Source organism: Delphinus delphis, chromosome 2 (genome assembly GCF_949987515.2).
Source record: "Delphinus delphis chromosome 2, mDelDel1.2, whole genome shotgun sequence".
NCBI classification, from domain to species: Eukaryota; Metazoa; Chordata; class Mammalia; order Artiodactyla; family Delphinidae; genus Delphinus; species Delphinus delphis.
Window position 1 is genome coordinate 82,340,442 of NC_082684.1, and position 144,179 is coordinate 82,484,620.

At 36.3% G+C, this 144,179-nt stretch overlaps 1 protein-coding gene and 1 non-coding gene across 2 annotated transcripts; one reads left to right on the forward strand and one right to left on the reverse strand.

The window, feature by feature from the left end:
- The first annotated feature begins 1,810 nt into the window (after window positions 1–1,810).
- On the forward strand, window positions 1,811–121,221 carry SPRED1 (sprouty related EVH1 domain containing 1). Its single transcript, XM_060004970.1, has 7 exons — window positions 1,811–1,927; window positions 49,853–50,027; window positions 72,170–72,338; window positions 74,703–74,752; window positions 90,128–90,280; window positions 113,147–113,248; window positions 115,379–121,221. Exons 1-7 carry the CDS (start codon window positions 1,896–1,898, stop codon window positions 116,027–116,029), a joined length of 1,332 nt encoding a protein of 443 aa, XP_059860953.1. The 5' UTR covers window positions 1,811–1,895; the 3' UTR covers window positions 116,030–121,221.
- LOC132421361 (small nucleolar RNA SNORA70) lies at window positions 20,790–20,924 on the reverse strand. Its single transcript, XR_009518624.1, has one exon. It is a non-coding gene; the product is annotated as a small nucleolar RNA SNORA70 (small nucleolar RNA).
- Window positions 121,222–144,179: the final 22,958 nt, after the last annotated feature.

Below are 144,179 nucleotides of genomic sequence, written 5' to 3' on the forward strand. Positions count from 1 at the left end.
TCCGTTTAGAGCAGTTCGTGCGTGCCACAGAGGCATCTTCTGCGCTATAGTTATGCAACCTCACTCGCAGCGGGAGTTATTTCCTGTGCTTCTGGCTGCGCCAGATTCATGTAACACGCCTACCCAGGGCTCAATGGAAGTCGTTCTCCATTAACAACCAGTCTAGCTTTCAGAGATGAATGCCCCGCACATCATACCCCTTGCGCGGTAAGAATCCAAGGTATTAAAACTCTTTCTCGCTGTCCAACACACACACACACACACACTCTCTCTCCCCCCCCCCCCGTGTGCACGCAGCTAGGAGACTGCAGCAGTGCAACCAGAGGGACAGCAGGCGGAGCTCTCTTTGTACAGTCCCTCTCTCCAACCCCCACCAACTAAAGATGAACTCATGCCAATTCCATTCTTTGCAAGGAAAACACACACACACACACACACACAGAACACAGCAGCCTCCAGTTTCCTCCTGGAGCACACTGTCATTCTAGCCTCTCCGTTCAAACAACCCGGATATTCCAAAGCGAGTAACGGGGAGCATCGCGCCGCAACAATGCAACCTTCCGAGCTGCTCCCCGTGCAGCTCCCACCCCCGCCCCCTTTCGCGGCGTGCCAAGAGTTTGGAGCGCGCGCACGCACATGAGCGCGGTGCCTGCGTATCCCTCCGCCTCCCTCCTCCTCTCCCCGCTCGGAGGCTCGACAACGATTTGGGAAATGAAGGGAGGAGGGAACTACTTTCCTGAAACTTGCTATGCTGCACACGACTTCGAGTTGCAGTGATTCGCCCGGAGGCCGAAGCTTTTAGTCCTCCTACCCACACGCCCTCTCAGTCCGGGCACCCCGCTCGGCAAGCCCAGTCCGTACCCGCTCTGGCCCTCCGGGAAGCCGGCGTCCCGGAGAAATCACCAGGGACTACTTCGCCTCCTTCTCCCGCGGGCGCCCCCCGGTTCGGGCAGCGGCGGCGGCGGCGGAAGGAGCGGGCGGCGTGAGCGCTTCCGCCGCCCCCCTAGCGGCTCCCCTCTGGCGAGCGTGAGGAGCTGGCCCGCCGAGCTGCTGGTGGGCACTGGCTGGTGGGGGGTTCGCGGTCGCTCTCCTCGCTCTCCCGCCTCTTCTCGGGACCCTGCCCCTCGGGCGCGCCGCTCTTCTCCGGCCCGGGTGCGGACGATTGGTTCGCTCGCCCCTGCCTCACACGCGCCCCGTCGCCCCCTCCTCCCCCCTCTGGAGTTGTTCGGGCCGGAGCGTGTCTGGAGGAATCCGCCGCCGTGAGGCCCCTCGCCTGCTTCTGCTAGTCCCGAAGGACCGGCCCGGTCGCCGCCGGGGGCTGAGCGGGCAGCCGGCGGCGAGGCGGGAGATGGTGGGGTGGGCTCCGGCAGGACCGCGCCGCCGCCGCCCGGAGCCTGGGCTCGGCACCCCCCCGCCGGCCCCCACCGAGCGGAGCCCTGCTTCCTCCTCGCCGCATCCCTGAGGGAAGCGCCGCCTCTGCTCCTGGGTTCTCCGCCCGCCCGCCCGCCTGCTCGCTCCTTCCTGGCCGGACCCCGCCGCGCTCCACCCCAGTGGCCGGAGGAGCCGCTCTCCAGTCTGCCTTCACAACCCCCTTCCTTTTTTCCTTCGCTCCCAGTCCTCCCCGGCCTCATCGGATCTCTTGGTTGGGCGCTGAGGCGGGGGAAGAGGCTGGGGTCGCCACGGCGGAGGTTGTCGCCGCCACCCCCCTGCGGGGGTGGCCGGGGTTCCCGGCTGGGGGGGCACCGTTCCGGGTGAGGCATCCACCATGGTGAGGCCCCTGAGCCGCTGCCCCCGCGCCCCCCCGGCCGCCGCTGCCTCCTGCCCCTCGGTGCTGCTGCTGCTCCTCCGCCTGCTGTTGCTCCTCCATCTCCAGATCGGATCACGGTGAGGGAAAGATGAGCGAGGAGACGGCGACTTCTGACAACGAGTAAGCACCTCACAGATCTAGATTACTTCCCCCCCACCCCCCATTCTTCCTCGGCACCTCCCCAGACCCCCTCGGAGACTTGGGTGTTTGCAATCCTGGAGAGTTGAGTGCATTCTGTTCTGGAGGACACATTTGATTTCCTTAGCCATTTTATTTAATGGCAGCAACCCCCGACCCCCACCCCCACCCCCAGTATTTAGTTGCTTTCTTCTGGGAGAAGGTATTGAATGTTGGGCTGGAGTTGGGCTGGAATGGCAATTGTATGTCCATGAGATGGAATAATGTAGATGGATGGAGTCGGGGTAGAAATAACCCCAGTGCCTGGAAGACCTCTGACCTGTCCTTTTTCACGTTAGCACACCAGTCAACATACCTTGAATATCCGTCCATACTCCTTTATAGCTATTTCACTTGGAAACTAATGTGTGGGAGCACCTCTTGCAGCAAACTGCTCTTGAATCTTAATTCGATGAGTCAGTGACTCTTAAATACCGATTAAGCCTTCCCCCCCCCCCCCGCCCTTTTTAAACTTATGACCTGTAAGATTCTTGTAAAAAATGGGGCCAGGGAAACATTTTTATAATTTAATAGCATTAAGGACACCTGGAGTGTGGGAGATGTTGAACTATTCTATTTTGCCTTTGCGAATACTGGATTTGTCTTTATTAGCATAAAAGAATTTTATAGGCTAATTTTTATCTTTCAGCTGTATTGAAACACACCGTTTACGTTGATTTAACACTGTTTACATTGCTGAACATGTTGATGACTTCATTCATTAACTTGTAGAGCGTCCCGGCTTAAGTTTTTGTTTATTTGGGCTGTCCTTATGTTTTCCAAACGAAATACTTTGCCTTTTAAATATTTTGCTTTAACATAACAGCTGACTGGAGGAATAATGGTGCGGCAACAGTTTCCTATCGAGACGGGGTTTAATTCCATGCGAATATTTGTGTCCGTTTTCTTGTAATTAAATTCAAGTTTTATCTTCGGAGGGTTGGAAATGGTTAAGTGAGTTAGGACTAGTCCTAGGACGCATTCCTTTAAGTAAAGTGCATTCCTCGGATCAGACCTTTCTGAGAAAACTTTAAAGTCCAAGGCCTAGGCTTGTTTAACATAAAATAGCTTGAGAAATGCCAAGCAGCGTCCCCCCACCCCTCAACACACTCTTCTGATGAGCGGGGGTGGGAGAAGGTGGATTGCTGCAGTGTCAGTGCAGTCTAGAAGCAGAAGTGGCCGCCATGTTCTCTCTCTTTTTGTGAATCGCCCTCATTTGCATAGCACACTCTTCATTCATAAAAAAATAATTAAACATCCATCACCTTGGACATCTTGAAAGGATTTCCCAAGAAAAAAATTCGAAGCTCAACTGTCTGTCTTCATGTAGATTTTTGAGTTCAGAAAGTAAGGAGAATTCGAAGTTATAGGTTAAATTCAAAAATAGACGCCCACACAAACAACTACCCCTGTTCTCAGAATGTTGACACAGTTATGTGGGAAATATCAGTTCGGGGAGGTGCTGGGATCACGTGATCGCCTCCATTCATAAAATACCTGGCTGTCCATTCACAGTGCAGTACACTGTCTCACTGCCTTCCGCAGATTAGACCTACTTTGAGAGAGATCAAGAAGTATCTCAGCGCTTAGTTAGGAGAAAAACTGCTAAAAATCCGAACAGAATGACGATAATTTTTGCTGCCGTCTTCTTTTAAGAAAGTAGCCTGGATTAAAATGTCAAGTTCTATTTTGGAGATGGGAGAGGACTAATTACTATATTTAAAATAAAATATTGAATACCTCCTTTTTGGGTGCAGCTAATTAGAAACGCTAATATGGGAATGTGAATTGACACACCTGTGAAATACAGTTTTTAAGTGAGCTCTTTTTCAAATACTTGTCATGGACAAATTGAGAGTACAGGTTTTTCGGTGTAGTGATTATCAGTGGATGATACCACTTTTACACTAAAAATGAATAAATATTCCCGGTGGTTTAAGTCCAAAGATTTTGATATTTGAAACACCTAAGGGCAATATTTACTGGTAGGATTGCCTTTAAAAAAAATTTTTTTTCTAATGTATTTAGTATGGGACAGTTTGGAAATTATCTCACTCACCCAGACTTTTAGAATTCTGTTTTCACAAATTTATCCTGGTTTATTAGTAAATTTTTCCCTACTAGGGGCTTTGTTATGTTAATTTTGGTAGGTCAAGAATAATATGTTTTAGCGTATAATTTTTTGCCATGAGATGTTAACTCTTCATGGGGACAAACTCTTGGAGGTGTTACTTTAAAATTTTTTTTTATTTTAGAAAGTGATGTGTTCATCTGATAATCAGTTTTATTACAGCCCGCATTGTTTGTGTAATAGCTAAATCACAAAGAGTGAACTTCTTCGGAATGTAGACTTTATCCCGATAACTTACATATTTCATCTTTCATATATATATAGTAATGTTTTGAAATGGCAATTTATTATATACAATCATACATATTATGAAGAAACAAGAGAGATATTATTGTAGATGCCCTTAAAGCCTTAGCATAGTTTAAAACTGCCCTGTAATATGGATTTTATTTGGGCCTTATGTTTATTTTTTCCTTTTGCTTTTCTCTCTTTTTTTAAATCCACAATCAAAAGGTATTTACTTAAAGTAGAGACTGTTCTTAACACTCGAATGTTTTTCCACCTGATTTCGACCTTTAAAAAGAGTGAAAATCACCAATATCTTGGCAAACTGTTAACCTTTTCTAGATAGCCATTGTGGTAAAATCCAGTAAGGCCTCTAGAGGCCTCATTGTGAAATCCTCTAGTACATGCTTATTTGAAATTAGAGTTCTGTGTAGAGAGAGAAATAGTTCTCAGAGGTTGACTGTGGGTATATAATTAATCAAGAATTACTGAAGGATCATATTATAAGTCTGTAACACTTTGTCTTATGCAGTGCCAAACTTGGGGAAGGGTTGGTGAAAGTCTGCTTTTCTTCTCTGACCTTCAGTAGGAACTGGAACTGCATTAAAAGTGCCATTAAAAAAAAAAAAAATTCCTCCATGCAAGAGTAATAGTTCATTTCAAATAATGTACAAAATGGTCTTTAAAGTAAGTAATTATTTATTAAACAAATATTTATTTGTTTAATAAGTCTTAACATTTGACATATAATCAAACTTTACCTTTTCTGTGATGTTGATGATGAATCATATTCATTTATTGGATTTTTACCATGTGCCAAGAATAAAAATATGTGATAAATGCTTTACACATGTATTATGTAATTTATGTATATACATGTAGCTTCAACAGAGTAGAATTGCATAGTAGGTACTATCATATCTTAATATATTGTGAACATTTTCCTGTGTCATTAAATATTTCCTAAAACATAATTTTTAATGCCTACATTATATTCACTGTATAACATATATTAGTTTTAATCAGTCTACTATGTCTCTTGTTTCTGAACAATGCTGCATTTGATCCTGAGTTCTGACTTCATCCAAATTTATTACTTTTTTCTTGAAATAGTCTAGGAGTGGAGTAAAAGATGCAAATTTTAAGTTGTTTTATTTTTTCTGCTAAATTGCCCTCTAGAAAAGAAACAGTGTGTGAGAGTGCTTATGCCTTGAAATGTCTGTCCAGTTCTCTTTGAAAAAAATTTTGCCAATTTTGAAGGTGGAAGTGAGATCATGTTCCTACTTTTAAGATGTGATGGATAATAAAATAAAATTGAGTTTTCAAAAAACTTGTTAGGTTGTTTTGGGGCAATTGGACTGTTTTTAAATATAAGCAGAATTAAAATGATCATACAAAAGGCATCTGCAGATAATTTAACTCTTACCAACTTTTATGCAGTATGGTATAATATAAAGAACATTGGGCTTGGAATTGGGAGATGCATTTCTGTCCTCACTGTCACTAATCTATTCTGTGATTCTGGGCAAGTGACAGCCTTTGTGGCCCTCAGTTTGCTCACTTGTAAATCAAGGAATTTGAACTAAGCATCATTATGGGCCCTTCTTGTGCTAAATTACCCTAAAGTAATACAGTGATAGACACATTGCAAGTCACTAGACTTGTAACATACATATTTGTTAATTGGTCAGTTTTATTAGGTTGTTGATTTTGACATATTTAAGCAAATAAAAGAGTTCCAGTAGAGATCTTGTAGTATTATGAAGTAGAAGCATGAATTTTGAAGAAACAAGATAAATTTGGAAACGGTGCATTCATAATCTTTTAAGACTTTCTCATTTTGAGCTTAATTTAATAGCCATGTGTCTTTGATAATATATATACATCACAGATGGAGAACTTTGTAGTGCTCTTTTTTTTTTCTTTTAAATAAATATGGTCTCTGGATGAATAAGTAAACAAAAGGCTATTGGGCTTAAACATCAATTTGAGTGGTTCTGAGAGGAATATATTAACAAGATACCAGCCCTCATGCTTTACTTACTGGTCTAGAAGTGTCAAAAGTAAATCTTCTCATTTGGTTATTCATACAAATTATGTTAATCTAATACTAAAGGATAATTTCACATTTATTCAGTGCAACAAATTAACTCAATGAATTTTTTCATTCTTTAACATTTAAGTTGAATTTACTGTTTATCTCAAGTTGTGTGTCATAGCTGCATCTGATTTTAGAGTCCAGTACCAAAGTTACTACAAATCCCCAAGATGTTGTTTTTGTGGCACTCAGAATGGTTTGAAATGGAAAACAGACAAACTTATTGGTGTATTTTTGTTTAAACATAGTTCATTATTTTTGCTAAAGCATAGTTTATTAGTAATGGATCTCAGACTGAGGTGTTAAATTGATTTAGACATAAGAGTCTTAGAATTCAGAGTGTTTTTACTAATCTCTAACTGAAACTTGTTTACTTTCATAATTGAAGAAAATACCAGCAAAGCATAGCAGCATCAGAGGTACTTGCGACAGCAACTGTATTAGTTTCCTAGGGCTGCTGTAACAAAGTACCACGTGTGTGTCATGCTCATCTTCTCATAAGGACACTACTGGATTAGGAGCACACTCAACTCCAGTATGACCTTCTCTTAACTAATTACATCTGCAGTGACCCTCTTTCCAAATAAGGTCACATTCTGGGGTACTGGGGATTAGGACCCAACATCTTTTTTGGAGAGATTCAATTCAACGCATAACACCAATAGAAATCAGATTTTTTTCTTTCTTACAGTACAATTGCTGTTCAGTTGTTACAGATATCTTGAAATAGCACTTACGGTCATCACTAGTTTGAAATTATTATAGTTATTAAGCCATTGCTAGAGCTTGTATTTTAATATGTTAGTACAAAAACATTACTATATCAAAAATAATATTTTACTATATGTGCTGCCAAAGCAAGCACCAAAATTAAAAATATTTTGATAATTATTTCAATATAATTGATTTCTTTTGTAATTTTATGTAGTTTGTTTTAATCCTTTAATATTCTGAGAAAGGGGGCCATTGGCTTCACCAGACTGCCGAAGAGGTCCATGGCACAAAAAGCTAAATTCTCCCGCTATGACTGAGGCCCTAAAGACTGAACCCAAAGATAGAGATTATAAAATAGGAAGATTAAGAAACACAGACGATAAGATGAACAAGTCCAAGTTACAGCTAAGGGTTGCAAAAGAAGAGGTAATGGAGAGGAAATATTGAGAGATACTGTCTGAGAATTTTCAAAAAGTAGCAAATTAAACCCAATTCAGTGAACTAAAAACAACAAAGCCTCACAGTAAAACCGAGTTTATCGTGAGATTGCAAAAATGTCAACATGAGAAAATCAATGTAGTTTGTCACATTTGAAGATTAAGGAAGAGAAATGATACAGTCTTAAATGCCAGATTGTCATTCAGTCTCTGCTTATAATATGGAAGTGAATGTCCATAATTTATAGATTTATAATTGTTCATAAATATGGATTTATATTATTTTTCTGCTTCCTAGAAGATTTAGACTTTTAATTTTTCTGATTTAAAATGAGAGTGTTGGATTTTATCAACTTTTAGTGTTGCTTTTAGTTCAAGAATCCTAAGTGATTTTCTTTGTATTTCTGAAATCCACATTTAATCATTCATGTAGCTCATAAATACAGGATTGACTACATAAATTACTTTGTATCTGAAATTTTAAAATTACCTTGGAAGGCATTTTCTATATTTAGAGTATGAAGAATAAGCTTTGGTAAATTTAAGAGTAATTGGAAATTAAATTTTAATCTAATATCAGTTTTATCATTTTATTTCTAAATGTTATCTGTAAAACAGGGAGTATAGTTTAGATAAAGGCCATTATGACTTGGAATGCAGAATGTAATTGGTCTCCTGGTAGTATATAATGGTACTGTTTCTTATGATTAGACACATTTTGTTTGTCTATTCCCTTGGTTAGAGATTACTTTCACAAATACACCGTATTTGTTAATGTGTTGGTATCCAGTAGTTGCATTACCGAAATTTAGATGGAATTTAGTGAAATGTGACTTTAATGCTGCTTTTTCAAAGTTATTGTAACGTTTACCACATCAGAATGTTAATGATTAACTTTGGCATAAAATCACCAAACATTTTTTACTGTTCTGTTGTGAATTACATTGATATTCTGAGATTGGGATTAGGGATCAGTTCTGGGTTTGCCCCCTTAGTAATATGTAAAAACATTTCAAAATTTTAGTTGCTGAATTATATATATGGATTTCTTAGTTTTTCTGGATTTTCTTCAAGAATTTCAGTTCAGTGACATTTGACTGCCTACTGGGCACTTGACTTTTCTTTACCCCCGGAGATACAAAGGTAAGTAAAACCAGATAACTGCTTTCACTATCCAGCAAGGGAACTAGATCCCTCTGAAATGTGGTGAGTGCTCTGCTTATGAAGTTCTTCAAGGCTTAAGAAGAAAGTAATTCTACCTTTGGTGGGTGGCATAGTGGGAGTTGTATGAAGGAAGCCTTCAGAAAAGAGATGGCATTTAGGAGTCAGCCAGAGAAGAGGGCAATGGAAAGAGGAAGGGCATTCCAAGAAGATGGGAAAAAACCCCAAACAAGCATAAGTTATTTCAGTGGTCTAAACCAAACCTGCAGTATCTCCCAAGTATGCCTGTAGTTGAAGTGGAAAATTGACCAAGGAGAGTATTAAATAGTAATAGAAAAATGAATAGGGAGAATCAGGAGTGTTTTCAAGGGAGAGTGAGAAGAGACAACAAAAGAAAAATCTTGAGAGGTAGGAGAGAAAGTATTGAAGACAAAATGGGAAGTGATGAAGTGGAGACAGCAAAAAGTAAGATTACATAAATTTAGGGGGAAGTGTTAATAGTTGAGATTATTTGTTGGATGAGATGATGTCAGTAGTGGAGAGGAAGAGAAAAAGAGATTTAAGGAAAGGTGGGTAATTGGGAGAGCAAGGCCCAGGAAAGCGGAGTCTTGAAACTGTTGTACTGCTTGTGTCAGATACTGTTGTAGATTTAATCCTTCTAATGACCATGTGAGCCAAGTGTTATCCATAGTTTACAGATGAGATAACTGAGACTTAAGAGAGGTTTAGTAACTTGCCCACAGCCACGCAAGGGAGTAAGTGTTAGAACTGAGATTCAAATTGCACTGTATTTATACTACACTATATCTCATATATTTAATGGCCAGACTGGATTTTGAAGAAAAAAACTAAGTTTGAAGTGATAGGTAGACAAGTAGAAGTGACAGCTGTTTTGAGGGACTGCAAGTTTTGGTAAAGTTAAAGAGCATGTAGAGTGGAAGTGGGGAAAATCGAAAGATAGATTTTGATCAAAGAACACAGGCTTCAGAGTGATAACATATGAGGGAAGATTAAAGTAGAAACAGGTTGTTAAAAGTAGAGGAACCAGGATCTGTTAGGATATTTTAAAAGGTCACCACTGTGGCTGTTCAAGTTGCTGGGTTGGTATCAGAAGTTGAGGTGGAGAGGAATCCTGAGCCAGCGCCAGTGTATTTTATAAGTGTGTAGGATGAGCTGCTTAGAGTGGGAGTATGAATACTGACATCTGCCCCTGCAATTTAAAGAGACAGGAGTAAGGGTTTTGGGATTGGAAATTGAAAAGGAGTATGTCAAGGGGAGGAGGATAAGAAAAGGGAAGGGCTTAGCCTGGAGGAGTTGAGAGTATTGGAAATGAATAGGATCTCATGTAATAATGGTCCTACCAAGAATGAGGGGTGTTGGGAATTAGGAAATAGAGAGGAAGACAGACATATGAATAAATTATCCAGATTTGGATTTTATTAAGAACTTTGTTTTCTGAGAGGCTGATCAAGATGTTGACTGATTTTGTAGGGCTTTATCCAAATAAATTATATGTGTTTGACAGAATGTTTTGTATTTTTTGTGTACTCCAATCCTAATGTGGTTAGAAAGGCCTTTTCAAAACAAAATTCACTAATTAAATTTCTACAATTAACATGGTGTTCATAATTAACATGATCCTGTGGTTACTACTGACTGTCCCATTAAGACTTTGGCAAATCATGTAACCTGTCTTTGTGCTTGATTCTCCATCTGTAAAACCAGGATAACATGGCCCTACTTCAGAGCCATGTTAAGATAACACGTAACCTCCCCTCCCAATAACATTTTTTGATTAGAGATAAGAGAATATTAAAAATAACTTTTAGTTCTTGAGAAGAAAGGTACTATGTTCATGAAATAATCAGTGCTCATTTTCATTTAGCCCGAAGGTAGGGTTACTTTTAAAAAAGGATTATTGATCTGCTGGAAGAATTGTATTTCAGTTTAAATGTTAAAAAGCTGCTTTTCAGAAAAACTTAAAATTTAAACATTCCAACAAGCAAAAAAATAATTTAAATCTGTATTGTGAACATTTTTAAAGCAATTTTAATACCTGAGCACATTTTGGAAGTACATATGAGTAGATTTGATGTCTCTCCATCAATTTCAGGGAAAAGCCATCTTTCTCAGAGTCGAATGAAGGAGGTTTCAAATTATATGGAGGGAAAAAAATCTACTTTCATGGAAGAAGGGGAGAGGAATTTTTTTTCAGGTTATTAAAGATTTAGACATTTAATTTTTCGCAGCTATAATCAACTAGGATCCCTGTTAATAGGTGAGAGAGGCTAGATCTGCTAGCTAGAAGTTCATTGCTTGTGGTTTAGTGCCGACTTTAATTTGGACAGCTAAAGATCTGTAAGCTTATGTTTAGTTCATTTTATAGTCATCAACAGCTAAAGGAAAAATTTGTTTATATTTTGATTTAGCCTGATGTTTAGAATTATTATTCTGAAACTGTATCACTTGTTAATTCAAAAATAACAGCCTTAGATGCGTAATTACTGAAACTTGGTTTACAAATCAAGATCTTGAATGAATGTAAATCAGGAACTTAAAAATACGATGATGAAAAATGTATATGCTTTTTCTCTTGAGAATTATTTGATCTAAAAATCCAAACTTAATTAACTTAGTAAAGGTTAAGAAAATATAGCAAATAACTTTAATAAGTAGCATATCAAATTAAGATATTCTTCAACTCTGCATTATGATTTTTTCAAAAAGGAAGGGGAGAGACAGGAGATGAATGAATAAGACAAGGTGACCTCTCTAATCATCTTAGTTTTCCTTAGCAGTTTTTTATCTTGATACTTCTGGAGAGAGCCAAACTTGGCTTCTAAGTCAGCCAAAAGAAAAAGAATGTATCTGATTTTATATAGACCCTATTATTGTTGAGTCTGAAACTGTGTAATGTGTACTAGGCCCCAGCATACATCAAATAAAAGTCGTTTGATTATGGCTAACTTCTAGTCCCATTTTTGCATTTACGCCGTTTCAGATAGATTTAGCTAGGTACTTAGGAGGAGGAAAACTGAGCTGAATCCTTTTAACTGACTCTTACTGTCTGAATGTTTGTTTCCCCACCAAACTCATGTTGAAATCCTAACCTCCAAAGACAATGGTATAATGAGGTGGGGCCTTTAGGAGGTGCTTAAATCATGAGGATGGAGGTTCCACAGAGATCCCTAGCCCCTTGCACCATGTGAAAAGTCCCTAGCTATGAACCAGGAAGAAGGCCTATACCCAGCCATGCTGGCACCTCGATCTTGAACTTGTCAGCCTCCAGAACTGTTAAAAATAAATTTCTGTTGTTTATTAGCTACCCAGTCTGTCGTATTTTGTTATTGCAACCTGAATGAACCAAGATGCTGACTTTTCTTTGTTTTGGGGAGGACAAGGAGCAATAATTACATCAAAGAAAGAACAAAATCAATTAAAAACCCAACATAGTTTTCAGTTGCTTCTAGTTCCATACAAATATATTTTACTTGTTTTAATAGTGTATGTATGAATATTTATTTTCACTGGATATACTTAAAGAATTTCTATGCTTATACATAGTTTTTTAGTAATCATTATTTTAATGCCTATAATAGTTCATCAGGTTGTACCATAAGTTTACATAGCTGTTTTCTTCTTAGTGAACACTTCAGGTGTCCAGCTCTTATAAGTAACATTGTAATGGGCATCCTTTCTGCATATAATTGTTTTATTTCTGTTCAATTAATTTCTTAGGATGAATTTACAGGAGTGAAATAATTATGTCAAAGAATATAAGTGGTTTTTTAAAAATTCTGGTTATGAAATGCTGCTTCCAAAAATTTGTATTTTCTCTGTTGTGGATTATTTATAAATGACATTCTCATATTTCTTAGATTCCATTTTTGTTCTTTAGTACCTTGCGGGTTTTTTTACATAGCTCCCAGTATGTAATTAAATGATAGATAATATTTGAGTTATTACCAGCATTGTCTTAAAATCATTTGATAGAATTAGTCTTCATAACAACTCTTTTAAGTGTTATTACTATTATTACCACCATTTACAAAGATGAGGAAGCTGGGGCTTAGGAAAGTTGAATAGCTTAGCAAAGATTACATAGCTGGTGAAGACTCCAAACCCTGTACCCTGAAACAGTAGCTTTTAAACTCTCGACTGTAACAGTAACAAATACTTTATACTGTTTGACAGTGTACATACATACATACATGCATTCATACACACACACACAAAACCTTTTGTAAAACAACTTAGACTTACTGTGATGACATAGGCTGACTTCTGTATTCTGTAGACTAGAATTATATATTACAGAATATTTTATTCTGTGTAAGAAGTTAATGCTGGTAAAAACCCTTGTAGTTAAAAGTACCCAGTTCTGAACTACAGTGCGTTATATGGGATATTGTCCTCTGAGGGTGTATCTCCTTATTGGTACCAAAGATTTACATTTATGTTCAGCTTATTATTTCATGAAGGAGATAATATGAAAAGGTATAGGATTCTCAGGGGGAGTGCATTTCAAGGTTGAGTTGTGAGGCATTGTAGGGGAATTCAGATTTGAATTGCTGTAACTAGATTATAGATAATAAGCCTTACGTCATTGCTTCTCAGATTTCTTTCAGGGCACCGAAGTGCCCCAAATGTTAAGGGAGTGTATCCCAAAGCAGCCTGTAAGATTGTGTAATTATTTTGAAATCTAGTAAACTATCACAAAGATATCATGTGAATATTGCATTTTAATCAATAATAGAGTTGTATTTTCAATATGAAATGTTTTTAGTCATTTATATTAGGAAAAAAAGAACTCTTAACCATGCAGTCTTTACGTATTTATATCCTATGGCATTATATGTCTCTAACTTGTATGACACATTCCTGGGAGAATGTGTACTCTGGTGAGAGGCAGCATTTTGGGTACATTATGGTGTTGCTCAAGGGTAAGTCATGACTGTGCACTGTAATTATAGCAGCTGCCATTTTCAAACAAAAAGTAGGAATGTATGAATCCAGCAAACATTAATAGAAACTTTTTGAAGTACAAAAACAATATAATCACATTGTAGAAAACTTGGAAGACAACTGGAAATTACTCATAGAAGAAATTTTCTTTTTTGCACTCTTATTAAAAGTTTTATAAAGGCAAGAAATATATAGGAAGGATTTGAAATTTAAAATTTGTTGTTTCTCTAAAAACTTCATGTAGATCATACGATTTATATAGATAGTGAATTACCTGGGTCAGAAAGAATAAAATTATGCTAATTGGCACACTAAGAAATCTGCAAAGCTGTGTAGAAAAGAAAGAAAAACTCAGGTTCTAGTCTCAGTTTTGCCATTTACTTATGTGACTTAGAGCAAATCTTCTAGTGTCTAAGCATCTGTGCTAATGAAGACAGTAATCTTTTCTCTTCCATACATTAGTTTTTGCCTGAAAATTGTATAAAAATGGATTTATGTATGTATGAATTTTGATTTACTCACAGGGAAAGGTAGTGTTTTCTAGAGGATTGGGGGGGGGAAAAAGAGAGGTAAGGCAGAAGGCAGAAAAAGAAAAGGTTCTAGCAAAACCTTAGGGAGAGGAGGAAAGCTGAGGAAAATGAACCTAAACCTTAGAACTGAAATGTCTGGGCCTGTTTGGGGAACTGAAGGGGATTGTACATCTAAGGAATATAGCTAAATTAAAGATTATATAACCTACATATTGAGAAGTAATGCAAAATATCTACATAGGTTATGTAACCTATATATCGAGAAGCTTTGCGAAATATCTACATAGTTAAAATCAAACTGTGTATTAAATGCACTGGAAAATGCCCTTTTAAAATATTGTTTTCAGTAAAACAAGTTCACAAGAATGTTGAGAACCTGAAGTGGGATGGGGGAGATCCTAAATGCTTTAAAGTGATCAGGGGATGGTAAATGAGAATTGGTTATACAAGACCCACTGTTTTTGAAAGATAGTTACTGTTGATATTCTGTCCATTATTTGAGCATGCTTTCCTTATTTCTTTATTAATGAAGGTAAGGTAATTATAAGAGTTTTCATAAGCTCATATATTAAAGCAGTGTTTGGTACACAATAAGCGCTATTTGCCAGTATGCCTTCAGATACGACTGCAGTCTCTTACCTTATTTTCTAAGTATTTAAGTCTTTTCCTCGGTTGAAGTAATAACCTTACTATCTTAGTTGGGGAGGGATTCCTGCCTGCTTTTGTACATCTCCAGCCTTTGAAATCATTATAAAGCAATTGTAGAAAATATATTTTTACCACTAGGTTTTAATTCACTGTCTCTCAGTTCTTTCCAAATGTTTCTATTACTTTATTGAAATACTTTTTTTTTTCCTCTGCTGAAATTTTCCTTATTTCCATTTGCTACCATTTGGGCCTTATCGGAGTTCTTTGAGAATCTAAAGCAGTGTTTCCAATAGAAGTTTCTGTGGTGAAGGAAATGTTCTGTTTGTGCTGTCCAGTATGATGCTCCTGTGTGGCTGTTTGGCTTATGAGTACTTGAAATGTGGCTTGAAGGACTGAGGAACTAAAATTTTAATTTAAATTGCCACATGCTAATGATTCCTTTATCAGATAGTGCATATCCTGAGTGTTTCTAACCCTTCAGTCCCAGCAAATTTTTGAAACCAATGACATGGTCTCTATTCAATCTTAGCCAGTTTGCTGAAAAAAATTCTAATCTTTTAAATAGGGGGACAGCTAGAGGAAGTGCAGCATTTTCCAAAGTATGGAACTTGCCCCTGGTATGTAAGGTAATTTCAGTTGTTTCACAGATGTGGCATTAAATTGACAAGTTACTCCTTTCTCAATACATTTTGCATCTTAATTAAATTAAACTTTATTTTTTGTATGTTTGTTGTTTTTTTGTTTGTTTGTTTTGGCGGTACGCGGGCCTCTTACTGTCGTGGTCTCTCCCGTTGCGGAGCACAGGCTCCGGACGCGTAAGCTCAGCGGCCATGGCTCACGGACCTAGCCGCTCAGCGGCATGTGGGATCTTCCCGGACCGGGGCACGAACCCGCGTCCCCTGCATCGGCAGGCGGACTCTCAACCACTGCGCCACCAGGGAAGCCCTGTTGTTGTTTTTTAATAAGGAAGGAGTGATGTCAACCTCAGTCTCTGGTAGATGAGCCAATACTGTTTGGCTTTTACTATATTAAATTTTATGGTTACCATCTATTTATGGCTTGTGATAGTTTTTTTTTTTAATTGGCTGTTGTGATTAAAACCTTTCCTTTTAGGAACAACATATTTTGGATATGGTACACATATAAAGCAAAAAAGTAATGAAGGTCATGACTATCAAAACAAAATTGAGTTTGTGACATACTGATCTAGTGGAAGGAGAATTGGATTGGTAGGGAATCAGGAGCCCTGCTGTGCCACTAGTTTGCTGAGCAGGTCTCTGTCTTTTTTAGGGATGGTTTCTGCTTTAGGAGGTGGGAAAGAGGTTGGTTTAGAGTGAGAAGAGATTTTAAATCTTAAAATGTGTTTTATTCTGTAATAAAATACCATTTTAGATAGTAGCTAATGTGTATTAAGCATTTTGCTGCGTGTCAAACATGAATTATGTCATTTGACCCTTCATTCCAAAGCAGGTTACAATTAACTCTCAATTCTTTTTTAAAAAACCTTTGGTGCACAGAATTAGACTAATCATTATCTTGGTTCATAGTGTCATCATTGGTCTATATATGGACCTCTGTAGTCTAGTAATTTTACTTTTTTATTTAATTGACAAATACCCACTCACAGTACAATCCAAGAATCAGGACAGTGATGATTACTAAAATGTACCTATTGTGCTCTGTTATATTCCTTTTATCTCTTCTTAGAGGTTACTCTATCCTGAGTTGTGTATTTACCATTTATTTCCTATTAAAAAAACTTTACCATATATATTTGAACACTCTAAAAGGAATATACTTATGTAAATATCAACTCCTGAACTTGATTTTTTTTTACACTCAGTAATAGTAAGATGTGTCCATTCTTTTTGCTATAGCTTTTTGTTCATTTGCCCTGACGTATAAGATTCCATTGTGTGACATTACCACAATATAGACAATCTGTTGTCTAAGGATATTTGAGTTATTTTCAGTTATTTCCTATCATGAACATTACCACTGTGAACATGTTTGTAATATGCTTCTTATGCATATATGCTAAAGGTTCTCTTTAATATATATTTAGGAGTAAAATAGTTGGATTTAAGTTATGTTGTAAATTTTCAAGTTTATAAGGTAATGCCAAACTGTGTCCCCGCATAGTTCCAATTTGTACTCCTACTGGCAATGTAAGAGAATGGGTATAAAAACTGTATTTTTATAGCAGATAATGACATTTGCTAAAATTTTTTGATTGCTTACTATGTGCCAGACACTGTTCTCAGTGCTTATATGAATTAATAAATTCTTAAAATCCCACAACCACTCTATTGGGTACTGTTACATCCATTTTATAGATGAGGAAATTGAGGCATGATGAGGTTAGTTAGTAAATGACTGTTAGGATTCAAGCTTGGTTAGGTCGGGATGCGGAGTCCAGCCTCTGAAATGTTGTGATATTTTACCTCTCCAAATGGATATCTGTGCATTCACCTCTTTCCTTTTTCCCCTATCCCCATCAATTTCTTGGCCTTTATGTGCTTGTGATAGTGAGTGTTGGTTATTCTTTCCTTATATTATTGTGTATTGTCCATTGTATAGTCTTCCTTTAAAAAGCAATTTCTTAGAAAACCTGAGTTTCCTAGAACAAGTAAGATGGCTCAGATGATAGCTAGCATTTTTGGCTCTAGTATTTTGTAATTTGACATAATCTCCTGTATATTTCATAATTTCAGGGTAATCTTATTCACATTTTCTCTTTTTAAATATTAAAATGTGAAACAGTTTAGTGTACTTTATTTCACTGTATAATTTTATTTAAAGTTAATTCTTTATTTTTTAATAGAATCTTTTTAATCTATTAAGTAGTTAAAAAGAATTCTGGTGTGGACATGAATGTATACTCATCTCCACATAGGCTTTTGTATGTACATCTCTTGTACTGAATGAAATTTTTTCCTTTAACATTTGTAGGTATTGTTCTTGAGGTAGTTTATTTATTAAGCCAATCATCTTCGTAATCTGCTAGATGCTTGGTAGATGTTATGTTTTTTGTTTTACCTTGTAGGTACTGAGTTAAGATGAAGTGTTATTTTAAAATTCTAATTGTAGTGATAGATGAGAAGTTATTTGCTTAATGTTGAATGACAAAATTCTAGACCCAACAATATACACCTAATTATCCATATATCTTGACAAAGTAGGGTATTATCTAAACCGCAGATGTTAAAGTGTTTAGGTTCTGTAAAAATAGTATTTAGAACTGTTTCAGTAAAGAAAAGCCTGTTAATCCAAATCTGTTATGTGTGTGCTGCACATTTAGTGGTAGTTAAATGTTTTCGGTGCAGTGGGCCCTAAAGGATCAATCACACGTGTGTTGGAGTGGTAGGCTGATAGAAGCAGCCAAACAGATGGAGATCAGAATGTTGCAGCATTTCTTATTAGTCAGATTTAGTCCTTCTTCTGGATTTTACATTGCTCTTAGGTTTGGCACAGTCATTAGTGTTGATACTGAATGAAACAGCTACAATAAACGTTTATTGAGCCTTTCTTATATGCCAGAGAAAGGATTGGAAACTAACCTTTTTGAGATCCCAGGTGTTAAGCCTATAGGCTTTGGGGATGTAGATGAGTAAAATCTGGGTCTTTGCCTTCACAGAGTTCTCAATCTGCTTTTAGAAATACATGATTGGTTCTTTGGTAATGAAGGACTTGATTCTCTGCTAGGGGAAAATACAGTTGTCCCAGAAGAGTGAGGAAAAACATTGAAAGTAAAAATTACTTCATTTTGAAGAGACATGTTTACATGTTATGTGTAACTTGGTGTATAGTTCAGTAGTCTTGTGATCTGACAAAGTAGCTATAGTCTTGTCTTTCAGTGCACTTTGAAGTAGGGTAGATTGTGTAAGAAAGGCAAAAGATTTAGTGTCTTAACAACTTAGAGCTAAGGGTAGATGATTACTGTGAACGCAGTCTTTTTATAACTTTAGACTTTATATATTATAAAGTTCTATATATTAACGTTTATTTATAGGATGTGAATGATTTTAGTCTTTTCTTTTTAAAAAATCATGTCTGACTAGCAAGAGCTTTGAAATGAGTAATTTGTAATTGTTTAGCCCAGTTGGGTCAGGCTTTAGTGTAAGAGCATGAGATATGTCGTTCAAAGATAGATAAATGGTTCAGACTGCCTAAATTTCTGATAGGAAGACTAAGGGGCATTTTAGGTGAAGTACACAGTTGTGGTTCCAAACTCCTCACATAACTTGTCGTGAACCTACTGTAATTTTTCTCTGTTTCCTCTTAATTATTTGTATTAAAAATTGGAGATTTTATGGGCAGAGATGTCAAGGTAGAAGCACTGAAGGGATTACATGAATATGTAGGTCTGTCATTGCCTCTTACCAGCCTACATAATCTTGAGAATTTTTTCACTATTATATACTAAAGAGCTGCTCAAAGATACGTGGCAGTTATTGGTAAAACAAGTATAAGCTAGTCTTCCTCACATTGCTGTGTTTCTTCAGAAATTCATGTGTGTTTATATAATCTCACTTTGAAATAATTTTAGACCTACAAAATAATTTTTTCCTATAAAAAGTAGGAAAAAATATCCAAAGAATATCCATATATTCTTCAACTGGCTTCCCAAAATTTTAGTATCTTACATAGTCGAATCAGGAAATTAACATCGAGGTAATATTATCTACTGACCTTACTTCAAGTTTCATCAGTTCCATAATGTCCTTTTTCTAGTTCAGGATACAATCCAACTTTGCATATTGTATTAAGTATTCATGTCTCCTTAGCCTCCTTTAATCTGGAATAGCTCTTCGGTGTTTCTTTCATAATTTTGAAACTTTTTTGAAGAGTACTGGCCAGGTATTTTATGGAATGTTCTTCAGTTTGCATTTGATGCTCAGTCTTGATTAAATTGAAGTTAAACATTTTGGGCAACAATACTATAGAGTGAAGGTGTCCTCATGCTTTAGGAGGTCTGTGATGGTGATATATCCCATACTGATTATATGAACTTTGATCATTTGGTTAAGATGATGCCTGCCAGTTTCTCAAATGGTAGATCCTTTGTGTAATAAGCATCTTCTGGGGAGTGATACTTTGAGATTATGTAAATATCCTGTTTCCTATTATACATTTGCTCACTATTTTTAATGTCTGTTTATGAGTCTTGTCTGTAACAAATATTGTGATGTATGCCAAATTGGTGATTTTGTTTCCATTATTCCTTTCACCTTTATTAATTGGAATTCTATAGATAAGCTTTCTCTTCTCCCCACCATTTATTTATTTATTATTTATTTCTATTAGTATGGACAATAGTCCATTGCTGTCATTATTTTGATGCTCTGTTGTCCCAGATTTGGCCATTGGGAGCCCCATCAAGTTGGCTTCTGTGCCTTTTGACGTGTTCCTTCATTTTTTGAGCACTTCCTTTTTGTTTTCCTTTTGTTTGTTTGTTTAAAAATTTTTTTTTGTTTTTTGACAGGGAAGTAGGATTTATTGGTGGGCATGAGCAAGGAGGGGACACTGTTAAGGCTGTCATGAATGCAGGGCCCACCATTTGTCCAGGGGCCACAATTAGGCATGTATTTGACCCCACACCCATCCGGGATGAGCCACTTTTCTGCTACCCTGTTTTCAAATTCATCTGCAGTCAGCTTAGTAAATCCCTACTTCTTGGAGATATGGATCTTCTGGCAGCCAGGGAACTTGAACTTGGCCCTGCAGAAGGCCTCAATCACATGCTCCTTGCTCTGCAGCTTGGTGCGGATGGACACGATGACTTGGCCAATGAGGACCCTGGCCACTGTGCCCTGGGGCTTTCCAAAGGCACCATGAACACCTGTCTGGAGCCTAGACTGGGACAGCATGCCAGTCATGAATGGCCACTGGAAAGGGCTGTCTCCAAGGTCCGTTTGGGCAACCCATAGAGGCAACAGGCTGCATACACTACCAAGGAGGCTGCTGTTTGCAGCCATTGCACACGGGGCCCCCATGGGGAAAAGGGCGCGGTCGGCTTAATTGACTGCAGATGAGCACTTCCTTTTTGGCTTCACAAGATGTTCTAGGCTCATTTCGTATTTTCCCTGCCACAGCTGTAGAGTCATCCTATTTATCCAAGGAACTCTGGTTTCTTTTATTGGAGAATTATATTTAGAAACTATTATGTGAGTGGTAGGTGTGCTTATTGGCATTAGGGTGATGCTGGTGGTACTAACCCCATTTTACAGATGAAGAAAACTAAGCTGAAAGTTAAAAGTCTTGTTCATAACAGCCAGGTAAAAGAGATATAGTTGGGACATAAACTCAGGCCTTCTCTGTCCAAAGTCCGGGTTCTTTCTACTTACTCTCCTATATCACTGTAATTCCTTCCTTACATTTGTCTTTTCCGTTAATTCTGTTATTTGTCTTTCCTGGCACGGACAGGGCACACTTTAGTTCGTAATATTCAAGAAAATTATTAAACATTATAATAGGTATAGCTGTTTCAAAACATAAAATAGTCATTACAGTCCCAAAAATATTATATTCTTGCTATGGTTAAGGCAATATGCTAGACATTGGTAGTATTTGAGTATATGTTTTGGGAGGACATTGTGCTGAGAATGTTTACTGTGTGGCATTTTTTTTTTCCCCTCAATAGTTAAGGGGTTGAGGTAGGTGGTATGGCTATTGTAAATTGATTAATTATCCATGGCTCTCGGCCTTAGCGCCATCTTCTGAGAAACCTCCGCCCCATGAGAGCAAAGTGGAGGAAGAAACGCATGTGCAGGCTGAAGCGCAAAAGGAGAAAGGTGAGGCAGAGGTCCAAGTAAACTCGTACCCGTGGAGGCCACGGGAACAGAAACAAAGGGCAGCCAGGGGCCAGGCAAGCTGGTACAAATTGTCAGACTGCCTGCCTCCTGTCTAGAAGATGTCTCGACGAATCTGGAACATCCATGGCCATTATGATCGCTTCACCCACCTTCGAGAGACCCAACCTGCTCGTATCAAAACGGTCCCCTTTTGGTCCTTTGCCCTGGACCTGTGATATTCTGGACTAGTTCTCTTCTCAGTTGTGGCTGAGAATGTAACATGTGTACAATAAATCATCTCTTTTGCTGTCTTAGCTGAAGAAAAATAAAATAAGTTGATTCATTATCCATGAATCCAAATGGCTGATTTATATATTATATATAAATTATGCTAAATGAATATATAGTATTTAGCTTAATATATAATATTTATGTGCCTCCTTTTAATACATTGCCACTTAATTTAGTAATATTATGCAACCATATATGATATGTTTGCTAAGCACACTTACGTAAGCATTTTATGTTGTTGCTTTTAATTCTTACAGTAGCTTCTTGAGTCGATACTATTTTTCCCATATTCCATGTAAGCAAAGAGACTTAAGTGATTTGCCTAAGATCATAAAGTTTAATAAATATTATAAAGTTGTTTTAAATCCAAGTTTTATACTGCCTACTGTGTGAAGTACTGTTTCTGTTATATATGTATTCACGCTTTCAGAGTGTCTGTTAGTTGTCATGTTGAGGGTTTGATGAACAAGTTTATTCTGTATACCTCCATGGGGGATTTTGAGTTCATTCTGCCAAGATTGGAAGCCTGGTTCTGTCACTTACCAGTTTTGTGATCTTGGACTTTTGTAAATCATGTCTGTAAAATGAGGATAATAATTATATGTTTTGGAAGACTATTGTGAGGATTAAATGTAATCCATGTAAAACATTGAACTGTGTAAATAGCAAGTACTGAAGTGTTAGCTATTAATAGTAGTAGTAGTAGTAGAAGTAAGTAATTCGTTGCAAAGAAACTTTAAAAGTTCATACTGTAAAATAAATACTAAGTATTAATTGACAAATATTTATGATGGACTACCTGGGATAGTTTTACATGTCTTGGATAGTTCATGGAATCAAAGAAATTTAGAATGAGAAAGGATTTCGATTAAATAGCATCTTGTCTCTTTAAGTTTTTTGGATGAGGGTATTAAGGCCTGGAATGATAAAATAGTTTGCCCAAAATGTTACAGTTGCATTTTATCAGTCTCAGTGGGAACTTTGATTTTTGACTGTTAATTCTGTGTGTTTTCCACCGTAGATTTTTTCCCCTGTATCTGTAAAGGGAAATAATTTATTTAGAGATGTCATCCTCTTCTTTAGTTTTAGGAATCATTGATACCAGTAATCAACAGTAATGCCTAAAATATAGCTAATGTAAGTTGGAAGAGAAATATCTGATTTGCCTTTTTAAAGGGATTTTAAAGGGATTTTAATCAGAATCCCTTCATTAATAGGAACAACAGGTAAATGAAAAAGCATCTCTGAAAGCACAGTTCAGATCCTCATGCTAGTCAGCAGGATCTTGGTAAGAAATAGTTTATTTAGCTTGTGGGTGAGTTGTTTATTTAATTTTTAGAAAAGTAAAAGATGCAAAGAAGGTAACGGTCATGTAGATTCTTATCATCCAAAGTTAATCACTGTTCATCGACTGTCTTTGTCCCAGGTTTTTAAAAAATCCATTATTGTTTTTGTGATGGTAATTATAATTGAGTTAGGCTACTAAATCTATTTTATCTAAAAATAGATGAGATGAAAAATGTGATATTTTAGCCTCAGTTATTTAGGACATTTGGTTGGGCACTGTATTCAGGAAGTTAATGAGCCTGTATGTGGACCAGCAAACTACATTTTGTTTTGTAAGCAAAACCAACTGTTTGCAAAACCAAACGAGAACGAGTAAGTGCAAATTATTTAGCATCTCTTACAACTAAAAGGACTACTTAGAACGTGAACTCTTGACCATCATTCAGGAATGTGGTTGTAAAATGGATGGCACATTGAAGGAGAAAGCAGTGAACTGCTTTGCCTAGTGAGTGAGCTTAGCCCATCACCTAACATCCATATCTAAAAAGTTGTTATTTATTCTTTTCCCACACACACATAGCCATTGTGACAAATTCATAATCTACCAGTATGATGAGATATTTCGAAACTAGGTTAGATGAGGAAGAGTCATAGGAACTTGTCATGTTGAGCTTGGGAAGAGTTGATCAGCAAAAAATGTTAGCTATCTCCAGATGATTAAAAACCTCAGAAAATATTTGGAGTAAACTTAGATTCTCTTATTCCTGAGAATAAAACCAGATGGAGGTTAAAGGGTGGGGATGTAAATTTTTGTTTTATGAAAAAGACAACTTCCTAATGATGTGAGTTGGCTAATAATGGAATGGACTGTCTCGTGAAGTTGGGAGTTTCTCAACTTGTTATTTTCAAACTGAGTTAAAAAGAATTATGATCATCAGTGTGGATCTTTTCAAAATGGATCTTTTCTTTAACCTGTGTTGTGTGTTGTATTAGTCTATGTCTTTCAGGTTCCTTATAACTGCTTAAAAGTTCTATGCTTTTTAATTTTTATACACTTAGTACACCACTCTGATTTGAAGTTTCCACCTTCTGAAAAATGCACATTTTTCTGTATAAAAATAAAATGCATACCTTTGGAGAAGTACCTCACAGTTTGAGATGTATGGATGATGAAAAAATCATCTGTTAATCTTTTGGTTTAAAGGAAAGCACACATACTCAATTCATGTTCACTTATAGGAAGTTCCTGAAAATTTTAAATGTAAAGTTCCTACCCATCTCAACATACCTTCCTCATTAGTAGATGCTATGGGCTCTTATAGGGCAAAGAAAGTATGTTTTTGTGGCTGTTTTAAACTTATCTGTGGAATATCTATATGAATTTTATCTGTGGAATGAAAAAGCTTTCACTCCTTGATGCTTTCGCCAGCATTACTGAGATCATACATGTTCCCATGTATACATCTTTTTGGAAATAGGTGTGATTTTACTATATGTTCATTAAGAATTCCTTATTCTGCTCAAGCTGTGTCTGATATAAAAGCTGCTGACCCAGATAGATAAGTGGTATTAGACTGGTTTGAGTTTTTGGATATTAGAAACACTTGAAAATTCTTATCTATGCCTATTTCCTAATACTAATGGGAAATATATTCTCTATATCTTAACTATAATCTTTTACTTATTACAGATTTTAAAATGAAAGTTTATAGATTATAATTTGATGATTAAAATTTGGCGATGGTTGTTTAACTTGATGATTAAAGTTTGGCGATGGTTGTTTTATTTCACCATTCCCTGTTTTTAATTTCACATGAGGACCGTGGCTTGTAGGTTAGTAGGAGCCTTACTGGCATGCTGTTTTTGTTTTGTTTTTTAAACTACTGTGTATGAGGACCACGATGCTGATTTAAATCCAATGTTGCTCATAATTGAAAAGCATCTCCTAAGTTTTAGTGGATTTCCATGAGGTATACTAGGTTGCTGAACATTTTTGGGGTCAGGGGATGGAGTGGTATTGGGCTTTATATAAAGGGTATGTTGTCAGGGTGGACATGTTTACTTTGTGAAATTAGGATTACAGATTTGAGACTTGTTTCTCTGCAGAAGGGGGAGTCATGATTGTGGAATCATTTTTTTAAGTAGATGCTCTGACCTTATATTTAGACTTATAAAATTGTAGAAAAATGGAAAATATAACTGATAAAGAATATTTATTCCAAATACTATTCTTACTTTTACATAAATGAAGCTGGAGGTAAAGAGCGACTTTTTTTTTTACTTTCTAGTCACAGCTATAAGTTGTTGAGCAGAACTAGAACAGCATGGGTTTTAAATCCTTGCTCAGTCACTTCCAAGTGACGTAAGTTACTTAACCTCTTGAAACTTTAGTTTCCTTATCTGTAATATAGAATAACACCATTTTGCAGGGTTATCATCAGAATTAAAGATAAGTCCCAAATAGATTAGGCATATGGTAAGAGCTACGTAAATGTTTGCTATTAAATGTTTATTATTAGACCTTGAATTGCTTTGTTTCATTTTGGTACTTTTATTGTTTTTGTGATTATAAAAGAAGAGAATAAAGGTAACCTCTAACTCTGCTACTAAGGGATAGCCGTGATGACATCATGTTGTGAAGTTTTCCAGGTTTTTTTTTTAAGGTGTATTATTCACATTTTATCTTTTTATTTCTCTAAAACTGAGTCTTAGGGCTTAGCCTCTTACCATGAATGAAATATGTAGCTCTTGCAGGGTTTTGAGCAAGAGTCATGTGACCTGACTTATGTTTTTAAAAGATCACTCAAATGTTCTTGGCTTCTAAATATACTTAGACACTTTTTTTTGTTACCTTCTTTTTCCCCAAAAAAGTCCACTGATATTTTAAACTGAATTTGCAACAAATAAACAGAATTTACATAGAATTATCATCTTTAGAAAACTTACAATAAAATGTCCTTTTATTCACTCAGGTCCTTTATCCTCTTCATTAAAGTTTTACAGATTTCTTTATATTGATCCTACACATTTTAGTTTAGTAATTTTATATTTTTTATTGTAGATTGGCTCTTTTTGTATTGTAATTTCTTAATTCACTGGTAAATAAGAAAGCCAGTTAATTTTTAAATTATTTCTTATATCCAACTGCTACACTGCACTTCTTTTTTTTTTTTTTAACAGACTTTATTTTTGTAGCGAAGTTTTAGGTTCACAGCAAAATTGAGTGGAAGGTACAGATTTCCCACATACTGCCTGTGCAAACACATGCCTATCTGCTACCATCATCAACATCCCCCACTAGAATGGTACATTTGTTACAGTTGATGAATCTGTGTTGATGATATATCATTATTACTCAGAGTCCATAGTTTACATTAGGAATTACTCTTGATGGTGTAGCGTATTAATCACAGTTGTTTTAAATTCTTGGTTTGATGATGCCAACATCTCTGTCATATCTGAGTCTGGTTCTGATGCTCTGTCTCTTTAAATTGTGTTTGTTACCTTTTAGTATGCCTTGTAATTTTTTCTTGATAGCCGGACATGATGTATTGGCTGAAAGGAACTGCTGTAAATAGGCCGTTAATAATGCAGTGGTAAAATGTGAGGGTGGTAGGGAAGTGTTTTATAGTTCTATTATTAGGTCTTCTTTTCCTCCAGCTTTAATGAGTTATAATTGACAAATAAAAATTGGTTATACTTAAGATGTACAGTTTGGTGTTGATATTCACATATATTATGAAATAATCACCACAGTCGGTGTAATTAACATATTTATCACAGCATATAGTTATCTTTTTTATTTTTTTTTCCTTTTTCTTTTTGGTGGTAAAAACAGTTAAAATGTACCCTGTTAGCAAACTTCAAGTATATAATACAGTATTGTTAATTACAATAACATTGCTGAACATTTGGTCTCCAGAACTTAGTCTTTTGTGATCCTATGTCTCTGGACTGTGAACTTCTCAAATGCTTCTTTGTTTCTCCCTCACCCCTCTTAGGTAGGACAAGATGGCTGGAGTGGGCTGTAGCTGGGTATTTATTTACCTTCCCTTAGGTCAGTTAGGTTCTGATACAACTTTAGGAGGTTAGACTCTGGTTAAATAATTTCTCCCAAGGGCAAACTTTGTTAAGAACAGTGTGCTCCATGTATTTCAGAATGCTTCCTTTCCCCCTTCTAGAAATATGACGGGATTTTTCTCTGATATTTACTGTGAGAACTTGGTAGAGTACCAAGAGGTAAAACTCACAAAAGTGGGGGGCATTTCGATGACTGGGTCTCCTTAGAGTTTTTAATCTCAGAATTGTCCACACTGAGCCTCCAGCAATTCATCAGTTATAGCTTAGGTTTCCCTACCCCAGCACTGTTTCCCAAAGAGCTCTCTGCTCTTGCGTTTCTGTTCCAATAAATTGTCATTCTCTGTATTCATCTGCCTGGCTTTCCAAGTTTGGGGGCAGTGGTTTGCCCTGTGACCTCACTTCTCTTATGGACCTAAGAAGTGTCGTTGATTTTTAAGTTTGTTCAACTTTTTACTTGTTGTTAGCATAGATTGGTGGCTTCCAAGCTTCGTATGGGCTGGTCTGGAAACAGAAAGTCTTCCTTATTTTTCTAACAAATTTGCTTGTTTTTTTGGAGGGGTGGGCTATGTCGGGTCTTACTTGCGACACGTGAGATCTTTATTGTGGCATGCGGGATCTTTCATTGTGGCATGCAAGCTCTTCGTTGTGGTGTGCTGGCTTCTCTGTAGTTGTGGCGCTCAGGCTTCTCTCTGGTTGTGGCATGTGGGCTCTGTAGTTTGTGGCACGCGGGCTCTCTAGTTGTGGTGCGTGGGCTTAGTTGCCCCGCAGCATGTGGGATCTTAGTTCCCCGACCAGGGATAGAACCCACGTCCCCTGCACTGGAAGGTGGATTCTTTACCCCTGGACTACCAGGGAAGTCTCTGCTTGTGTTTTTTTAGATAAGCAATCATATGATCTACAAATAAGGATAATTTTTAAATCAATATTTGTATTTCATTTCTCTTTTCCTTCCTCACTCCTCTTTAATCATATAACTGCAATATTAATTTTTTTAACTTCCTCAGTAATGTCCTATATAACTGGCTATAATAGAAGCATCTCAGGTGTTTCACTTAGAGGTATGTAATAATCATTGAGTTTTTAATAGCTTTTACCATGTTAGGGAAGTATTTTTCTAATATTTCTTTACCAAGAATATTTTCAAGAATTAATGTTGAATTAAAAAAAATTTTTTTAAAGCATCGTTCAAGGTAGTTAAGTTTTTCTGAAACAGTGTTTCTTCATTCCCAGATTAGTTCCCTTTTCAGCATTTGAATCTTGGGCTGCAAACTATGTAAAAATAGTATCATCCTACTTTATTAAATTTATCAAATTTATATTTAAAACTCTGCTCCTGCTCTGTTTCTATGTATTTTTATTTATAGTGCACATTATTATGTTGCTATGTTGTTTCTCATGCTATTTAATAATGCAATTTAGATGGTGAACTCCTTGAAGAAAAAAGTGCCCTTTGCATAAAGTAGTCTTCTATCAAGAAAACCACTCTATCCCTTCCTTCACTGTTCCCCTTCTTTCTAATTTACCTCTGTTCATCCTTCAGCTCTCATTGGATCCAGAGTGTACTTATTTCCTGGGTAGACAAATCACTCTGAGATCTGAGGTAGTCTTCCCTGAATGACACATAGTTGAGACAAATTTTATATCTTTTGGGTTTTGCTAGGATTGTAAGAATGTACTTGCTTGCAACTCTCAGTGTCATTAGAGTTGGTTTCGGAGGCTCTTAGGCTTACCTGCCTCAAGTCAAAATTACTTGACCACAAGGGTACAGGGGAATGACGTTTCTGGAGGAAGGGAGCTCAGAGGAGGAAGGTAGAGGAAGCTAAGGGAAATTTCCTATTTTAATCTTGCTTAGTACTAAAAATTGTATAAAACATTTTATTGTCTTCATAGAGGTTTATCAATGTGCACATTTAAGTTAGAAGTAAAATTGGGGGGGTTTGTATGTTTTTCTGTTCATTTATTCAACAATTACATACATATTGAGCACTTACTATATCTCAGATAACATTCTAGTGAGCAAAGAAAACAGTGTCCCTGCTCACATGGAACATAAGTCCTATTAATAGGAGACAGAAAATAAATACCTAAAGAAATAAGTAAATAAGGGACTTCCCTGGTAGGCTAGTGGTTAAGACTTTGCCTTCCAATGCAGGGGGTTCGGGTTCGATCCCTGGTCGGGGAGCTAAGATTCCACATCCCTCGGGGCCAAAAAACCAAAACGTAAAACAGAAGCAATATGTCACAAATTCAATAAAGACTTTAAAAATGGTCCATGTGAAAAAAAAATCTTTAAAAAAAAGAAAGAAAGAAGTAAATAAGATAATTTCAGATAGTCATAAGCATTATGAGGAAAAGAAAACCAGGAAAAGAAATAGAGTGTAATAGATATGGGTGGAGGGAAGCTGGATGTTGGGGCTAGTTTAGATTGGGTGAATCTAATTTGAGGAGGATTCATGTTATCTAATGCTTAAGGAGGAAGCCAATAGAATATCTCAGGGGAGTCTCCAAGTAAGTGCAGAGGACCTGGGGTAGAGGGAGACTGTTTAAAGCGTGGAAAGAATGCTGTTATGGTTGGAGAGAGGTAGTCAGAGAGGTGTTGTTTTGTAAGTCATGCTAAGGAGCTATTAAAGGACTTTAGATTGCCAAGATATTTTAACTCAGTATTTTAGTTCTGACTGTTGAATTCTTGAGTTAGTGCTTTCCTTTGGAACTTTAATTTTTAAGATTATCTAAGGCCTAATACTAGAGTAACCTGTCTGACTATATTGCCTGAAGTGATAGGAAATAAATTATTCTAAGTAGAATTTATAGTGACAGATTTTCAGTTCTAATGTATTCAAAATTAGATTAGTTTTATAGTTTATTAATATTCTGAATAAGTAGTTATTCCTAAATACAGCTACACGTCAGGACTCTAAGAAATTTAAAATACAGCTTTCCTAAGCCTCATCCTTTAGGAATCAAGGGAGTAGACCAGTAGACCTTGGCAGCCTGTGTTTTTTTAAAGTTCTCCAGATAATACTCACAGAATGAGCCAACCCTTGGACATGAGTTTAAGAACCTCTGAACCAGTGGAATTTTTATCTGGAGCAAGTTTGGCCATGATTCCTGGTCACTCATATGGTCATTATTAAATGAATTTGTTGGGATTTTACATGTTTTGTGTTTCGTGTTTAAGAGCAAAGTGTATTCAGCACTTTGAAATGAAAAAATGTATTAAAGTGACATTTAGTTTAGGGAATTAAGCATAAAGTACTAATTGGTTAATTGCTGTTTCGCATTTCTCGCATTGTGTAGGAGATGCCAAATGCTATGTTTATTGCATAGTGTTTTAGTTAAAAAGAGAGGAATGCAGTGGTTAAAGTGGATAAAAACAATTTTTATTTCGGTTGAACTAAAGATTCATTATTTATTTAAAACAAAAGATGAAAACTGCAGGTGAAGCCGGTCCACATATAAATGAGCCAGTATTTAAGAAGTCAGGGGACTTCATATAGGCAGGATTTCCAGGTTCTCTAAAAAGATCAAAACATTCTCGTAATACTGAGCTTGCATTCCTGCAAGGCAGCTGCTAGAATGGAGTGTTACATATTCGCTTTAGATGGCCACAGTCCCCACCACTACAAGTATTATAAGCACTTTACTATTTTTGTTCATTTATGTTTGTTTTTGACCTTTGCGTTAAGACCTAAGATACTATTAGAGGTATCTTTATAGGCTGAGTCTTCTGTGAAATGAGAAGAGATAGAAAATTCAAACATTGATATATAGCTATTAATTCCTTTCTAACAGACAGTCTTACTTAAAATGATTTGTTTAACAAAAAGATACTAGCAGAATCTGAATTATTACTTTATTCTCTATTGCTGGAGAAATGAGTGTTCTACATTTATTGTATCAATCCATTAGTACTTTTGCTTTCAAATCATGTTTCCAATAAACTAGGCTTCTCTTTTGCATTTTAAGACAAATCGTTGTCCTGGTTTTCATTACACTGTATTCCTCAAATTTTCCTACCGATCTTAAGTACTCTGACCCCTATCACTGACTCCTCTCTTCCTCCTTAAAAGGAGGAGTATTTCTTCCAAAGCTCAGTCTCAGTATATTCTACTTTTCTTTTTTTTTACAGGCTTCTGTTTCATTTTTGAATCTTCCATTACCAGAATTAATGGTAATTAAAAAAAATTATTGCCCTTATTACTTATTCAAGTTAGTGTATTGTGATTTCTTTGAGAACAGGGACTGTGTCTTATTCATCTTTGGATACTTTCTGTTTAATATGATATATGGCTTGTAAAAGACATCCAGTCCATTCATCCATATATCTTATTTTTTATCAAATATCTATTATGTGCTAGGGACTGTTGAATTACTTATGCTCCCCATGGCTTTTTAGTTAATTCCTTTGAGTGTTCTTACCACAATCGATGACGACTCTTATTCTAGATTACGGTAGATTCTTTTCTGCATCATTTACACTGTGTTCTACCACTGGACTGAATCTTTACAAGCTTACAGTATTGGAGGTTATCTTTGACTACTGTATTTTTTGTATCCTCTCCTTATTTTCATAATATTTGTTATGAGTTTTGTTTAAAAGGAGGATTGAGGATTCTACCTTGAACTTCTATCTGTAAAGATACTGCTGCTTTCCCAGGTTTCATTATTGAAATAGCATTTGGATTCAAATAACATCTTTCCTAGCTGCCTTTCTCGCTCTGCTTCCTGAATATTCCAAGGTTTCCTGATCGTATTTTTCAATATAATTACTCTTGGATATCAATTTAATTACATCCTCCCTACACAGAAGCTTAGAATAGTTCCCTTTTGAATACGCAAGGCCTTCACCAGTAGCATTCCTATTTAGTGTAATTCATTTTTGTTGTCTTCAGTAATCTTCCAGCTCAAGCAAGAATAACTTTTATTGCATACTTGTATGTCCACTTTCATGATGTGTAGCCCATTTTGATTAATTTTTTACCTTATCTTGAATTCAAGCCCATATTACCTTCTTCAATATTGTAATGGTCATCTATTGTTTTAGTATGCCAAGTATACCTTGATTATTCTTCTGTTAAAAGGTGCAATTAAAAAGTACCAAGGAAAAGTACTTTTCTTGGGGGAAGTCATTCCTTCACTTTTAGGCCTTTTGGCTTGAGTGGGTTGACCCTCCATGGGTGTGATTAGTTCAGGGCAGACAAATCAGAGACATGAGACTCAATTCCACGACTTTTGAGCTATAAGAAGAGGCATTCTCTGCTGCAACTATAAGGATTTTGCATACCTAGAGCTAATTGGGTTGGGGGGAGATAAATAAGGAAGCTTAACCAGAGTCGACTTTAAAATGAAGTCAGTTTTGTTTAAAATGAAAACCCTTTTGGTTTGAAGCCTTGTCAGTACACTTCAAGCAACTCAATAGCAGGGATCCTGCTAAATGTACCACATAGACATTTGTATGTCATGTCCACATGCGGGCAGGGGTGTGTGTGTCTGTGTGTGTGTGTGCGTGCATGTGCATGCGTGTGCATGTACACATGCAAGAGAGATTACTTTTTAACTTTATAAGAATCCAACAGCTTCTTGGAACTGTGGAGAAAGATTAAAATATTTTATTCTTGAGTAAGTGAATACATATAAACGTGAATACCAGAATATTAGTGAGTTATATCAACCATGCATTTGCTTGGTTGTAACAGTGATAAAAAGCATAGGCTTTCTATTCAGACCTTTGTTTGAATCTTTGCTCTATCACTTACCATCTATGTAATTGGGTATGGAAAAATTGAGGAGTTAAAGAAATCTCACTGTAAGAAAAAAAAACTAGTTCTGAAATTGAATCTTAGTTATTTTAGTCTAACTGGAGAAATGTTATCAAGAGAATGTCTTTGTTTTGATCCCCAAAGGGATCCCTTTTCCTGTGGTTAATTGGCAGCTGCCAGACTTTCTTCTCAGAAGGCTTGATTCGGAGGAGCATATGTCCTGTCTTCCCACTTTTAAAATCTACTCTGCCAGCACAAATTGGCTGGCAGTTCTCATAAACTTCCTCACCTGCTCTCTTGTCCCCACAACTCCGGATACATATCTGATGCTATTTCTAAATGTTCTGTCGCAGTCCACTTTTTAAATAAGGTGTGACTAGAATATCTTTCTGCCTCTGTCAGTGACATTTTAGTTGAGATGTTGTTGGAGGATATTTTACTTGTTGAAAGCAGCAATGTTTTCATATTTACAACTCATTATTACAAATACATACATAAGAAACTTTAGTCTTAAACAGAATATTATTACAATGAATAAGTTACATATAATTAGGTAATATCCGTATTCTGATTGTTGATATTAATAAACTGAATTACATTGAGCGAGCACCTCCTTATGTATGTATGTAAATGTGTCCCCATCTACTTAGCAGTTACTCTGTTTTACATAATAAAGACCTAACCAAATCTATTCTCCTTCATGGAAAATGACTTTGGGTTAAGCTCTGGTCGTCTGGAATCCTGATGAAGATAGAATGTCAGTTGTGTTAGTAGGCAACATTGCTGATTGGTAAACGGCATCTGCATGGAGAAGATTGTGAATGAACTAAATATATATACCTGGTGGAAAGCCAGAGCTTTGCTCTGCCCTGAACGTGGTGTATTTGTTTACTTGGGTATATCCCTTGCCAGGAGTTCAAGGAGCTATGTCCATGGACTGTTTGTTACGAGATAATTTTGACTCTTGTATGGAATGTGGGGCTTTTAAGCCAGGAGTGTTTCCATGCATTCATGATTTCATACGCATGGGGTTTCATCCCCTCATAACTGAACTATCAATTAAGGAGCTAAAGAATAGCCCCTGAATTGCTACGAGGATGTTGCAGGTGTCCTTTTGGTATCTTCATTACCTGCATATGAAATATTATTTATTAGTTGTAGTAGGGAGAGAGTTACGATGGAACAGGAAGATGTTGAATGTTAAGTTCTTGCTGTATACGAGGCACTACATACAGGTGGGCAGGGAAGTTTAAGATGTGATAAATTGGAGAATTGGAAGTTAAATAATAGAAGATAATGTTAGAGGAATCATAAGGGTAATAACTGCCTGAAAGATATGTGATGAATACATTGAATTCACCAGAAGGAGAAGCCTTTATAGTCTCTAAAGGACAAGATGAGAGTTAAGTGGTGGTCTTTTACCTAGCTGTAAAGACCATTCCAGGGGAGAAAATATGGTCGAAGGTAGGATTATGCATATATTTATTTCTTTGGTGGCTACTTCAATTTGTAAAAAAGAGAAAGCACTGGAGATTACCTACAGGTGTTGTAAGATAGAAAGTAAGTATTCCAGATTTTAAGAATGTCTTCTTTCAATATATGCTCACCTGACAACTTATTTTTGTAATCTTTTAATAAGATTCCCTGGCCAGTATGGTAGCTGTTAGCTACATATGACTGTTGAGCACTAATCAGAATTGACATACGCTGTATTTGTAAAATGTGCACCAAATTTCAAACACTTAGTATGAAAAAAATATAAAATACCTCATTGATTATTTTGTATTATCTATTTAAATATGTTGGATATAATGGATTAAAGTATACTATTAACATTAATTCCACCTGCGTTTACTTTTTAAAAATTGAGATGAAATTCACATATAACATAAATTTAACCATTTAAAGCGTACAGCTTAGTGGCATTTAGTACGTTCATATTGCTGTGCAACCCCCATCTCTGTGTAGTTCCAAAACTTTTCATCACCCTAAAAAAAACCACAGACCCATGGGAATTCCCTGGCTGTGCAGTGGTTAGGACTCTGTGCTTTCACTGCTGAGAGCCCTGGTTCAATCCCTGGTCAGGGAATTAAGATCCTGCAAGCTGTGTAGCCGCCCCCCCCCCCAAAAAAAACAAACCCATATCCATTAAGCAGTTTTTCAAAACTTTACCATACCCCTAATCCCCTGGCAACCACCAATCTATTTTCTGTCTATAGATTTGCCTATTTTAGGAATTTCATATAAATGAAATCATGCCAGTATGTGACCTTTTGTGTATGGCATTTTTTTTTCATTTAGCATATTTGTGAGGTACCATGTTGCAGCACATCAGTACTTTATTCTTTTTTTATTAGATGATGTTGTATTCATTATTAAAAGTATGATGGGTATTAAAGTCTCCAACTATTACTGTAGGTCTATTTCTCCCTTCAGTTTTGTCAGTGTTTACTTCATATAGTTTGGGACTCTTATATGTTTATAAGTGTTACATCTTCTTCATGAATTGACCCTTTTATCAATATATAATGACCTCTGTTTCTTATAATAATATTAATATATTCATCCCAGCTCTCTTGTTTTATGGAATACTGTTCTCATCTTTTCATTTTCAACCTGTTTGTAGTTTTGGATGTAAAGTCAGTGTCTTATAGACAGTATATAAGTTGATATAGTTTAAATTGATACTAGCTTAGCTTTAATAGCCTATAAAAGCTCTGCTTCTGTTCATCTCCACTCCCTATTATATTGTTATTGTCACAGTTTACATCTTTATACATTAATGGGCCCATTAATACAGATTTATTATTACTGTAGACAAAAAGAGAAGTTAAAAACCAAAAATACAATAATAATAGCTTTATATTTACCTATGTAATAACCCTTGCCAGAGTTCTTTATTTCTTCATATGGCTTTGAGTTACTATCTAGTGTCCTTTAATTTCATCCCAAAGGATAGAGGCAAACTCCCTCAGCCCTTTAGTTATCTGAGAATGTCTTAATTTCTTTTTCATTTTTGAAGGGTACTTCTGTTATGTATAGATTGGTTGACATTTTTTTTTCTTTCAGCACCTGAAATATGTCATCCCACTGCCTCTGGCCTCCATTGTTTGCTATAAGTCGGCTGTTAATCTTATTGAGATTCCCTTGTATATGACGAGTAGCTTTTCTTTCACTGCTTTCAAGATTCTTTGTCTTTCAACAACTCCAGTTTCTATCTCTTTGTTTATCCATTTTGGAGTTTGACTTCTTGGATGTGTAGATTTATTATATCTTTATCAAATTTGGAAAGTTTTCTGGCCACTTCAGATATTCTTTCTGCCCCTTTCTCTTCTCTGCTGAGCCCCCGCCATTACACATACATTGGTACATTTGATAGCATCCCACAGATTTCTTAGGCTCTGCTCATTTTTTCTCATTCATTTTTCTTTCTGCACCTCAGATTGGGTCATTTCAGTTGACATATCTTTAAGCTCACTGATTCTTCTGCTTGCTCAAATCTGCTATTGAAACTTTTTAATGAAGTTTTCATTTCAGGTACTGTACTTACCAGCTCCCAAATTTCTATTTGGCTACTATTTTTTTTTTGAATTTTGTTTTATTTTATTTTTTATATAGCAGGTTCTTATTAGTTATCCATTTTATACACTTCAGTGTATAGATGTCAATCCCAATCTCCCAATTCATCACACACCCCCCCCCCCCCCCGCTTTCCCCCTTTGGTGTCCATACGTTTGTTCTCTACATCTGTGTCTATTTCTGCCTTGCAGACTGGTTCATCTGTACCATCTTTCTAGATTCCACATATATGCATTAATATACAATATTTGTTTTTCTCTTTCTGACTTACTTCACTCTGTATGACAGTCTCTAGGTCCATCCACATCTCTACAAATGACCCAATTTCGTTCCTTTTTACGGCTGAGTAATATTGGTTCCTTTTTGTAATTTCTGTTTCTTTATTGATATTTTCTATTTGCTCATACATTGTTTTCCTGGTTTCCTTTACCTCTTTGAGTATATTTAAGACAGTTGACTTAAAGTGTTTGTGTAGTAAGTCCAGTATCTCTGCTTCATCAGGGACAGCTTCGATTAACTTCATCTGTGAATGGGCCATACTTTCATGTTTCTCTTTATAATTCATAAATTTTTGTTGAAAATTGAGAAGTTTGAATATTTTAATGTGATAACTCTGGAACTTGTATTCTTCCCATTCTTCAGGGTTTGTTTTGTTGCTGGCTGTGGGCTGTGGTTGTTAGGTTGTTTTTCTAAACTATTTTTGTAAAGTCTTTATTCTTTGCCATGTGTGGTCTCTGAAGTCTCTGTTCTTGTTGCCTGTGATCCTTTTGTGTTTTGACAAAGATTTTCTTAAACACCAGGAGTTTTAAAAAAGAGAGAGGGAGGGAGGGAGGAAGGAAGGAAAACTCTTCCGTTCTTTGCAGATTATCTCTGTATCATGGCACTCCTTTAATGCTTAGACAAGCCGTTTACAACTTTGCCTTACCCATTACTTCCTGCTTGTGCTGAGCCTAGATGAAAACTTTGGGTCTTCCCAGAACATTTATGAACATGTGTTCTGCCCTGGGTATGCATATGGCTTCTTAATTCCCTAGAAAAACTGTCTCCCCAGCTTTTCCTCCCAGGCTTTTGGTACATCTATTGTTGGCCTCATTGTGATATTTTGCCCCCAGCAGCAGCTGGTCGTTCATTTGTCTTCTGATGTGTTTGAGGAATGCAAACGCCTTGTGTCAGTCCTTCACATAGCTCCAGACAGGATTCTTTGAGACTAAGGTCTGCTGTGCTCTCTCTGGAACCAGGGACCAGGATCCCATACTCAGAATGCAGACTGTCATCTTTAAGACCATTGCTGATGGAACTTCCCTGGTGGTGCAGTGGTTAAGAATCTGCCTGCTAATGCAGGGGACATGGGTTTGAGCCCTGGTCTGGGAAGTTCCCACATGCTGCAGAGCAGCTAAGCCTGTGTGCCACAACTACTGAGCCTGTGTGCCCCAACTACTGAAGCCTGTGTGCCTGGACCCCGTGCTCCACAACAAGAGAAGCCACCGCAGTGAGAAGCCCACACACTGCAACGAAGAGTAGCCCCTGCTCACCGCAACTAGAGAAAGCCCACGTACAGCAATGAAGACCCAACACAGCCAAAAATAAATAAATAAATAAATTTATTTTAAAAAAACAAGACCACTGCTGAGGCAGGGGTGGGAAGTGAGGTTAGACCACTGGCAAGTAAAAGTGCCACAAAGCTTTCCTACCACTTTAAAGTTGCCTTTTGATTTAGGATTTGCTTCATCACTGTAAACCTTTGGCTGTTTTCTAGAGTTCTGACAAAGTTGCCTGGGAATTTTTGTTCTTTTCCTTTTTCAGTATTTGTGTTGTGGGATGGACTCTTAGAGCTCCTTTTTCTACCATTTTCACGGCCATCCTCCTCTTTACTTTTTTACTCTAACTACTGGAAAGTTGAAGATTATGTATTTGGCTTGCGTTGTATTTCGATTGGACAGCACTGCTGTAGGGTATTAAATTTGCAGTGAAAACTGAATCCATTTATGTTGAATTTGGAAGGAAAAAAATGTTCAAAGGTCTCACAATTGCACAGTTAGGATTAGCTATTTACCATTGTACTTTCTATTCCCAGACTAATGTGGCATTTTCAGAGGAACTCTATAAACGTCCTTCTGTAGGATAGTGTTATTAACATTGTGTATTTATGTACCTCCATCACTGAAGGCTCCTAAATTTTGACTCGATTATCATTTGATTAAGTGTTCAAGCCACCTCGTGCTGTCTACTTTTCTCTTGATAGGTATTGTAAGAACCACTGAACACTCTTGATAGGTATAAGAAGAGCTGAGAAGTCTTCATGCTGCTTCATTGGATTTTATTTTATATTTCTGGATTCAGTTGTACACATATTTATTAAATGCCTATTTTATGGAGGTACTCATAGGACTTACCTTCAAGTGTTAGCCATAACCCGTACTCTCAGATGTTGGTGATTTTTAATATTGAATGTGGAGATACTTTCTTTTTCTCAGGAGATTATTTTGCTGATTAATCTGGGTCCCTGCCACTGATTCCATATCTTTAGCATCCTCGGCTTGTGGCCTGACCCCTGAAGAATTGGCATCCTAGATTTTCAGGGTTGGCAGCTTACCCTTGTTATTCCTCTGTTCCTTGCCATTAAATGCCAAGATGTTATATGCATTCTTAGCATGGGCAAAGCTGCACTCTAAATACTTGCATGCAGGTGCATTTAAAAAAGTGAGTGCCCTTCACCTCTACTAAAAATAAGGTAACATGTACAGAACCATATAGAAGGGGTTAGCAACATATTCAGAAGTTGTAGATATTAAATGTAAGGGATTCTTTTGGCTTCATTAGCGAAAGCCATCTCATATTGACAGTGAAAGAATTCCCTCTTCAGTACTGTCAATTGAATTTCCCTGAGTCTGTTCCCTGACCAGAGAGAACAGTGATCTCTCACTGAATGTTCTTGCCATTGCCCTGATACAGTCAAAAGATTATTACTTCATCTCAGGCATAAACCTACAATTTTTTCATTAATATCCCTGGTGGCACAGATAAAATCAGGCAGAATAAATTTACTAAAGACCCTGAGAAACTAGAGTAATAAACTACTGTGCCTTCTTCCTACTTGGTAAAAAGGAACTTCTCATATAACTACATAGCAATGCTCATGAGGATATAACGTACCTAACCTAAATCAGAAAAAGAGAGCACTGTTTCCTTTTTGCTTTAAATAAGAATTATCAACCACAGCTAACCATCAAATATCAATTATTTGAGTCTCCTGCTCACACTTTACATGATGGAAGCATTTACAAAAGATATCTAGCCCAATGATAGGCATCAGGAAAGACTTTCTGGAGAGTAATAAATAAAACTAGATAATTGTTGTAATTTAGAGATTGTCCATGTTCACCTTGGCATCTGTAGGAATACCTCTCTGCTAAACATGTCTGCTTTCAAAGGGTAGAAGTCATTTTTCTCCTACCACCCAGGAACCCCTCAAGCATACCTTTCCTTCTTGAAACCTTGTTCTAAGGTGTGAGAGGACTCTGGAATCCTTTCTCCTGACTGTCCACCTTCTGAGTTTATATTTCCTCTCTTAGGACATGCCTATTTTTTGTATATCCAGTATGAGAATATCCAGCTTTCTTCAGGTAAGACCTTATTTGCTTTCTGCCCTTATACAGAGCAACTACTTTAAGTGTAGTAAAATGAGCCCAACATCTTTCAAAGGAGTACATGCATATGATATGATTTGTGGGATGTTCTTAGAAGTATGTGGAGAGAGCTGGGATGCCAGTCCTTATGTTTGAACAAGTGTGTGTGTATGACTGGAGAGAACTATAAATTGTAAACAGGTGGGAACAGAGCAGAGCTATTGCCTCTCTCAGGTTGATGGGAGGGGTGCAGGGTGTAGCAGCTTTTGACATCAGGGAGGGAACAAGGCTGTTCAGATCAATCTGCATTCTGCAAAATAGTCATCATTGTACTGTTAATGGCAAGTGCTAGCTCCTGTTAGACAAATACTGTTTTGAGATCATAGCCCTTCAGGGAGTGTGTGTGTATGTATAAGAGTTCGGTAAATGTATTTTTGAATGGGTAATACATACACATGGTACAAAATTCAAAAAATATAAAAGGTTATTTAATGAAAGGAAAATTACCCTTGTACCTCTGTCTCATTTCCCCTTGCTAGAGAAACAGTTACCAGTTTTATTATGTAAAGATTCTATTCATATACAAGCATATGTGTGAATGTGTTTTTTGCCACAAATGGTTGCATACTAAACATACATACGTACCTTTAAAAAAAAAACTTAATAGAACTTAGAGATCAGCTTACTTTGACAATGTAAAGAGCTTCCTCATTTTTATCATGGCTACATAATATTGCATTGAATAGGTGTTCCATAATTTTACTAGTTTCCTATTGAGTCTTCTTTAGGTTGCTTTCATCCTTTTTTTCTGTTAAAAACAACATTTTTCTTTAAACTTTGCTTATAAAGGTTTAATTTCATACATGTAAAAGAAAATGGGTAGAAGTAGCATTTGCTGAGTCACAAAATATGTACATCTTAAGTTTTGATAGATATTTCCAAATAACCTTCCAAACGTACTTCTGTACTCCTCACCAACTTCTGTGTTAACTAATTTCTTGGTATTTGCCAATCTGATAAATGAATAATGGTCTTTAATTTGCAGTCCTCTTATTTTGAATAAAGTTAGGGGTTTTTGATTTATGTATTTCATGGCACCTATATTTTTCTTCTGTGAATTTTGTTCGTGAACTTTGCCTATTTTATTCTGGTTTGTCGATTTTTTTTCTTATTATTTTTGAAGTTACTTTTAAGGAAATACTGTGCTTGTTTTCTGTTAGAACAGTGTGTTGATCCTCCTCCCCCAAACACCCATACCTCAAAGATGTCCTTGCCCTCATCCTCAGAACCTGTGAATATGTTAGGACTTTGCAGAGGTGATTAAGGTTATGAGCTTTGATATGGGGTGATTATCCTGGAGTATCTGGATGGGCCCAATTGAATCACACAAATCCTTAAAATTGGAGAACCTTTCCTGACTGTGGGACTGCAGTCAGAGAGAGATGTGACTATAGCAGAAGGGTCAGAGAGAAAAAAATATTCCTGGCTTTGAAGATGGAAGAAGGCCACAAACTAGGGAATGTGGATGACTTGTAGGATTTGGAAAAGACAAGGAAACCCATTCTCTTCTACGGCCTCCTAAAAGGAATGCAACAGTGCCAGCACCTTGATTTTAGCCTTGTGAAGCCCTTTGGACTTCCAACTCATAGAACTGTGTAAATTTGTGTTGTTTTATGCCACTAAGTTTTCAGTAATTTGTTATAGCAGCAATAGAAGGCTAATACATATTGCTGTACATTTTTTCTCAATTTGTTACTTTTTTTTTTAACTTTACGGGTTTTTTTTTTTTACTATGCAGGAATGTGTTTTGTATAGTTGAATTTATCTTTTTATTTTTTAATGGCCTCTGGATATTAAGCCTTTTCTACTACAAGATTATTCTAAAACTTACCATATTTTATTCTAACGTTTTTATCTCATTATGAACTCTAGTATTAATGTTGGTTCCCTGTCTTCTACATTCTGATCTCTTACTGACAGTGAATACTTTTATTTATATCAGCTCTTCTGACATAGACTAGAAAACTTCATAAGATCGGCGCTGGTAGTCAAGGAGTTGGGGGACATACTAAGACATGGACAGTAGTCATGTCAGAAGGCAGGGCCATACTAAGTGTTAAAATTTTAAACTACTTTGGCAGGTTGATGATACTGTTTAGCAGAAACTAGAATGGTTGATTTTAAAGGAATATTTTGTGAATACCTCTTTATTCTTCAGATTTTAGTTTTATGTTTTCATTATTGTGGGAGACTTCCCAGATGCCTATGACTTGGTTAGATGTAAAGGTTTCCATCATGTAAGCAGTTTGTGGAATATTTTGATAACAGATGCTGATACTTAGCTGTGGTTAAAAATTTTTACTAAAAGTAAAAAGGTTCTGATGGGGGGCTGTCTCCTCAGTTTGTTATATAAAACTATCATAAATACAGAATGAGGCAAATTTAGGCCATTTCAGAATGCAGATATTGTAACATCATAGAGTTAGTTTATTATATCAAGTCCATATAGTGGTAACATTTATTGAGTACCTAACTGTGAGCCAGGTACAATGCTAATAAGCACTTTGCATAATTTCCTCATTTAGTTCTCAAACCCTGCAGTAGATGCAGTTATTATCCCCATTTTACAAATCAGGAAAATGAGGGTACAGAGAGTTTAATTTGCTCAAGATTTTAACTTTTAAATGATTCAACTGCCTTTGGAATCTAGGAAATCTGACTTGCTATTAAACACAGTATTATTAACTGCCATGTGGTGCTTTAGACTGATGACTGCTGCATGGAAAATAATAAGTGTTATAGTTTTAAAAGTTGCCAGTACAGGGACTTCCCTGGTGGCACAGTGGTTAAGAATCTGCCTGCCAATGCAGGGGACATGGGTTCGAGCCCTGGTCTGGGAAGATCCCACGTGCCGCGGAGCAACTAAGCCTGTGCGCCACAACTACTGAACCTGCACTCTAGAGCCAGTGAGCCACAACTACTGAGCCTAGTGACACAACTGCTGAAGCCTGTGTGCTGCAACTACTGAGGCCGCGTGCTGCAACTACTGAAGCCTGCGTGCCTAGAGCCCGTGTTCCACAACAAGAGAATCCACTGCAATGAGAAGCCCATGCACCGCAACAAAGAGTAGCCCCCGCTCGCCACAACTAGAGAAAGCCCACGTGCAGCAATGAAGACCCAACTCAGCCAAAAAAAAAAAGTTGCCAATACAGAAGGAGTATTTCAAGACCTTTATCTTTCTAATTAAACTAATTCCTTACTTTCCATATCTGTAAAATGAAGAAATAACCCATCTCATTGGGGTTGATGCAGTAAAGTTCTGTTAAAACACAAGTCAGAGTATTCTACTCCCTTGCTTTTGTCACCCTGTGGTCTCTTTATTGTGATAAATTAGAGTACTAACTTTGTTCGTGGTGTGCAAGACTTGATACAGTAAGGTCCAGTAAGTTAAGTATTATTTCATTTCTTACCCTTCTCCTGCTTATGCCTGCCATCTTCTTTTGAACTTAATATTCGTCCTTAAACATGACATACTTGTGTCATGCTCCCTCCATGGAGCGTCCGTTGCCTTTTTCTACCTGATATACTGCTGTTCAAAATCCACATCAAATATGAATATTAGTCATTTCCTCTCCTGTACTCCCAATTTGTGTTAATATATCTTTGCCCACTAACTTGTGAGCTTCTATAGGGAAGAACCATAACTTTTAAATTTTGTTTATGTGTGAAGCATATAAATAAATGCTTACTGGATAAGTGAATAGTCCTAATGTGGCTATCTTCTAAATATCATCTGCTTCTTTATAGCTTAGAAAGCAAGTAAGTACTTACACTGTGACGTGCTATATCATAAATTACTTCTATTAAATGCTTCCTTTTTTTATACCCAGTCTCTGTAATAATGTTTAACATTTTGGATGGTAATGTTTACTTAAAATATACTGTAGAGAACATAGGATGTTTTGTCACTGTAAATATCCCTCTATGGGAAAATATCATAAATTCTCATTGTACTGAACAAATCTTAAGGAATTCTAAGTATCTTCTCTTTTTTGTTGTTGTTCTTTGAGGGTATTTTGGGCTATTTTGTTTTGGTACAGTTGTAGTTAGAAATGGAAAATAGTTATCTTTGCCTCCTGTATATGGATTGCTTTCATATCCTCAAGAAGGTTTTTCCCTCATCTTTTGTATTGTTTCCTGTTGCTACTGTAACAAATCACTACAAACTTAGTGGCTTAAAATAATACAAATATATTATATTGTAGTCTGAAGGTCAGAAGTCCAAATGGATCTCAGTGGGCTAAAATCAAGTTATTCGTAGAGCTGCATTCTTCCTGGAAAATCTAGGGAAGAATTCATTTCCCTGCCTTTTCCGGCTTCTAGAAGCCCGTATTCTTGTCTCACGACCCTTCTTCCATCTTCAAAGCCAAGTAGTGTAGCATTTTCAACTCTCTGATTCTGACCTCCTCTTCCGCCTCTCTTTTCTACTTTAATTGCTCTTATTTTGGTTTCATTTTCATTTTCTGAATATTACTTAACATATTTCATTCACTTGGAAGTATAATTTTGTGGTCTACTTAAGAGAATGTGATGTAACTCTTCTTAACCAGCATTCAGATAACACATTTGTAAGGAATTATCATCTTGATAAATCTGTAAATTATAGGACCTAAAAACCTATTGCAGAGCAACTTTGCCCTAGGGATTAAATGTTCTTAATCTCAGGTTTGTGAACCTCTTGGAGGGGAGTGTGAATCCCCAGAATTGTGTTCAAATATAAGTTTTTAGCCATATATGTATTTTCTTCATAGGAGGTAGGTAACTGTGCTTTAATCACAGTTTCAGTAGCATCTAAAATACCTTTCCTTTGTTTTTCTTCCCTTTTCTCTCTGTTCTTCTTTCTTCTCTCTCTATATATAGACACACACTGTATATATACTACATCTTCTTAATCCAGTCATATGTTGACAGGCACACTTGGGTTGCTTCTGTGTCTTGGCTATTGTAAACAGTGCTGCTATGAACATTGGGCTGCATGTATCTTTTCGAATAAGTGTTTTCATTTTTTCCAGGTATATACCCAGGAGTGGAATTGCTGGATTATATGGTAGTTCTATGTTTAGTTTTTTGAGGAACCTCCATACTGTTTTCCATCGTGGCTGCACCAGTTTACATCCCTACCAACAGTATACAAGGGTTCCCTTTTCTCCACATCCTCTTCGAGTTTTTAGATAAAATTACTGGGAACAAGTGCCTTTCAGCTATTTTAAAGAAGACCAAGAATGAAATGCTGAGTTTTTGACAATAAGAGTACATTGTCATTATATAAACATAGCTGTTGTCTCAGAGACTAATAGATTGCAAACATGATACCCAGAGAGAGTAAAAAATCCTACAAATTCTTAAATTTTAATTCCATGATGGCAAATACTATTTTTCTTTATTTTCCACATTTACTAGAATGGGCATCTATTGTCCACATGATCAGGAAAAAACATTTGTTGTTATTTTAAGTAGGAGACTGATTTCGTTCCTTGCTCATAAGTCATTTTTATCTAAGTAGGGGATTATAATTACAGATTTTAATAATACTACAAAGCAGAGTATAACAAAGTTTATAAGAGCTGCCACTAATGTCTTTGGGAGTGGTTGCATGTTTTTAGACAGGAGTTACTGTTTTTATTTGGGGAAAGAAGACATTTGAAGGCAAGGAAGTTATGAGATTAAAAGCACAGGTGAAAAGTTTAACCTTGGCAGGAAGGAAGGTCTTTCAAAAAAAACCCCACATTAAACAACTTGAAAATTTTTGTGTTAAGTATTCTAGTCTTAGAGCTTAAAGTTGAAAGCTGAGTTGTTAAATTCTAAACTAATGAAGGCTGTGGTATAGGGAGTACAAATTTATTTACAGAAGCTTCTAGAATACCTTAAAGTTTAAAGGATCAACTTGAATAGTTAAGGGAAGCAGTTATATATTTGGTATGGTTGAAAACACGAGATTCAAAAAACAGTTTATATAAATTATTGGCCAGCTTTAAAACCTCTTTTGTTGTATTAAGGTGAACAATGAATCAGGCAACCTTATTCTTCCAGTAAGGAAATCTTTATTTTATTCAATTTTCCTAAAAGGGCAACACATCTCTTCTAGGTGGTACTTTCATAAAACAGGAAAAAAGAAATTGGAGTGGTGAGGAGAATTACGTTAGGGATACTTTTGTTTAAAACATATTCCTACACTGTTAAAACTAACATTCTAAAGTTTCTGCAGTATTTTGAGGAAAGCCAAGATATAGTTAAAATGTGTTTTTAATTTATTTAAATTACTTTTAATTTATAAATATTAATTATAAAATAATTTTTGGAGAAACTGAAAAATGAAGGGAAAATATTCTGATATCACCATCATAAAATAACTTTTAAAATTACTAGGGTTTTCGTGTATTTTCTAATACTCTTGCTTAAGCAGTTTTATATTTTAAAAATACAAAATATGCCTAAGAAGCATTATATAAATTGTAAGTGAGAATTAGTAATATTCAGAGATGATAAAATAAGAGTCCATATGCTCTGAAGAGGATAACTGCTGCTGCACTCTGAAGTTAAAATATACACTGAGCTTCTAAATGGGGTTATTTTCCTCCTTGGGTCTCCCCAGTCTTGTAGAATCTAGTATAAAATTCTTAAATTTTCTAATTTACTACATAATTAAGTGAGAAGGAAGAGTCAGGATCCTAGAGTAAAATAAACACTTAAATAATTATGGGGAACTTGAATTTTGGTTTTGACCGAAGTTCTACCTTAATGACTTCGTAACTTCACTGAACTTCAAATGTGCTGAGCTTTACATGCATGAGTTCAATTCACACATATTTAATCTGAGCCTAATATGTCTAAGTTATGTGCCATGTTTCTGGTATATACTTAGACTTAAACTCTTAATAAACCAAATAACCTTCATTTACTATTACTTCTATCCCTCCAAGATGGTTTCCACTGTAATCTTCTCCAGCTTCTTGGGATGCATGTCATGTTTATTTATAGTAGAGGTAACTTGTTCCAGCTCCTCCCGGAAGGAGGATTCCAATTTGATATCGACCTCAGCCCAGTTTTTATGCACCCATAACTCCTCTGGTCAGTTCTCTGAACCGAAGATTGGTAAGAATTGGCCCCAGGCAAGAATCAGAGCCTCTAAACAACTGAATAATAAAAAGCTTAGACAGAATAGTCGTCTGTAAATCTAAAGACTTTCAGAACTTCTATACAAAGAATTATTTTGACCCTAGTAATAGAGGATTTTGTTTGACCTTGTAAATTTTATTTTTTCCCAGCTCCTTCCTGGCTTTGAATTACCAGTATGACAACTACTTCAATTTTAAATTCTTTGTTGTAGTAATAATTAACTTATAATAACACTTATATGGTGTTTATGTGTCAGGCATCGTTTACGTTTATTAAAGGTAGGTATTGTAACTTTCTCAAGGACATGTAGGTACATTGCTGAGCTAGGATCCAACTTAATAAAGTTTTGACTTCAGACTCCTTACCAACAACACAGTGCAGCTTTAAAAGTATACAACTCTCTGGCCGAAGACTTGTGTCGAGACTATATGAAGAACTTCTAAAAATCAATAATAAAAGACAGCACAATAAAAAATAAAAGACTGGGACTTCCCTGGCGGTACGGTGGTTAAGACTCTGCACTTCCACTGCAGGGAGCATGGGTTTGATCCCTGGTTGGGGAACTAAGATCCCGTGTGCCACACGGTATGGCAGAGAAAAAAAGAAAAAAAAGACTTAAAAAGAAGGCATATAAATGTGACCAATCAGCATATGAAAAAAATGCACCACATCATGCATCCATCATGGAAAATGGATATAAAAATCACAATGGGTTACCACTTATATACTTACTACAATGAGTAAAGTTTAAAAAACTGGGAACAACAAGTGTTGGCACAGATGAGGAGTAACTGAAACTATCATACATTGTTGATGGGAATGTATAATGGTCCAATCACTTTGGAAACCAGTTTGTTAGTTTCTTACATAGGTAAACCTACTACCCTATGACTCATCAATTCCATTCCTAGGTAATTATTAAAGAGAAATGAAAACATACGTCTACAAAAGACTTATACAAGAATGTTTATAACAGCTTTATTCATAATAGCCAACAGCTAGGAACATTTCAAATGCCCATCAACATAAGAAAGAATAAATGAATTGTGATATATTTATTCAGTGAGAGGACTCTGCTTAGTGGTAAAAAAAGAATGAAGTACTAATACAACAGCATAATGAGTGAAAGAAGTGAGACAAAAAGGGTACAAGTCCTGATTCTATTTGATTCCATTTATGTGAAGGCCCATAACAGGCAAAACTAATGTATATATTAGAAACCGGGGATAGCAGTGTTACCTAGGTTACCTATTTGATGGGAGGGAGGCTTCAGGGAATTTTCTGGAGTTCTGTATCTTGATTATCCTGTTGGTTGTACAGATGTGTAATTTGTCAGAATTTGTTGAACTTTATATTTAATATCAATATGCCTTATGTGTAGAGTAAAGTAGAAAAAAAGCAAGGGGTAGATCTCACACAAGCACTCTGACAACAGAAATGACAACTGGCAACTTAACACTTAGAATGTGCAGAGACAATAAGTAGCACATAATTGTTACATTGAATCTCAGTTGATAGTAGTAATAACCAAGACATGTTTAAGTTATATTCAGTGTAATTTTCTAAGAAGTCAGCAAGGTATACCACTTTTAGAAAGGATTTCATTAATAATTATTAAAAGTTTTACAACTAAAATGCTGAGATGTCAGTTATCTAGAACATTAGTATATGAAACATTACTTAGATTTTATGTAAAAAATAGTTGTGGCTAATACTGGGAAATGATTCTAAATGGAATTAGAATATGGTCTCTCTTAAGAATAGTCTGCCAAAAAGAGGGCATGAAAGACCAATTTATCTGATAACTTACTAAAATAAAACATGTTTATATATATTTGTGATTTAGATTCCGAGGTGTTAGAAATAATCAAAAATGTGTCTGAGCTAATAAGCATGTTTGTTTCAGCATTTTACTTATATTTCAAATGTTAGAAACATACAGATGTCACAAGTAAATGTGCTAAGATACAGCAGTAATTTGTCCTGATTATATTGTAGGAGGTGGACATATATTAGATAAATGTGATGGCAGACTGTAGTTTGACCGTGTTTGTCTCTGGGATCCTTTGTTACATGTTCCATGGCAATCAGATGTGCTTGAACTACTCAAATGATGAATTGAAATAATCGAGCTGTAGTCTTTTATTGTGAGATTGGTCTTCAAAATAAGTTAACCTTTAAGTCAGTTACTCTGTGGTTTTTGATCTTTTTCAATCAGGTTACTGTCTGTGGACTGTCATGGAAGTAGTAAACACTTTAGTTACTACACGTTAATTGATGTGGTCTTTGGTTTCTCAAGCAAGACTGACACCTTGGCTGTTTTTTGTTTATGGAAAAGCTAACTTCTAATCTTTGCATCTATTTTAGTAATAGTTATGCACGAGTGCGAGCTGTGGTGATGACCCGGGATGACTCAAGTGGTGGATGGTTACCACTTGGAGGGAGTGGACTAAGCTGCGTCACTGTCTTCAAAGTCCCTCACCAGGAAGAGAATGGCTGTGCTGACTTTTTTATCCGTGGAGAGCGACTCAGGGACAAAATGGTAATGAATAATGCATCTATTGCTATAATTTTAAAATTCTATAGAATGAATTTTCTGTTTAAAATTATGATTAGTATACTATTATTTATGAAAATTATTTTTGTCCAGGATCAATGATTGTTTCTGTAGCTCTTTTAAAGTTAAAGACAGCAAAATATGCCTGTTTCTTTGCAGCTGGGACTGACGTTAATGTGCATGTGTTAGAGGGGAGCTGCTTTTCTGTTAGGTTTAATGCAAGAACATTCATGAATAGTCGCCCTAGTTATTAACCCAGGTGCACCATCTTCCCCTTCTCCCCACTGTTGCCTAGACTGGAGGTTGGCACTATAGTCCACAGGCCACATCCAGGCCTGTCATGTGTTTTTGTACAGCCCATGAGTTAAGAATGGTTTTTACATTTTTAAATGACTGGAAAAAATCAAAGAGTAATAATTTTATGAACATGAAAATTATATGAAATTCAAATTTCTATGTCCATAAGTAAAGTTTTATTGGAACATAGCCAAGCTGATCTGTTTACATTTTGTCTCTGGCTGCAGTGACAGAGTTGAGTAGTTGCAACAGAGACTGTAAATATCTGGCCCCTTATAGAAACATTTTGCTGGCCCCTATCCTAGACTCTTGTGTTCTCAGATTGTTTCTCTTCATCCCCTATCAATCTAGGCTCATCATATGACTACCTGGTGGCCATCCTAGGTTTTAACTCTACTATCTTCCACCCAGACAAGTGTTTTCTTACATTCATATATTTAAAAATTTGAATCTAACCTTTGATAATGTTAGACGTCTACTCTCTCTTAATTAGTGTAGAAAGCTCTTTCTCTTTTATTTCATTTGTGAGCCAAAAACAAATCATATCTAAAAAGCTGAGTAATGTTAATGTCATTCCTGCATTAAGCAGAGAGCATACAACTTAGAAGCAAAAAGAGAATAAAAGTGCCCAAAATTTCCAAGACTCTTGAACATAACTGTTATTCCCTTTAACTATATATCTGTGGATTAGTTTGTGAGCTCATTCAGCATCTATAGTATTATTTCTATTGAAAATGTGTTTTAAGTGTTGAATAATTCTTTTATACATGAACATTTTATACTACTTTTAATTTTGGTTCTTGATTTCTGGATATTTTTTACTATTGAATTATTTCAGTAATTTTAAAAGTTGCCTAACTTGTCTGTGCTCCAGTTTCTGTCTCAGTTAACTGGAGAGTTTTCCTAAATCGTCTTGAAAGCCTTCTAACTCTAATTTTTTGTGAGTTTAGGATTTACTACTGTGTATCTCAATTAACCAGAATGTGGTTTTAGGACTAGGAAACCCCATTTGAAGTCAGAAGTATATATGATAAATTTAACATGTCATCTCTAAAAGTTTAAATATTTAAATGTGGTTCTGGCCTTGGATAACATGGTGGCTAACATATACTGATGCTTATTTAAAATATGGCTTGTAGACTTCTAAGAGAGAGCCTATGGTGACCCATCCTGGAGTGTAGTGCTTTTTGTCTGAGCTGTTGATAATTGGCGAGTGTTGGAGAAGTTGTTGTAGATTTTAGAAACTGAATAAAATAGTGACAATCTAAGGCATTTTTTAATAGTAAAGATGGAAAAAGAGAAGAAAGAAGTCAAAGGTGGAGAAAGGGGGGGGAAAAAAGCTTGCTAGAAAAAGCATCAGAACAAGGAAAAGATGACCTAGATGTGAAAAAGAGGGAAAAAAAATATCAGAGTGAAACAACACAGTCGACCCTACGTATCCATGGATTTCACATCTCTGGATTCAACCAACCACAGATGGAAAATATTTGGAAAAGAAATTACAGAAAGTTCTAAAAAGCAAAACCTGAATTCTCCTTGTGCTGCCAACTATTTACATAGCATTTACTTTGTATTAGGTATTATAAATAATTTAGAGATGACTTAAAGTATATGGGAGGGAGGATGTGTGGGTTATATGCAAATACTATGCCATTTTATATAAGGACTTGAGCATCTGCAGATTTTAGTATCAGTGGGGCCTGGGGGGCGGGTCCTGGAACCAATCCCCTGTGGATACCAAGGGACTACTCTATTGGCTATATTGATGAGCATGGACAGTTTACTTGAGGAAAATTAAATAAGGAACCAAATCTGCATCACTAGGAGTGAGGCTGGTCAGAGATAAGCTCACATTAATGTTTTAGGTGGTTGCTCAGAGTGTGGCTTTGACATAAGCTTAGAGAGAGTAAGCCTGGGATTTGGACATAATACAAACTTATTTCCTAATGTGGGACATAAAAAAGGGCCTTAACTTAATCCTAAGGTGTAGAATCATAATAGACTAACAAGAAAATAGGTTCTTTTGATAGAAGCACTGACCTAGGAATCAAAACGGTTGTTTCACTTAACCATTTCTCCTCAAGGAAGCTTGTTATTTGTGAAACAGGAATGATAAATATATCTCAGTGTAGACATAAAGGAAACATTACTTTCAATTGGAGGATTGTCTTAATTCTTGTAGGGAATAGTTATAATAAAGCATTTTAGGTTATGGGGAAATTGTATGACCAAAGGCAGAGGCAATAATGCATGGCCATAAATTGAAAGTAGCAGTCTTGTGAAGTGTCAAGACAAATGGGACAGTGACATTGAAATAAGCAGATTAATTGGCCCCTTCTGCTGCATAATACACTTCTAAGATACTTCTGAAGCAATTACAGAATTGAAGTATTATTCTTTTACATTATCACCGCATTTGGGGGTCATTAATGTCCATTTCTATAGATATTTTTATTGATTGGCTTTATTTTAATCCATTTTTCTGGGTTCTAGTAATATAAAACAGGTGTACACTGTGACTGTTGAATCTATAAGTTTACAAAGTTAATGATAGTTTTCTTTAATATCCTTCTTGATGAGTAAACTGAACTTTAATATTGTTCCTATGTAATAGTTAATCATGTAAAAGATAGTGCTACAAACTGTGTTCTCTACCCATTTTGTCTGTGGGTCACATCTTAGAGTCCTCTACCTTGGATGAATTCTAGAAATGAAGTGAGATACCTACCCCTCATACCTCAGGAAAAAACTTGTGTCCTTTAAGAAAGAATGGATAATTAGTAATGAGGTACCTATAGCCACTTGTGTAGCTAATAAAGAAATACTAGATAATATATATATATATTTTTTGCGGTACGCGGGCCTCTCACTGCTGTGGCCTCTCCCACTGCAGAGCACATGCTCCGGACGCGCAGGCCCAGCGGCCATGGCTCACGGGCCCAGCCACTCCACGGCACGTGGGATCCTCCCGGACTGGGCCACGAACCCATGTCCCCTACATCGGCAGGCGGACCCTCAACCACTGCGCCACCAGGGAAGCCCTAGATAATATTTTAAAGAGGGCTTATAATAGTCAAAATACTAGTTACAGTAGTGAAGATGAAAGATGGCTTTTCTGAAGAGTGAACGAAGCATTTAGTAGAAGATTTTTCCAGTCTTAGATTTACAAGTACTTGTACTAAAAATGTCTTGTTACACTTCCCAGAGGGTTATATTTCACTCTTTTTTTCTTTTTTTTTCTTTTTTTTTTTTTTGATAAGAAAGGGAGCACAAATCAAGAGCAGGCTGATGAGGATTTTTCAAGAAGGTGGTATTTTGTATAATTTGCTCAGTATTCATTCATTCAGAGTGACCTGAAATTATTTCCTCTGATGCTTACCTATAACTTGCTTGTTTTTGTGATACTTACAAAGGTAGAGTTTATTTCCCAAGTTGCTAATCTAAATTAGAGCTTCCCAAGCTATGTGCCATGAATAGGTAAAAGTGGCTGGAGCCTCCAAGTCTCTTTGCCTCTTAACCACTAGGCTCCTTCTCTTTTCTGGTTGCCTTATAATTGTTATTTTTCTGAGTATGCCTGAGAAATAAGTTGGAAAGCACTGCTTTATGTAATTGGCTTTCATACTTTATTGATAATTCAGGAGAAATTGAAAAAACACCAGGCTTTGGTGTTGTAGCCCAAGATAATGAAAGTACTTTCTCCCAGATACTTAGGGATGTATGGAATGGTCTTTGACAAGGATAGCTTCTCAGAACCCCTTTTCTTAATATGTATGAGTTGTATCATCCATTTCCTTCTAAATCTTTATAGCTTTGATTTCTCCCTTTAATTCTTTAATATAAATTAGTGTTATCTTGGATCACATTTTTTTAAATGCTAACTAAAACTTAACTGTTAATTTGTATAAATAATCTTTACTGTAGTGCTTCAGATCTCCATGATAGAAACTTTCTCTTTTGCATTCATTTTTCTGTAGTGGCTCTTCTCTATTGGTGTGACATTGCTATTTTATAGGCAAACATTTTGTCATCTTACCATATGTATATGTTAAATTATTTGATCATTTTTAGTTGAATTGTATGTGATAGGAAAATCTAAAATACTGAACTATAATACACTTTTAAAGTCTTTATAAGTACCTGAATAAACTTTCAATAATGATATTAAATTTTTGCTAAAATATTTACTACTAAACAAAGTTTTTAATAACTGTGGGGATCTAAATTAGCCATTCTTAAGCTTTTATTGTAGGACAATAAAATACTGTAAATTTACTAATCAATGTTATTGTGCTTTTTAAAGCATATTGTGTGCTAAGAGATGACAAAAATCGAGTGGGCTACATAGAAAGATACAGTAAGACTTACAACCACAACCTCTGTACTTAAGATGTTCTGTGGAAAATAGAAAAAGGCACTGTTCAATGTCAAAGCAAACTTATAGCTATCATTATAAACTTAGAGTTTATACTAAGTATAATAATTGAAACAAAGAAAGGAAAAAGCAGGAGATATCAAGTTTAGGAAGTTGCCAAAGAGATTAAGGAATTGTTGTTTTGGATTAATAAGTAATTAGGTTGTGGATAAAAGTGGTTTATAAAAATTAAAATGCCTATGAGATAATAGTTCTGTTGTTTAAAAAGATACATTTCTAAAATGGAGTTTCTTTACAGTTATTAGAGCCTAAAGCAAAACTCGAGTATTTTTAAAGAAGAAAATAAAATGATTATAGCATAGCAGTAGCTTTATTAAAAATGAGACTCATCCTCCTTTCCACCATGGGAAACCCCAAAAGACCAGGGAAATATCTTTCTGCCTTGGATTGAACTTTATAAAGTACAGAACAATTTTCTGCTTAGCCTTTCTCACTGTGCCTCTGTGAATTATTCTATTGTGAAACATCAGTCCTTCTACAGTACTCTTCCTCCACTAAAAAACCAATTCTGTTAACTGGCATTACCCTTAGGACTCAGCAGCTCTGTCTCTTGAAAGATACTGGTTTTCCTGTTCACCATAATATCACAGAGTTGGGAAATAAGTGGGAGTGGGAATAGAGGTAGTGTCAGCATTTTTGTTGTTCCTTGTTCCCCTTACAGAATGTTACTATATAACCCACATATAGACATTTTTTTACTGATACTCTGTACCATTCAGAACACCATCCTTTAGCTTTTATTTTCATCTACTGATCTTAGCAATTCCTTCTAAATGCCAACTTTTCCACATCTGAGCCTCATCATCATTCTTGGCTACTTTTCTTTGCATGGCCTGACCTTCTGGTCTTCATTTCAGCAGGCTACTTTCCTGGATCTGGTTGTTACCAGAACTTTTCCATTTGAGGAGTTTTACAATTTCCTGTCATTTCTATTTTATTTCCCATCCCTTGCTGTACAGTTTGATGCTTACTCTATTATCTGTGCCACTCATTTCGCTAGATTCCTTCTGGCTTCTTTTATTATTTTATTATCTTTATTATTATTTTATTATTATTCTTTAATTCTTTTATTATATTTAGTATCTTTTATTATTTTCTTTTTAAATCCAATCTGAATTTTCCTTATCAGTCATTTAAACCACTCTTTCATTGATATTTCAGTGGAAAATATGTTGCTGAGTTGTTTTTTTTAAAAAATTTATTTGTTTTATTTATTTATTTTTGGCTGCATTGGATCTTCGTTGCTGCGTGCGGGCTTTCTCTAGTTGTGGCGAGTGGGGGATACTCTTTGTTGCAGTGCACGGGCTTCTCATTGCGGTGGCTTCTCTTGCTGTGGAGCATGGGCTCTAGGAGCACGGGTTTCAGTAGTTGTGGCATGTGGGTCAGTAGTTGTGGCACATGGGCTTAGTTGCTCCATGGCATGTGGGATCTTCCCGGACCAGGGATTGAACCCGTGTCCCCTGCATTGGCAGGCGGATTCTTAACCACTTCACCACCAGGGACGCCCCTGTTGCTGAGTTTTAATCTTACCTTACACTAAAGGAACTTTGTTGAATACCCATTGTTAAAAGGGAAAATTCAGTATTTAAAGGTGAGTCTTTCATGCAACAAATATTTATTGAGCATCTACTATTTGCTAGATATTTGCTGTTCTAGGCATTGGGGATATGTAAATGGACAAAGACAGAAATCCCCGTTCCTAAGGGAACATACATTGTGGTGAGGGCCAGAGAAATACTACCGTAAATAAATAAGTAAATGAATATTATGCTATACATAATATTAGAAAGTATTAAGTGCTGGGGAAAAAGGAGTGTAGGGGATTTTTTGTGGGGAGGTTAGTTAAAGTTTTACTTAGAATAACCAAGGAAGGCCTTACTGAGAAGATCTAGGTAACATTTGAATAAAGATTTCTATAATGAACAAGGCCTTATATTTTAGTTTATATGTTCAGATTTTTAAATCTTCAGTATTCTTAAAGTAGGATAAATCTATATTCTTACTTAAATTCTTATGCTACACTGTATAAGATCTTGGACTTTTCATGGATTTGGTGAATGATATCAAAGTATGCATCAATAATAGTCAGAGAAAAAAAAAAAAAATAATAGTCAGAGGGCTTCCCTGGTAGCACAGTGGGTAAGAATCCGATTGCCTGCCACTGCAGCGGACATGGGCTTGAGCCCTGGTCTCGGAAGATCCCACATGCCATGGAGCAACTAAGCCCACATGCCACAACTACTGAACTTCCACTCTGGAGCCCGTGACCCACAACTACTGAAGCCCGTGTGCCGCAGCTACTGAAGCCTGCGCACTTAGAGCCCGTGCTCCACAACAAGAGAAGCCACTGCAATGAGAAGCCTGCGCACCGAAACAAAGACTAGCCCCCGCTCACCACAACTAGAGAAAGCCTGCGCACAGCAACGAAGACCCAACACAGTCATAACTACATAGATAGATAGAAAAAAATAGTCATAAACCTAGGTATGAGTGATTCCTCCATTTATTCAATCAGGTCTTCTTTATTCTTGATTCTGTTTCATCCTTTTTATCTCTACCCCTCTTCAGTCTTGTCTGTATTATTGCAGATAAGGTTTCTAATATTTGTTCAAGGCCCAGTTTTCACCTCTCTCTAACTTTTGTATTGCTTACAGTACTGAACTTTCTAAAGCTTGGGTCTCATATTCCTTTAGTAGTTTCCCCAAAATTCCTAGATACAATTTCATCTCCTTAATTTCACCACAATAAACTCGTATAATCTGACCCTTACTTCCTTGAATCTATCTACTTGTTTCCCAAAGACAACACTTCCACGATGTTGCCTTACTGAGTTACTCATCGTTCACTAAAAGCATGCATTGAACTTAGAGAAATGCTAGCCCCTCTTTTACATTAATTAAATACTATAAAGATAGTATACTACAAGTTGTATGTGGAATAGAGAATGTGTACATACAGCTTGCTAGTCCTGAGGAAATAATAATGGCAGAAACAATTTCCCTTTTATTGTCACAGGTAACTCACAGATGGACAAATAGGAAAATTGAGTTAGAGGAAGCACCTTGGGCAAACCAGTTTTGCGGTGAAGGACTGTAATTGAAAGAAATGCTAATAATAATAACATTCATCTAGTTTAGAATCACCTGTTCATTTTAGGGTCAATCCATTGAAAAGATAATAAATTATACTATTAATTACTTTTCTGTACAACCATGAGTTTTGTGACTTTCTCCCAGCAGTTTTAAAATAGTTCATTCTTTAATACTACTAATATTCCTTGAAGGGGAAAAAAACCTGCCTGCTGCATTTCTATTCTCTTTCTTTTGGAGCAAAAAATAGCTGTGTGTGTGGCGGGGGGGATGTTAGCGGTTTCCTGTGTTTGTGTGTGTGTGAGCGGTTTCCTGAAAATTAAGATTTAGAATGTAACCCATATTACCTTCCTGGTTGCTATTATTTCCTCTTTTTAGAAAATGTCAGCTTAATACTTATTATTCAGTTGTTTTGAACTAACATTTCATTCTTTAGTTATTGATTTATACTGGTTGATCTAGTCTGTCAGGTTCATCATGATTATCTTGGCTTCATCTTTCCCTTTTATACCTGATTGTGATATATTTCACAACCTTTCCATTACATTCCCATTGCCACTAAACTATTATAATGGATAATAGCCTCCCTAATAGCTAAAGCCCAAAATCTTTGATCTCAAATTATTGACCTTACTTAATAGTTTTCTAAATATTTCCTTACTAAATTATAATCTGAATGTAGCATGCTTTTAGTTGATTGGTTGATTGATATTATTCTTTTAATTAATCAACAGCTGTTTGAGAGCCTTCTGTGTACTAGGCTTCTTTGTTTTTAAGTTTAAGGTGTACACTGTGATGGTATGATTTAGACTTCTTGTATCAGTCTGCTCAGGCTGCCATAACAAAACACAACAGACTGGCTGATTTAAACAGCAGAAATTTATTTTCTCACAGTTCTGGAGACTTGGAAGTCCTAGATCTGGGTGCTGACTTTTCTCTGGGATAGATGACCAAGAGTACAGTTGCTGGGTTGTATGGTAGTTTTATGCTCAGTTTCATAAGAAACTGCTAGACTTTCTTCCTGGGTGGCTGTACCATGTTAAATTTCCACCAGCAGTGTATGAGCAATCCAGTTTCTAGGGATTCTTGCCTGCATTTGTGTAGTCAGTATTTTTTATTTTAGTCGTGTTGATACGTGTGTAGTGGTAGCTCGTTGTAGTTTTAATTTCCATTTCCCTAATGGCTAAGGTTGAATATCTTTTTATGTGCTTATTTGTATCTTCTTTAGTGAAATATCTGTTTGTGTCCTTTTCCTGTTTTCTCATTAGATTGTTAGTTTTTTTTGCTGTTGAGTTTTGAAGGTTTTTTTTAAATTTTAGATACTAGTCCTTTTCAGGATATATGGTTTCTAAATATTTTCTCCCAGTCTACAGATTGTCTTTTTAACCTTCACGGGATATTTTGCAGAGCAGAGTTTTAAATTGATGAAGTTCACTTTATCAGTTCTTCCTTTCATGGATCACATTTTAGGTGTCAAGTTCGTGAACACTTTCCCTAATCCTGCGTCCTGAAGATTTATCCTATTTTAAGTTTTATAGTTTTATATTTTATATTTAAGTCTGTGGTCCATTTTAAATAATTTTTATATAAGGTGTGATACTTAGGTCAAGGTTCAGTTCTTTTGCCTACAAATGTCCAATTTTTTCCAGAACCACTTGTTGAAAAAGTTGTCATTTCATTAAATTACTTTTGTACTCTTAAAAAATCAGTTAAGCATTTTTATGTAGGTTCTCCATTTTGTTCCATTGCTCTGTCTATCCCACAATAGGTATCACATACTGTTTTACTGTAGCTGTATTGTAAGTCCAAATAGTGGGTAAAGTGGTTTCTCCCATTTTATTCTTCTTTTTCAATATTATTTCAGCTATTCTAGGGTTTGTGCCTTTCCATATAAATTTTAGAATGATCTTGTCTATGTCAACAAAAATCTTTACTGGATTTTGACAAGAATTGTATTAAACCTGTTGGTCAATTGGGGAGAATTGACATATTTACTGCGTTGAATCTTCCAGTCCATGAATGGAATTCTTTCATTAGCATTTTATAATTTTCAATGTATAGATCCTAAAGATATGTTTTGTTAAGCGTATACCTAAGTGTTTAATTTTTCTTGGAGCAATTGTAGATAGTATTGTGTTTATAATTTTGGTTAGTGCATGCTCATTGTATGTGTATAGAAATTCAATTAATTTTCGTGTGTTGATCTTGCATCCTGTTACCTTGCTGAACTGTGAGGTTTTGTGGTAGATTCCCTGGGATTTTCTAATGTAGACAATCATGTCATCTACAAATATGAAAAGCTTTATTTCTTCCTTTTCAATCTGTATACCTTTTTTTTTTTTTTTTTTTTTTTTTGGAGGTACGTGGGCCTCTCACTGTTGTGGCCTCTCCCGTTGCGGAGCACAGGCTCCGGACGCGCAGGTTCAGCGGCCATGGCTCACGGGCCCAGCCGCTCCGCGGCATGTGGGATCCTGTATACCTTTTATTTCTTTTTTTTTTCCTTATTGCAATGGCTAGAACTTTAAGTTCTGTGTTGAATAAGAATGGTCATAGTGGACATCCTTGCCTCATTCAGATTTTAACGGAAACATATTCAGTCTTTCACCCTTGAGTATGATGTTAGCTATAGAGTTTTTTATAGATGATTTTTTTGTTTTGTTTTTTGGCTGTGTTGGGTCTTCATTGTTGTGCGCAGGCTTTCTCTAGTTGCGGCAAGCGGGGGCTACTCTTCATTGCAGTGTGTAGGCTTTTCATTGCGGTGGCTTCTCTTGTTGCAGACCATGGGCTCTAGGTGCGCGGGCTTCAGTAGGTGCACGGGCTTCAGTAGTTGTGGCTCGTGGGCTCTAGAGCGCAGGCTCAGTAGTTGTAGCACACAGGCTTAGTTGCTTCGCGGCATGTGGGATCTTTTCGTACCAGGGATTGAGCCCGTATCCCCTGCATTGGCAGGTGGATTCTTAACCACTGTGCCACCAGGGAAGTCCCTATAGATGATTTTTATTGAGTTGCTAATAATTTTTTATTATGAATGGGTGTTGGAATTTGTCAAAGGTTTTTTCTGTGTCAGTTGATATGATCACATCTTTAGCTTGTTGATATAGATTACACTGATTGATTTTTTTAATGTTGACCCAGCCTTGTATTCCTGGAATAAGTCCCACTTGGTCATGGTGTGTAATCTTTTTGTATATTGTTGGGTTTGATATGCTACTATTTTTGGAGAAGTTTTGTGTTTAAATTCATGAGAGATACTGGTCTGTAGTTTTCTCTTTTTTTGGTACTGTCTTTGTATAGTGTTGGTATCAAGATATTGGTGGCCTCATAAAATGAATTGGGTAGTATTTCCTCCTCTTCTGTTTTCTGAAAGAGTTTGTGAAAAATTGATGTTAGTTCCTCTGATAATATTTGGTAGAATTCTCCAGTGAAACCATCTCAGTATAGAGATCTCTCTCTCCCTCTTTTTTTTTTTTTCTTTTTCTTTTTTGGCCACGCCCTGCAGCTTGTGGGGTCTTAGTTCCCTGACCAGGGATCAAACCCTGGGCCCTTGGCAGTGAAAGTGTGGAGTCTTAACTGCTGGACTGCCAGGGAATTCCCAAGAGTGATCTCTTTTTGAGAGCTTTTAAATTACAAAATCAGCGTCTTTAATGGTTACAGAACTGTTTAGGTTTATCTATTTTATATTGGTTGAGTTTTGATAATAATGTGATTTTCAAAGAATTGGTCCATGTCTTCTAAGCTGTCTAATTTGAGTGTAAAGTTGTATTTAGTATCTCAAGTACTGTTTTAAAGCCTACAAGGATCTTTAGCAATATCCCGTCTCATTCCTAAAATTGGTGATTTGTGTATTCATTTTTAATTTGTCAGTCTTACTAGAGATTTATCAATTTTGTTGCTTTTTTTTTTAGACCAGCTTTTTGTTTCATTGAGTTTCCCCCCCATCTATTTTCAATTTCTATTTCTGTTCATTTCTATTATTTGATATTTTCTTCCTTCATCTTGCTGTGGGTTTATTTTGCTCTCCTTTTTCTAGTTTCTTGAGGTAGGAACTTCAATTATTGATTTGAGATCCTTCCTTGTTCCAACATCCATAACCTTTTGAAAGACTTCAATTCACTGTAATATAAAGGTTTGAATTTATAAAGTTTAACCTTATTTACTAAATTATTCAAATCTTATGTATCCTTTTTATGTGTGTGTTTGCTTCAATTTAAAGGCTGAAGATCTACAACTATCATTATGTTTTTGGATATTCTTGTGTTTCTAAATGGTTTTTTTGTTACATAGATATTGCTGTGTAAGTCAGTTAATAAAGGTTCATGGCTGTTAAATTCTTAGATCACTGAGATTGATTCCATCAGAATTGTACAGGCCCCTCTCCAAATTATGCAGACCCAGTTGAGGGTGAAGAGAATTGTTTAAGCTTATTTAGTTTTATTCTAGCAATTCAGAGTTCTGACAGCCTGTGGGGACTTGGGAAAGAGCCAAGTAAAGAAGCAGGGGCATATTGCCTGTGCCTAAGAATTTGCCACCAGGAGTTAGAGCAGTATCCTAATTGTGACAGTTCCCTCCTCTGTTTTGTATCTCATCTCCTGTTCCCTCATCTTGTTGCCTTTCACTATCATTTTCTACTGATCCAGTTTCTTTAATGGTTACAGGTTTCTAATGGTTTTCTATTTTCAATCAGTTTTGGTAAGTTATAATTTTTCTAGGAAATTGCTATTTCACTTAGATTTTCAAATTTGAGGTCATAAAACCTTACATTGTATTGTATTCTTCGTTTTTTAATATTTATTTTATTATTTATTTATTTTGTCTGCGCCGGGTCTTAGTTGCGGTATGTGGGACCTTCCTTGTGGCATGTGGACTCTTACTTGCAGCATGCAGTCTTCTTAGTTGCGGAATGTGAACTCTTAGTTGCAGCATGCATGTGGGATCTAGTTCCCCAACCAGGGATCGAACCCGGGCCCCCTGCATTGGGAGCACAGAGTCTTACCCACTGGACCACCAGGGAAGTCCCACACTGTACTCTTGATTACTTTCTAAATCTTCGCTCTGCCTTCAGTTTTGATTATGTAGTCACGGTATAATTATCCTATTTAGGAAATTTAACATAAATGTAGTACTTTAGTCCATATTCCAGTTTCACCAACTGTTCTAATAATGTTCTTACAACATTTTTGTTCTCTCAGTACAAGATCATGTAGCATTTAGGTGTCATGTGTCTTTATGCTCCTTTAATCTGGAGCAGTTCCTCAGTCTTTCACGACATAGACATATTTTTAAACTATTGGCTCCCTCCCTTCCTTTTGTGGTAGCTGAACTGTTATTATTTGAGAAGAAACACTACCACTGTTCCTTCTGTTACTTTTAAAATTTTTTCTAAAATCTTATTCATCTCAGAATCCAGCTTTGAACAAATTTTTATTACCAGATAATTAGTAAAAATGTGTTATTTGATAACAATATAGTTTCATATTTCATAGAATGCACTGGTGTCCTTTATAAAAGATACTAGTTTTTATGTCATCCAGAAAACTAAAGTTCATAATACAAGGCAACTATTTGAGATACCAATTATTGATTTTGGTTATCAAGTAATTTAACTTGAATATGGAGTTTTTATTTCAAAAATGAAATGTTTTTTCCTTGATTCAAAGGTATTTCAGAAAGTTACTAAAGTAATTTGTCTAGTTACCACCTATTACTACATCTTAGATAATACTTTTTGTAAACATGTAATTACCTACTTGTAAGGTAGCATCTATAATAAAGTTACATAGTAGTTTGAAAGTACATTTTTAACTTTGCTCTCCCAAATTATTAGTTGTTATTAGTGAAACAGAAATGTACTTATACCCATTTTTGGCTTGGTCTATTTTAAATTCTTCTGGCAAACAGTCCAGTAATTTGCTCTATATTTCCCAAAATAACTTGGAATATATCTTCAGAAGTTTTAGTTATTTAGTAACTGTGGTGTACCCTCCCCCACTTTTTTTCTCTGTAATTTTTTCTCTGTAATATATCCTAGAATTTCTTTCAGAAGAAGGAAAAGCATTGGAGATTATGTTTTCACTGTCTTTAGAATCAAATAACTTAAGCTTCACGGAATCTATTCATAAGCTCTTTGAGGTCCTGAGTACCTTTATTTATCATTCAAACTCCTCCCCCTCCCATACTCAAAAAAGTAAATACTGACCTCTCAGGCTTTCATAGCAACTGTACTATTATGGGCTAGTGGCATCACCTTGTGACCAAAATCACCACTGCTACTAGTATGTATTGAAGATCTACTCTGTTGTCAGACACTATTTGAGTTCTCTGTATGTATTGCCTTATTTAATTCTCAAGTCAGATGGGTAATGAGTGGTGGAGAGTAGATGGGACCCAGCTATTCTAAGCTGTAGAACCCACAAGCTTAATTAATTTCTATACCAAAATTCCTCTTACGCTTTAATAACATTTTTCTTCTTGGGAAGTGTATGTGTACTGTTCCTGTTCCTTCTGTTATTCATATCTTAATTATTTTATTTTGGAAATTTTTTACTCATGTGAAGAATATCCATTCTCATTAACCATCTTTCTTCTTTTCCTTTCTCTTTTAACTCTTAGCTTGGTACTGTAAGGAAACCACTTCTGTTCCCTGACTCCCTTGGTCTATATAGATTTTAATATATTTATGCTAATAGTAGTTTCGCTTTCCTTAAATTCAGAGTTCACCTGTGCATCTGTTTGTTCTTTCATAATATCTATTTAACCTTTTTAGAAGAAAGACAAAGAATATTCGTTCTTTTTGTTACCACTATCTCAAAAGACTTCAAGATCTTATTAATCATGGTTCCAAAAGTATTTATCTAGCTAGAAAAGACTTGTATGTCTTAAGCAACTTAGACCTATTTAGAGTCTATAATATTAAAATGTAAAGCTGTTCTGCCAAATACTCCTTAATATTCTCCCTTTGGTATAGTCCCCTTCCTAAAGGTGGTTCCAGTCAGTCTGTTTGCAGTGACTATATTCTACTCAAACCTAGTCAGGTATATTGGTATGTAAAAGTCTGAAATTTTTTCTTTTAGAGGTGTCAGTATAAAAACATTTAAGTGCTTTTGAATTTCTTGTTGCTTTTTCTAGTTAAATTTTTTTCCATTATTCTTTTTTATAGTTTATAATAAATAGTGATTCTTTTCTAATCCCAGTACACTTGTAGATGATCCAAAAGTTCAAAATATTCTAGTACTGATTATAAAACATGACTCTTTAATTTCTTCTTCGTTATCTAGCCACGTGCTTAGTGGATCCATTAGGGGTTATTGATGTCAAGTTATTTTGGCAGCATATTCTTTTGTAGTTATTCTTGTTGAGTCACTCTTACACTTAATATTCACTTTACAGTTGTTATTTACACTCAATATCTTTTCTGCTTATTAATTTAATATATAACCTGTCTTCTTTAGGGTAGAAATAAGGGCAGTGCCACTAGTCTACTTTCAAATTTATCTTTCTCTAATTTATACATGTCCTTCATGGTTACTATGGAGGTCTGATGAAATTCACATCACTCCTTAACCCCGGAAAGAAGTATAGTCAATTAATAATTAGATTTAGCTAGAGATGTGTTTCAAGTTTGACAGCTGTTTACAGACTATTTTTACGGTTATACTTTTAATGGCTTCTGGCAGTTGCTTTTAGGGTAGTCTTAACAGAAATTAAAATTATTCATTTCATTTTGTACTAGATCTTCTCTTGTAAAAAAGTTCTAAGAGTGAGTGCAGGTCTTGTATTCTGGGAGAGATGTAACCACTTCAGGCCTGTAGAACACCTGTTACTTTACTTTATTGGTAATTAATAGATATAACTCCCTACTGGCCAGAAGTAATTTATCAGGGTACCTTATTTTTCCAACAGCATAAATAATTCACCTGGCAGTGCTGGATTGGTTGATCGTAATCTCTTGGCAAAAATGTAATTGCCATTTTCTACAGTTTGTTTGCTAGTTATTCCAATCATAGATATGGTAAACTTTGAATCTGTTTCCTGTATGCCTGTTACTGTTAATATTACTGTGATCTTAAGATACAGAATTAATACAGTGAAAACTGCAGTGAACTAAAGTCAGAGCACATTGTTCTGATATAGTTGAGAAGAGGCAGTGGAAATGGGAGGCAGCATAATTCACTAACTTTTAAGAATCCTTCTAGCTCTTAAAATTATTTTTGTTTTTTCTGGAATGCAGATTTAGTATTGATCACATGGTAGGTAGAAGCCTTATGAGACATTCTTTTAACTACTTTTTTTTTAACACCTTTTTAATCTCATTGATCTTTTTAAAAAATTTGAGATGGACAGTTGTTATCCCTATTACTTAATAAAGGTGTGATTTATATTGTCTTTAGTGTGATGAGAATGCATTTATTTTTTAAATGCTACTTAAAGTCAGAAGCAGAACAACTTTTTAATATATTGTGTGACTTAGATGAGAAATTATTATGCCCTAGATATGGAGGCTTTGATAATTATGTAAATGCTGAGTGATGCAGAATGTTCTAGCAAGCATAGTTTTTAAATTATCTGCAAAGATGGTGAGTGGTTATGTCAGTAGATTACCTGCACTTTTCTTTCTCATTACCTATTCCTAAATTCAGAAGAGCTACTGCCATAGTAGCCTTTTCCTAAATGATAATTATTTTTAATGGTACGTTAAATACATACTATGAACAGTAAGATATATTTTATTTCCTAATGTTACTTTGTAGATAAAAGTAAATAACATAAATTGACATCTACTTCATAATTAGGTGACATTTTGTTTTTGTACCAACATGATGTGTATGATGTGCAACCTCAGTATTTGTATGACTTTTAGGTGGAACACATTCTTGCATAGGTACTTGTATGAGTCAAAGAACTAGTTCAGGGCTTCCCTGGTGGCGCAGTGGTTGAGAGTCCACCTGCTGTTGCAGGGGACACGGGTTCGTGCCCCAGTCCGGGAAGATCCCACATGCCACGGAGCGGCTGGGCCAGTGAGCCATGGCCGCTGAGCCTGCGCGTCCGGAGCCTGTGCTCCGCAACGGGAAAGGCCACAACAGTGAGAGTCCCGCGTACCGCAAAAAACAAAGAACTAGTTCATTATCCTTACCATTTCCTCAGTGTATTTTAAAGCTCATTTTAAAAATTTATTTTTCTATGTGTTTTTGGAACCTCTATAAAAAAATAGATGGCCATTTGTAAATAAGTGGTATAGATGAGTATAGATCACGTTGAAATTTTATTTATCTAACAGATAATAGTTGGAAAACAACTTTGGGAAGTTTCAGAGAGGAGCTAATTCAGCAATATTTTCATGTATTAAAGATTAATTTAGTGACATTTTCATGTAATAATGACTGTAGGACCAAACGCCATTTTTTTATGTCCTTCTCTTTTTTAACAATTGCAATTTAGCAGTCTTCTAAAATACATATCTCTTTCCCACTGTTTATGAATACAGTAAATATGTTGCAGTAATCCATAATGCCAATTTTAACTTCTTGAATTCCAAAACCTAATATAATTATGAATTTTATTAGTATTATTGCAAAATGGTTGTTGCAACAGATAGTTAAATCTTTGTTAAATGCCAGGTGCTAACACACTTTGCCTGTAAGCAAGCAGGACATTATTTTGTTACCTTCTTTGTTACTTATTTCAGAATAACAAGACTTAACTATCACAGATATTCAGTGACAGGCTGGTAAAATTTAACAATCAGCTTTTGGTGGGGGAGGGCAGGGGAATTGTAGAGAGGAAATGCTTTATAGCTTAACATACTCCCACCGTGGCAGTTTTCAGTCAATATAACGTCACTGCATGTGGAGTTGGGAAGAAGTGATTAGTAGTGCACCATTATTTTTTCTTTTGTTACCTGTGCCTTTGGTGTCATATCCAATAAAACATTGCTAAATCCAATGTCATGAAATGACATTGACATTGACATATGACATTTTTTGCCCTATGTTTTCTTCTAGGAGTTTTATCGTTTTAGGTCTTCTTAGGGTCCTTGATACATTTTGAGTTAATTATTGCCTGTGGTGTTAGATAAGGGTCCAACTTCATTCTTTTGCCTGTGCACATCCAGTTTCCCAGTACCATTTGTTGAAAAGACTTTCCTTTCTTCCACTGAATGGTCTTGGCACTGTTGTCAAATATGTTGAGGTAGTTTCCTTCTAGTTCTTGTTAGGTATTTTTATCATGAAAAGATGTTGAATTTTGTTAAATGCTTTTTCTGCATCAATTGCGATGATCATGTGGATTTTTTTCCCCTTTATTCTGTTCAAGTAGGATATTACATTGATCAGTTTTCATGTGTTTAACCATCCTTGCATTCATTTGTTGAGGATTTTTTGCATCAGTATTCATAAAGGATATTGATACATAGTTTTCTTGTAATGTCTTTGGCTTTGGTATCAGCACAATGCTGTCCTCATAGAATGAGTTAGGAAGTGTTTACTCCTTCAGTCTTTTGGGAAAGTTTGAAGTATTGGTATTAGTTCTTTAAATGTTTGATATAATTCACCAGTGAAGCCATCAGGTCCAGGGTTTTTCTTTATTGAGAGACATTTAATTACTGATCCTATCTACTTACTGGCTATATATCTATTCAAATTTTCTATTTATTTCTGATTTAGTCTTGGTCTGTTTTATGTTTCTAGTAATTTGTCTGTTAAATCTAGGTTATCTGACTTGTTGATGTACAATTGTTCATAGTACTCTCTTATAATGCTTTTTATTTCTGTAGAATTGATGGTAATGTCTCCACTTTCATTTCTGATTTTTATAATTTGTGTCAATTTGCATCTTCTCTCTTTTTCTTCTTAGTCCTTCTAGCTAAAGGACTTATTAAAATCTTTTTGAAGAACCAACTGTTGGATTCATTGATTTTCTCTATTATTTTTCTGTTCTCTAATTTGTTTCTGCCCTCATCATTATTATTTCCTTTCTTCTGCTAGGTTTGAGTTTAGTTTGTTCTTCTTTTCTAGTTCCTTAAATTGTAAAGTTATGTTGTTGATTTAAGATTTTTCTTTCTTTTTTTTTTAATGCAGGTGTTTCTAAATTTTCCCCTTAGTACTGCTTTCACTGTGTGCTATAAGTTTTGATATGTTGTGTTTTCGCTCTCTAAGTATTTTGTAATTTCCCTTGTGATTTCTTCTTTGATCAGTTGGTTAATTCCCAATTTTTTAAAAATGTTCCAGTTGTCCTTTTGTTATTGATTTTTAATTTCATCTTATTGTGGCCAAAGATACTTTGTATGATATCCATATTTTTTATTTTATTGAGATTAATTTGTGGCCTAACATATGGTCTGTCCTGAAAAATATCCCATGTGCACTTCAGAAAAATGTGTGTTCTGTTGCTGAGTAGACTGTTTTGTATATGTCTGTTTGGTCTAGTTGGTTTACTATGTTAAATTCTCTATATCTTTATATTCTGTCTGGTTCTTCTGTTGATTATGTGAGTGAGGTATTGACATCTCCAACTATTACTGTAGAACTGTGTTTCTCCCTTCAGTTGTGTCAATTTTTGCTTTATATATTTTGATGGTCTGTTACTAAGTACCTAAATGTTTATTGTTGTATCTTTTTGCCGTATTGAACCATTTATCAATATATAATATTTTTATTATAATGTCCTTTTTTATTTAAAGTCTATTTTGTCTGATATTAGTATAGCCACCCCTGATCCCTTTTGGTTGCTCTTTGCATGGAATGTTTTTTTCCATCCTTTCACTTTCAACCTGTTTGTGTCTTTGGTCGTGCTTTTATTTGCTCTGCCAATCTCTGTCATTTGGTTGGACAGTTAAATCCATTTACGTTTAAAGTAATTGCTGATAAGGAGGGACTTCTGTGATTTTGCTGTCTTTGTATGTCCCTAGTAGCCTTTTTCTCCCTCATTTCCTGCATTCGTATCTTCCTTTGTGTTTAGTTGATCATAACAAAATGTTTAAATTCCTTTCTCATTTCCTTTTATTTATATTCTATAGCTATTTTCTTTGTGGTTACCATGGAGGTTGCACTTAACATCCTAAAGTTATAACACTCTAATTGGGATTTAAACTAGCTTAACTTCAATAACATACAAAAACTGTTTCTTTACAGCTTTGACCTCACCCCTTTCATTTGTTGATAAATTACATCTTTATACACTGTTTCCCCAGAAACATAAATTAATACTTCTTTGAAATGTATTAGTCTCTCAAATTTTGTAGAAAACAACATTTGGAGTTATACACCACAGTTACAGCAATACTTAGCTTTTACACTAATAATTCATTGTTTTCTTTAAATGTAATAGTCTCTCTTAAATTTTATAGAAAACATAAAGTGGAGTTTCAAACCAATGTTAAAAATATTGCTTTTATAATTGCCCTTGTATTTACCTTTATTTCTTCATATGGCTTAAATTTACTTTCTTGTCATTTTATTTCACCGTGTAGGTCTCCCTTTTGCATTTTTTGCAGGGCAGATCTAGTGGAAACAAACTCCCTTAGCTTTTGTTTATCTGGAAATGGCTTAATTTCTTCGTTACTTTTGAAGGATTTTTTTGCCAAATATAGAATTCTTGGTTGACAGCTTTTTCTTTCAGCACTTTGAATATGTCCACCCACTATCTTCTAGCCTCCAAAGTTTCTGAAGAGAAATCTGCTGACGTTCTTATTGAGGATTCCTTATATGTGATAATTCACTTCTCTTGCTAATATGAAGAATCTCTGTGTCTCTGTGTGGCCTGTTGAGTTCATCTTATTCAAAGTTTGTTGAGCTTCTTGGATGTTTATGTTCATGACTTTCATAAAATTTGGGGAGTTTTCAACCATTCTTTCTTCACATATTCTCTCTGCCCCTTTCTTGTTCTTCTAGTTCCCACGATGTGTATGTTGGTCCTCTTGATGCTGCCCGCAGGTCTCTTAGACTCTGTTTGTGTTTCTTCAGTCTTTTTCCTTTCTGCTCCTCAGACTCTAATTTCTTTTGTCCTATCTTCCAGTTCACTGTTTATTTTTTGTGCCTACTCAAATCTGCTTTTGAATCCCTCTAATTGGAGTTTTCATTTTAGTTATTTACTTTTCAGCTTCAGAATTTTTTAGTTTCTTTTTAGATTTTCTACCTCTTTATTGTTATTTCCATTTTGTTCATACATTGTTTTATGTCATACTTTGCTATATGACCTACTGAGAGAAACAAAAAGAAATCAACAGAAAATGTCCCAGAAAAGACCCAACAGCAGATCATTAGACAAAGACTTATTAAAAAAAAACTGTTGTAAAGATGCTCAAAGAACTAAATAAGATATGGAGAATCTTTGAATGCTTTGGGATTTTTCTGTTGAACACTGGACATTTAAATCATAATATGGTAACTTGGAATATGGTAATATGGAAATCAGATTATTCCCTTCCTTGGAGTTTCCTAATTTTTGTTATTGTTTTTTGTTTTTGTTTTTTTGATTGTTGTAGGTTGTCTCTGTGCCAAGGATCAGCCTGAGGTGTAAATTTAAGGTTTTTTCATGTCTTTTCTGAGCCTTTCCCTGGATATGCATAGTCACTTTCTAATTCTTCCTGTATATGTAGTTATTTTTGAATGTCCTAGTCTTCAGTGTCTGGCTCCCATCATGGGAAAAAGTGGTAAATGACAGATAAAAAAGGGAGCTGGCTTTTTAAATACCTTGGAAGTCACTTCATTCTGATGCAGAGGAACTTGCAGCAATGAGGGAAGATACAACAGTGGCAAATGGCTACCCTCCTCCTTGTCTGCACCTCTGTGATCAGAAGCAGCAATTAGTGATGAGAGCACCGATCCCTGATACTTGGAGGATAAGGTCCTTTTTACCTACCATGGCTTCTGTAATTTGCATGTGCAGGGCTCTCTGCCCTATGGCTGGGAGTTGGGATGAAGGAGGTGCTGCTACTGTGCTACTACCTGAAATAGACAAAATTGACTGCAATTTACTGTCCATGTCTTCCCTGGAAGTTAAAAGCTTTCAACAGACTCTATAGAGTTCTAACATAGTCACAGCAGACAGATTCTGCCAGTCAGTTTTGTGTAGGTAGGGAGACAGATTCCTGGTGCTTCTTGCCTCCTGCCATCTTCCCAGAATCTTCTTTAATCCCATCTTAATTTCTGTATTGAGTGACTTTGTGAGTAGATTAAGTAGCAAGACCTCTATATTAATGGGTTGGGAGTGCTTTTATTAAAATATAACAGCTCTTTTCTCACCTACCTTTGTATTTAAGAGCTACATTAGATGCATTTGATATATGTATAGTAATTTTGGCATTTAACTTTTGGCAGGTGGTTTTGGAATGTATGCTTAAAAAAGACCTCATTTACAATAAGGTCACTCCAACATTTCACCACTGGAAGATTGATGACAAGAAATTTGGTCTTACCTTTCAAAGTCCTGCTGATGCTAGGGCTTTTGATAGAGGCATTCGAAGAGCTATAGAAGATATTTCTCAAGGTAGGTTATTTTGACTGTTTTCTTAATTTGTTTATCAGTTATATATAGTAGAAGTGACTTCAAGCAAGTCAGCTTTTGTGATATGAGATTAGGCTTTGAAAGCTGACTGTAGGTGAAGATAAAATAATGGGCTCCTTAATCTGTTTTATGTTTGTCACATCACAGTATATACCAGTTACATGTATTATCTTGAAGAGCCCATCAAGAGCACACTTCAGATAATTTAAAAGTTTTAAAAATAAGAGCTCAAAGAAGAGGGCAGCAGTCAGGTAGAACTTTGAAAATCCTTCGTGAGTATGTTACTCATATCCTTGTTTTGGTAATTATAAAGAGAAAATTTGTAATAATCAAATATATGTCAACTCCAGTTATTCTATGGCAAAACCTTCCTTACTGCTTTATCTGATTTCATTAATAAGGATTGGCAGAGACCTCAACCCAATCTATCCCTTTGTATATCTTACCAATCTGTTAAGATCATTAACTCTAAAGCTTGCAGGTTTTAAAGGGAGAAAGAATATTTACATGTAAGACTGACCTGTGCTTAATTAAACAAAAAGAAATCACATTAAAACCCATTTCTTTCCCCCAAAGAAGTCATAACTAAGATTTGATTTGCTTTTCTAATTAAGAAGAAACATTATCTCTATTAGTAGAAATAACCTTCTTATACAACATAACTGAATGAAAATGTGTTGACAACATTGTGACTCATATATTTTGAAGATGGCATTTTAGTAGGAAAATCAGAAGAAATAAACTAATTACGAGACAAACCATAGGCAAGAACGTGGAAATGCTTAGTACAAATATGTATTGCTAAGTGTGTGAAACTGAAGTTAAATAATGTATTTAGCCACTTTAAAAGACTAGAATTTGGTAAACAAACAGTCTTTGATTTCTGATTCAGAAAAAAATTCCATGAAATGATAGCACTCATTTTTAGTACAAGAACCCATAAATTCTTCCTATATCAGTGTTCTCATTGTTCCCTGCACATTTGAATCACCTGGGAGCCTTTTGAAAAATAGCATAATTGGTCCCCATTCCAGCTCACTTGAATCAAACTGCCTGGGGAGTGGTGCTGAGGCATTCCTTTTTTTTTTTTTAAGTTCCTGTTCATTTCACATGTGGTGAGGAATTGTCAGATGATTATATATCATGAATTTAGGGAGGAGCAAGATGAATATGGATCTTCAGATTCTCGAGTAGTAGTTGTCGTGCTCAAACCACTGCAAGAAACTTAAAAATAAAAAAATTTATGATGCCCAATGCCTCACCCCTCAGAGGTTCTGACATTATTGGTTTGAGACTGTGTTCTGGCATCAGTATAATTTTTTTAAAGTTTCCCAGTTAATTCTAATATTTTGTTAGTGTTGAAGAACCAGTGGTTTAAAAAGAAAATCATTATCCATGGTTGCTGGAATATTTAGTTTTGAATACTTTTATGCCCACATTCATACCCCCATAGGAACATACTTCTTTCACTAGGATCAGATAGATTGGGTTTAACCTTTTAAAAGAAAATTAATGAGAAGCTTACAAACACCTAGCCAGGTAGAATAGGCTACAGTACTCAGCCTGTCTCATTGTTTTTGAACATTTTTGAAAACATACTGGTTAGCATTATTATCAGCCACTGTATAGGTTTTCAGCAATCCCATTTTCTTACTTAGCCTCCCATGACAGTAAGAATAAACTATGCACCCTTTCCATAGGGCAGCTTTCTCTTCATCTCCATGATAGCTATGTCTCAAGGGTAGCATAAAGTCAGAATACTTTCCTATGGTAAATCCTTCCTTATTAATTTATTGGAACTAAAGGCACTCTTGAACGCCATGAAAACTTATATAGAGGCATTGGTACACAAAAGTCAATAGCAACAATTGGCTATTGACTATCAACAGTGGATTAAGGCTCATTTTTTTGCCTTACTAAAGCTACTAAAATCCTAGTTGGGGGTACTAAATACTGTTTCCTGGGTCAGAGTACTTAGAAAAATTGAATAAATCACGTGGGTATTACCTAAACACCAGAAGAGAGTGGTGCATATACTTTTCCTGACAGTTTCAGTATTTGAGAGAAATCAGAGGCAGGGCTTGCCAGAGATAGCATACTTTCACAGAAAACACCTCTTTAAGTAAGTAACTGGAAATTTACCTGTAGAAGAGGAAAACAATTGCTTTATTCTCTGTATAACAGAGGGGCAAGTATGAGTGACCAACATCTGACTGGTTGCCAGGCAGTCCAGAATGATCTCTGATTAGTCTTCTACAATATCATAGTGGTATTATCAGTGAGTCAGCAATACTAAAATCTAAAACAAAAATTCTATGCTTAATTAACTTTTACCCGTTTTCTTAGGATGCCCAGCATTTAAAAATGAAACTGAAGGAGCAGAAGACAACTTACAAGTAAGTAGTTTGGATTAAAAGGAATTTCTAGACATAAAGGTTGTGGAGGAAATCACTAGCCGTAATAAATAAACAATTCATATAAATTCTTAAGAAATTTCTGGTCACTGTATATGTCAGGAAATGCAGGGAAACAGAACCAATAGAATGTGTGTATGTATATATATATATATATATATATATATATACACACATATATATGTATGTATTTATTAATATGTGTAAAGAGGACTTGGTTTTGTTCGGTTTGTTTGTTTAAGGAATTGGCTCATGTGACTGTGGGAACTGGCCAGTCCAAAATTCACAGAGTAAGCAGGTAGGCAGGCATCCCAGAAGTTCTGGCAGGAGTTGATGTTTTGCTCTTGAGTCAGAAGGCAGTCTCAAGGCAGACTTCCTTCCTCCTTGGGGGACGTCAGTCTTTTCTTTAAGTCTTTCCAGAATGAGTCTACCCACTTTATGGAGGATAATCTCCTTTACTCTGAGTCTCTGATTTAGATGTTAGTCACATATGAAAATTACCTTCACAATAGTTAGACTGGTGTTTGACCAAACCACTTGCCACCATCGCCTAGCCAAGTTGACATAAAATTAACCATCACAGATACCCCACCGCATAGGCAAGGTACTTGTATTAAAAATTCATAGAAAAGTAATTTCAAATTATGAATAAGCATATGGACACCCTTCTGTTTTATATCACTAGTAATCAGCAGGTAGTATAAATTAACATTTATTAGTTATGAAATTATCAAAGATTTAAAAATTAATATTACCCCAGACTGTGTCTTTCCATGAGGTTGACAGATTGATGCTCTGCTAGAAAATATAGATTGGTAGATTCTTTTTAGAAAGAAGTTTGGTAATAATGTATTTAAAAGCCTTAAAAAGAGAAACAGGACTGCCCTGGTGGTCCAATGGTTAAGACTTCCCCTTCCAATGTTTCAGGTTCGATCCCTGGTCGGGGAGCTAAGATCCCACATACCTTGTGGCCAAAAAGCCAAAACATAAAGCAGAAGCAGTATGGTAACAAATTCAATAAAGGCTTTAAAATTGGTCCACATTAAAAAAAAAAAATCTTTAAAAACAAAAAAGAAATATTCATACCTGTTGATCCAGTGAATCAATTTAAGGAAATAGAGATACACAAAAAATTTGTATACACAGATTTTGGGGGGTGTGTGTATGAAATATTGATAATAAAAAATAAGCTATCTAAATGGAATGGAAATGGTTGAATTAATTAAGGTATCTTTGTCATGCGACCACTAAAAATTTTATTATTAATTTACTTGCAGTGTATTGAGTAGTAAAAACAGATAATTATATGGTGTTGTCACCCATTGTTACTCAGCTAAAATGTTAAATTTGTTACTTTTGGATTGTGGGATTCTGAGCTATATGGCTTTCTTTTTAGTACTTTTAATTTCCTAAAGTATTAATACTTTTAGGAGAATAGTGAAAGAACCCAAATTTATATGTATACCTTGTATTAATAATCAATTATTCATATTATTGTAAAAATAGTCATCACCTAAAGGACATGGCAAAATGTTTTATGTACATTTATAATCAGAAAATAAAAATGGTTTTTATTTCTGAAAATTTGAGAAATATAGTAAAGTTCAAAAAATAAAACATAGATATGCTACCATCCATGATAGCCATCGTACATATTTTTTTAAATATTTATTTATTTATTTGGTTGCTTCAGGTCTTAGCTGCAGCACGCAAGATCTTTGTTGCCACATGTAGGATCTTCGTTGCTGCATGCAGGATCTTTAGTTGCGGCACATGGGATCTTTAGTTGCGGCATGCAAAGTCTTAGTTGCAGCATGTGGGATCTAGTTCTCTGACCAGGGATCGAATCCAGGCCCCCTGCATTGGGAGCACAGAGTCTTAGCCACTGGACCACCAGGGAAGTCCCATACGTATTTTTAAATATAGCCTCTGAGTTTTTTTCTGGACAAATAAATGGGTACACATGTGTTACTATGATATCATTATTCTGTAGCTTTTTTTTTCACTTAAATGCATAATGATATTTTGTGACCTTAAATGTTTTTTCAAGTTTACAATTTTTAATCTTTTTTGTGTCTATCTAATTTGTTTTCAATAGATGTATCCTAACCCATTATCCTTATAGTACATTTAAGAGTTCTTATTTGTGTTTTAATATATGAATCTGTTTATTTTCTTGATGATTAATTATTATTTTAAAAACTCAGTTTCCGTTAATTAGGTATAAGAAATAAATAATAAAATGCAAAATAAGTATACTTTTTATAGTTAAGTGTTTCCTAAAGTTCTGTTCTGGTATCAATGAGAATATGGAGCTGGAAATGGGGAAACATTTTCTGAATTGCTCCCTGTGAAGAGAGTAAATTTGGTTAAAATTCAACTTTAAAAAGAATTTTTTAACATTCTACTTTGGTTTTACTTCATTTCTATATATAGCACTGTATAGAGGAAAAACTTTTACAGGACTTAATTGTTTGCAAGACTTTGTGCATATTGCCATCAATGGCTAGTAAAGAGAATTATTGTATAACCAAAGCAACAAGTAGTTAATCTGTTTTTAGCTCCTTGGGATCTCTGTTTCATAGTAAGGTCTCTCCACTGCCCCCAGTCCAACAGGTTACACACACACACACACACACTCTCTCTTTCTCTCTCTCTCTCTCTCTCTCTCTCTCTCTCTCTCTCTCTCTCTCTCCCCCCCCCCCCCGCCTCCCCCACACGTACACACACACACCTAAAAGAGTTATTTATATTTTAGCTTCATTATACACTGAAGCACTTGCTTGGTTTTTATTTTCATAATAAAATAGAAAATGTGCATTGTCACTAGAGACTCTAAAATAGGCTTCCATGTAAGTGTAATTTCACTAAGAGCAATTTTTATATCAAGTTTTAGTTCTTGGTTTTTACTTACTGTGGTGTTTTAAAAATAGATTCTTAAATTATATTCCTTTTGGTGGAATCTTATTCTCCTCCCCTTGAGTGGGCGCTATACTTACTGGGTTGTTTTTTAATAAGGAGTATATGGTAGAAATGACAAGAGTATGACTTCCAAAGGTAGGCCATAAAAGGTATTGCAGCTTCTTTTGGCTCTCTTAGATCCCCTGTACTGTAGGATGCCAACTGCCATGTCATGGGGACACTCAAGCAACTCTATGGAGATGTGCTTGTGGTGAGGAACTGAAGTTTTGTGACAATAAACATGTTAATGAGCCATCTTGGATGCAAGTCATTCACCCCCAAATGAGCCATCAGATGACTGCAGTCATGGTTGATGTTTTAACTGTAACTTCCCTAGGGACTGTGAGGTGGAACCACCTCATTAAGCTGTTCCTGAATTCATGACCTACAGAAACTGTAAAATAACAAATTTCATTTTAAGCCTCTAGGTTTGGGGTAATTGGTTACTAATAGAGACTTTGCTACCCATAATAATGTGGTGCTGCCATAACAAATACTTCAAAATGTGGCATATAATTTGAACTTGGGGACAGTAGATAGAAGCTTAAAGTTAAGCCTTTGAGGAGACTGCTGACGAGGTCTTAAATGAAAATGAAGAACACCATATTGGAAACTGAAAGAAAGGAAATCACTGTTATATAGTAGCAGAAAGTTTAGCAACACTGTCACCTGTAGTAATAAGTGAAGTAGAAAATGTACTACTTCTGGTTATGGTAAAGCAGTGGATGGGAGAAATAGGCTCAGGAAGGGCTCCTAAGCAAACAAAAAGAACCAGGACTTGGTGGTTTGGAAAATTCTCATCCTCTCAATATGTCAAACTATGCTAAAATTAGGAAATGGCTTCCAGGCAAAGATCATATCCTGGGCACTCTCAGACTAGGTTTGTCTAAAGATGAAGCCAGTGGTGTGACTATAAAAGGATGTAATGTGAGCCTCAGAGAACCTTTCAATCAAAGTAATAGGGCTTAAAGCAGATTAAGGGTGTCCTCAGCAGAAATTTAAAGTAGAGAAGAGTTTGTCTCAGAATTGTGACTGTGCTTTTTGTCTAACAGAGTGTGAATCCCAGTAAGATTCCCAAGAGACCCACAAAGTTTTCAAAAGAGTTAATTGGTAGAAATATTACCAGTCTGAGGAGCGGCCCCTTGGATCCCCAGAATTTTACCGGCAAGAAGCAGGTTGAAAAACATTTTACATGTAAACATGGACTTCCTTTCATAAAACGGAAAGATAACTCAGAAATAGAACCAAAATCTCAAAGGGCAGAGCCAAGAGCTATGGAGAATTATTCCCATATTCAAGGAACTTCTAACGTGTTCCCACCTTGATTACAGAATTACTTTGGATCAGTGACTCCATTTTCTCTTATTCTGAACCAGAAGTTTTATAACAGTTATCCTCTGCCTGTCCTACCATTGTATTTTGGTTGTGTATGGGGCAGATAATTTGTCTGTTCAGTTCATGGGTCCTCACAGCGAGAGGAACTGTACTTAAGGAACACCATTCAGCTAAGTTGCTCCCAAATTTCTTACTCAAAGAAACTATGAGATAGTAAATGTTCTTTGAAGCTGCAGTTTTGTGGTAATTGGTGGTTATGCACCAACAGCTAACCAATACATAAGCAGAAAAGGAAGATGAGTAGAATGAAAGCTAACATTTATAGTCATGTTCATTTTATCTTGCTCCCATTCTCAACTTTTTTAGATGATACCATCTAGCTTAGGTTAAATTCCATTTTTCAATAGAAGATTGTATTATATCTTGGTTTTATAGTCCCTTTACAACTAAAAGTATGTTCAGGTAGAAAAAAACACAGTTCTTATTAGTTTAAAAAATTCTGAGCCCGATTATGCATGTATAATATATTAACCTTAATTATACCAAAAGGGGCTGGGGGATACTGAGATGCTAGCAAAATGTGAAATTTTTAAAAAAAAGAATCAACTTACAGAATTAAACTGCCAAAGAAAACTCTTAAGTTTACTTTAGTACCATTTATTTCATGATATGCTAAAGTTTTCACATACATCATTCTTATTTTGGAATGTATTGGAGGTTATAAAGTATTCTAATTCAGTTAACCACTTTATTAGGAACAAAGTACATTATTTTGTAAACCACCTATGGGCTTGACATACATAAACATTTTGAAATTATCTTGAGTGCAAGTTGACTGTAGTTTATGATAGTGGTTATGTCAGGTTTACTTTATTAGTGATTATTTGCAAAGAAAACTAAAATGGCTTTAAAAGAATAACCCATTCTCTAATTATTTTAACCCCAAGGAAGTAATGACTGTTAGTTAGATCATAAATGTCTTTAAGACTTTAAATATCAGAGTGGAAATCCTCTCCATTTTGAATACTTATTAATTCATTCAGTAAATATTTGAGTACCTGTTCTGTTCCAATAACTATGCTAAACATTTGATTATTTGCTGGTAGATAACTTTCAGCTTTCAGCAATTCAGTATCTTTATCAGTATCATAAATCATCAGAAAGGTATTTACCTTTCTATTTCATACTTGTCTTTGAAAGGTTTCATAACATCATTATTTGGATTTAAAATCATATCTTGCTCATCTTTTATCCCTGATGTTTAGTACAATTTTGACTATATACATAGTTGGTAGGAAAGGTTTTTTGAAGAAAAATCTTCAAAATTAAGGAGTTAAAAGAAAAAAAAACCAAGCAGCAGTAAGGTATGAATGTTCTTTTCATTTGGTTTCTTTATTTAAGTATTTTAATGAGCCGGTTAGGTGGGGTGTTTTTTTTTAATGTTAGCTTACATTTGCTTTAAGATTATTTTTACAGTGTTTTTCCAACCAGAGTTGTTAGTCGTAACAGTTCTTATTGTTCAGATAGGCTAGATTGCTAACAAAACCCATAAAACTCACCTCACGATTGGTTTGTGATTATAAGAGGAAAAGATCTCAGATTCCATGCTTTGGGACAGAAGAAAGGTGACACCTAATTGATCTGAAGTGAAAAGGTATCATATTTTCTCTTCGCCACTGAGAAATACTTGACTAACTTACTCTTTTTTAGAATTAAGTAAGGTCATTTTTGAGCCAAATGATTAAAAGGATTGTGATTTACATTTATTGTTCAAAGTCATTTGCTTTAGTCAAGGGCGCTATGAATTGTTCATGTACTCATTTTCAGAGGTAGTAACATTTTAATAAGGCTCTATATCTGAAAACGAAGTTAATGGATAGAACTTTATTTAGCTAGCAAAATGGATTTTATATTACTGTGATCTCTCACCATCCTACCTTATAGTTAAGTTCCTGTAACCTTTATATATTTTAGATTGAGTTTAATTATCTAATAAGGGAGTAAAAAAACTCTATATAATCTTTTTGCATAATATTTTGTCACTATGTAATTTTTCCTTGACTCTTAAACTAATCTTCATGTAGGATATTTGATTAGTTAGAAAATTATAAAGAAGAAATCAGGAATCATTTATCCCTACCTAGTGGTAATTGCTATTAAGATTTTGGGGGCTTCCCTGGTGGCGCAGTGGTTGAGAGTCCGCCTGCCGATGCAGGGGACACGGGTTCGTGCCCCAGTCCGGGAAGATCCCACATGCCACGGAGCGGCTGGGCCCGTGAGCCATGGCCACTGAGCCTGCGCGTCCGGAGCCTGTGCTCCGCAACGGGAGAGGCCACAGCAGTGAGAGGCCCACGTACCACAAAAAAAAAAAAAAAAAAAAGATTTTGGGTTCTTCTGCTTAAGTTTTCCTTTGTTCTTGCATGTTATATTCAAATACATACTTCTTTTTAAAAGTACCATCAGAATCAGTCTCTTCTCCATTTGGATTGTGTTTTTGATAGGATTTTTGTTTGTATTGGTAATGGTAGTGATACTGGTGGTTGGAATTTAAGTAGTACAAATCATAAAATTTGAACCCACGCAGTCTGATTTCAGAGTCTTTGAATTTTGCCATTATATTGTGTAACTATACTACAGTTTATTTAACCATTCATGTTTCGTTGAACATTTACTTTATTTTCCACAGTCTTGTACATTAATTTTTGTTGGTACTTCTGAATGTGACCTTAGGATAAAATCCTAGAAATAGATTTACCAATTAAAGGATTGTCTAAAGATTTATATAGTTAGCAGAAACTATGCAACTATTGCCTGCCTATTAACTAACAAACAGATTTGCAGACAATAAACAATCCCTGAAAAACTAATACCACATTTAAGCCAAACTAACTTTTCATTTAAAGTGTAGTTTGTGTTGATTAATAAGGTGGAGGACTTGTTTTTCTTTTTTGTTTTTGCTGGACATTATATGTTAGTACTTTTCTCGTATGCCTTCCATATTATTTCATCACTGATTACTGTGTTCAGGTTGCCTAAACAAAATACTATATATGCTATTAGTATTTTTAGACAAAGCTCATAGACATGCAAAATTGAAAATTCAAGGTTTAGTTTATTCTTAAACTAATAAAAAGTAACTAAAGAAATCTAGCAAACAGAATAGGAGACATTGGTGGTCAAATATAAAATGCATTGCTGCTGGGTGCTACATCAAAGTGTAAATAGTGATTTTGTTGGGCTTGTAGAATTGTTAGTCATTTTTTTCCTTTTCTGTGCTTTCTAAGTTTGCATAATTTGTATAGTTTTAAATACCAAAAGAATAGCTTTGATAGCATTTTTAACATATGCAATGCTAGAATATAAGATTTCTTTATCAAAGAACATCTAAAATTTTTTCATCATGCTAAAGTAAACTAATAATATAATTATTTAAAACTTCTCTTGTTGAATACGACCCAGTCACACGTTCAAACCTGTGATTTGCGATAATACAACTACAAGAATGAAAGTTTGGAACAACTGATAGACTGTGATATCAGGTTTTTTCGCACTATATTGTTTATTGGGAATCATACATTTTAAAAAGTTTACAGAACAATGCTGTTTTCTCTGCCTCAGAATTAATATAGAGAGAAGGAACAAAGGAAGGAGAAAAGCAAAATCTGTATTTATTTTCTCTACAGCTGTCATCTAGACTTATGTTCTGAAAGAGAACTACAGCTAGAATTATTTTATTACTTTATACTGCATCCTTTTGCCTCTACACACAAAATTGCTGTAATAGTCTTGGAGAAATAAAAAGCTAAACAATCCCTGAGCAACCATAGAAGAATAATTATTATACCAGCCTCTGAGAGTGGAACAGATTTCCACTGTACATGAAATATTGGCATGGTTTACTTTTTAGGTAATACAGATGAGCCAATGCCAGCACAGTACTAAAAGCATTGAATGTGGATGTATATTACTGCTATAGACAACTTTTTAAAAGCTGGAGCTCATGCAAATGTATGTACATCCTTTGTGCGTATCATACATTAGATTTTCTGCTCTTGTGGAAGATTTTTTGGCATTTTCCACCACCTAACTTGAGATTACACCCCTTTTCCCATAGTAATTGTTACCTTTAAAGAGTTTTAATCCAGTAAAAAACATTCAAGTTTGACTAAGCCAGAATACTTTTTACTCAGTCTGATCCAAGTTTTAAAAAATGTTTTGGCTACTATTAATTTTAATAATGGAAATAGTACAAATAATCTTTTTTATAAAATAACAATTAAAAATGTTTTCTTATATGAGTTTGGCAGAGATAGTTAAATGATAAGGCCCAGTGTGGGTAAAGATGTGAGGAAATAGTCTTTCTTGAGAGGTTTTCAAAGGGCACATAAGTTTGCTAGAGGGTAGCTTATACTCTCTAGTATTAATGGGAATTAATCCTAAGGAAATAATACTACCAGTGCACCAAGATGTATTTATAAGGAGGTGTGTTGAAATGTATATGACCAAAAAATTGGAAGCTATTTAAATGCCCCTAATTCGAGTTTTGCCTACAGAATACATAACATATACAAATATTGAACTTCTTTGCAACCATTTTAAAGCACAGGGTACACCTTTATATATTGACACAGGGAGAGGTTCATGGTATGTTTTGTGGTAAAAGAAAGCACTACATGGATAGACCTAAATATATAAATGGAATCAAATTATACATAGACTATAAACATATATATATATATATATATATATATATATTAAGTCTAGAAAGATACATGTCAAATAATAATAGGTGCTATTCCATACGGGGGTGTGTGTGAAGAATTTTTTGTGTAATTTGAACTTTTAACAGTTATTAAAATTATTTCTTTTGCAGGTGAAGACTTTTCATTGTTGTTTAAGGAGTTCTTTTTCTACATTTTTTTCTATTGCCAAAGTTACTCCCAAGGATCTATATTAATATACTGTGATCTGACTTGTGGTTATTTGCATATCACTGATTATTTATAGGGTACTCACTGTGTGTCAGGTATAGTTCTAAGCTCTAGGAATAAAACAGAGGGAAAGTCATTACTGGCTCACGGGAAAAATACAAATAAAAGAACACTTAGAATATAGGGTGATAGATATAAGTATTTTTGAGGAAGTTCAGAGGAGGGAGTAACTTTGGAGTGGATTAACAGATTTTTCGAGGCGTTTATGGCTGATGTTAAGGAGTTCTTTTTTTTAATTTTTATTTTATATTGGAGTATGGTTGATTTACGTTGTGTTAGTTTCAGGTGTACAGCAAAGTGATTCAGTTATACGTATACATACATTCATTCTTTTTCAGATTCTTTTCCCATATAGGTTATTACAGAATATTGAGTAGAGTTCCCTGTGCTATATAGTAGGTCCTTGTTGATTATCTGTTTTATATATAGTAGTGTGTATATGTTAATCCCAAACTCTAAAAAGGAGTTTTTCTAGTGGAAAAATTGAAGATAGTCTTTGTGGGCAGAGGAAATGACATGTACAAAGAATCAGAAGTGTGAAATGTTAGACAGTACTGGAGAGAAACAGTACATCTGAAGCAAAAAGAGATGATGAAACAGTAGAGTAGGAGCCATGGTAAAGTAACAGACCTATGCATTCATATGTTAGTTCTTTTGTTCATTCTCAAAATTTCTTGTTCATGAAAAGAAAACACTATGTAATTTTTAGTAAGACTAGTCCATTATCATAGAAATTAAATAGCATATCCATAAATAAGAGTGAAAGTTGTGATAATGCCTAGTCTTAGTGAGAATATAGAACATTGCTTGTGGATATATGAATTGTTAAAACCACCTTGGAAAATAATTTTTATTTTATAAATCAGAGCATACGTGTATCTTATAATCTAGCATTTCCACCCCTGGATATGTACCAGAAAAATTCTTGTATATATGTATCATGAGGCCTATAGAAGAATGTTCTTAGCACCCTTGTTTGAAAGAGCAAAACATTAAGTGTTTTATCTTAGGCAAGTTACATAATGTCTTTGAGCTTTAGTTTCTTCCTGTGGAATAGAGAGATAATAATGCTAACTAGCTCAAAGGGTTGTTGTGAGGATGAAATGAGTTTACCCATGTAAAGTACTGGAGACAATGTCTGCTACATAGAAAATGCTTAATAGGTGTTAGCTATCATCACTACAAAGAAGTGAAAATGAGTGAGCTGTTGCTACATATATCAACATGAATAAGTTTCATGAAAAAAAATGAGCAAAAAAAGCAAGTTCCAAAATGTCCCAAATAGCATGATATTGGTCAAATAAAATTCAGAAGCATCTAGAACTAAATATTGTTTAGGAATAATACTTATGTGGTAAAGCTGTAAAGAACAGTAAGAAATTGTAAAATAAACAACTACTTCAAGATAATATTTACCTATCCAAGTGGTAGAGGTGGGGGATGCTATTATTTGTTGTCTTGATAATATAATATTTGTTGTCTTGGTTATTTCTCTTTCTTAAGTTGGGTGATAAGTATACACATATTCGCTTTATTACCTTTATATTATTATGTCTATAGTCCTTTATATAAAATATTTCCTAAGGGAAATATCAGTGGTTTGGTGTATATCCTTCCTTAAACTGATAAAATTTTAAAATACCTATTCATCCATCCTATCAATTTGACAGATAGGATCATGTCATACTAACAGTTCTGTCCCTAGCTTTTTTTCATTTAGCAATATCTTGTGAGTACTGCATACAGATCTTTTTAATGGCTTTTAGAATTCTATCATATATGTATACCATAATTTTTTAACCAGTCCTGTGCTGATGCAGCCATAGGATGTTTTCTCCTTTTCTTTTTTTGTTAAAAAGAGTGCTACAATGATTATTTGTGTGTGTATGTATCTGTATATACGATCACTTTCTCAAAGAAAAAATGCACTCCCACCAACAGTGCAAAATATCCTGTTTCTCCATACCCTTGCCAGTGTTGAGTATTATTATATTTTCCATCTTTTCTAGTCCGTATAAAAAATTGTCATCACATTTTTAAGTCTTTAATTGAAGTCCATCATCTTCTTTTCATGTATTTGTTGTCTGTTCCTTTTTCCTGTGAAATAAAATTGGACTTTATCTTGTACCTCAGTGCTTCTGGGGTGAGAGAGCCCGTTTCTATGGATTGTGTAAATTATGTATCTTGAAAGCGTTCCTCAGACAATAATGATTCTCGGCCCTCTATTCTCCAGTGTGTACAGGGTTCCCCAATAGAGCTTTGATAATTGGATACCTTAGAAGGGTTCTGAGTAGAAAAACCAACAGATTTGCACGCCTAGCCTTTTCACAAGACTGGAAACAAGGAGATCACTTAGAAACCTACTAAAATAAGAGAGGCAAAAAAGGATAATGAGAGCTTGCATTAAGAGAGTAGGTAAGTGGATATGGAGAAGAGAAAATGGATTTGAAAGACACTCAGAAGATTAGCTTGTTTAGAAAATTATTTTATTTTACTGACCAAAAGAGATATTCTGCATGAATCCAGAAGGGTTTAGGGCAAGGGTTGAACAATGTCTCAGTTTATTATCTCAAATACAGAGTGGCGGGGGGGTGGAGGGAGGAATCTACTTATGCCAAAAAGCAAGTGACTGGTTCATTAGTCAGTTGAATTACTTGACTATTTTGATAGAATATAATTGTATTGTATTTTTAAATATTATGACTCTATATCAAAAGAAGAGGGGAAAGTATATACCTAGATTTTAAAAGAAATCACCCTTATAAACGTAAATAACCTCTAGAAAAATTGGAAAATCATTCATAATCATACCATCAAGGAATAATATTAGCATTCATTTTATATCCTTTTAACCTTTCATCTTTTTATGGTTATAATACTATAAATAAAATTTTATATACTGATTTTTTAACATTAAACATTTCTCCACAAAGTAGGTATTATTCATAAACCTAATTTCAAATGACCACTCATTCCATTAAGTGGGCATACCATAATTTACATAACCATTCCCTTAATTTAGGACATTAAGGTTATTTCTTCATTTTTACTATTAAAAAATTCTGAGAAAAATATTTTGTGCCTAAAGCTCTTTCCATTTAGTACAATTTTTTTCTTTACTAGATTGAATAAGTGGTCAAAATGTGTGAATGTTTTAAAAGCTTTTGATACATTTTACTAAAATTGCTTTTCAGAAATGGTTGGTCTGGATTTTCCTCCTGTGTATAGAATAAGCAGTGAATGAGAATGACCATTTTCCTTATACACCTAAATTTAAACTTGCTGAAAGAGACATAGGTAGTAGGAAAATGGTCTTTTCCTGTTTAGGATTCTCTAAAAATGTTAGTTTCTCACAATTCATATATAATATGTCCCTTATTATAGATTGTAGACTCTACATTTTCAAACAGTGAGGGTTGGTTTGTTTATTTTTACCATATCAGACACCTGAAAGATGTTTTAGTTATTTTATTAGCTGAGGCACATTTAGGTGTATAGTTATAAATTCACTGTGTAGTATGAAATATTTCTTTTTTTAAAAAAATATTTATTTATTTATTTGATGGCACCATGTCTTAGTTGCAGCTCATGGGCTCCTTCTTTGTGGCATGGGAACTCTTAGTTGCAGCATGCATGTAGATCTAGATTGAACCTGGACCCTTTGCATTGGGAGCGCAGAGTTTCATCCACTGTGCCACCAGGGAAGTCCCAGTATTTCTAATTAATAGGTTAATTCCAGGTATTTTGGTAAGCATTTTTAAGTTGAACTAAATCATTTATTACCCAAATACTATACACATTTTATTTGTTTAATAATGAAACAATACTTTTGATATTTCCCTTTAAAAATTAATGTATTTATTTTTAATCAAAATGAAATTTATTACTGTTTAATGTAAGTAGAATTAACCTCAGTCAGTACAGTAAAACACTGGGTCATGTAAACATTTTGTATTTGTTAAGATACAGATTTTTAAGTAAGCTTTATTATATTTTACAATTCTTAAATGACTTCTCAGTTAGATTAGAATACAGTAAAGACAACCTGATCAAAATAGTTGTCACCATTAAAAGCATAATTACTTTATGATCACTACTAATACAGTTTATGCTTGTTTATAGTTTTTAATCTCTTGAGTATCTCAACTAACCCTGAGATTTTTTTTTTTTTTTTTTTTTTTTGCGTTACTTGGGCCTCTCACTGTTGTGGCCTCTCCCGTTGCGGAGCACAGGCTCCGGACGCGCAGGCTCAGCGGCCATGGCTCACGGGCCCAGCCGCTCCGCGGCATGTGGGATCTTCCCAGACCGGGGCACGAACCCGTGTCCCCTGCATCGGCAGGCGGACTCTTAACCACTGCGCCACCAGGGAAGCCCCCTGAGAGTTTTAATACAAATACTATACCCAGTTTATAATAAAAAGGAGCTGTGATTTAGAGAAGTTAATTGCTTAAATTTCATACCCAAGTTGGATAAGACAAGGTTCCAACCTAGGCCCTTTCTCTAAACCTTTTTGTTGTTATTGTTGTTTTCTTCTGTTCAGTTTGCTTATGATTTTTGACAATTACTTGGGTCATTTATTTTGAAAACTCCCTGGAACAAATAAATATGCTTCCTGAATTCTTTTTACTCTCTCCAATTTTGATCATTAATTTTGAAAGAATGTTTGCTGAATACCATTATTTAGCCACCTCCTTTCCAATAACTTAGCATTAACTGTCATAACACATTGATACAACTATTAGGAAAATTAGCTAAAAATAGAAATTAACTGGGTTTGACACATGTAGTTTTAAGTGACAATAGACTCTCAGATACATTTTTTAAAGTTTAATTGCTTCCTGATAAAATAACAGCTTTTAGTTTTCAGAGCATTTTCACATATATTACCATCTCACTAAATCCTTATGACAATCCATGTCATAAAACAGTATAGGTATTATAATTATTTAATTGAAAAAACTGAGTTCCAGAAAGATTAAATGTCACAAAGCTTCTTTGTTTCAGAGCAAGGACCAGAACATGCATTTATAAATTTATAATATCTTAGCTATAACTTTTATGAACTTTATTGCTTAATATTAGAAGTAATACCAAATTTTAATAACTTTTATGAACTTTATTGCTTAATATTAGAAGTAATACCAAATTTTAATGTTTTTTATTTTTATAAAAAAGCTTGTAAATGTTTCTACCTTTAAAATTATTAGCCCTATAATGATTACTCTAAATTACTTTAGAGTGAGCCAGTAAAGGTATTTCTGTAATTTTAGTTGGCTGTCACTTTTTCTTCCCAAATAATTATATACTAACGGGAAAAATAATAGCAAAGAGTTATCTCATTTCTTAAAAAAATAAAAAAAAGAAACAAAACCTTTTCAGGACTTTCTGTTTTGTAATGTGCTAAGTTTCACTTATTCAACATTTATTTCACAGAAATATTGTTTATGAAATTCCAAAAGCATTTTGTTAGTGACTGTCATTGATTGAGCATATCTCCTTCACTGAGTCTTGTATATGGTTAGAATCCTTCTAAATAATCAGCAAGTTCAGGCTAATTAATTCATTCAGTCATTCAGTTACTTTTAAAATTACGTGGACTACTGTCTTCCTTCTTCGATCCCTCGTATCACACAGCACAATCCTTGGTACTGTGTAAAAAGAAAAAAGTTCTTTAAAAAAAACTTGCAAAGTAACAATTTTATTGATTTGTATTTTTTCCTCATAATTTCTTCATTTTCTGTGTACATATATCACTTTTAGTTATAATTAACAGCTTTATTGTAATTAGATATCTTTCTCACTTGGCATGGATAGCCTTCTAATTCTTCCTATGTTATTTTTTTAAGAAAGTCCATTTTGCTTATAAAGTTGATTTTTTTTTTTAAATTCATATTATTTTATTTTGACATGGCTTCCTAACGCACATTTGAGTTTGGGGAATTGCCATACACATTGATGGTCGTGGTACATACTTACTGATTTGCTAAATTTTTGTTAGAGTAAAGGTATCTTATTTTGTTGTTGTTTTTTACATTCTGGTAACTAATGATTTGGGGATTGTTCCCATTAGGCAGCTGAAGAGGATACTTCCAGTTCTCTAGTGAAAGATCATCTCTTCCAGCAAGAGACAGTTATAACCAGTGAGCCTTACAGAAGCTCAAGACCTTCTCCCTTTGAAGATCTGAATGCCAGAAGAGTCTACCTGCAAAGCCAAGCCAATCAGGTGAGAAAATAAATATTTTTCAATATATTATTCATATTTATAGAAATCGGATGTGTTAGATGAGAACATTAGGACCATCTGCCCTTTACCAGTCAAAGAACAACAGAAACCCAGGAGAATAAGATTTATAATGAATCAAATCTGGAATGAGACAATACATATATGTCATAATGTCCTAAACAGGTTTAATAATTGAGTCATAAATTTGACTTTAAATTTTTTGATGATAAAGGGGAAAAGGTGTTAGTTACATTTTCATTATCCAGTAGAGGGATACAAAGGAACATAAACCATAGTTTCTGTTCTAAAAGAGTTTATGATGGCGTAATAGATACGTGCTCATAGTGATTGGGAGCACAGGATAGGGGTATTGAAGTCGTTGTGGAAGATGAGAGTTTGTGTTTTTTCTTAAGATACACCTGAACTTTTCAAGGATGAGAAAAATTGTTAACTAATTGAAGAGGGTGGGGCTGGTGATGAAAATTGGGGGGGAAAACACAGGAGGAGCGAGGGGATGAATGTTTTAAACAGAGGGAATTTTAGTCAGCATAGTCTGCCATAACAAAATACCATAAACTGGGTGGGTTAAATAACAGGTTTTTTTCCTCACAGTTCTGAAGGCTTGGAAGTCCCAAGGTTAGGGTGCCAGCATGGTTGATTCCTAGTGAGGGCTCTCTTCTTGGATTACAGACAGCTGCTTTGTCTCAGTGCCAGAGAACGCCCAAGTGAGCAAGCTCTCTGGTGTCTCTTATAAAGGGCACTAATCCTACCAGGTCCACACCCTTCATGACCTAATTACCTCCTGAAGACCCCATCTCCAAATAGCATCACATTGGGGGTTTGGGTTTCATATAATTTGGGGGGGGCAGGGGTGACACAAACATTTAGTCCATAGCAGGGAACAGTATGAGCAGAGGTATGCATGATCTAGGGGGAAAACAACATGGAGGGTGAAAAAGAGAGGCAAAGAGAACAAGAGCCAGACTGTCGGGGTTTTATGTCCTGCAAACCACCTTGGGCTTAAATCTTGTTTGTTGTTTCGCAAACCTGGGTACACATTCATGTGCCAGAAGACACAAGGAACCACAGATTAAACACAGTGCATTTTTATGGAGTGTCACTTTTACTTACAAACAAAAAAATCCAAAGCGGTGTACCAGGTTTACATTCCCACTAGTCGTGGGAATTTTCCTGAATACTTGTATTGCACCCCCCCCTTCCCCCCTCCCCCTTTTTTTCCCCAATTTAGTCACTTAGTGGAAGTAAAGTAGTATTTTATTGTGATTTTAGTTTATACTTTCCTGATTACTACTGCTGTTGAGCACCTTTTTTTTTTTTTTTTTTGGTACACGGCCCTCTCACTGTTGTGGCCTCTCCCATTGCGGAGCACAGGCTCCGGACACTCAGGCTCAGCGGCCATGGCTCACGGGCCCAGCTGCTCCGTGGCATGTGGGATCTTCCCGGGCCGGGGCACGAACCCGTGCCCCCTGCATCGTCAGGCGGACTCTCAACCACTGCGCCACCAGGGAAGCCCTGAGCACCTTTTTTTATATGCTTATTGACCATTTAGAAATTCTGTTTTGTAAAGCACCTATTCAAGTATTTTGCACATCTAATATTGAGTTGTCTTTTTCTTATTGATTTATAGCCATTTTCTTTTTGTTTATTTTGGAAATAAGTCCTTTGTTGGATATATATATTGCAGATATCTTCTCTCTGGTGGTCTTTTTACTCTCTTAATAATGTCTTTTGCTGAATAAGAGTTCTTAATTTTAATAGAAGAGTGATTTAGTGATCGTTTCCTCTGTGGTTAGTGCTTTTTGTGTCATGTATAAGAAATCTTTGAGTATCCTCACCAAGCCATGAAGATATTTTATGTTGTCTTTTAGAAACTTTATTATTTTTTCTTTCATGTTTGATTTTTGTAAGTGGTATAAGATTGAGGTCAAGGCTTCCCTGCCTGCACCACAACCACCAAATCTGGATAGCCAGTGATCCAGCACCGTATAGTAAAAAATCCTAGCTTTCTGAAACAAGTGCATTGCATTTTCAGCTTTGTCATGTGACTGTATGTGTGTGGATCTATTTCTATTCTCTGTTCTGTTCCCTTAGCCTATTTGTCTATTTTTATACTGGTACCACACTTTTAAAATAACAGTAGTTATATAATATTTCTGGGATCTGGGAGTTATGTCCCCCAGCTTTGTCCTTTAAGATCTTGTTGTTCTTGGACGTATGTAAATTTTAGAATCAGCTTATCAATTTCCACAAAACTCCTAGAATTTTGATTGACATTGTATTGCATTCATAAATTAATTTGGAGGAAGTTAACATCTTGACAATACTGAATCTTCTAATCCATGAAATGGTAAATTCATTCATCTTTTGTTAGATTTATTCTTAGGTATTTAATTTTTGTAAGTTTATTTAGTTATTAATTATTATAAGTATATTTTGTAAATTGACCTTATATCCAGAGACATTGTTAAACTAATTTATTAACTCTGTACTTAAAATCTGTAAATTTTTTAAATGTCTGTTTCTTGTCACACTGGCTAGGACTTCTAGTGCATGGGGGATTGACTTTCTTATTTTGTTCCTTATCTCAGGGGAAAGCTTTCTATATTCATTGCATTCATCATTAACTATGATATTTGCTGTATATTTTCATAGATCCTTTTAACAGATTAAGGTATCTATCTATTATTCCCACATCACTAAGTTTTTTATGACATGCTTCTGCAGTAACTGAGATGATTCTAATTTTTTTCCTTGTTGATTCTGTTGATTGGTAAATTGTAATAATTGGTTTGCAACCTTGCAGTCTTGGAATAAACCCATCTTGGTTGCCATATAATACTCATTATACATACACATATAAACATATGCACACATAAAATTGGGTTTAATAATATTTTATCTGGGATTCTTATGTCTGTGTTCATGGAAGAGATTGGCATATAATTTTCTTTTCCCATAAAATCCCAGGCAGGTGTTGTAATCAAGGTATGCTAACTCCATGAAACAAATTGGGCAGTGTTTCTTTCTTGCAGTTTGTGGAAAAGTTTAAATTTGTTGTTTTTCTTAAATGTTTGGTAGAATTTCCTGGTGAAGCCATCTGAGCCCAGAATTTTCTTTATCAGATGATTTTGAGCTACAGATCGATTTCTTTAACAGATACAGGACTATACTGATTTTCTAATTCTTTTTGGAAAGTCTTTTTACAGGATTTTGGTTTTTATTCCTTTTTTATGGAAAATTTCAAACATACTAGAAGTTGAATGAATAGTGCAGTCAATTGCTGTGTACTACCCTGCTTCTGACATTAGTCATTGGCAAAATGATGATATGCCATATTTTCATTATTATTCAGAAATGGATTGATTTTTAAACATTTGGGGTTTTCTACTTTTCTTTTTATTGCAGATATTCTAAGAATATACTCTGAATGATTTCATTCGTTAACATTTGTTGAGGCTTATTTAATGACTCAACATAAGGTCCGTGTGCCATGTGCACTTGAAAAGACTTCATATTCTTAGATGTTGTGTGTAGTGTTCTTTCTATATATTAGGTCAGGTTTGTTATCCTTATTAACTTTAAAAAAATCTGCTTGTCAGTAACTGAGCAAGGTACGTTTAAAAATCTCCAACTTTGATGGTAGAATCATCTTGTTTTAATTCCATCAGTTATTTACTTTATATATTTTGAGGCTATTGCTTGTAATTTTATAATTGTCATACCTTTATGTTGAATTGACTCTCTTGTCATTATGAAATATCCTTCCTTATCTCTGGTAATACTTTTTGCCTAAAAGTCTACTATGTCTGATATTTTCTTTTGGCTAACGTTTACACAGTGTGTGTTTTCCCATCCTTGTACTTTCAACATTTATATGTCATATATAAGATGTCTCTTTTAAACCATATGCAGTTGGGTTTCGTCTTTTTCTCAGGGTGTTTTTGTGTTTTAGAGTATTTTGTCTCCTTACTTTTACTGCAATTATTGATATAGTATAAATCTATCATCTTACTTGTTTTCTGTTTGCCCCATTTTTCTTTGTTCATTATTTCCTCCACTTGACTTATTCAGGTATATTTAACTACTTAATTTTTCTTTTTTATTAGATAATTAATAATACAGTTCAGTGCTTTTATTGTAATCCTAGAGGTCACAATACGCATTGTTAACTCCTTAGAATCTACCCTAAATTGATTGTTTTTTAAACCACTTCTGGAAAATGCATGGATCTTACAATACCTTAATGCCATTTATCTCTTCTTCATTTACCATTTGTGTTGTTGTTGTCATGAAATTCATTCTGTGTGTAGGTATTTATAACCTCCCAAAATAATATTTTAAACAGTCAACATTGATTTCAGTTTATCCGTCTACTTATGCTTTTGGCTGTTCTTTAATCCCTTGTTTATTACCGTACTACCATGTAGGATCATTGGCTGCTTATTGCTGTCGGTGAATCTTCGTTGTCGTTTTTCTGGAAACATCTTTTATTTCCTCCATATTTGAAGGATGTTTTGCTGACTGTCACATTCTAAGTTATCATTTATTTTCTTTCACCACTTTAAAAGATGTCACACCGTTGTCTACACTTTTCCATCATTGCTATTGAGAAATGCTGTCTATCTTTGGCTTTTTGCTGTTTTATTAGCTATGCCTAGGTACTAGGTTTTTTTATTGGGTTTATAGAGCTTTTTGAATCTGGCTGATATCTTTGAACAGATTTAGAAATTTCTCCACCATTGTCTCTTCAAATATTGTTTCTAAATCTGAGGCTCAGGGAGAGATATGGACTGAACTTAAAGTTGGGAGTCATTATCTAACGATGGAAATTAAAACTATGAGAGAAGTTTGAATTACTTTGTAAGAAGAATAGTATTCAAAGCTGGAACACTGAGGATCACTAAATGTTAAAAGACAGGGTGTTGAAGAAGAACAGTCACACAGATAGGAGAACTAGGAAAGGGCAATAATGTCTCAGAAGCCTGAGAAGGAGAGTTAAAAAGGTAAGTGAAGGAGTAGTTAATTAATATATTGCAATTACATGGTCCAATAAAGGACCTGGATGAATCCTGGATTCATCTCTGTAAAGGTAATTGTTACCCCTAGCATAGTTTCAGTGGGATTAGGAGGCATTCATGACAGTAGAAGAAACAACTTTTTTCTTTTTGTCTGAGCTCCTTTCAAAAGTTTGACTACAGAGGCCTTCCTTTAGAGAGCAGGTGGAGCTAGAAGGTGGAGGGCCAAGGAAATAAATATTTTTGAAATTTGAAGGGTTAAAGAAAGTGAGAAGTTAAAGATTTGGGACAGAGAGAATAATTGATAAAGACCCAAAGGAGACTATCAAGGACACAGGAATTACACTGAAAGAGGAATTACTTCATTTTTCTAGACTGAAGAGAAGTTTAGGTAGAACTACAGATTTATTAAAAAGGAGGTAGAAGGTTAATGAAATTCAGACTTGATCAATTCAGCAGTGTGTGCCCTCGCATTCTTGGATAAACCTAAAATTTAATTGTTTTTATCTTAAAAACTTGAATATGGGGGCAGGGGGTGAAGAGAAAATAAAAAGCCTGCTGGATCATCTGGGAATTTTTCTTCCAGCAAGTCCCAATACAGCCATACCACAGCAAATAAATAAATATAGTTTGAAATATTCAAGTTAGACACAGATTGTGAAAGGTTCCCTGCCAATAGATATGATTAATTAGGTTACTTAAGGTCGCAAGATACATATATTCTCAGGCTATGTACGTTGGTGGGGACTTATCGTAATGACCTGGGCAAGTACCAGGCTAATAGCATGTATTCATTCAGCCTCTCTGGTCCTCCCATGATTGGAACTTCAGTTAGGATTATCCCCCTTCCTCCACTCTAATTAAGTCTAATGCCAGTGTTTCCCATATAAGTAAATGGTATATCACTTATACATTTGCTCAGGGCAGAAACTTGAAGCTATCCTGACTCGTTCCTCTCTCAATCTCATACTGTAGATATCAGCAGTCAATCAGCAATCCTGTAAGCACTACATTCAAAATATATTTCTCAGACGTTCATCATTTCTTACTGCTATAGTCTTCTAATTTCCCTACTTCCACTCTTATCCTTCCCATCCACTCTAATAATCTGTTCACACAGTAACCAAAGTGATCCTTTAAAAAGATACAAATCAAATGTGTTCAAAACTTTATAAAAGTCTAACATTCTATTTAGAACAACATACAGAGGTTTTACAGAGCTGTGCATGATTTTGTTCGTGGCTTCTCCAGATTTATTTTCTATTCTTTCTCACTCACAAGCTCCTTAATACCGCGACCTCCTATGTTTTAAGTATATTAAGAATATCTATGCCTCAGGGGCTTTGCATCTGCTCTTCCTTTTATCTGGAACACTCTTCCTCCAGATGCTCCTGGAGCTTGCTCCTTACTTCAGGTCACCTCTTCTGTGAAGCCTTCCCTGAGCACTCTAAATGAAATACCAACCCTTCCATCACTGTATCCTTATGCTATTTTACTTTTCTTAATAACACTTATTTCCTGATTATAATTTGTCTCCTATTTGTACTTTTTTTGTTTGTTCACTGATACGTTCAGGAATCTAGAAGTTCCTAAGATAGAGTAAGCACCCAGTAAATATTTGTTGAATGAAAGAATAGATGAATAAATGCTAACAGCATCACCTTGGAAGCATCCTACATCAGAGGAATAGCCTTGCCAAAAGGACTAGACTACTTCGTTGCTGTCAAGAAATATGAAGAGTGTGAGATTTAACCCTAGCTAGCAAGTTATATGAATGCTGCCAGAAGACATAAGACTGCTAGGTCAGAGACAAAGGACTGTTACTCACAGCACAATAGAGTAGCATGAGCTTCATGTTTGTGTCAGTTCCCCTTGCTTCCCAAGTCCCATGGGGGTGGTGCTAAGCTGCTCAGGTGAATATTGCACACTCAGTGGGTTTGCATCCCAATATTGGAACCCTGAGTTTTGGGGAACCTCAGTCTTTTATAATGGGCGATAATCCTGCCTGACTTTTGCCAGGGAGGGACACAGTGTCTTTGTTATACTCGTTAACTAAACAAACCTAACTTCGAAGGAGAGATACTGTATCTTTTCAAGGGTTTCCCTATTCACACATCTTTGAAAAGACAGTCTGAAGCAAAGGCAGATAGTACCTCTACTCACTGTATCTGCAGAAGTGAGACCCATGGAGAATTGTCACCTAACACTAGTTTAGGTTTTTCCCTCTAGCAGTGCTTAAACAGGTATTGTCAGTGTTTGTCTTTGGCTCATTTTCTGTGCTTCCGTGGACTACTTAAATCCTTTTGATGGATTGGGTACATTCTTTCAAACTGCTAGTGCTCTCAGTCAGGTTTTAGTTAAATCTAATAGGCCTGGAGGCCATTATAGTTCTTTTACTCAATTTCACTTACTTTCAAGTTCCTGGAGGTCATTTCACTGCAGATGAATAAGACCACATGTATTATGGTCTTACAATCAAAGGTTTATGATGTATTTAATACATAGAAAATAATACATGTAATGAATACCTGAGAAAGCAAAAAACTTTTAAAAAAGAGCACCTCCAATCCTGTTCCCTTGCCTTCATCCTAGAGGTGACCTTTACCTTGGACTGTGTTTGCTTATTAGCATTCTTATGCTTTTCTTGGTAATTCTACCACTTCTTTTTCTTCTGCCAGTAGATATTTTAGTTGTTTCCATATTTTTGATATTAGGCATACTGCTAGTACAAACTTTCTTGCCCCTCAGCTATTCTTGTGCAAGAGTTTCTTTAGGGTGTACAGAAATGGGCCCTTGATATTGATGTGCTATAAAAAGGCTCTTGGGCAAATTAGTTTATAAGATTCGTGTGTTCTGTGACTATAAGAGAGATATTTTGAGCATTTGAGAGGTTAGAGAAATAACGCTGAATATTCCATTACAAACTAATTTTAACCATATACTCTTATATAACTTGTTATTGAGTAATAAAATTTTCAGTGACACTTCTTTTTGAATTTTATTTTTGGCCAGTATCTCCTAGTTTATGGTGGTTTTTCACTCTTTTTATGGTGTTTTGGTGAACAGATGTTCCAAAATTTAATACAATTGTATTTATCATTCTTTTCGTGGTGGTGTTTTTAAAAACTCCTCCCCACCCTTATCTGAAAGATTTTTCTCTTGATTTTATTCTAAAAGTTTTGCAGTTTTGTTCGTAAAACAAACTGATTTTTGTTCCACTTTTATTTTTTCCATATGGATTACTGATTGTTAACAGCACCGCTTATTGGATCCTTCCCCCTACTGATAGGCAGTGCCATATCTGTCATATATCAAGTTTCTATTTCTGGTCTCTCTTATCTGTTGGTCTGTTTGTCCTGGCACCAGTGCCACTTGTCTTCTTTACTATAGGATGTTTTAACTCTATAGCAAGTCTTAATATCTGCAGAGCAAGTGCATCTACCACTTTTTTCTTCTTCTCTTTTTTGTTGGTGGGTGGGGGAGCTGTTTACTCTTCCACAGAATTTAGAATTAGCTTGGGACTTCCCCAGTGATCCAGTGGTTAAGACTCCACCTTCCAGTGCAGGGGGTGTGGGTTCAATCCCTGGTTGGGGAACTAGGATCCCACATGCCATGGGGTGTGGCCAAAAAAAAAATTAGAATTAGCTTATCAAGTTTGTTGAAAAATCCATCTGCAGTCTGTATTTGAATTGCACTGAATCTGTATATTAGTTTGGGGAAGAATTTAGCCTTCTTTTCCATGAATATATAATATATCCTTCTATTTAGCTCATCAATAGTGCTCAATAAAGCTTTGTATTTTCTTCATGAAAAGATATCATATATCTTTTAAAAGAGTGGATATATGGGGCTTCCCTGGTGGCACAGTGGTTAAGAATCCGCCTGCCAATGCAGGGAACACAGGTTCGAGCCCTGGTCCAGGAAGATCCCACATGCCTCAGAGCAGCTAAGCCTGTGCGCCACAACCACTGAGCCTGCGCTCTAGAGCTTGCGAGCCACAACTACTGAGCCCACAGGCCACAACTACTGAAGCCTGTGCGCTCAGAACCCGTGCTCCGTAACAAGAGAGGCCACCGCAGTGAGAAGCCCACACACCACGATTAAGAGTGGCCCCTGCTCGCCGCAACTAGAGAGAGCCTGCGCACAGCAACAAAGACCCAAAATGAGTCAAAAATACACTTTAAAAAAAAGAGTGGATATATGTATATGTATAACTGATTCACTTTGCTGTACATGTGAAACTAACACACATTGTAAGTCAATTATACTCCAATAAAAATTAAAAAAAAAACATTGGAGAGGTTATAATCATGCAAAAGTAATCCAGCCTGTGCCCTAGAGCCCACGAGCCACAACTACTGAAGCCCAAGCACCTAGAGCCTATGCTCCACAACAGGAGAAGCCACCACAATGAGAAGCCTGCGCACCGCAAAGAAGAGTAGCACAAGCTCGCCGCCACTAGAAAAAGCCTGCATGCAGCAGTGAAGACCCAATGCAGCCAAAAATAAAGATCTTTTAAAAAAAAAAGTAATCCAGAAATCTTACTTCATCCCACATCAGTCCTTTAGTCCTACAACATAATTAAAATTGAAATACTTCTGTTTCTCTTTATGTTCCTACCATGTGATTAAAGTGCTAATGAAAGTAAAATTCAAAACTGCAGGAAACAAGGCCAGGAATGAGATAACCTCTTCAGTCATTAACTATTTTTATTAAACTTTCTTTCCTGTTTAAGACACTACTAATACTGAGTAGGTGGTTCGAGTTGGATATATCCATTTAAATTGCTTTTTGAATTGAAGCGTACAAACTTTTTAATCCAGCATTTTTACTTTTAGCAATTTCTGATACAGATACACTTGGACATGTGTATTAAAGATAAATATGTATAAGGATAATTTATGCAGTATTGTTTGTAACACAAAAGGTGGGGAAAAGCCTATATATATATAAATCAGACTAGTTAAATTAAGTCATCCATTCAATGGAATACTAAGCTGCTATTAAAAGAATTAGGTAAAGCTATATGTATAAACACATACGCACACTTGCATGTGTGTGTAAATTAAATATGTGGCCAAAAAGTGGTAAGTACCACCTGAGTGGTACATTTGTTACAGTTGGTGAACCTACATTGATACATCATATAATCACCCAAAGTGCATAGTTTACAGTAGGGTTCGTTCTTGGTGTTGTGCATTCTGTGGATTTGGACAAATATATAATGATATGTGTCCATCATTATAGTATCATATAGACTTTTTTCACTGACCTAAAAATCCTCTGTTCTCTGCCTGTTCTTCCCTCCTTACCTCTCCCTTCTCCCAAACACAGAACCTGGCAACCACTGATCTTTTTACTGTCTCCATAGTTTTACCTTTACCAGAATGTCATATAGTTGGAATCATACAGGATGTAACCTTTCACTTTGTAATATGCACGTAAGGTTTTTTCATGTCTTTTTTTTTCAATACTGAGTAATATTCCATTGTCTGGATATACCACTGTTTGTGTATCCATTGAGCCTACTGAATAGATAAACAAACTTAGTTTCTTCCAAGTTTTAGCAATTATAAATAAGGCTGCTGTAAACATCTGTGTGCAGGTTTTTGTGTGGACATGTTTTTGATTCCCTCGGGTAAATACCAAGGAGCACAATTGCTGGATCATATGGGAAGAGTATGCTTAGTTTTATAAGAAACTGCCAAATTGTTTTCCCAAGTGGCTGTACCATTTTGCATTCCCATCAGTAATGAATGAGGTTTCCTGTTGCTCCGTGTCCTCCCCAGCACTTGGTGTTGTCAGTGTTCTGGATATTGGCCATGCTACTGGGTGTGTAGTGGTATCTCGTATTTTTAACTTGCATTTCCCTGGTGACTTATGGCGTGGAGCATCTTTTAATATGCTGATTTGCCATCTGTATATCTTCCTTGGGGAAGTGTCTGTTGAGGTCCTTGGCACATTTTTAAATCAGGTTGTTTATTTTCTTATTGTTGATTTTTTAATAGTTCTTTGTATATTTTATCTAAAGAAGAAACCTATGAATGAAAAATATGACACATATAAAGAAAAAAAGAGGTTTTTGTACATTATAGGTATCAGTCCTTTATCAGGTATCTTTTACAATATTTTCTCTTACTCTGTGACTTGTCTTCTCATTCTCTTGACATTTTATTTTTCAGAGTAGATGTTTTTAATTTTAATGAGGCCCAGCTTATCAATGCTTTCTTTCATGAATCTTTGATATATCTTAAAAGTCACTGCCATAACCAAAGTCATCTATTCTGTTCCATTGACCTATTTTTTTTTTTTTGCTGGTACCACACCGTCTTTCTTAGTGTAACTTTATAGAAGATCTTGAAGTCAGATAATGTCAGTCCTCTAACTTTTATTCTCCCTCAGTACTGTGTTGGGTATTCTGGGTCTTTTGCCTGTCTATGTAAACTTCAGAACCATTTTGTTAATATCCACAAAATAACTTGCTGGGATATTAATTGGGATTGCATTGAATCTATAGGCCAGCTGGGGAAAAACTGACATGTGACAGCCTTGAATCTTCCAATTTACAAACATGGATTATCTGTATTTATTTCTTTGATTTCATTCATCAGAGTTTGATAGTTTTCCTCATACAGATCTTGTACGTATTTTGTTAGACTTATGCATTAAGTATTTCATTTTGGGGGATGCTAACGTAAATGGTTTTTAATTTCAAATTCCACTTCTGGTTTGTTTGTTTGTTTGTTTTTGCCGCACCGTATAGCATGTGGAATCTTAGTTCCCTGACCAGGAATCAAACCTTTGCCCCCTGCAGTGGAAGCACAGAGTCTTAACCCCTGGACCACCAGGGAAATCCCTTGTTCATTGTTGGTTTATAGAAAAGTGATTGTCTTTTGTGTATAAGCCTTGTATCCTGCAACTTTACTATAAATCATTTATTAGATGCAGGAGTTATTTTGTTGATTTTTTCAAATTTTCTATATAGATGATCATGTCATCTGTGAACATGGACAGCTTTATTTCTTCTCAATCTGTATACTGTTTATGTCTTTTTCTTGTCTTACTCCATTAGCTAGAAATTCCGGTATGATGTTGAAAAAGAATGGTGAGAGAAGGGACATCCTTGCCTCCTTGTACCTGATCTTAGTGGGAAAACTAAAAGTTTCTCACCATTAATTATATTAGTTTCAGGGTTTCTGTAGATATTCTTTATAAGTTGAAGAAGTTCTCCACTGTTCCCAGTTTACAGAGTTTTTATCATGAATGGGTGTTGGATTTTGTCAAATACTTTTTCACAATATATCGATAAGATCATGTGATTTGATGTGTTACATTAATAGATATTTTAATGTTAAACCAGCCTTGCATAGTGGGGTTGAATCCACTTGGTCATGATGTATAATTCTTTCTATACATTGTTGGATTCAATGAGCTAATATTTTGTTGAGGATTTTTGCATCAGTGTTTATTTGAGATGTCTGTATTTTTGTTTGTTTTCCTTTTTGGTAATGTTTTTGTCTGGTTTTAGGATTAAGATAATGCTGACCTCTTGGAATGAGTTAGGAAGTATTTTCTGTTTTCTATCTTCTGAAAGAGATTGGAGAGAATTGGTATAATTTCTTACTTAAAGTTTTGTGGTATTCACCAGTAAACCCCAGCTGGATCTGTGTGCTTTCTATTTTGGAAGGTTATTAATTATCCGTTCAACTTCTTTAATAGATATAGACCTATTCAGATCGTTTTCTTCTTCTTGTGTGAGTTTTGGCAGATTGTACCTTTCAAGGAATAGATACATTTCATCTAGGTTATCAGATTAGTGGGTGTAGAGTTGTTCATAGCATTCCTTTATTATCCTTGTAAATGTTCATGGAATCTGTAGTGATACCTCCTCTTTCCTTTCTGATAGTTAGTGATTTGTGTCCTCTTTTTTTTTCTCTTAGTTGTCCTGACTAGAGGCTTATCAGTTTTGCGGATCTTTTTAAAGAACCAGCTTTTGGTTTAATTAATATTCTCTGTTGATTTCCTGTTTTCAGTTTCATTGATTTCTACTCTAATTCTTATTATTTCTTTTCCTTGCTGTGGATTGAATCTTTTCCTAGTTTTCTAAGGTAGAAACTTATATTATTGATTTTAGATATTCTTTCCTAATATATTTAATGCTATAAATTTCCCTCTATGCACTACTATTGCTGTAGCCCACAACATTTGATAAGTTGTGTTTTCATTTCTATTTATTTCAAAATAATTTTTAATTTTTGTTGATATTTCTTCTTTGACCCATGCGTTATTTAGAAGTGTGTTGTTTAACTTCCACTTATTTGGTGATTTTCCAGATATCCTTCTGTTACTGACTTATACGTTAATTCCTTCGTAGTCTGAGAATGGACATTGTATGATTTCTACTCTTTTAAATTTGTTAAGGTTTGTTTTATGTTCAAGAATGTGGTCTATCTTGCTTAAGGTTCCAGGTAAGCTTGCAAAAATGTGTATTCTGCTGTTGTTGGATGAAGTAGTCTTCAGATGTCAATTATATCCACTTGATTGAAGGTGTTGTTTAGTTCACCTGTGTCCTTACTGATTCTCTGCTTGCTGAATCTGTTCATTTCTTTATTGTTTTTTAGCATCTTTATTGGAGTATAATTGCTTTACAATGTTGTGTTAGTTTCTGCTGTATAACAAAATGAATCAGTTATATGTATACATATATCCCCATATCCCCTCCCTCTTACACCTCCCTCCCACCCTCCCTATCCCACACCTCTAGGTGGTCAGAGCACCGAGCTGATCTCCCTGTACTATGCAGCTGCTTCCCACTAGCTACCTGTTTTACCTTTGGTAGTGTATATATGTCAGTGCTACTCTTTTACTTCATCCCAGCTTACCCTACCCACTCCCCAGGTCCTCAAGTCCATTCTCTACGTCTGTGTGTTTATTCCTGTCCTGCCCCTATGTTCATCAGAAGCACTTTTTTTTTTTAGGTTCCATATATATGTGTTAGCATACGGTATTTGTTTTTCTCTTTCTGAGTTATTTCACTCTGTATGACAGACTCTAGGTCCATCCACCTCACTGCAAATAACTCAATTTCATTTCTTTTTATAGCCAAGTAATACTCCATTATATATATGTGCCACATCTTCTTTATCCATTCATCTGTCGACGGACACTTAGGTTGCTTCCATTTCCTGGCTATTGTAAATAGAGCTGCAATGAACATTGTGGTACGTGTCTCCTTTTGAATTATGGTTTTCTCAGGGTATACGCCCAGTAGTGGGATTACTGGATCATATGGTAGTTCTATTTTTAGTTTTTTAAGGAACCTCCAAACTGTTCTTTAGTGGCTGTATCAATTTACATTCCCACCAACAGTGCAAGAGGGTTCCCATTTCTCCACACCCTCTCCAGCATTTATTGTTTGGAGATTTTTGGATGATGGCCATTCTCACCGGTGTGAGGTGATACCTCATTGTGGTTTTGATTTGCATTTCTCTAATGATTAGTGATGTTGAGCATCCTTTCATGTGTTTGTTGGCAATCTGTATATCTTCTTTGGAGAAATGTCTATTTAGGTCTGCCCATTTTTGGATTGGGTTGTTTGTTTTTTTGATATTGAGCTGCATGAGCTGCTTGTATATTTTGGAGATTAATCCTTTGTCAATTGCTTCATTTGCAAATATTTTCTCCCATTCTGAGGGTTGTCTTTTGGTCTTGTTTATGGTTTCCTTTGCTGTGCAAAAGATTTTAAGTTTCATTAGGTCCCATTTGATCATTTCTGTTTTTATTTCCATTTCTCTAGGAGGTGGGTCAAAAAGGATCTTGCTGTGATTTATGTCATAGAGTGTTCTGCCTATGTTTCCCTCTAAGAGTTTTATAGTGTCTGGCCTTACATTTAGGTCTTTAATCCATTTTGAGTTTATTTTTGTGTATGGTGTTAGGGAGTGTTCTGATTTCATTCTTTTACATGTAGCTGTCCTGTTTTCCCAGCACCACTTATTGAAGAGGCTGTCTTTTCTCTATTGTTTATCCTTGCCTCCTTTATCAAAGATAAGGTGACCATGTGTGCATGGATTTCTCTGGGCTTTCTATCCTGTTCCATTGATCTATATTTCTGTTTTTGAGCCAGTACCAACCATACTGTCTTGATTACTGTACCTTTGTAGTATAGTGTGAACTCAGGGAGCCTGATTCCTCCAGCTCCATTTTTCTTTCTCAGGATTGCTTTGGCTCTTTGGGGTCTTTTGTGTTTCCATACATATTGTAAAATTTTTTGTTCTAGTTCTGTGAAAAATGCCATTGGTAGCTTGCTAGGGATTACATTTAATCTGTAGATTGCTTTGGGTAGTAGTATAGTCATTTTCACAAGGTTGATTCTTCCAATCCAAGAACATGGTATATCTCTCCAGCTGTTTGTATCCTCTTTAATTTCTTTCATCAGTGTCTTACAGTTTTCTGCATACAGGTCTTTTGTCTCCTTAGGTAGGTTTATTCCTAGGTATTTTCCTCTCTTTGTTGCAGTGGTAAATGGGATTGTTTCCTTAATTTCTTTTTCAGATTTTTCATCATTAGTCTATAGGTATGCAAGAGATTTCTGTGCATTAATTTTGTATCCTGTTACTTTACCAAATCCATTGATTATCTCTGATAGTTTTCTGGTAACATCTTTAGGATTCTCTATGTATACTTTCATGTCATCTGCAAACAGTGACAGTTTTACTTCTTCTTTTCCAATTTTGATTCCTTTTATTTCTTTTTCTTCTCTGATTGCTGTGGCTAAAACTTCCGAAACCATGTTGAATAATAGTGGTGAGAGTAGGCAACCTTGTCTTGTTCCTGATCTTAGAGGAAATGGTTTCAGTTTTTCACCATTGAGAATGATGTTGGCTGTGGGTTTGTCATATATAGCCTTTATTATGTTGAGGTAGGTTCCCTCTATGCCCACTTTCTGGAGAGTTTTTATCATAAATGGGTTTTGAATTTTTGTCAAAAGCTTTTTCTGCATCTATTGAGATGATCATACTGTTTTTATCCTCAGTTTGTTAATATGGTGTATCACATTGATCGATTTGCGTATATTGAAGAATCCTTGCGTTCCTGTCATAAACCCCACTTGATCATGGTGTATGGTCCTTTTAACGTGCTGTTGGATTCTGTTTGCTAGTATTTTGTTGAGGATTTTTGCATCTATGTTCATCAGTGATACTGGCCTGCAGTTTTCTTTCTTTGTGACATCTTTGTCTGGTTTTGGTATCAGGGTGATGGTGGCCTTGTAGGATGAATTTGGGAGTGTTCCCCCCTCTGCTATGTCTTGGAAGAGTGTGAGAAGGGTGGGTGTTAGCTCTTCTCTAAATGTTTAATAGAATTCACCTGTGAAGCTGTCTGGTCCTGGGCTTTTGTTTGTTGGAAGATTCTTAATCAGTTTCAGTTTCAGTACTTGTGATTGGTCTCTTCATATTTTCTATTTCTTCCTGGCTCAGTTTCAGAAGGTTATGCTTTTCTAAGAATTTGTTCATTTCTTCCAGGTTGTCCATTTTATTGGCATATAGTTGCTTGTGGTAGTCTCTCATGATCCTTTGTATTTCTGCACTTTCAGTTGTTACTTCTCCTTTTGCATTTCTAATTCTGTTGATTTGATTTTTCTCCCTTTTTTTCTTGATGAGTCTGGCTAATGGTTTATCAGTTTTGTTTATCTTCTCAAAGAACCAGCTTTTTTAGTTTTATTGATCTTTGCTATTGTTTCCTTCTTTTCTTTTTCATTTATTTCTGATCTGATGTTTATGATTTCTTTCCTTCTGCTAACTTTCGGGGGGATTTTTGTTCTTCTTTCTCTAATTGCTTTAGGTGTAAATTTAGGTTGTTTATTTGAGATTTTTATTGTTTCTTGAGGTAGGATTGTATTGTTATAAACGTCTGTCTTAGAACTGCTTTTGCTGCATCCGATAGGTTTTGGGCCATCTGGTTTTCATTGTCATTTGTTTCTAGGTATTTTTTGGTTTCCTCTTTGATTTCTTCAGTGATCTCTTGGTTATTTAGTAGAGTATTGTTTAGCCTCCATGTGTTTATATTTTTTACAGTTTTTTCCCTGTAATTGATATCTCGTCTCATAGCATTGTGGTTGGAAAAGATACTTTTTACTATTTCAGTTTTCTTAAATTTACGGAGGCTTGATTTGTGGCCCAAGATATGATCTATCCTGGAGAATGTTCCATGAGCAGTTAAGTAGAAACTGTATTCTGTTGTTTTTGGATGGAATGTCCTATAAATATCAGTTAAGTCTATCTGGTCTAATGTGTCTTTTAAAGCTTGTGTCTCCTTTTTTATTTTCATTTTGGATGATCTGTCCTTTGGTGAAAGTGGGGTGGGTGTTAAAAGTCCCCTACTATTATTGTTACTGTTGATTCCCCCTTTTATGGCTGTTAGCGTTTGCCTTATGTATTGATGTGCTCCTATGTTGGGTACATAAATATTCACAATTGTTATATCTTCTTCTTGGATTGATCCCTTGATCATTATGTAGTGTCCTTCTTTGTCTCTTGTAATAGTCTTTATTTTAAAGTCTGTTTTGTCTGATTATGAGTATTGCTACTTCAGCTTTCTTTTGATTTCCATTTGCATGGAATACCTTTTTCCATCCCCTCACTTTCAGTCTGTATGTGTTCCTAGGTCTGAAGTGGTCTCTTGCAGACAGCATACATGTGGGTCTTGTTCTTGTATTCATTCAGCTAGTCTGTGTCTTTTGGTGGGAACATTTAATCCTTTACATTGAAGTTAATTATCAATATGTATGTTCCTGTTACCGTTTTCTTAATTGTTTTGGGTTTGTTTTTGTAGGTCTTTTTCTTCTTTCTCTTGTGTTTCCTGCCTAGAGAAGCTCCTTTAGCATTTTTTGTAAAGCTGGTTTTGTGGTGCTGAATTCTCCTAACTTTTGCTTGTCTGTAAAGGTTTTAATTTCTCTGTTGAACCTGAATGAGATCCTTGCTGTGTAGAGTAATCTTTGTTGTAGGTTTTTCCCTTTCATCACTTTAATATCCTACCACTCCCTTCTGGCTTGGAGAGTTTCTGCTGAAAGATCAGCTGTTAATCTTATGGAGATTCCCTTGTATGTTATTTGTTACTTTTCCCTTGCTGCTTTTAATATTTTTTCTTTGAATTTATTTTCTGATAGTTTGATTAATATGTGTCTTTTCATGTTTCTCCTTGGCTTTATCCTGTATGGGACTCTCTGCACTTCCTGTACTTGATTGACTCTTTCCTTTCCCATGTTGGGAAGTTTTCAACTATAATGTCTTCAAATATTTTCTCAGACCCTTTCTTTTTCTCTTCTTCTGAGACCCCTATAATCAAATATTGGTTCCTTTACTGTTGTCCCAGAGGTCTCTGAGACTGTCCTCAATTCTTTTCATTCTTTTTTCTTTATTCTGCTCTGCGGTAGTTATTTCCACTATTTTATCTTCCAGGTCACTTATCCGTTCTTCTGCCTCAGTTATTCTGGTATTGATTACTTCTAGAGTATTTTTAATTTTACTTATTGTGTTGTTCATCATTCTTTGTTTGCTTTTTAGTTCTTCTAGGTCCTTGTTAAACATTTCTTGTATTTTCTCTATTCTATTTCCAAGATTTTGAATCATCTTTACTATCATTATTCTGAATTCTTTTTCAGGTAGACTGCCTATTTCCTCTTCAGTTGTTTGGTCTTGTGGGTTTTTACCTTGCTCCTTCATCTGCTGCATATTTCTCTGTTTTCTCATTTTGTTTAATTTATTGTGTTTGGGGTCTCCTTTTCACAGGCTGCAGGTTCATATTGCCTGTTATTTTTTGCTGTATGCCCCAGTGGGTGAAGTTGGTTCAGTGGCTTGTGTAGGCTTCCTGGTGGAGGGGACTCGTGCCTGTGTTCTGGTGGGTGGAGCTGTTTCTTGTCCTTCTGGTGGGCAGGACTGCAGCTCGTTGTGTGTTTTGGAGTGTCCATGAACTTAGTATGACTTTAGGCAGCCTCTCTGCTCATGGGTGGTGTTGTGTTCCTGTCTTGCTAGTTGTTTGGCATGGGGCATCCAGCACTGGAGCTTGCTGGCCATTGGGTGGAGCTGGGTCTTAGTGTGGAGATGAAGATCTCTGAGAGAGCTCTTGCTGATTGATATTATGTGGGGCCGGGAGGTTTCTGGTTGTCCAGTGTCCTGGACTCAGTACTCCCACCATGGAGGCTCAGGCCCAACACCCAGCCAGAGTACCAAGACCCTCCCAGCCACATAACTCAGAAAAAAAAGGAAGAAAGAAAAACAACAACCACCAAAAAAATGAACAGACAGAACCCTAGGACACATGGTAAAAGCAAACCCCTGGTGAAATTTCAGACCCACAAAAAATTGGGTCTGCTTCATGCGGAAGATCCAGTAGTGAGCCAGAAGAAGCCAAGAAGGATGGATTCCAGGTATGATGCAGAGATTGTAAAGTTACTTTTGGTTCTCAAGACATCAGTCTGTTCATTTCTGATAGAGAGGGATGTTGAAGTCTCCAGCTATGATAATGGGTATATCCGTTTCCTTCAGGTTCTATCAGTTTTTGCCTCACATAATTTGATGCTGTGTTGTTAAACACATACACAATGAGGATTGTTATGTCTTCTTGGGGAATTAACCCCTTTATCATTATGTAATGCCTTCTTTATCACTGATAACTTTCCTTGTTTTGAAGTCTGCTCTGTCTGAAATTAATATAGGAACTCCTGCTTTCTTTTGGTTAGTATTAGTGTGTTGTATTTTTCTCCAGCCATTTACTTTTACTCTAAGAACACTAAACCACTTTACAGTGAGTGGGAGTACTTTATAATAACCATAATCCTAATTCCTCCTTCCACTTGCATCATTGCTGTCAGTCATCTTATTTTATATACTTATATATGCATATGTATGTAAATATGTGCATAATCATACATGATCAAGTACACTGTTGCTGTTTTTGTTTTTGGCCACGCTGCTTGGCATGCAGGACCTTAGTTCCCTGACCATGGCTCACGGGCCCAGCCGCTCCACGGCATGTGGGATCCTCCCGGACTGGGGCACCAACCCGTGTCCCCTGCATCAGCAGGCAGACTCTCAACCACTGCGCCACCAGGGAAGTCCGGAAGCATGGATTCTTAACCACTGGACCGCCGGGGAGGTCCCCCACTGTTGCTATTTTTTTGAACAAACTTCTGTTAGCTCAGTTAAGAATGAGAAAATTAAAAGTTTTATTTTATTTTCACTTATTTCTTCTTAACTGCTCTTGCATTCTCATGTAGATCCAAGTTTCTGACCTATATTATTTTCCTTCTCTCTAAAGAACCTCTGTTAACATTTCTTATAAGGCAGGTCTACCAGCAACAAATTGCCTCCATTTTTTTTTGCTTAAGAAAGTCTTTATGTTTCTTTCACATTTTTTAATGTTTATTTTTAGATTTAATTTTTCTTTTACATGATAGCTTGTCTCTCTTAATCCCCTACCCCCATGTTGCCCCCCCCTTCCCTCTACCCACTGATAACCACTAATTTGTTCTCTGTATCTGAGAGTCTGTTTCTTTTTTGTTATAATCAATAGTTTGTTGTATTTTTTAGATTTCACATGCAAGTGGTATCAGAGTATTTTTCTTTCTCTAACTTCACTTAGTGAAATACCCTCCAAGTCCATCTGTGTTGTTGGAAATGTGAAAATTTCTTTTTTATGGATGAGTGATATTCCATTGTGTATGTGTGTGTGCATGTGTGTGTGTGTGTGTGTGTTTATACACACCACGTCTTATCCATTCATCTGTTGATGGACACTTAGGTTGCTTCCATATCTTGGCAATTGTAAATAATGCTGCTATAAACATTGGGGTGCGTGTATCTTTTCAAATTAGTGTTCATGTTTCTTTCAGATATATACCCAGAAGTGGAATTGCTGGGTCATATGGTAGTTCTATTTTTAGTATTTTGAGAAACCTCCATACTCTTTTCCACAGTGGTTGCACCAATACATTCCCACCAGTCTCCTTCACTTCTGAAGGATAATTTTGCAGGGTACATAATTCTAGGTTGGCAGGCTTTTTCTCTTACCACTTTAACTATTTCACTTCACTCTTCTTGCTTGCATGGTTTCTGCAAAGAAGTCAGATGTAATTACTCTTTATAAGTAAAATAGTTTTTCCTCTGGCATCTTTCAGGATTTTTTTCTTTATCTTTGATTTTTTATAGTTTGAAAATGATATGCTTAGGTGCTTTTTTTTTTTTTCCTCCTTTTTCCTTCCCTCCATTTTCCTGCTTGCTGTTCTCTGAGCTTCTTGGATATGTGATTGGACATCTGACATTAATTTGGGTAAATTCTCAGTCATTATTATTTCATATATTTCTTTTGTTCCTTTCGCTCTTTCTTCATCTGTTCTTTCTGTCTTGTGTATGTTACACCTTTTGTAGTTGTCCCACAGTTCTTGAATAGTCTTTTTTTTTTTCAGTCTTTGTTATCTTTCCTTTCAATTTTGGAGATTTCTGTTGCTTAATCCTCAAGCTCAGAGGTTTTTTTCCTCAGCCATGTCCAGTCTACTAAGCTCATCACAGGTATTCTTAGTACTTTTGATCTCTAGATTTTTCTGCAGGGGGCGGTATTCTTTATTAGGATTTCTATTTCTCTGCTTGCATTGCTCTTTTGTTCTTGTATGCTATCTACTTTAAACATTGGAGTCTTAGCATATTAATCATAGTTGTTTTAAATTCCTAGTCTGCTGATTCCAATATCCCTGCCATATCTGGTTCTGATGCTTGTTCTGTCATTTCAAAATGTATTTTTGTCTTTTGGTATGTTTTTTTCTCGTTTTTCTTGATTGCTAGACATGATGTGCTGGGTAAAAGGAACTGCTGTAAATAAGCCTTTAGTGATGTAGTGGTAAAGTGTATAGGAAGAGGAAGTATTCTATGGTTGTGATTAGGTCTCAGTCTTTTAGTCTGAGCCTTTCCCTCAGGATTGTGAATATCACAATTATTTATCCATTTTTTCTCTCCCTTTAGGTGTGTCAGATGGTTAGAGTTGACTAGTGTTGGGTATATCCCCTCCTCCAGATCAAATAGACTCTGATAATACCACAGTAGGTCAGACCCTCCTTAACTAGTTTCTCCTGAGGACAGGCCTTGTTAAGAACAGTGTTCTGGCACATTTCGTAATGGTTCCTTCTCCACTCCCCTGCTGGAAGCATGTATGGCTTTTTCGGATACTTATTGTGGGAACCTGGTTGATCTCCTAGAGGTAAACTCACAAGAGTTTGGGGGCATCACAATGACTGTCCCTACCCCCAACCAGGAGTTTTGTTAACTGTCAGAGTTGTCCATCCTGAGCCTCCAGCAATTTGTCAATTACAGTTGAGTTTTTCCCCCCCCCAACCCTGGCACTGGTTTCCATGGTGATTTTCACTCATGAGTCTTTGCTCTGGTAAGCAGTGACTCCCTTTTTTTTGCTCTCTGCAGTCTTAGGGGTGGGGTTTGCCCTGTGTCCTCCTCTCTCATAGATCTAAGAGGAGTTGTGGATATTTTTTGTTGTTGTTCAGCTTTTTTTACTTGTTGTTACAACAGAATGGCAGCTTCCAAGCTCCTTATATGCCAAAACAGAAACCAGAAGTCTGTATTACTTTTTAAATTAAATTTTAAATGTATAAGGAAAGACCTAAGTTTAAATAATAAATAGGATGACTCAAGTAATGCTTTTTGTTAAAACCATTTTGAAAACCCTTACTGCTAATAGATTATGAAGTTTTGGAATACACATTATATATAGTTTTATTAAAAATAAGGAATGCATTCTTTTGTCACTTAAGTAGAAATTGTTTGTATTTTAGATAATGTTCAGTCATCCAGGCCTAGACATTCAGGGCAGAAGTATAGAATACGTACAGCGGCAAATACCCAAGGAATGTGGAAGCCTAAAGTCCCAAAATAAGGTAAGTAATCTTAGTTTTATCTTCTGATTTGGAATGTAACTAATTAACATGTAAGTGAAATTTTCCAGTCTTTCTAATTCTCCATATAGTTGAGTTGTACTAGAATTGTTTTTTAGTGTATAAATTTTCCATTTGTTTATATATACTTCTAAACCCCATTACTTAAATTCCCTCCAAATTTCTGGTTTGAGTCTGGGGGATTGTCAGTATACTTATCACCAGTAGGAATCGTATGTTGTAATATAATGGTCTGCATCCATCACTGCACCTTTAGTCCAGACGTGGAGTTTTTTTAGCCACAATTCCAAATATATGGGGAATAGAAGTCTGCCCCAACGTGGATTCATGTGCTTATTTATAAAGTAGTCACTGTGTCCAGGGACTGGCACTAGAAGATATAAATGTGACTACTAGAAGCCCACTTATATGGGTGAAGGGAAGCGTCATTTTGATTTATGCCTGAAAAATTTACTTTTCTCCCTGGCCTCAAGGAAACAGGCTACCCAGAAGGATGAGAGAGTGTGATGTGTTTTAAGTCATTTTCAGAGACTTGTATAGCCAACCTATGAACATGTATGTCTTTGTATTAGTTTGCCAGGGCTGTCATAACAAAATACCACAGACAGAGTGGCTTAAACAACAAACATTTATTTGCTCACAGTTCTGGAAACTGGAAGTCCCAGTTCAAGGTGTTGATGCATTTGGTTTCTTCTGTGGCCTTTCTCCTTGGCTTGCCAATGGTCACCTTCTGGCTGTGTTTTTTTTCCTCTGTGCACCCACATCTCTGGTCTCTCTCTCTCTCTTTCTGTCCAAATTTCTTCTTCTTATAAGGATACCAATCAAATTGGATTAAGGCCTACCCTAAGGGCCTTATATTTTAATCACCTTTTTAAAAGGCACTATTTCCAAATGCAGTCATATTCTGACATACTGGGATTGGGGCATCAACATATGGATTTGGGGGGACACAATTCAGCCTATAACGTTCCACCCTCTGGTCCCTCTTCTCACATGCAAAATACATTCACCCCATCACAACACCCCAAAAAACTTAACCCTTTCTAACATCACCTCTAGGTCCCAAATCTCATCTAAATACCATCTAATTCAAGTGTAAGTGAACTCAAAGTTTGATTCATCCTGAGGCAGAATTCCTCTGGGCTCATGAGGGAGGTGGCCCCATCCCCTTGGCCATCAGTGATAGCATCTTCCTGAGAATTTTCTTGCTCTTCAACTTCTGGTTCATTTTTGTTTTAAAAATTACTATTTCAATTAATCACTTCCTTCTCATATTGTAGTATAAGCAGCAAGGAGGAACTAGGCTGCACCCTCAGCACTTTGCTTGTAAATTTATGCTAAATATCCAAGTCCATCACTCACAAATTCTACCTTCCACAAGAGACTAGAATACAATTCACCCGCATTCTTTGCCACTTTATAACAAGGATCAACTTTCCTCTGGTGTCAACAGTATGTTCCTCATTTCCATCCAAGCCCTCACCAGAAGCACCTTTAATGTTCTTATTTCTACCAAGTCTCTTCAAAGCTACCTAGCCTGTTTATAACATGCACCTCAAAACTCTTTCAGCCCCTACCCATTACCCAGTTCCAAAGGCACTGCCACATTTTTAGATGTTTGTTAGCACAACATCCTACATATACCTTGGTACTAAAATCTGTATGAGTCAGGGTTCTCCAGAGAAACAGAACCAACAAGAGATATATATATATATAAAGAGAAAGAGACTTATTTTAAGGAATTGGCTCATGGGATGGTAGAGGTACATATTCAAAATCTGCAGGGTAGGCTGTCAGGCTTGAGACCTAGGGAAGAGCTGTAGTCTGTATCCAAAGGCAGACTGCTGGTAGAATTCTTTCTTGTTCCAGCAAGGTCAGTCTTTGTACTAATAAAGCCTTCAGCTGATTGGATGAAAGCCACCTACGTCATGGAGGATAATCTACTACACTTATGGTCTACCCGTTGAAATGTTTATCTCGTCCAAGAAACATCTTCACTTAAACATGTAAAATAATGTTAGCCAAATATCTGGGCACTGTGGCCCAGCCAAGTTGGCACATAAAATTAACCTTCACAGTCATTATTGCAATTTTCATCTCTTTCCTTTTTAGGTCCCTTTGAAATCAATCCGACATGTGAGCTTTCAAGATGAGGATGAGATTGTCAGAATAAACCCTCGCGATATCTTAATACGTCGCTATGCAGACTACAGACATCCTGACATGTGGAAAAGTGACTTGGAGAGAGATGATACTGACTCCAGTATTCAGTTTTCTAAACCAGACAGTAAAAAATCAGACTATCTGTACTCTTGTGGGGATGAGACTAAGTTAAGTTCACTCAAAGACTCTGTGGTATTTAAGACACAGCCTTCCTCATTAAAATTTAAGAAGTCAAAACGAAGAAAAGAAGATGGTGAACGTTCTCGCTGCGTATACTGCCAAGAAAGGTTTAATCATGAAGAAAATGGCAGGGGAAAGTGTCAGGATGCTCCAGACCCTATTAAAAGATGCATATATCAAGTTAGTTGCATGCTCTGTGCAGAGAGCATGTTGTATCATTGTATGTCAGACTCAGAGGGAGATTTTTCTGATCCCTGTTCATGTGACACTAGCGATGACAAGTTCTGCTTACGATGGTTAGCCCTAGTAGCTTTGTCTTTCATTGTACCATGTATGTGCTGCTACGTCCCTTTGAGAATGTGCCATCGTTGTGGTGAGGCGTGTGGGTGCTGTGGTGGGAAACATAAAGCTGCTGGATGAAAGCATCCAGTGCCAAAATGAGCTTAAAATCTTTGTGTCCAGGAGTTAGCTAACTTGGATTTGTGGAAGCTTTTGGCAAGCATTATGAAATCTTGCCTGGTATCATTGGGGCCACACGTGGAGGAAGCAGAACTCATCAGTTCTTGGCATTTCACAAATGCTAGCCATGCCTAACTTTTTCCCTGGAGTGCATGGCATGTTTTGTTGCAGGTTCTAAAGAATATTTGCAAAAGGAAACCATTTCTGGTTATTGGCTATATAAAGTGAGCATAAATATGATCCAACTAAAAGGGGTTAATTTTTTGGCATTTTTGTATATTTATGCATTAGGTGATGGGACTTTTAAAGGTTTGAATTCATTAAGATATAAACTTAAAGTGCACTAGGGGACAGTTGATTTCAATCTAAAAAAAGTTAACACTTGGGAACTGTAAGAAGTAAAACAAGTGCAACTAAATCATTTATTAGTTGTTTTTTGAAAGCAGTTTTATGTATAAATAACAAATGTTTATATTTAACTAAATATAAGGTACGAGTTATTACATATTAAACTTTTCCTCCCCTTCCTAGTTCTGAAGTAGATGTACATATATCTACTGTCACATTCCATTATATTTTGAATATTTTACTTATCTAGTTAATAACATTTTGGTTCCATGTGAATGATTTGATATTTTCATTGTCATTTCCCTCTGGCTACAGTTTATATTGAGTTATATCTGTACATTCTGGTAATCTAAAATCCTTAAAAAATATTCTAATAGCCTTGAGTGACCAACTTTTTTTTAAAGCACAGATGTAATTGTCTAATGTTATGATGGGAACATAACACTTATTTTTATATAAAAAGAGACTGAGTAAACATTATAGAAAAAAGTAAGGTTTTGGGTTGTTGTTTTGTTTTTTGTGGTATTCAACCAGCAAGTTGTTTTCTTTCAGAGTTTCCTCCTTCAAAAAATTATATTGCATTTACAAATGTTTTACAAGGTGAAAAGTGTAACTGGATAGTTAGAGTAAGTAAAACAGTTTCCTCCTGAGATTTCCACTTATCATTCTGCTAAACCAGAATATGTTCAGCTGTGTTACTAACTTTTTAGCTTAATTCTCAGTGCTTGTTATCACATAACAATGATACCTTTTCTCAGTTGCATTTTATTTTATTTAAACTGGCCAAAAGCAAAATTATTTTATGTAAAGGATGTGCTAAACTATCCCAAGAAAGTATTTAATCCAGTATTGTGAATGAAATATCTTGTACGTATAAATTTATTTCTTTTGCAGAGCATTGTCTTACTGGATGTTTTATTTACAAAGTAGTTGGATAAATGTTCTAGCAAATTGTTTGAAGTACTTTGGGGTCAAATTTGTCTTTTTTTTTTTTTTTTAAAGTGTTACATTAAAACTCTAACCAAGTAAGGGGTTCCTTAAGAACATTCCCTTAAAGGGAAAAGTTGAGAAGTGTGCCTTTTTTTAATGGCTTGAAGTTTCAGAAGTGATAAAAATTAAAATCACACTACTGTTAGAAGCTCATTTTCTATGCAGGTTTTTAAATGTCATTTATGTAATCATTCTTTTTACATATCACACTTAAGCTTGTGTTAGCTTTCTTCTTTTGCCCCAGATCAAACTGAACAATGTATATAACACTATCTGTCTGTAAAATACTTTTTTTAAGAAAGCATTTATATTTATATGACAGCTTGAACTGACAACATTGTGTATATAGATCATCTTAAAGTATTATTTCACATTGAAAAGAAGAAAAATATATTGATAACTATAGATGTTATGAAGAAGAGGTTATTTCTAGTTTTGTACTAAAAATTAATTGGATGAACTAAGTCCAAAACATGATACCGTAGCAGCAGTTTTAAGTCTTATTTTTACTGTTTATATATTTGGAAGCTGCTACACCAGATGATCTTCATCCCTGAAGTTTTCAGCTAAACTTGGTTTCCTAGAATAGACTGTTAACTTTCAAAATTACTTTTTATTGGTAAAATGGAAATACTGGTTTTCCTTGTGAATAATTTTCGTATTTGTAAGTGCTGAGTTTATAATTCAGGTTTGATCAGGTGTGAACAACTGAAGAAAATAACTTGCTGGCTATATAGGAAAATGCTGTGGAAATGAACTGTGTATATACTTCTGGGAAGAACAAATTTAATCATTTCTTCTGTTGAGCACTAATCAGTATAGTGCAACTCCTGGTCCTGTACTGTATTTTATATGCAACATATATGCTTTAATATTTTAATGTTTGTGCATTAATATTTTCAATTTGTTTAACCACTTTGCTGCTAAGATTTTTCCGTCCCATCCCCATTTTTCCTTTACAGTTTTAAACAAGTTTCTTCATTAAAAACTATGGTCATGAAATGGTTTTTATTTTACCTTGGATCTTTATAGTTTAACACACCCAGGTTCCAAATCAGTCTAGAAGACTAACTGATAATATAATGTTACCTGAATCCCTATGTGGAAATTTTCTCTTGAGTAAATTAGAATTCTTAGGTTAAATTTCTCGTTCTTAAACGTGTATAGGTATATTCAGGAACATTTTCTTGTTCTGCATTACAGATTTGGCACTGCCAATTGGCTTGTCCTCTAAAACCTTTCTCTTTGGTTTTAATCTGGTAGTAGAAGCAAATGGCTAAACAAAACTGCTTAAGTAATAGTAAATATTGAAAATGAAATCATCTAGATGGCATGACAAGAAAGACTTTTCGTCTGATGGCTTGTTCAGAATTGATAATCCTTAAATGATTTGTCTCCTGAGTTGACAGGGGAGTCATTTGATTTCGGAAGAAATATGAGGTATGTAACTTCAGCACCACCTACTGGATGATTTATAGACCATACGTGAGGTGGCAATTGGGATCTGACAGGGTTCATTCATCATTACTACCAGTAAAGGGCTATTTAAGTGGTGGCCACCTCCAAATGGAGAAAGCAGGAATAAGAAATATCTCAAAGGAACTGTAAAACCAATCTTTTCCCTAATGTGTCTTGTTGAAAGATTTTAAGCACTTTTTTCTTACATATCCTGTTTTAAAATATTTATCGATATTTGGAACTGGCAATCAAACTTAATGTGCCGAAGCATTTATAGAACCAATTCTTTCAACTTGCAAAAGCCATTACCAAAATGGTATTCTTACTTTTCCTCCCATTACCAGTCAGGGAGAATTTTTTAGAAAAAAATAAACATCACTGTATTTCATCATGACAACTTCAGAGAGTGTGTGTGTCTCTGGGATAATGTTGGGCAGGGGTTAAAATTTAAAGGGGGAAACTTAAAACTACCTATTTTCATTGGTTATTCAGCAGTGCCTAAAATGAACTTTTGAAGTAATACAAATGCACTTTCAATTCATGTGTATAGTGCCATCTGATATCTTGGGTAAGTCTTGTCTTTTCTTTTTCTCTCCCCAGCCCCCGCTTAAAGGAACACTACAGAGATGTTTCTTAATACCTATATGTCTCAGAAATACAGGAAATACGTACTTTCCTCCAGATTTAAAGAATCTTAAGGATGTTTATTTTGTTGAAATTTACTTTAGGTTTTGTGATACACTTTGGAATATATGTTTAAGATTGGGTTTTTTATTTTAGCCTAAAGATATATTAAACAAGTGTAACATTTTTCTACATGAAACTTTGAAAACTTTAGTTACCTGGAAAACATAGATTCTTAACTAAATACTTTTATTCTTAATTTGATTTCCAAGATCACATTTCTAAGTATAAGGGGAAGCACTAGAAACTTGCATCATTGTTACACTTAAAAAAAAAAAAATTGGTCTGTACTCCACAATAATAGCACCATAAGGTGTTTTGAAGTAAGTCAAAACAAAGAAATCACAACCTGAGATAATTTATATAAACCAAAAAATAAGGTGGGGGAGGCTTTAAGTTATTAAGGTACTGTTTGCCTAGCAGCCAGGTGGTTATAAAACTTTGATATGCTTTGAAACACTGATGTTAGCCATTGTTCCTGAAAGCTCCTTAAATTGCATAAGTTGCTAGTTTTGAAATTTTTCAAGAATAATCTAGTTGAAAAGCCTTTGTATTAAAGATACACATAGAGATTTTTTGTGAACATTGCCAGTATGTAGTATCATTTGCTTTCTATTTTTGACCTCAAAAGTGCCTCACTTGTATATTATTTCCATTAAAAGCTTGACTGCATTCTTTCCAATAAGCAATGAAAAATTGTTTAACTCATGTCATAATGTATCTCCTTAGATATAGTTGACTAGCTTGATAGTTTTGGATATATAATGTAAATACGCATATATAAGTTTGTAACTGTTTTTGTTACATCATACCCATGTAATTGGACATATCAGATGATATCATAAGAATTTGTTTTAATTACCTGATTAAACCTATCATGAAATATAAAAGGACTTTTTCTTACTCTTCTAGAGATAACAAACTATCACATAAGAGATAATAATTACTAAAGCAGAAAGCAGTAGTAGAAATGGAAGCTTTTGATCATAATTTTTTAAGGTGTATTTTTAACCAAAAGGTCATGTAGAGTTCATTTTAATGACTTATTTATTCACCCTTGATTGTATCCAGATTTTTTTTTTATAGTTTGTTACCTGATACATTATTTGCTTTGGGAACATGTTACAACGAAGTCTGGATTAACTGCCTTAAATGATGTGTGGGAAATTTTTAACCCACTACTCTTACTCTTTTTTTTTTTTTTTTTGGTATCAGAGTTTCACTTAACTTGTAATATAAGCAAAATTAATCTAAATGAAAAATTATTAGGACAGTACTCAAAAATCATAATGTATTTCAACACCAGAATAACTTTTGAATTACTTATATTACAGTTGTATTTATTTGAAAAATCAAGAATTAACTGTTTATACCTTTACCATGAATTATGAAATGTTAGTCTTATGTGTTTATTTACAGGTTTTCAGAAATTTACTTTATGTTCTTCACATCAAGTTAATACCCACAAGTAAGTAGAATAGTTTTTACACGAGAGAAATTGAAACTAGGGTTTCTGCTTGGCTGTCAATATAGTGTCATGCACACAGTAGTCCTTAAAAAACATCAGCATTAATAATATGGAAGTTGGAGTCAACTTTAAAACCAACTACTCTAAGATTTGCAGTTTTAGAGGTATCCTTAAAATAATGGCTAAAAAAATGTATAATAAAAGTCTAACAAAATCATAGTTGAAATGGTGTTTTCTTTTGTCTAGCAGTCTTTATTTTATGTTTTTAAATGATCACTTACAGTCCTCAAATAACCATATAATGTAAGTATTATCCTCATTTTACTTAAAGAAGAGGTTTAGGTTTCAAGAGGTTAAAAACTATCCCCAAGATCACATTAGAGGTATCGGGATTGAACCAAATTGTCTTACTCCAAAGCCCATGCTTTTAGTCACAATGCAGTTTTGTGTTTCGTTATAAGAGTCACAGATGTACTTCATAGAGTAATCATATTGTTCTGTTAAAATGAAATTTTATTTAAGTTGAACAGTATGATTATTCTGTGAAGTACAAAGCCTTTAAAAACAAAGCCTGTCTTTAAACCAGAGTTGCATTTAGTATCAGGGCTGCTACTTACACACGTGTCAGATTGATGAGTTTACTGTCCCCACTTCCCTCAAACTTAATTTTAACTTAGAAATAATACAATAACCAAGAGTCTGTGTACAGTTTGGAAAGAAGTAGGACAGGAAGAATTCCAGAATTTCTAATACTGAAGTAAGATTCTTTCTGGATGATAAAACTGAGACCTGTTGAGCTTTCATTTCCATTACTTACTAATTTTGCATTGTCAAATTGTAAGATACTTTCTTTTAAAAATGTGATACAGGAGATCTTATGGATATTACTTGTCAAACATAAACCCCTTTTGTGCTCTCAATTTTTTTTTCTCCCCTGTTATAGGAATAATGTCTCCAACTTCTCCAAATCTATGAAGAGAAGAATTCATGGAGAAGAAATTTCAATAGTGTATTATAATTCATTTTTATATTCTTACCAAGAATGACCAGCAAGCTTAAATGTGTGTCTTTCATCAGTAGAGGAATCCACAGTGTTTCACTCTTTCTTAAAATTTAAGAGAAAATAAGGTTGTATGAATGTATAAGCTCCCAGCTAGTTAATAGTTCTTGTTAAATTATCAAAGTAAAATATACGGATAGCATGAAACCCCAAAGTTCTAAGAAAGAAATAGGAATCCAAACCAAATTATTTAAGATTACTGAAAAAATTGAGTTCACTGACATTTTAGGACTGGAAGGCCCCTTAGAGATCAGTATAACACCCTTATTTTACAAATGTAGAAACAGGTCCAAAGAGGTTAAGATATTAGTGTTAAGGTCATTAACTTATATAGAAACACAGCCTGTACTTTAAACCCATACATCCAACTTCCTACAGTGCATCTCTTGCATGCATCTCAAATTCAGTAAGTCCAAAACTTATTTCCCCCATTCCTTAAACCTTTTTTCTCTTCTCTGCCTTGTTAGATGGTGATACCACTGTACATCCAGTAGTCTGAGCCAGCAACCTGGTTATTATCTTAGTTTCTCATTTTCCCTTAAGTCATCTCACACTACTGATGTTGAGGCTTAGGCATTGAATCACTTGAACATCTTTATTTTTAACAAAAGATGGTAAATATGACTGGAAGGTGAAAGTACTTTAGACTGCAACAAAATGGTGTTAAACTGAGATCTTCAGGTTGAGATATCCCCAGATTTAGACAAAAGAAGTGGTTTGTGTGGGATTGAGGAATCGAATGGTGGTGACTTGAAAGAATACTTCAGCACCTAGAACCAATGAGGGAGTTAAGAGCAACTTGAACTATCGAGTGCAAACATAGAGAAATGATAAATTTTAAACTATATTCCCCTTTCCTTACACCCATTCCCTTTTTTTCAGTAATATAAGCTTGTTGTCTATTGTTTCTTGTGATGGTGGTTTTCTGAGAGTTTGGGCGAAAGAGAAGTTTGTTAGTGGACACCTTTGGAATCCATAATCAGGTGAGCCCATAGTCAAAAGGTTTTCTTTTTACACCCCATTTTTCCCTAAAGCAATGTCAGAAATAGCCATCGTGGTACAGATTTCTTCCTCTTTTGAATGTTACATCTCCAGGCAATGCCAACTATTTAAAGGATGTTTGGGAGGTGCCATTTCACGTAGAGTAGTAAGGGAAGGCCATGTAAATTTTAAGTAGGAAAAGAACTATCCAGGTTGAAGGAAGAGCAAATGCAAAGGGTCTGAAGAGGAAGGAGTTTGGCTTGTTGAACAGCAAAGAGGCTAGTGTGACTAGAGGTGGCAGAGTGAGGAAGCTCATGAAAGGAGGGAAAGTCACAGAGTACCAGGCACCAGATCTCAGGGCCTTGTAAGGCAGGGGGAGGAGTTCAGATTTTATTCTGAGGGTGATAAAAATCCACTGGAAGGTTTTGAACAGAGACATTTCATGATCTGGCTGCTCTGTGGCCTTTTTTTTTTAATGATTAATAGATTTATTTATTGCTTTATGTCTACTATTCCTTTCTCTTGTCAAATGAGAGTTTTTATTTTAATTAGCCCATTCTTGCTTCAGCATTGTATATTGGATGTGTTGGAGGGAGGAGCAGATCAATTGACTACTAGATATATGGAGAAGAAACATGTCTCAAAGAAGAGAAATACATAGGTCATTTGGAGATCCAGGACATTAAGCTGGATACAACACTAAGAAGGTACTTTATGTTGTCTCACTTGGGAATGGATTGATTGTGTTCTTAGTGTGGATAGAAAGGATCAAAGGAATAACTGATGAACTGATGAAAGCAGAGATTGTTAGTGCTGATCCAGTATCCATTTGCTTCTCTACATCTCCAAGCTTCCCCTGGGGATGGGTTGAGGCCATAAGACTAATTCTAGCCAGATGATTTGAGGGGTAGTGAAGTGTTGGGGCAAGGCAATTAAGACCAGTGGGCTTTTTCGTTGGTCTCTTGCCCTGCTAAGGATTTCTTGGAAGTCATGTATACCTGGTGTAACATGATGGAGGAGGACCACCTGAACTTCTCTGGACTTTACCCAAGTAAGGAATAAACCTTTAAGTCCATGGTGCTTTGGGGTTGTTTGTTTTGTTTTATTTTGTTTCAGTGACATAATTTAGTATTTAACTAAATGATAAGCATAATTTAGCTAAGTGATAAGCATTTTCCTGAATCATTTTAGAGTGTTGATTCAACTTTAGCCAGTGAAAGCAATTACAAAGTGAATCACTTTCTGTGTACAGTTTGTATTAGTAGACCATTAATCTGTCCCCATCCTCACTAAATAAATCCTAAACTTTAAAAGAATATCTATCTGAAGAAGCAGAACTTTGTTAGCTGTCTTAGGTTGTTTATGTGACTTTGTCTAACACTGAGTACAGGAAAGAGTCACACCAAGATATGAAGCTAAAGATTCTAAGTTTACTGCCGTATCCCCAGTGGCAGTCCCTGGGGATGAATGAAAGGTAATCAGACATTATATTATGAAGACTCATATGTCTTACCAGAAAGTTTAAACTTTATCCTGATGATTATAAAAATCCGTTAACGGGAGGAGGATGCCATGATCAGATTTACTTTTTTGAGTAATTATTAAATTATTCAACAAATATTTATTAAGGCAATTCCAGGATGAGCAAGACAGACAAGTTACCAGCTTTCATGGAGCCTATATTCTAGGTCGGAGAGAGTGTATTCAATGAACAAACAACTAAATCAGAGAGTTGAAAGTTATATACCTGGGTGGCCAATGACAGCCTAAGAAAGTGGCTTTTGAGATGAAATCCAAGTGTCAATAGGGAGCCAGCCATGTGAAAATTAGAGGAAAGCGCATCCCAGGAAGAGGGAACAGTCCTGTGGTAGACTTTGGTATTCATGTCTGACTTGTTTCTTCTTGGCACACAGGAGTACACACTTCCCCACTATCTTGCAGGTGGGTGGGCTTATGGACAAGTTCTGGAAAACAGACTGTGAGACGAAGTAATATAAATAATTTCCAGGCTGATAGAAGACCCTCTAGTACCCTCTTCCTCTACCGTAACAATCATGGGTAAGGCCACATATTGAGATGGTAGAACCTCAAGACTGAGGCAGCCTGAATTATTGAGTCTTCTCATGGACAACAGTTGTCTTAGAGAATGACCTAGCCCCTCGGGTTACTTTGTGTGATTTGGGGATTGTGTCTTACAGTTGCATAACCTATCCCCATCCTGTCTAATGCAGGCCCTGAGCTGGGAACAAGCTTTATGGGTTACAGGATGAGCTAGAAGAGCAGAACAGGAACAGAGTGAGCATGGGGAGAATGTCAGAAGCCAGATCACATAGGCTTTTTAAACCAAGGTAAGGAGTTTTTATTTTATTTTAAGTATGAGAGGAAATAATTGAAGGGTTTTAAGTGGGGGATGACATTTTATAATTTACAATTCTAAAAGATTACTCTGAGAACTGTACAGAGAACTGATTGGGGAGGAGGGAGGCAAAACAGAAAGGAGGAAGGCCAACTGAGAGACTGTTAGTCTTTGTGAGTTACTCTTGTTTGGATCAGGGTGGAGATAGCAAGGATGAAAAGAAGTGGACAAAATTTACATATGTTTTGGAGGAGACATCAAAAGGATTTCCTAATAGATTAAATGGGGTGGGTGGGAGAAGGGAATCAGTAGAAGAGAATAATTTGGGGGCTTAAATCTGGAGAAATGTTGATATAGACAAGCCTGGGAAAGGAGCAAGTCTTGGGGGTGGGGGTGGGGAGGCTGTATCACATTTGCAGTGACTATTTGCAGTGGAGAAGTTGACTAGGGACTTAAATATATGAATATAGATTTGAGGAGCAATCAAATTTAGAGATATAAAATTAGTATATAAATTATTTTGCCCTGACCTTTTATGGGGCTCATAGGATTAATTACATAATAAATAAGCTTCATCTAATGAATACATATTGTACCCCCAAATTGCAGAACATACTTTGTTTTCAAACACATTTAGAAAATTTATAAAAATTGACTATATATTGGGCCAGAAAACAAATTCGGTCAAAAACAGATCTCTGATCTCAATGAAGTTAGGAAACAGAAAGATAAGTAGAAATATATATATATAAGGAACATTAAAATCACACTTCTAAATAGCTTGTGGTTACTTAAAATAAAAATTTAAGATTCTTTAGAGCAGAACAAAAATAAAAATAAATATCAAAGCATGAAAGATGCAGCTAAAGCAATACTTGGAGAGAAATTTATGGCTTTAAATTCTAATATTAGAAAAGAAAGTGTTAAAACTAATGAGCTACTAAAAAGCCAATATGAAAAGTTAGAAAAATAGTGTAATAAAGATGAAGAAAGTTTATAAAGGAAGAGAACAAGAAGAGTTGACCTGAGATAAATAGACTGCCAGATATTTCTCCAGCAAAAATGAGTTTATTTGGGATCGGCCGAGAATTGTAATTCAGGGTCTGGAACCATGGTTGGCCACGTGCATGTCCTGCATGGCAAGGGAAGGAGAACAATGTTACAGAGAGGAAAAGGAAGTTGAAAGAGGTAGAGTCCATGCCTTTTCATTGGCTGAGTCCTTGCCTGGAAAGAAGAGGGTTCATTCTTCTTGTTGGGCTCTGCTCTCACCACAGGACATGAGAGTGCCCCCTTCTGGTCTCCTGACTCTCTTTAACTGAGGTTTCTGTTTATTAAAATTTTTACAGAAGATAAGGTTGGAATTTAATAAACTAGAAAACATGCAATATAGAGGATCAATAGAGCCAAAAGTTGGTTTTGAAAAAGCTAATAAAGTCGATAAACTTTTGGCAAAATTGGATCAAATAAACAAGGACAAATAAACAAGATCAGCATTCTATATCCAACAAAAATATATTTCAAAAGCAAAGCTGAAATAAAGAGAGTTATATGAAAGCTGAAAGAATTCATTACTAGCAGACCTACACTGTAATAAATGCAAAAAGTCTTTCAGCCAGAATGAAAATGATACCAGATGGAAATCTGGGTATAAACAAAGGAATGAAAAGCACCAGAAGTAGTAACTACATGATCAAATAAATGCTTTACTCATATTTAATTCTTTTTACAAGAATATTGACGGTGTAACTAATAATAAAAACAATGTAGTGTGTGGTATATAACAGATGTAGAAATAAAATGTATGACAATAGCACAAAAGCTAGGAGGAGAGAAATGGAATTGCAAAGTCCTTAGATTATACGTGAAATGTTATCACATGAAGACAGACATAAATATTTATACTACAAATTCTAAGGTAACCTCTGAAATAGCAGAACAGAATTATGCAAAGATTTCCCCTATCCTTCAAGGAGATAGCCTTACATTATTAGACTGGAAGCTATAGTTCTCCACACTGGGCCCCAGGACCTAATTTACAAAACAGAAACACTCATTAAGTTGTTTTCTTTCTTTCTTTTTTTTTTTTTTTGTGGTACACGAGCCTCTCACTGTTGTGGCCTCTCCTGTTGCGGAGCACAGGCTCCAGACGTGCAGGCTCAGCGGCCATGGCTCACGGGCGCAGCCGCTCCGCGGCATGTGGGATCTTCCCGGACCGGGACATGAACCTGTGTCCCCTGCATCGGCAGGCGGACTCTCAACCACTGAGCCACCAGGGAAACCCCATTAAGTTGTTTTCTTAAATAAAGGTGCCAACCTCCTGATCATTGGCTGTCGGCATCACAAGCAAAGGGCTTTGAAATTACAGTTTCCTTAGGCTGGGTTTCTAGCTTCACTAATCTCAAAGGAAGGGGGGTCAATAGAAAATTTTATGTTTGCAATCCAGAGCCATCCTTTCAAGCACATGAGGAATCTTCACTAACAAAGTATAATTTCCACTGGGCAAAGACTGAATGCTATTTAAATGTTGTTTATACTTCAGCCCCACAGAGTACTCTTCATTTTGACTTGTATCTCTGCTTAGAAGTTCGCTCAGTATTTGCTAAATAAATGAATGATTGGCTATGTGGAAACTGTATAAATGAATCACAGAAAGGTCCCTGAGGGTCCCCCCACCAACCCACACGTTCCCACCTCACCACGGTTAGAAATCTGTCCTCTCAGAGCTTGTCATGTGATTGGGTTGCTTTTGCCTTGCTTCTTTTGAGCTGCATCATGACAATGCTACTTCTGCTTTTCTGTTACTTTTAACCTGGCCTCAATTCACAAAATTATCTGAACTCACTTCTAATACCTTGCTCATCGAATATTATTGTGCGTCCTGCACAGACCTTTCATGTGCCAAGAGATCTATCATTCCTGGCCCCCCAACATTGAATAAAAAATACATTCATTACTTCAATTATTTACCCAGGGTTAGGGTCTCTTCTCCGAAGAAATTCTAAACAGATTCTTAAAAGACTAAAGAAGTGGAGAAAATGTAGTTAAGCAACTTTCAGTCTCTTTACAAAAGGCTTCAATTTAGTGTCCCCTTTAGAGAAATTTATTTTCCTTGTCAGTCAGTAAGATGCAGATAATAATGTTTTCAAATACTAACCCATATGGTTAAATTTGTTAGTCTGTTTCTCTATTTGGTAAATTATTGTGGTTCATAAAAATCTATTATGCCAGCTTTCTTTAAGAAAATCTTTAAAATGCAGTAATGACACCTAGTATTTAAATGACATATGATTTCACAAATAAAGTTATTTTGTTTTGTGCATGAATGAATGGACAGAAAGGAGGGTGAAAAAATCTCCAATTTCAAGTGTTATATACCTTGTTCTCTACCTCTGACTTTGAGAGTAGTGCCTGGGGGTGGGGATTAGGGTTGGGAAAAGGGAAGGGAGGTGAGGACAAGAAGATTGAAATTTAGAGTCGAGGTAAAAGGTGAAATGGGGTCTGGGCTCTGGTCCTCCTCTGGCCTTTCTTCATTGTCTCCTCAAATCACCCCTTGATTGCTGTAGTCCCAAAGATTCCACCCTGAGATAACTTGACTTCCCACTCAGTGCCCATTTCTGGGGAAATCCCATTGGTTTGGGGGTCTTCAGCTGCCACCCTTGTGCAGGTGACACCCAACTCTGTAACTCTGGCTCAGACATTTTTCATGAGTATAAAACTTGTGTTTCCGACTGCCAGTGGACATACCCAACTAGATATCTCTCTGGTAGAGCAGGGGTTGGTAAATCATAGCCTGTGCAAGTCTGCCCTGATGCCTGTTCTCATACAGCCTGCAAGCTAAGAGTGTTCTTTACATTTTTAAATGGTTGAAAAAAAAATCAAGAGAACAATATTTCACAACACGTGAAAATTATGTGAAATTCAGATTTCATTGTCCATAAATTAAGTGTTCTTGGAACATAGCCATGCTCATTTAATTGACTGTAGCTGCTTTCATGCTACAATGGCCAAGTTGAGTGGTTATGAGTAGTTGTGGCAGAGACCATGTGGCTCACAAAGCCTAAAACATTTACTCTCTGGGCCTTTATAGAGAAGGTTTGTTGATCTGTACTCTGGTGTGATTCTCCAAGCTAAATCAAAAAAGATGATGCAGCTTTTGCACTGTTGACTGGAATACTCAACTTTGAAGCCTTCTGTTATCATATAAGCAGTCTGGGTGCCCTGGAGTCACCATGTTGTGAGAATGCACAAACCAACTGACATGGAGAGTCCATGGGAGAGCACAGATCCAGTCTCCCGTCCCAGCTATCCCTCCGTCCCCAAACTCCCATTGCAAGTGCACTATAAACTTCCAAACCAGAACCGTCCAGCTGAGCCCTTCTTGAATTCTAGACCCACAGAAACCATGAGCAATACTAAAATGACTGTTGTGCCTAAACCACTACATTTGGGGATGATTTGTTATGCAGCAGTACGTAACTGAACCACTGCCATTACTTTTTATTACTACAATAGCCTCTTCTTTGCTCCCTCTCAATCATTGCAGTATCATTTCCAATCATCTGTTCCCTCCCCTGGAAGAGAATTTTACATCATCATCCTTGTTATTGCCTTCCTATTATACTTCCCCATTCCTTTGGCTTGGCCACCTGGCTTGCTTGGGCCAGTGGAGATGTGAGTGTGGGTTCTAAACAGAAGCTTTTAGAGATATGCCCTCTGCCATGAGAATAGTGCACCTCCTAGAGGGGCTGCTGCTCTACGTGAGTCCTAGAATGGGGAGATGTGGAGTTTGCACACAGTCCACCTGCAACCTGGGGTAGAACCTCAGAGCCACAGAGCTGCTGAACCCCAGCTGGTTCATTGCTGATATGTAACATGAATGACAAATCACCTCCATTGTTGCAAACCACTGAGAATTTGAAGTTTCTTGTTCCTCAGTGTGACTGTAGCAAAATGAGCTTCTACTATGTGCCAAGACCCTGAGCATATATAGACTACATTGCAGTGGATTGCTTCTGGTCCCTTATCTCCTGCCATCACCTGACAATTTCTCCCTAGTGCTTCCATGTTTCTATGCCCTTTGCACACTCTATTTCCTCTTCTGGAATGCCCTTGGCTGCCTTTCACATTATATGTACTCCTCAAAACTTCATGTCATCTCCTTTGTGATGGTCCCCCCAACATTCCCCAACAATCTTTCCTGGTAACTTCTGCAGCACTTATCTTTGTACGGTGATATCTAGTTCTGAGTCTTTGCCCCCTGCTAGACTGTCATCCCCTTAAGCACAGGGAGAGTATCTTTTCCATGTTTGTATCAAGTCCCCAGACCCTCGCACAATGCCTAGCACTGAGAGTTCTTAAGGGACGTTTGTTGAAGAGTGACCCAAGACAGAGGCAGGCAGTCCTGAGGGTGAGGGACTGGATTTAAGTTTGGGGCAAACCCTCTGTTTGGACATCTCTCATTTCTTGCCTTCAGCATTTTCCTGCTGAACAAATCAGATTCAAATAAACATCAAGAGCAAGCTTGAAGGGTAAAAGACTCATAGAAAAGTTTGGGGGTTGATTTTATATATGTGAAGCTTGGTTTGTTTGCTGGTTTGTTTATTTTAGTACCACCACACCACTCATTATCTCCTCTCCCTTTAGCAGTCCTCTTGTCCTCAAATCCCCCAACCAGTGAGTTCCAGGCAACCACCCAACTGACAATACCCTAGTGCGTCTTCAAAGAACTACCCTGGGCCTCTGCTAGAGCAAGCATTTCTGATTCACCGTCTCCCGCTTTGGGGGCCTCTGTCAGAGCTGGGGCAGCTTTCTGAGAGAAGGCAATTGAGAAAGTGTATCACATAGTATGGAGCACGACACCTTTCGCTGATTGATGCGGACTGCTTGTCAGCAGAACTGGGTTGTCCCATGAGCGTGATGGGGACACTTTTAGGTGAGTCTTGAGTTTCCCGTGTATAAAAACCCTATAAGAAAGTAATAATGTAACTATCAGTGATTGGGAGTATTACTTGTTTTGTGTTTGTTTTGTTTGACTATAACCCTGACTCTGCCTCTAGCTAGCTCTTTGAGCCTCAGCAAAATGAGTGGTTTAGAAGTAACTGAGAGCTAATGTTCCCTTAAACCTCTGAGATTCTAAGATTTCATAATGGATTTAGCAGCTGCAGGTTTTTGATGATGTGCCCAGAAATACACACCACAATTGGATCAAGATTGTGAAAGCGCTGATCTTTAAATAAGGATGAGTAGGGGAACTGATGAGATTTTGGTGAGGATAAAATAAAATGCTGGATGTGAATGTGCTTTGGAAATGTCTATGCATTTTGTGAGAAGTGCGGCCCACATTGAAGAGTGAAACACTGCATTCAGTAGCTTGCTATCTCCTTAACAGAATTGGTGATTATTTCATACTCATGATAGTCCATAAAGGAGAGAAATGGCTGAAAGCAGGTTCTATTGAGAGATGGTATAAAGAACAGAATGATCCTCACATTGTTTATGGTCTTCTGCCCTTTCTTTGCTTCATGAATCAGTGATCATCGTCACCATCTGACCAGTCTGCAAGCTAGAAACTCAGCACTCTTCTGGACCCACCCTCTCCTGCATTCCCACTGCCAGGGCCACTGCTCAGCACCACCTCCTTGGTCCAAGCTGCCATTGCCTCTCGTCACCATTAGTCTGTTCCACCCATATCCATCTGTGCCCTGGCCCATCTCCCCCAGTCCCTTCCCTACTCTTCAAGTCAGAGGGAGGGCCTCCCCTGCTCAGATCCCTTCCATGGCTCCCCATTGGCCCTAGGACAAAAGCACAGCCCCTTAATACTGCCATGTGCACTCTACAGCCCCCTTGGCCTCTAGGGTTCCAGACATTCAGGCTTTCTTTCAGACCAAGCTCCCTCTTGCCACAAGACCTTTGCTCAGGCATTCCTAAACCTGACAGCTCCCACAAGTCTCCTCCCCTGATGAATTCCTATTCAACTTTCAAGAAGCCCTGGCATCATTTCCTCAGGAAAGCTTTCCCCGGACTCCCTGACTGGTTACACTCTCTCGTGGCTTCCTGCACGCACTTGACATTTATTTGTGCGATTGTTTGATAAATCATAAACTGTAATTCCCATGAGATCGGGAGCTGTGTTTATTTTTGTTCATCATTTGAATTTCTAGCACCTAGCAAAGTGAGAGCTCAATAAATATTTTTGAAATAAATGAATAGTATTAAGCATTGCCCTCTTCCCCTGGTCCTCCCCTGAGGCCCAAGTACCCCCGGACCAGAACACTCCAAGTTATTAGATCTGTTTTCCTTGTAGACAATAACCACCTAGAGGGGCACTGAGATCATTTCATACTTGGCATTGCAGGTAACTCGAGTGCAGAGTGAACACTGGGAGGGGAAATGAGAAGTGCTGTAGATGAGATAAGACACACCTGTGTCCCCTGGTGCCCAGGGGTGGTTCTGCATGTTTGTGTATGGAGGTCCTACATGGACAGAGGGCATCCACCCATTGGTCCCTGAGCTCTAAGGGCCCTTCCAGGTCTGAAAACCAACAGAAAGAAAATTCAGGAAGCCATGAATAAGTCATTAATCTGAGAGTGGCCAGAAAAATCATGGGCCTGGCTTAAATTGCATCTATGTTGGTGAAACAAAATCAGCCCACTCAAAAGAATTATCAAGGCAACTGTGAGAAAGAGATTAAAGTTTGTTTCTGCTGTACCTTTAAAGTCCTGCTTATTCAACAGAATGATTACACTTGTGCTTGTCCTTTTATCTCTATATGAAAGAGACTCCTTCTCAACCTCTCAGCTTCATTCAGGACACTAGACCGACCCTTCCTTCTTTCTTGAAACTTTTTTCCTTTAGCTCTAGGAATACTCCTTTCTGGTTATTGCAGAAAGGAGTAGACTCTTGGTTCTCCTTTTCAGGCTCCTTTGCTAGCTCCTCCTCCTCTGCTAAGCGACTAAATTGTGTCCCTAGGCTTGGACCTTGGCCCTTTTATCTTCTCTGAGTGATCTCAGCCAGAAACATGGCTCTAGTTACCATCTGTTAACTGAAAGGCTCCCAAATTTGTATCTCTGATTTCAACCTCTCCCCTAACTCCCAAACTTGCATAACCAAAAAAAAAAAAAATGTTCTTAACCTCTCCATTTGGATGTGGTGCTGGATATTTTCCATTTCCCCTTCCAGCTTCACTCTCCTCCCATCTGTACTGAGCCCTGCAAGGCTGACCATTATGTGCAGCATCACCAAGCTGTCTTTCCCAATGGGAGGCATCAGTGATAGATAGGAAGGAGAGGAGGTGGGGCAGGCATTGCCTTGTCTTCCTCTTTGCGGGCTCACCAGCTACTACTATCTTTTCTGGCTTCTGATAAGCCCGCCCTTCCTCCCCTTGTCCTGTTAGTCCTGGAGCTGGTCACAGTCACTGTTCTGTGCTGTGGCTTGTCCAGGGAGTTTCCCCACCACTTGTTGGTCTCCTTGCCCCTGCTCTTATAACAGTCCCTTTAGTCAACTCTCCTCAGTGCTCCAGTTTGAGTGTGTGTCTGCTTTTTGCCTGACTGATGGAAATGGACATCTACTAGACATCTCAAACTTAACATAGCCCAAATAAGACTCCTCTCCCTCCTAAACTTCACAGTTCTCCCATCACAGTACAGTGCATGGCACCAGCATGCATCCCCTTGCTCCAGCCATGACCCTGAGACTCCATTCTACTAAAAAATGCTGGAATTTTGCTCGGTCCTCATGATTTCTACATGAAGGTTGTTCATCTGTGACTCACCGTCTTTTTAACAACTACAATTGTAGTGGTAACACTTCAAAGTCTGGGGCTTGTCCTGAATGCTGTTTAGTCCATTTGCAATGAGAATTTCATACCATTTCCCACTACCTTGTGAACCCTTAAATGACATAACCTTATTCATCTTTGTGTCATCACCCGGAACAGTATTTGAACTATAGTAGATGACCGAAATATGTATGTTGGATTTTTGAGTTAATTAATGTTTGCTAGATGTTGGCCTAGTTAAAGGGACACTTTTTGTTCTTGTATATTTAAACTTTTAAATAAAAGTGTAAAACTCTTTTCTGATTAGTAAGATCTTAACTTACCTGAAGTAGTTCTTTCTCAGCCTTAGTATTCTACGACTTTTAGTTTGAATTATTCTAAAGTGCAAGGGATGCGGATTAAGCAGGAATGTTTTTGGCTTTTGGGTTGTTTTTGAGCCGAATAAAGTCCACAGAACTACTGGGAGGCTTTTACATGAACAGATGTTATGTGACCCTGTAGAAGGAAATGTGCATTTGAAAAAAAAGACAGTATAAACAGTAAACATGCTGGGAGGTCAAACTGAGAATGGGAAGAGGAAGACTGGGAATAGGAGGGCTGAGACAAGGGACTATTTCACACCAGCTCGGAAAGAGCTAAGCATTTTTCCTGATGTCTTTAAAAGAAGTTTTAGCCGTTTTTGGAGAAGAGCTGATTGTGGCTATTTATGAACATCACGTTGCTAGGTGACAACATGGGATGAGCACCATGCTAACCTATCACTGATTTCCAGAACTAGCAATGAAGGGATATACACGGGGGCGGGGAGGCAGAATCCAGGAAGGAATGCAGAGGCACGAGGACAAGAAGGGTCTGGAGTACATGAATCAGCTTTAGAAAAACCTTCATTTTTCTCTCTCCATTCCGGTAAAATGATCTGTGCAGGATCTTAGGTCCAACCTTTCCCCTGCTCTCTCATTCAGGGGCCTCTTTGTTGCCAGCAGCCTTTTCCTCTCTTATGACATTTGGCCTCCTCTGGGAGAAAAGCAGCTCTGCTTCCTGCAGAAGCCAAGTCGGGAAATCACCAGGGAGGAAACCCAGGAGTCAGGCTCCCCATGCGGCTCCTCTGAGAACCGGCATTTCTTCTCTCTGTGCACGCGCGGCTGTGGGAATGTGTGGGAGGCCGAGGGCTGTGCTTGAGTGGAAGCGGGGGTGGTGAGAAGGATGCTGCGTGTGCTGCAACGTGATGAGGCTGCCTTCCAAGCAGCTGATCACCTGCAATTTAAATACATTTTTTAGCCATTGAAATCATAGTGACTGAAGCAAAGCCAATCACCATTTTGAAAGGGACTCCTCATGTTTAGTTGCCTAATAACCTCGGGATATACAGGTTCACACAGCTGGCCAGAATCGATGAATAGTCACCCGTGGGATATTAGCCAGCATCCTGGGACTGTAAGAATTTATGAATGCTTTGGGGCAGGGTGGTGTGTGCGCTTGTGTTCTGTAGGCCTGTTTCCTGAGGCTACCCGCACCTTAGGGACACAGGCTTGAAGATAATTGCAAGGTGGATGCTTTGAGCCTCATCCAAAGCACTTACTGGAACTAAATGCCTTTTATCTCCTCCTGTCACTGAGGCTGCAGTGAGTCTTCTGCACCTCCTAGTGGCCGTGAGTTTGTGCAAACTAGGTCCCCTTTTCCTCCTGATGCAGCTGCTGCTCCTTGGAAAAATGGGGTTGGTGCTGTTCTCTCTCATCTGGTTTTCCCTGCTTCTGCTGGTGGTATCTGAGCTGCTCTTATAGCTCCATTGCATTTCTCCAAATTAGAGGTTATGCTCAGTGATCCTAGCTCTTGAATGCAACCCCCAACAAGAATCCTCTGATAGTCGCCTTTATGCAAATTTTTAAAAGGATGATTTCTCGGGACTTTCCTGGTGGTCCAGTGGTTAATAAGACTTTGCCCTTCCAATGCAGGGGGCGCCTGTTAGATCCCTGGTTGGGGAACTAAGATCCCACATGTGGTGCAGTGCGACCAAAAAAAAAAAAAAAGGATTTCTCATTATGAATACAAAATGGCTTCTAAGTGAAACATTAAAAAAATACACGTTCCTTCTTCCTGCTGATGCCCCTGCCCTCCAAGGCAAATGGCTTGGCAAGAAAGGCCAGGGTTGGACTTCTGTCCCCATTTGTCCTCTTAGCCTGGTCGATGCCCCATGAACAGCATATGTGGAGGCCTTGTATTTGAGACAGCACGCTAATTTTGAAAAAAAAGTTTTCTTATGAAAAATTTCAAACCTATACAAAGTAGATGGAATAAGAAGAATAAGATGAACATTCAATATACAAAATACCCATCTTCAACAATTTTCAGCTCAGAGCTAATCTTACCTATATATACCTTAACTTTCTCCCCCACATCAAGTATTCTAAAGGAAATTCTAAAAGGATTGGGTTGAATCTGTATCATTTCATCTGTAAACATTTCAGTATGTGTCTCTAAAAGATAAGGACTCCTATAAAAATATAAGTAATACTATTATCACAAACAGTTAAAAACAGTTAATAGTAATTCCTTAATACCAACAAATATCCAAGTTGATGTTCATATCTTCTTGTTTGTGTCATAATTTTAAGTTTGCTTGTTTGAATCAGGACCCAAATAAAGTCCATATGTTGTGATTAGTTGATATGTCTCTTAAGTCTCTTTTAATTTCTTTTCTTTTTTCTGCCTTGCAATTTTTTGTTGAAGAAATGTTGTTTTGTAGTTTTCCACAGTCTGGATTTTACTGATCACATCTTTGTGGTGATATAAGATATCCCAGTATATATTATTCTTGGTATTTTCTGTAAATTGGAAATTGAGTCAAGAGTCTTGGTCAGAGGCAGGGTTTTGTTTTGCTGTTTGTTTTTGGTGAGATGACTTCATGGGTGGTGGGTTATGCTTCTGCTAGGAGATGTGTAATGTGTGGTTGTTTTTCTTTCTTTTTGTGATATTATCAGCCAACAGTGTTCTATCTGGTACCATGAATTCATTAGGGGGGCGCAAAATGATGCTTTTCTAACTCCTTTGTTCCTTCTTTTGTGAAGTGAGATTCTCCATAAAAGGGAAGTTCTCTCAGCAACTATTTGGTAGCTAGGTCATACAGGACAGGCAAGATAAATGCTTGATTCTTTCATTTCACTTATCAGTTTTCAAAATAGTGAGGTGGTTTCTAGAATCCTTCAGAAGCAGTGAATGAGATTTTTTTGAGTATTTTTTAAATCCAGGGACTCCTGGATTTAACATATTTGACATGTTTTAATCCTTTACACATCATTATCTTTATTGATGTTCCCATTGTCCTGTTCTTGGGGCAGTAGGAACTCAAGTAGTTTGGCTTCCCCAATATTGTCCTTCTGTTGTTGTTGGTGTTGGTGGTGGTGGTGGTATACTACCATTTATTTATTCATTCATCAAAGTCATCGGACTTTCCCCCACTGGTTTTAATGTCCCTTTCTACATTGTTGACATTCCACCGTAAGGTGAAGCTTTCTCTTCCCCACATTTGTTTATTATTTATTTCATTATGTTAAGTGTGGACTCATGGTTTTTCAAAGAGTTATGACACCTTATCATCATTTATTTTGATACTCTATTGTCCCAGATTTGGCCAGTGTCAGCCCTTTCACACCACCTTCTGTGCCTTTGACATGTCCCCATCAATTTCTGAGCACTTTTTTACTTTCTGGCACAACAGATGTTCCAGGCTCATCTTGTACTTTCCCTGTAACCTGCCATTTCTCCACTAAGCTGTAGTACCTATTAGTGGAGGATGGTACTTAGAGATCAAGATCTGGGCAGTAAGTGCTTCACTGTTATTGAGGGGTTGCTCACAGACCTTCTCAGTGGACAGCCTCAGGAATATATGTAGCTATATGCATACGGAGATATACATTTACATCTATATTTCTGTATCTGGTTATCTATCTGCCTACCAGGGCTCCTTCTCTGATTTTTGTTTCCCTAGTCCTGTAAATCTGTTAAAAGCTTATTTAGGCTTTCAGCCATTATTTTTTAGACTGGCAATTGCCTAGAGGGGAAAGGCAGCGCTAAATGCTGGGCTTACCTGTCTGGGCTCACCTCTCTCTTGGATCTTGGTCCACAATTTCCCACCACCTTAGTAGCTCTCTAATACTTCCAAACACATTTTTTTTAATTGAAGTATAGTTGATTTACCATGTTGTGTTCATTTCTGCTGTACAACAAAGTGATTCAGTTATATATAATACATTCTTTTTTGTAATATTCTTTTCCATTATGGTTTATCATAGGATACTGAATATAGTTCTCCATGCTATATAGTAGGACCTTATTGTTGTTTAGCCCTTCTATATATAAGAGCTTACATCTGCTAACCCCAACCTCCCACTCCATCCCTCCACCAGCCTCTTTCCCCTTGGCAACCACAAGTCTGTTCTCTGTGACCGTAAGTCTGTTTCTGTTTTGTAGATAGGTTCCTTTGTGTCATATTTTAGATTCCACATATAAGTGATATCATATGGTATTTGTCTTTCTCTTTCTGACTTACTTCACTTAGTATGATAATCTCTAGTTGCCTCCATGTTGCTGCAAATGGCATTATTTTGTACTTTTTTGTGGCTGAGTAGTATTCCATTGTATATATGTACCACATCTTCTTTATCCATTCATCTGTCTATAGACGTTTAGGTTGTTTCCGTGTCTTGGCTATTGTGAATAGTGCTGCTATGAACATGGGGGTGCATTTATCTTTTTGGATTAGAGTTTTGTCTGGATATATGCCCAGAAGTGGGATTGCTGGGTCATATGGTAGTTTTATTTTTAGTTTTCTGAGGAACCTCCATACTGTTTTCCATAGTGGCTGCACCAACTTACATTCCCATCAACAGTGTAGCAAACACATTTAAAATTTTTTTTGTTTAATTTTTCTAGTTGTTATAAATGGGGAAGTAGTTCTGAAACAACCTAGTCCACCAAAACTGGAAGCAGAATTCCATTGAAAGGGAAATATGAAGTATGAGATTTGCTTTATGAAAGATGAAGTGTACAAAATTTGCTGATGTTTTTCTCTGATGCCATACAGATAGCATGCTCGCTAGCATATATTTTTTTTAATTAGCATTCTTGATCTATTCCTACAAGGTAAAGGGTGATATTTAACAGTAAGCAAAGAACCACCTTTCAAAAGAAATTTGTGCTATGGAGAATTTTGAAAAGGAATGTTTGAAAAACATTTCCATCATCTCAAGATTTTGTTGTTGCAAATGATATCAGGTCAACACTTCTAAAATCTCGCAGTTGCACAGCCATTAAAAACTAGAATTCTTATGGTTTTCTAACCTATTAAAATTTTTCTCGCTAAAACAAAATTTTCAGTGAGTCTTGAAGTCATTTGTTAAAAATACAAAAATGCAACATTTTCCAATTGTTTGCCCAACAGCAGGAGAAATGGAAATTTACTAACCAGATTTCCCTCCTCTCCCCCCCAAAAAACCCTTTTGTAAACTGGTAGATGAAGTTTAAATAATACGAACCATAGTTTAATAAACATAGCCAATAATGTACTTCTTTCATTTGGATTTACATATCTTTGTAAATATAGCTTCCGTTAAATCAAGTATAAAAGCTGACTTTAGGATCAGATATTCGAAGCATATTCAGTACCATTGCTCACATTAATAATGTATTAATGAAATACAAAATGATTTTGTATTGTTTTAATAAATGTTATTTTAAAATATTTCATGTTTTTTAAGATGTTAGAATGCACACAATATATAAATATCGTAGTATATATAACTTATAAATAAACTTACATATATTATTAGGGGCAATGCTCAAAAATATTTGCTGATGGGTATGTGAACAAAAAAGCTCGAATGCTACTGCTCTAGGGAATATATCAGAGGCAGTGCACATACTAAAAAATTCAGTGTTTATATTTCAAAGACAAAACAAACTGTTAAAAAGAAAAACAAACAGCTGGGTTAGCATTCCCTTGAATTGCAGAGCCAGGAGGAAGTTGGAATTTCTGCTTCAAATTACTTCTCCTCTTTGCTTTTAGACAGGCAACATTGTTTCCACAAAGCTCTCCTGCAGTTGGAGAGATTCTCAGCCATTGTTGTGTGGTTTTTAGCAGCACAAGTTTTGAGTCCTGGTAAAATTGCATGAACTCAAGGAAGTTGTAGAAACTGTGCTCAACTAGTTATCTGCAGGAGGGGCTAACAATGGTATTTTATTTAATTATTTTTGCCACCTGACATCTGACCACCTCTCCTGTTTACAGTTGCCCCCCTGCCCATCCTGGGAATCTCTATGACAGCCAAAGGAGCAGGTAGACATGAGTGTCTGTGGCAGAACTGAACACCCAGTGCTACCAGAGACTTCTGTAGTATCACTTTTCCAGTCCTTGTTCTTTGCCCTTCCTGTCAATCCTGTGAGCCAATCAATAGTCTTCAGATTTAACCCTTTTCTGCCTAAGTTAGCGTGAGTCAATTCTGACACATCTAAGAAATGTGAGAGGTACACTGTCTCACTGTGACTTACTTTGTTGTTGTTGATTCTATTTTTTAAATTATCATGCAAAATTGCTTTTTGTTGTTGTTGGCTTTCTTTTTGGTGTACAGTGTTATGAATGTTAATACCGCCACAGATTTGTGCTACCACCACAATCAGGATACAGAACAGTTCCATAATGGGAAAAACTCCCTCCTGCTATTTCTTTATGGGCAGGCCTGCCCACTTGCCGGCATATGCACCACCTAGTAGTCAGTCTGCAACCTGGGCAGTAGTCTATTGTTAGTTTAGTTTTCCAAGCTTTTGGTATGCCCATTAGGATCAGACCCACGTAAGAACAAGAAGGTGAGCCCGGTAGTTCACAAAAAACCTTTATGGGTTCACTTTCCTGAGCTTATTCCTCTCTGCAATTTTCCTGTAGTTTTTGGTTCCCTGGGCTCCCCTCTTTGGTCCTCTGGCCAGAATGCTGTGGCTTTAGTTGCACCACTGTGTTGTCCACAGGGCCAAGGGGTGGAAGATTGGAGAGAGAGATAAAAACACAGGCAGCCAGGTTCGCCCCACTATCTTGGGATCACAGCTCCACCCACTGGACAGGAAGGCTCCCATCTCTCAAAGTCTGGCTCCAGTTGAATTGCAGCCTCTGCGGTGCTGCCGTGGGATTGCAGACATAGGAAAATAGAAGGGAAATAGAGGGAGGGGGACCTCTGCATCCTCTCTGAGCTTTAGGAGTTACTTTCTGCTCCAAATCCAGATCTAGAGGTCTTTTCCTGGAACTCTGTTCACACCAATGTCCACTTCTGAGTTCCAGGCTGCCTTGAGTTCAGGCCCTGGGGATACCAGAGAGGGAAAAAAGTGGTAAACATCGCCAGTATGGTGGTCATTTTAATCTGGTTTTCTTCCTCATCCCACCTGCTACCATTTACCTTCCAGAGTCCTCAAATAGCTGCTCCATACATTCTGGGAGACTGAGATTTTGCCAAGATTCAATATGATACTACATGTTGTATCAGGATGCCTGTCTGGAACTTAAGGCTCATGAAATGTTAGATATTATTATCTTTACTAACTTTTATTTATATTGGTCGATTAATGTACTAACCAAGATTAATTGGAGCATCAAATTCCTTCTGAAGTATGTAAAACCAAAAGACTGACTTAAAAACAATTCTGTCCAGACAATGTGTGATAATGTCTTCTTTTGAAAAGAGTTTCCAAATTCATGGAAAAGACTCTGACAAGTACAGGTTTCTGGTAACTGACTATGCTCCTGAACTGAATGAATAAGCATTTTCAGAACTCTAATGGAAAACTGATGAATTCATACAAGTGCCAACAAAAGATCAAGATGAAAAAGAAATTAATTACATGGAACTGAGTGAACTGATGAGGATGATTATAATTTTTGTGACTTTCTGTTTGAATTTAAAAAAAAAAAAAAAAGAAAAGAGTTTCCGAGAAACATCTTTCCTTCCTCCCCCTGCCCCCTTTCCAACTTGACTTAGAGGTCATGTGTATTTACAGTTAGGATGTGCTATGTTAATGGTATCTATGTCACAGAACAGAGTGATCTGAAAACACCACCCCTATCATTTGTAGATCCAGATGGAGATGGATGGGGCAGGGAGGCTCTGGTTCATGGATGGTGCATTTCTTCCTTTTGAATCCCATTTTTGATCACAAGCCAATTAGTGTGGAGACTTCCAGAGTTCATATATTTTTTTTTAATTTATTTGTAACTTAGCCCAGAGAACAGAGGACAGGATTTAGAGTCTAGAGGATTCAGTTCTTCTAGACCAGAGGTTGGCAAACTATAGCTTGTAAGCCAAACAAATCAGGCCCACCCACCACCTGCAAATACATACATAAAGTCATAAATTATGTAGTAAGTAAATAAAATTTTATTGGAACAGAGGCATGTTTGTTTCTTTACATATTGTCTACGGCTACCTTCCTTTTTCTCCAGTTTTATTGAGCAATAATTGACATGGATCACTGTATAACTTTAAGGTGTACAGCATGATGGTTGGATTTGCATATATGTTGAAATGTAGAGGTTGTCAATCCAGGACAGTTTGGGCACTGCACAGTGTCAGAGACCTGGGCTCCTGTTCTGTTGCTCCACTATGAATGCCTTCCATCCTCAGTGGTCCTATGGCCCTAACCGATTGCTAAAACTGTAATCACTACATCGGAATTCTGAATTTTAGGATTATTTGTTCTAGTTCTGTGAAAAATGTCATGGGTAATTTGGTAGGGATTGCATTAACTCTGTAGACTGCTTTGGGTAGTATTGCCTTCTTAAGGATAATAATTCTTCCAATCTGAGAGCATGGGATATCTTTTCTGGTCACCACTTTCAAAGAATATAGCATGAGTTTGTATTCCTATATTTATCACTTGATTTTACTTATTTTTGGACCATTTTTCTTGGGTTTTGAGGGATACAATTTAATACTTAGCGTCACCCTGTCACCCTATTCTAGAAGGCTTTATTATCCCTCAGGCTTTGGGAGAAAAAATGAACTATTCAACTGATTACTTCTCAAAGTCAGTGTCTCAATAAGACCTTACCAGTTCTGCATTAATGTTAAAGCTAGGAAGCAGAGATAATAGCAATTAAGAGACAATAAAAGACCATGGAATCCATTAGTGTTTTTAGCCAATCAAAAACGATTCCAAGGTCAAGGACAAAACAAGATTAAACTTCCCAAGGTGGATGCTGATGAGTTGCAAAATAGCCTCAAGTCTACCACTCTTCACATGCTTGGGGTCAACCTATTCCTTTTTTTTTAATCATGGTAAAATAGACATAACATAAAATTTACCATCCTAACCATTTTAAAGGGTATAATTCAGTGGCATTAAGTCCATGCACATTATTGTGCAACCATCAGCACTGTCCATCTCCAGAACTCTTTGCATCTTGCAAAACTGAAACTCTCTATCCATTAAAGAATAACTCCCCATTCGCCTTTGCCTCCAGCCTCTGGCAACCTCATTCTACTTTGTGTGTGTATGAATTTGTCTACTCTAGGTACCTCATGTAAGTGATATTAGACAGTAATTGTCCCCTTTGTGGATGGTTTATTCACTTAGCATGATGTCCTCAAGTTCCTCTGTGTTGTAGCATTCCATTGTAAGTGTATATATACCATATTTTGTTTATCTATTTATCTGTCAATGGATACTTGGGGTTGCTTCCACCATTTGGCTTCTGTGAATAATGCAGCTGCGAACATTGATGTACAAATATCTTTTCAAGACTCTGTCATTTTTTGGACATATATCCAGAAATAGAATGGCTAGATTGCATGGTAATTCCATGTTTAATTTCTTGAGGAATTGCCATACTGTTTTATATCAATTTATGCCTCTTAACTTAAAATGAAATCTCGGGACTTCCCTGGTGGTCCAGTGGATAAGACGCCACGCTTCCACGTCAGGGGGCACAAGTTTGATCCCTGGTGGGGGAACTAA

Bases quoted from the DNA above. Each gene is read 5' to 3' on its own strand.
- SPRED1 (XM_060004970.1), top strand. From the start codon at position 1,896: ATGAGCGAGGAGACGGCGACTTCTGACAACGA. The intron at 50,028-72,169 runs GTAATGAATAAT...AACTTTTGGCAG, and splicing joins AGCGACTCAGGGACAAAATG to GTGGTTTTGGAATGTATGCT. The intron at 74,753-90,127 runs GTAAGTAGTTTG...TGTTCCCATTAG, and splicing joins GAGCAGAAGACAACTTACAA to GCAGCTGAAGAGGATACTTC.